The sequence below is a fragment of the Sceloporus occidentalis genome, unplaced genomic scaffold (genome assembly GCF_023333645.1).
Source record: "Sceloporus occidentalis isolate IW3139 unplaced genomic scaffold, rSceOcc1.0.p SCAF_5, whole genome shotgun sequence".
NCBI classification, from domain to species: Eukaryota; Metazoa; Chordata; class Lepidosauria; order Squamata; family Phrynosomatidae; genus Sceloporus; species Sceloporus occidentalis.
This window is the reverse complement of record NW_028316985.1, coordinates 173178151-173322329: the sequence shown is the minus strand read 5'-3', so window position 1 is coordinate 173322329 and position 144179 is coordinate 173178151. Positions and strand designations below refer to the sequence as shown.

The 144179-nt window shown below is 40.1% G+C and overlaps 3 protein-coding genes and 1 long non-coding RNA gene across 6 annotated transcripts; 3 read left to right on the top strand and 1 right to left on the bottom strand.

Annotated features, from left to right (window-relative positions):
* The first annotated feature begins 54112 nt into the window (after positions 1-54112).
* On the top strand, positions 54113-64256 carry SPP1 (secreted phosphoprotein 1). The gene is made up of 7 exons (XM_089527108.1): positions 54113-54237; positions 57336-57402; positions 57528-57578; positions 58832-58963; positions 59698-59742; positions 60926-61198; positions 63114-64256. The coding sequence occupies exons 2-7, from the start codon at positions 57349-57351 to the stop codon at positions 63648-63650; spliced, it is 1092 nt and encodes a 363-aa protein (XP_089383234.1). The 5' UTR covers positions 54113-54237; positions 57336-57348; the 3' UTR covers positions 63651-64256.
* Positions 64257-84895: 20639 nt separating this feature from the next.
* Positions 84896-87599, top strand: LOC149313157 (uncharacterized). The gene is made up of 3 exons (XR_016281456.1): positions 84896-84934; positions 85034-85069; positions 87414-87599. It is a non-coding gene; the product is annotated as an uncharacterized LOC149313157 (long non-coding RNA).
* Positions 87600-90474: 2875 nt separating this feature from the next.
* Positions 90475-117391, top strand: LOC149313156 (polycystin-2-like). Of its 3 annotated transcripts, none has more exons than XM_089526144.1 (15): positions 90475-90974; positions 98409-98519; positions 100121-100254; positions 101040-101290; positions 101650-101874; positions 103869-104097; positions 104681-104851; positions 107604-107785; positions 109460-109580; positions 110631-110729; positions 111968-112089; positions 112566-112683; positions 112882-113042; positions 114467-114614; positions 114796-117391. In XM_089526144.1, exons 1-15 carry the CDS (start codon positions 90488-90490, stop codon positions 115033-115035), a joined length of 2799 nt encoding a protein of 932 aa, XP_089382270.1. In that variant the 5' UTR covers positions 90475-90487; the 3' UTR covers positions 115036-117391. The 3 variants fall into 3 exon arrangements, with proteins under 3 accessions (XP_089382270.1, XP_089382269.1, XP_089382271.1); XM_089526143.1 differs by having other exon boundaries at positions 112879-113042; XM_089526145.1 differs by lacking the exon at positions 90475-90974 and adding an exon at positions 91013-93812 and having other exon boundaries at positions 112879-113042.
* A 2635-nt stretch (positions 117392-120026) lies between these two features.
* Positions 120027-143197, bottom strand: LOC149313155 (broad substrate specificity ATP-binding cassette transporter ABCG2-like). The gene is made up of 14 exons (XM_089527106.1): positions 143138-143197; positions 142799-142913; positions 141573-141725; positions 140616-140773; positions 139790-139941; positions 138387-138491; positions 136181-136422; positions 132526-132608; positions 131524-131613; positions 131232-131356; positions 128722-128876; positions 125959-126048; positions 122455-122540; positions 120027-120174 (listed from the first exon to the last, which is right to left on the bottom strand). The coding sequence occupies exons 1-14, from the start codon at positions 143188-143190 to the stop codon at positions 120027-120029; spliced, it is 1755 nt and encodes a 584-aa protein (XP_089383232.1). The 5' UTR covers positions 143191-143197.
* Between the last annotated feature and the right edge of the window lie 982 nt (positions 143198-144179).

The following is a 144179-nucleotide window of genomic DNA, read 5'->3' as shown; positions in this document are numbered from 1 at the left end:
AGGAGGCCCATGTTCCTCCTCCTGACATGTTGTTGTTCCACGTGGGCGTTTTGAGCCAGAAGTCTGTAGGTTTGTTTTTGTACCAGCAGCTCAGCTTGCTATATGCCGTTTTGCCTTGTGTACATTCAGTGTTTAGGCAGGGCCCACGAGAAGCCAGACTGTAGGAAAACACAAGTTTACAGACTTATTTGAAACCCCAACTGTAGGCAGTAATTTACTGGAAGAGAAGGCTCTCTTTAAACTTACTCAAAGAAACACTATGAAAAACACTCCCAAAAAACCTGTAATGATGAGCTTTGGCAGAGACCAAGGGATGCTGCTGTGGACAATGACTGTGTGGCAATGACCGGATCACAGAGTTTGTCTTGGGTCAGAGCTTTAGACCACATCCTCCCCAGGGGGTTTCTCTTCCTATTTCCATTGTAGGCATTGTCCTTTTCCCCCTTGGTTGGCAAATAAGATATTTGTTGTTTCCATTTCTTGCTTTTTTTTAAAAGGCACTAAATGGAAGGATGGGACAGAGTCTCAACAGGCCAGGCTTCAAGACATTTTGCTGCTTGCAGCAAAGAACAAATTGGTGTTCCTGCATGCCAGGTGCAGCGGGTAACCTGGACAAGCACTTGAATTTTTAATTTAACACTAGTGACAAGAGAGCATCTGCCACCACACCTAAGGTAGCTGAGGGGTACAGACTGCATGACACACTTAGGTCCATTTTCCAAGAGAAAGAAATGTCCCAAGGAGGCTCAGGAGGAACTGCCAAGTCAATTCTCTTGGCATCTGCCCTCAGGAGATTGCCTCACTGGCTCATACCCTCCAACATTTCACAGATGAAAATTGTGACACATGTGGCCATGCAACATAAGAGCAAGGTCAGTGTTGCAACAGTTTTAATGAGGAAGAACACACATGGCAGGCGAGACCACAGGAGTTTGCTTATGCCTGAACCTCCTGGGAAGGGCAAGAATCCAGTTCTCCTGCCCTCCTCCCCTGAAGTCAACAGAGTACAGTGTATCCTTGGTATCTGCTGGGGTTTGGGTCCAGGATCCCCCATGGATTCCAAAATCTGTGGATACTCAAGTCCCATTAAATACAATGGTATATTAAAATGGTATCCCTTATATAAAATGGAAAAATTAAGCTTTGTAATTTTTTTTTGAAATTTATATGTTTTAAAAATATTTTCAAGCCATGGATGGTTGCATCCATGGATAAAGAATCTATGTATTTGGATGGCTAGTGGTACAAAGTACATTTGCACTTTCCGCCTAGAAGTTTATTGCAAGCACTTTTCAATCCAGTCTGGGCACAGAACGGGATCAGGCTGGAATGGGGGGAAAGACATTTTATCACAGGAAATTGCTGCTGTGCTGCAACACAACCATCACTCATCCCTCAGCCATGCTCTGCTGGCTGATTTTGGTGGTATGGAAAGCAAAATCACTGGGAGAAGCACGGCTGCGGGAAAGGTGAGGGTTTTTGTGTCCAATAAAAACCATTTTCCCTAGTTCCAGCCCAATCCTGTCCCATACCCAGATCGAGTTGAAAAGTGCATATGATAAATTCCCTAGTTTGCAACAACTGAACTAAACTGAGGGCAAAGGGGAAAGTGGGAGGAGGAGGAACCGGGACGTTTTAAAAGCAATTGAAAAAACAGGATGACAGAAGATTAAACAGAACCATCCCTGATCCCTCTCCTACACAACTATTAAAAGTATAGGAGTCCTATCCAGTTTTTAATCTGGCAACCATGTAATACAACTAGCCCTTGGTATCAATAAAGGGAATTACCTAGCAAAAATTATGTTTGATATTAAGAACTTTTCTTTTTCATTCAAAAGGAATAATATTGTGGAGCAGCAGGCATATATATGGAATATACAAGTAGAGGACCATCCCCTCCCCAAAATAGTATTCTACGGTGAACTCGCCATGGGTCAGCGTAAGAGGGGCGCCCCAAAGAAGAGATACAAGGACTCCCTGAAACAACATCTCAGGCTTGGCCAAATTGATCACCAACAATGGTCTGCCCTGGCCTTGCATTGGGAGGCATGGAGTTGCACTATCCACGATGCTGCAGCCTTTTTCAAAAACTCACGCCAAACGAGTCTCGAAGAGAAACGACAATGCAGAAAGAACCACAACCCGGAAACATCACCCAAGGAGACTTTCCGCTGTGCTTTCTGCAACCTGACCTGTTTGTCCCGGATTGGCCTTTTTAGTCACCAACGCACTTGTACAAAGCGCGGGATGAGTCCTTCCTGAATCTTTGTTCGCGAAGCAAAGCCAGAAAGATATTCTTAAAACAAAGAATCTGTCAATTTTGGTGGGCCTGGTACTCTCCCAGGATCACACAGAGAATTAAAAGACTGAAACAAAAACCCAAAGTGACTAAAAGTCCACTAAAACTATGTATGTATGTATGTATGTATGTATGTATGTATACACACACACACACGCACACACACACCACCAGTTGTTGTTTTTTTTTTTTTAATTTTACAGTGCAGAAAGGGGGCATGCAACCTATTTGAAAGGTTAATCTTGGAGGCTTCCAGGAGATGAAATTCACCTTGGGCATCCCAGAGTGTCTAGAGGAGTCAAGGGCTAGAAAAAGAAGACTGAAGGGGCCACATGTGACACCAGGATCACCTCCATTTAAATGGCTCAATTCCACTTAAAAGACTTTAAAGGCTCAGGGCTTCTTTGGCCACTTCCACTTAAAGGGCTCACATTATAACAGCGCTATTGCTTGGCTATATTCAAGTAGGAAAAAGTAAATCTATGCCTGGGTGAGCCATTTTAAATTGCAGGCGCCATAGGAAAGTGCCAAATGGAAAGTCACCCTATTTTATTGTTGTATGTACAGCGCTGTGCAAATCTACAGCACTATATAAATAATAATAATAATAATAATAATAATAATAATAATAATAATAATAATAATAATGAAGTTATTCCTAATATTCACTTGGAATCTCGTTCCTTGAAATTTAAATCTATTGCATTCATTGGTTTATTTGCATGTTACAGTGCTGCAGTTTAGGGCTAAGTGATGGGAGTGCAATCTAATCCCTAAAACACTGGAATCCCTAAGGCACTGGCTAGTTTTTATGATGTCAAGAAAGCACTATCAATAGAATAAAGAATAAAAAAATAACAGAAATAAGGAAATAGTGTACACTGAAGGAAAGCCAATAGTTCATTGGTATAGCACTGAAGAGAGCTCCAGCACCAGTCCTGTAAACTTACAATTAGTGAACTGATCATCTATCTCAGTGGTTCCCAACCTTTGGTCTTCCATTTGTTTTCAACTTCCAAACCCAAAATCCCCAGCCAATTTGGCCAGGAGTCAGGAATTATGGGAGGTGAAAACAATTGATCTACCTCAATGAGACAATTACAGTACATGTATTAACTATACTAGCACAACATCATATATGTGACATCATTCCTATGTCTCACTATTTGTTGCATAGACCTTACTCTCATGGAAAATCCATGTGCTGTCCTAAAATGAAAATCCACATCACAGATATGGCCACAGATTCATGACTGTTTATGCAGGTGAAGCCATTTATTAGCCAGTGTCTCCATTCCTTTCAATATGACCCACTCCAAAGTAAGTGGCTTTAATGACTGAATATTGCAGACATAGATCAAATGACTCCAGTTTAAAATGAGTTTAGTTCTTTTTCCAAGATGATTGAGCAAATGTCTGCTCTAAATTTAGGGCAAGGAAAACAACAGGTTTTCCATTCAAGTCATGGCCCCAATGGTTCAAAGTCCTGTTTTGGGTCTGAGTAAGAGATGCCCACAGAGGAAGATCCATGTCTTTAATTCTGACATAATTTTGTGCTCATTTGACAGTTTCCATTTTTTAAAAAGGGCTTTAAAACCAAGTTTACAATGGATTCTCTATTTTTAAGAAGTTAAGTTGTTTTCAAAATAGTCAGTTGAACAGTTTTAGTTTCTTAAAAAAAGAATGGCAGGAGAAAACATTAATAAGATTTATGTTAAAGAGTTGTTTGGTTATGCAGTTGTATCACATGAAAGGAAATGTATACTAACGTGAGTAACTGAAATTATCGTGGTGCTGCAACAGCCATACTACTCTCAATTCTTTAAAGCAAACAGGATCAAGCCTGTTAGGTACACAGATGTGAGACAACCTGTAAAGCAAACATGGAAGATTTTTCAGGAAGCGGTACCAGGAATTCTGTAGGTGTTGACTTCCTCTGAGACAGTTCAGTAAGTTAGTGCAGATTGGTTCTTTGCAGCTTAGACTTGCTGGCAAAAATAATTTGCAATGTAGCACAACAAATGATCACACTCACTCAACAACACTACCTGGAATTGTGATTTGACCTGGGGGACTTCATGATGGCATTGCAACAAGTTCCAGTGTTGCTGCTACAATGTCCTCTTTGGTCATTCAAAAGTTGTAAAGAGCTGCCCTTTCCATTTGTGGTTTCCCCATGGAAAGGGAGTAGGTCTGCATTGGAAATGTATTCTCCCTGAGCAATTGTGTGGTGAGCAATTATTATACTCCCCCATAAAGAAGTGGCAAATGAAGAGGCCTGGGTTAGACTATGCATCTCCTGCTCCTCTCCGTGTTTATAATTTTAGAATGCACAGTCATCTAATGAACAGAAGCACCAGCCATGTAAATCCACTGTAGAGTACACAAGGTTATAGGGATAGAGTGGGAAGGGAACAACAATGTCACAGAAAGGGTGATCACAGAGATAGGATCTTCGAGGCACTTTAAATTGAGGTGAAGACTGCATGGCCAGTGCAAAATCTGAATGTGACAGAACAGCAACAGAGGCATTTCAGTCCCTAATGCAGGGTTGGGGAACTTCAGGCCCTGGGGATGAATCCATCCCATGAAATCTTTTGGTGGTTTGATAGCTTTTCTCCTATTCTGGGTATGTGCCTTCAAGTCATTATGGTGACATGGTTGAAAACCCTCTCCCAAGACTTTGTTATGGTCAGTAAAAACTTGAAGGTAAAGTGTACTGGCATGGGGTTTGTTTTTTGTTTTCTTTTAGTCCCACTTATTACTCAACTGCAGCTCCCAAGACCATCTTTAAAACTGAATTTGGCCCCAAAACCTTTCCCTTATGAAGTCCCTGTGTATGGAAAGAGCAACTTCAAGAGACTGAAAAGCAGTTACCTGAAGATAGTGGTGCCATTTTCAGTAATGATTCCAAAGTCATTCATTACAATGATGCTGGTAGTTGGCACCAATGCTGCATTGCAAAATGTGGACCACCAATGTCAGGAAAGGGAAAGGAGGAGAGAGCTGAAGGCATAATTTTCTATGATATCTTGGAAGCTATAAGAGGAAGCACCACTCAAGAGGATTCACAAGGTCAGACCCATATGACTTTGGCCATTCATGATCAACTCTAAGCAGTAGATTCAGGAACATCGCAAGAAAATCTGATATTGTTTATGCATAGTATATCTGCAGTCACACAGGTGCATTGTAGTTACCACCCATTACACCACCTTTCTACTAAATACCAACATTGTTCAAGTGATTGCATATCTACCACTGTGGGGTTGTCTACATTTGCCAAAATAATCCAGGTTATATTCTGGCCCTTAATTCCCCTGGATCCTCAGTGAATGATGCGTGGATCCCTTCTATGTGGTCCCTACAAGCCAGCTGGCACCACCACTGTGGGCATGAGTTGCTCTGAGTTCAGGACAAGGTGACTAACAACTTGCCAAGGTCACTCAAAGAAACCATGTGGGAAGGGAGCCAACCGTTGTCACCACATTTTGCTCCAGGTTTTCTGAAAAACCCAGAGTAAAAGGTAAATCTTTTTAATGCTGGAGAAGTGTGTGTGCAGAAAACAACAAAAAATGTGCTACTTGATAGATTTTGAGTAGCAAATAGCTTTTCAAAACTGCACAATATTTAATAATATTTTAACACTGAGCAAAAATTGGTAAAGTTATTCATGCCTGCCTGCAAGGACCAATATTTGCAAATATTTACATTTGTACTATCAACAGCTATTAACTATCACAGCTTAAGAGAACTTAGACATTCAGAGACACTATTCTGCTCGTGGGCTTATGAATTTTTGGAAGTCAGGTAGTGGGATAAGACAGAGATTTGGTCTCATGCAAATGATCCCTTCTTACGTTTTTTCATAATCTGAAAGCACAAACTGGTGCAAAAGTCCAACTACACGTAACAGTTTCCTATGAACTACTTTTGCATCATTACCTCCTGGTTGCCAATGTTAAGGTGAAGCACATTTAACGGATAGCTACGTGTCAATGAACAGCTCTCATTTGTCTTACACATTAACCTCTTCCTCCTCCCACACATACCATGCAAAAGTGAATTGGAGCTATTTTGTGTGCCTGGGTAATCATTAAATACTACCCACGCTCAGGTGGCAAAAGGTGGAAATGGCGGAAATGGTGGAAAAAAACAAGTACACATTCAGAGCAGTGCAATATGAAACAATTAATAACCTAGAAGGAATCATAGCCATATTAGTTATTTGAGAAACAGTGATGACAAAAACACATCTTGCTACTGCAAGGGTGGGGAATGGTTGACTCTCCATATCTTGTTGGAATACAATTCCTATCAACCTTAGCCAGCATGGTCAGTTGGTAAATAAATTATCCCCTCTCCCACTGCTGTCCTCTTTTAGTGTTTTGTGTCTTTCTAGATTATAAGCCTGAGAGCAGGGAATGAGCAAATAAGTTGTAAACCATTCTGGGTGCTTTTTGGGCGGAAAGATGTGGTATAAATGCTCTAATAACAAAATTAAATAAAAATGTGAAGTTAAAATCTGGAGAGTTACACATTCCCCATCCTTTACTATTGCATTTAGGATTCAGAATTATTTGCATGTATAACAGACCTGCTGGCTCTAAAACTAGTAAGGCTTAGATTGGCTGCAACCTATTTGAACGATTGATGGCAAAAATGCACTCACCTGCTAAGGGCCCATACCACTCTGTTTTATTTTGTATGTGGTACGCAGCAAAAAGTTTCAGTGGTCAACAGGATTTTAAGCTGCATCTACACTGCAGAATTAGTGCAGTTTGATGCCACTTTAACTGCCATGATTCAGTGCTATGGAAGTCTGAGATTTGTAGTTTTTTGAGACATTAGGAGCTTATCATATGAGGAAAGAAAGCAGACGTTTGTCCAGATAGTAACACCTTTCTCCATGTCTTACTGCATGATGTCGTAGTTCTTCAGTTCTCTTCCTGCAGGAGATATTCGTAAAAGTGTGTCTTTTATCAAACTGATTCTTCCAGCTAGACACTTTTATGACTGTCCCCCACAGGAAGAGAACTGAAGAACTATGATGTCATGCAGTAAGGAACAGAGAAAGGTGCTACCATTCGGCTAAATTTTCACTTGTGCAATAGGCTCCTTACAACTTCCTTGCTCAGGTTTTGTAGCCTCTTTGATTGAGTCTATCCCCTTGCAATATGGTTTCCCTCTTTTCTTATCACCTCTCACTTTACTAAATATTATTGTTTTTTCCAATGAGTCACATCATCTCATGATATATCCAAAGTATGATAGCCCTCAGTTTTATCTCCTTGGCTTCGAGTGAGAGTTTAGGATTAATTTGCTCTAGGGCCCATGTGGGAAAATCAAGCTTGATAAGTTTATCTTCAGGCCACCAGGCCTTAGTCTCTCCATACATGGTTGATCAGGCTGGCTGTTTCTTGTCTCAGCAGCATCCAGCAGGATCCAGGCTAGTGAGAATAAGTACATATGACAGGAAACTTGTTGCCAGATAATATTTTATGGTTTGGGAACTACAGGATCATGAAGCACAGGAGTAAGAACATAAAACTGAAGCTGAAGTTAAGGATAGTCTCAGGTAGGAAAACATACCTTCCCCCAGAAAGGACACCACCTCTGTAGTGCCAAATGCTGGGAAAATAACTAGACTTCACTTTACTGGAATGAGTAAAACCACCATGAAATTGGATTCAAAACCCAGACAGAAACAAGGCAGTAATATGGTCACTGCTTGTTTTTCTTGTCTCTACTGTTATCAAATCCTATCCCCGCCCACCCTTCTCCTTTCTTGGAAGCACTTCTTCTGTGCATTGTCCCTTTTTCCCAGATGAACACTGGTTATATGTGCAAATTTTAGAACCTGAACAATTTACAAATTCTTTCCAAATGTTCCAGTGCATGGTCTGAGGTGGGGAGTCAAGATATCTCACTGCAAAGTGGCAAGGCAAGGGATTTGCCTGCTTAGACTGTGTGTTGCTGGTATTTCCAGCCTCACCTCTGATTCCCTTCCTCCATTTAGTCCACTCCACTCATTTACTTATAAATGAGTTTACGTATGAATTTATTTATTGGTAAATTCAGCCTATAATGTTGAAAGATTTCAACATTATAGAAGGTGTACCACTTTCTCTCCTGTCTTACATTAGTACAACATGATGCTTTGTATATTTACTTTCACTGAGTTCAACAGGTCTTACTTAATCACCATCATCAGGATGGCTGTCTTTGGTCTCTTACACACTATACAGTGATTGTATTTGGATACTGCTTTAATTTCCATGGCAGGATCCTATGGAATCCTGCAGTTGTAGCTTCATGGGACATTAAAAATTATCTGCCAAAGAGATCTAGTATCTTTTGCTGTTGTGTGCCTTCAAGGCATTTCTGACTTACGGTAACCCTAAAGCAAACGTATCACAGGGTTTTCTTGGCAAGATTTGTTCACAGGAGGCTTATCATTGCCTTCCTCTGGGGCTAAGAGAGTGTGACTTGTCCAAGGTTTCTGTGGCTGAGCTGGGTTTCAAGCCCTTGTCTCTCAGAGTCCTAGTGCAATCCTCAAAGCACAATACCACAAACTGCAAATCCCATGATTCTCTAGCATGCAGCCATCACAGTCAATTTTGTTTTGGGAAGCAGCACCAGTTCAATTCTCCATTAGGACTATTATATTTTCTTACTGTAACCAAAGGTAGGATTGCCAGGGGAAATACAGTACAGGGTTCCTGTACCTTTCATGGCTGTGTCGAAGACGAAATTCCAGCTGGTGCACATTCTCTCTTCTGCACAGCCATTGAAAATACAGGAACCCTGTCTTGTATTCACCTGGCGACCCTAACCCCTCGATTAATTAGTAATTGCTTTTATTGATTAATCATGTGGACCAGTTTTATTTAGTGATGTCATACTTTTTTTTTACTCCTCACTTTGGAGGCTATTTTTGGTCCTGGCACAGCTCCATCATGCCCATTATGGATGATATTTCTTGTCATTATGTGCCTTCAAGCAACTGTGATTTATGGAGATCCTATAATAGCGTTTCTTGGCAAGATTTATTCAGAGGGAGTTTGTCATAGTCTTCCTATAAGGCTGAGATAGTGCAACTTTCCCAAGGACACACTGTGAGTTTCTATGGCTGAATGGGGTTCTGAACCTTGATCAACATTAAAACCATGACACTACAGTAGCTCTAGTGGGTATTTATATATTGAATTAAAATGCAACATTCACACATACTAGCTAGGTCCACTAATTTTCTTTCTTTCTACATCCATTTGTCATATTTAATAGATTCCCCAGAAAGTTCCCTCCCCTCAGCTTCCTTCAATCCAGTGTGCTGGGAAGAGTCACATATTTAATTTTTGTTCCAAACAATTGTGGCAAGTAGAATGATTTGCCAGTTAGGGTTGCCAACTCTCAGGGCTTGGCCCGCATATCCAGTTTACACGAGTCGTTTCCAGGAAGGAGACAAGGATGCAAATTCTCCAGTTTGAAGGAGTTCAACTCCAAACAAGGAAAGAGGGCTGTATGCAAATCTCTAACTCAGCAAACCTTGAATTTGCTGTTTTATATAAGGGACACCATTTCTCTGTGTCACTGCATTGGATAGGACTTGAGCATGTATGGATTTTGGTATCTACGAGGGGTGGGGGGGTGTCCTAAAACCAAACCTCAGTGGATACCAAGGGCCCACTGTGCTTCCTTCATAATATTTAAAGACATCAGCAGGGGCTGTTGTTACATCTCAGGGTTTGGTACAGGAATATCTTGGCCTGGGATGATCCTGAATTGGCAATAGCAAATATGTATAAAAGGCATGTATAAGCTGAGCTGTTGCAGTACAGTTGAATTAGATCAGAGATATCATTTGACAAAAATGTGCCGGTCTTAACATCTGAACAATGGAACCGTCATTAAAGTTTTTTAAGCCTGAGAAATGGCTAGTTTATTCATTGCAGTGGTATATGGATTGCAGTGCAATAAAAGAACATATTAATAAATCAGCCATCAACCGAGGAAAGGAAGGAGGATGAACTATTTAATCAACCCCACCTGATGGGAAAAAGCCTCAGTGGGAGCACATCACGCTTTTGTGCAATGCCAGCTGACACTTAGTCATTGTGGTCTAGTTTCTTTTATTGAGCCTATCACAGACAGAAAAACCACCAGCTGAGGGGATGGCTTTGCCAGGAAAGCACATTAAAATCAAAGCCTGTGACATGAGCCAGAACTGAAGAAAAGAGAGCAATCAAGAGAATGAGACCCAGATCTATGTTCCGTTAAGTGGTTTTCCTCTTTAGAAAATTAACAAAAAGACATTGGATTGGAAAAGTTACTTTTCAAAAAAAATCACTTGCAGAGGTTTCTGGGAGCAGTAACTTTTTCAAGCTCTGAAAATGGTCCCTTTGTTTGGAAGTGCAAAACTACGCATCAATGGAAAGTTTTGTAATCTGGTATAGATTGATCCAAATGGAAGAAGGAACAAAAGCATACACAACATTGTGCCAATCTAGATCCTCCTCTTCATGCATTAAGTATTGATTTTTAAACCATTCCCCTCCCAAGCTTTATAATCTCAATGCTGCATTGGAAGATGGACAGTTCAGATGGTCTGGTCAATGTAGGCAGAAAAATTAGGCAGATTGTGTCATTTCAGACTTCTTTTTGTCTTCTGTATATTAAACTGCATATGAAACAATTAGATATTGTATATTATGTATACAATTATATACTATACATTAAACAAACAAGAAAAACAATCTTCTAGGAAATATATGTGCATGTGTGTGTGTATAAACATATACATACATACATACATTGTTGTAGCTGTTGTTGCTGTGCTGCTCCAAGGCTGTTGCCACACTGCAAAAAGAAAGCAGTTAGGTACCACCTTACTTTCCAAGGCTCAAGGGGCTCGCTGACAAGAAAGCTAAATATCTCATAAAACTACAAATCCTAGAATTGCATAGCATTGAGCCATGGAAGTTAAACTGGTGTCATATTGCTTTATTTCTGCAGCATGGCAGCAGTCCAAGCCATTTCTGCCTTATGGTGACCCAAAGGCAAACGTATTGTAGGGTGTTCTTGGCAAACTTTTTTTCAAAGGGGATTGCCATTGCTCTCCTCTGAGGCTGAGAGTGTATGATTACCTCAAGATCAGTTAGTTTCCATAGGTGATCAGGTATTTGAACCCTAGCCTCCAAAGCAATATTACAGAACTCAAACCACTACACCACTAGCTCATACATATACATGTATATTTACATTTATATATACACATGTAGGGATTGCAACTGTGTGTGTGTGTAGTTAAAAAGTGTTTCTGTGACCTAAAATCTCCTCATATCTTACCCACCTTTTCTAACCTTTCTGAAAGACAAACTGATATTCCTAGGAATTATTCCACCTCTTCTCTTCACCTCCTCCATATTATTTGACTTCTACAAAAATTTTAGGTGTAATATGCACTGCAGAAATAACAAACCAGGACAGTTGGGATATGGGTAGGTTAAACTGTGCATTCAATGTAAGCTTGAGCATTTACTACCACATGTAGTTTGTCCCTTTGTGAGGTGAAAGGCCTTTGCTGAAATAAGCACATTAAGCAGCAGACTGAAGATTTCAGTTTAGACTCACCTCACGACTTTAGGTATTTCTGCCAGGTAATATATTTTTTTTTTCTAAAGATGTTCTGTATGCAAGTTAGTGGATGTGTTCTCACTATTAACATAGGGAAGCCACAATGTTTCTTAAGCAAAAGAACATCTTGCATGATGGGCATCATTACTGATGTACTTTAGCAGTTTTTGGCCTTAGACAGACAGATTTTTATTTTTGTTATTGGCCTTGTGGGATATGAAAAACTATCAAATGTTGTTTCTCCTTTCCCACAAACTCATATGCCCCACTCCAGTTTTCTTTTAAAGTGTTTTGTTGATCACTGGCAGAAGGTTTCCAACTTGTTAACCTGTTTCATCACACTCCCCTCTTGCTGCATACAAGCTAATGTTGATTTGTCTGTCTACTCAGTCCAAAAGCTGAGCTGTAGACTATGTCTAGAAACACTGACAACTTCACATGGACAGAGCAAGGACTGTTTTTTCGTTATATATTTGAAGTGGTTGCTGACCAGACGGTAGCCAACTGCAGGAGACCATGAGGCAGGTAGTAGATTACACTGGTCTCTTTGGACGTGGGATTCTAATAGATGTTCAAGCTTGTTTATTATGTATTACTCTCCAATGTAGGGCCACAAAGGTATAATCAACCCTGGGCACATAGGGTCAAAGGCTTGGGTCTTTTTTATTAGCAGGGAGTGTGGTATCATTTGCCCCCTGCCATAGACTGACCCTGTTCTTTCTTAGGAGATAAGAAATGGGATAAAAGTGCAGTGCTCTTGTCATGTTTGCGCAATCGCAGGAAGATTTTGGCACAACCTCGTGAAAGGCAATCATGTTTCAATAGCGTCATTGAGAATCTGTCATTAAACCTTCTGGAAATAAATGGAATCCCCCAGTCCCCCGATGTGCCGTTTGGCAGAATCAGTTCCCGTGTCACACTTGTGAGTCACAGGAGAGTTCCTTAGTGGCAAGAGATTACTCTTTTTTCTCTCTCTCTGATCACAGCCCCTTCTTTTGATGTGTGGAATGTAAAAGCACTATTTTACCATTTGTGAATCATTAATGCACCATTATTGTGACACCATGTGAAAGTAGGAGCCCTGGTGGTGCAGTTAGGAGCCCTGGTGACACAGTGGTTAAATGTCCATACTGCAGTCACTCACTCACAAACAGCAAGTTCAATACCAGCCAAGGGCTCAAGCTCAACTCAGGCTTGCATCCTTCTGAGGTCGGTAAAATGAGTACCCAGCTTGTTGGGGGCAATTTGTTTACACATTGTAAACCGCTTAGGGAGTGCTTAAGTACACTGATAAGCAGTATAGATATGTACTTGCTATTGCTATTTGAAGTAACTGTTGCAATTTCGTATAATTGTTGCTAAATAACATTAGAATAGCGTCATTAAAATGTAAATAGCCCTCGTGTGATAATCTCCTTAGTTTCACTCCAGTCACCACAGGAACTGGAGGGAATATAGATTTTCCTAGCAGCAATGTATTCTTTTGAGTTACTTCTGTTGTAATCGAAAATACTTTGGTAATTTGGTCATGAAACAGCAAGACCCATTAGCAGTTGCGTAACTAGGTTGATGTCACCTGGTGTGATAACTCGTGGTGTCTCACACACACACACACACACTGCATTGACCTCATCCCATTTCACACCATACCAAATCCTTAGTCGTGTTTTTTGAACTAATTTCCTTATAAATCGTAGTTCCCATATATCACTGAATGTGATGGTAATAGTAGTGACATTAACAACTAGCAAAATTAAATTTAGACCTCTAAATTACGATATTATACAGAGAGAATAAATGTGTTTACATATACATAGTTTTATGTGGTTAAAGTGAAAATTTGGTAAAATGTGATGTTTTTAAAGAAAATGTTAAAAACTTTTTTTAAAACAAATGTAAATTTTAAATTTAAATTTGATATTTTAATTTTTAAAAAAACCTGGGCCCTCTCTTTTCTTTTCCTGCTGAGCCCCACTCATTCTCTTCAGCAAGAGATACAGGCGAATGCCACAGCCCATTTTTGTCAAAATGCAGATGTCTGAGGAGCAGTGGTGTCACCCTCCCTTAGGGTGTCATCTGGTGTGGTCCACACACCTCACACTCCCCTAGTGATGCCACTGCTTTAAGGGACCCTGACCAACACCACCATGGTAGTCCTTATCCCACAACACTAAAACAAGCAAAAGTATCTGCTGCTTCCATCAGCAGCAAGTGGCTGGGTTCAGGTACAACCATTCTAATTTCCTACAATGATCATCATACCACATCATATGCCTGGACCTGCTCAGTACAGCAAAGAGCCAATGTAACATCAGCACTGCCCCATTCTCTGGATTTGGAAGGGACAGAAAGATATGTTCCTTCTTGCTATCTCTGTCTGTGAGTGTTGAATACTAAGCTGTGAGCCTTTATGGTTGGTACTTGATGCATAATGCTTAATGATGTCACCAGGGACATCTCAGATTTTGTCCTAGAAAACTCAGGGCCTGCAATAATCTTGAACTGGCAACCCTACTCTTTCCCCATGTCCGTTGTTGTTGTTGTTGTTGTTGGGTGCCTCCAAGTAATTGTTTACTTATGGCAACCTAAGGTAAACCTATCATTGGGTTTTCATGACAACTTTCTTCAGAGGTTTGTGATTGCCATCCTCTGAGGCTGAGAGAGTGTGACTTGCTCAAGGTCACCAGACCCTGGCTCTGTTTTACATCTGCAAATTGAGTGAAGAACTGGGTGGTGTATTGGGGTCTCTCTCTCTCTCTCTCTCTGAGACTCTAGCCTTATTCACACCAACTGGGACAGAGGCAGGTGACCTGAGGAGCCCCGTGTGGCTCTACTGGGATCTCAACAGGGCTTGATTCAGACCTGAGATCTGGGGCTGCCTACTCTTGCCTGAATAAAAGATAAATATTAACCTCATTAATGATAGCTAACTAATTATTTCACAGATTCAGATCAGCAAAGATCACAACAGAACTGTATATAGCAGAAGATCACACACTAGACCTATAACCCATATTCCATCAATTTCTCCTTTGTTTCCATTAGCTAGTCCAGTCACTTGTGATGTTCACAGAGTGTCTGGCTCTGAACAACAAGACTTTGAAATACACAAGCCAAAACCACTTACAAACTTAGCTAGTTACAAGCTGCACTTCTCCAGCTGGAGTCTGGAAAAACACGATTTCTCTTATGCCATTTTTTTATTTTGATGCCTCCCAGTACCTCCCAAAGTGAAACCATGCAAGAAACCATATAACCCATGATTGCTCTGGTGCTTTTAGAGGGCCATAATGAAAAGATTGTATCAAGAAAAAAGTTGTCTCCAGGATTTCTGGAAGAGGAGCCTCTTTTCTATGGAGATATTTTGTCAAATATAATTTGTTTACGCCAATTTACAAAGTTTCCCTATTCTACTTGTTGAAGGTAAAGAAATTTTGATAGTTTAGGGGTAAGTGGTGTGTTTCCCTACCCCTACTTATATAATTTGTGAATGTTCATAAAGAATAATGGATAAGATGTTACAAGATCTGGAAAGCAAGCCCTCTGAGCATCAGTGTAGAGAACTGGGTATTCTTTAGCTTGGAGAAAAAAAGACTGAGGAATGACATGATAGCCATATTTAAATATTTCAATGGATGTCATGTAGGAGATGGAGCTCCTCCAGAAACTAGAACAGGAAGCCATGGGTTCAAATTTTTTAAAATATATATTCCATCTAAACATTAGCAAGGACCTCTTTACTGTAAGAGGTGTTTGACAGTAGAATGGACTGCCCCAGAGTGTGGTTTGTTGTTGTTAACTGCTCTTGAATTGACTCCAAGTCACAGTGACCCTGTGGATGAGACTTCTCATTGCCCCCCTGCCTTCTACAGCTCTGCTTGGGTCCTGTGAATTTATACATGTGACCACCCTCATTGAATCTATCCATCTAGCTTGTAATAATAATAATAATGTTTATTTATATACCGCTTTTCCAAATTAGATCAAATTAGGTGTAGTCTTCCTCTCTTTCTACTGCCCTCCACATTTCTAGCATTATTGTCTTTTCTAATGAGTTGTGCCTTCTCATGTTGTGACCAAAGTAGTGGACTCTCCTTTTGGACGTTTTTAAACAGAGGTTGGGTGGATATTTCTCAGGAGTGCTTTACCTGTGTCTTCCTCCATGTTAGGTGGTTACACTAAATGGCCCTTGCAGTCTCTTCTAATTCTACCATTCTATGATTCTGTAACTGCCTTCTCTAGCTTTTGAGCTTTCCAAACATTTTTTAACTACAGTGTTGGCAATCAAAGATAACAATGGTCCACTACAGTATACCATACCCTTAGTGCATGAAAAACCTTGTTCAAGCCCAGGAATGATATTATTTGCATGACATCCTAAAGTGTGGAAACAGGCTACATGAGCCACAGTCAGCAGATTGTCTATTGCTCTTTCCTGCAATTATGCAAGCCAACTTCCATTCAACCAAAATGACTTTCTTGCCCCCTTTCTTAAGCAAGCTCTAAGGGGCCCAAGCTAAGAAGCAAAGAATGCTGACATGTTTTGTAGTATTCCACAACTGATGGATTTCCCCTTCCCCCTAATCTGAGTCAGCTGCTTCCATTGTTTATTGAACTAGCTCTTTGTACTTTTCCTTTTAGGGATCCAACCAGCATGGGGCAATTAACTAGCCAGTGAAAATCAGTGTGGCTCCAATGCTATCATTAGAAAGATGCTACTGTATGTCATCAGATGATCTCTGGTGTTTGTCATGGTTTTACTAAGATACTGGAATTCTATTTAAGATAAGGCTAATTACAGCAAATATCTTTAAAGCTATTCCAAATAAGTTTGTTTGGTCCAACCCAATCTGGGCCGTGTGTGGGAAGGAAAGTCACTTCCGTTCTCATTCCTCAAAGGCTTCAAACAATAGCAGATCTAAGAAAAGCATAATCATCTGTAACTAGAACTGTTGAGCAACTAATAGGGCCAAAGGGAATTAAAAAAAATAGCTTCATTTATATACCACTTCATACTGAACTAACAGTGTCTAAGCGGTTTACATCCGTAAGCTAATTGCCCCCAACAATCTGGATACTCATTTTAGCGACCTCAGAAGGATGCAAACTTGAGTCAAGCTTGAGCCCTTTCGCTGGTATTGAATTCTCAGCCTTATGTTTTTGAGTGAGTGGCTACAGTAAGGATTATTTGCACCCAAGAAGAGAAATATGTGTACTTGCAGTAAGTCCAGATCATGTAGAAATGCATTGCCTCATCAAACAAACATTCTTAGGGTCCCTGGAAAAGGAAAAAATGCAAATGGGCTAAAGTTGACTCCTAGACATTTTCAAGTTCAATGGATCAGGCAAAAAGTGATGGAAAACACCACTGCCCGCAAAGTAAACAGCAGTGGACTAGAAGGATGAACAGTATAACACAGCTTCCCTTGGACTTCCTTAGTGAGGAGCTGTACCAACAGCCCCTAAGGGGCGGCATGCAGCCTCCCCTTCTTCAGTTGAATTGGGGCTGCGGCAACCTCATGCTGCTGCTCTGATCTGGCCTCTGGAGGGTGCAAAAAGGAGCCACAAAAAGCATCTCCTTTTTGCACCCTCCAAAGGGTGCCATAGCCACAGCAGCGCAGCAGTATGGCGCCCCTTTGACGCCTGCATCATTTGGACATAGCACTGGAGATGTGTCATAATGCCACGCGCCATCTGGAGCAGCACGCAGCATCAGGCCACCTGGGGGGAAGTCGGGAGTGCATCATTGAGACACTGTGGACCGACTCTGCCCCCAGGCCAGCCTTTTAGGGGCTAGGCCAGACCAACACTATTCCTTGCACTATTTGAGATCCTAATAATTATGAATTGATATTACAAGCCAGTTGCATTAGCACAAAACATTCCAAATGTGTTGGTAACTGGCAGCTCATAAAATTAAGTACACGTGTACACTTTTTTAATGTGGAGGGGATTTCCATTTAGGAACAAGGTCTTGAATGAAGGCTCAGTCCTAAGATGAAAACATATCAAAGGTTCCACATCTGAGGAAGGAAGCAGCAGGAAAAACAACTAGAATACCAGTGAGCTGCCATAGATAGTGTGTTCAAGCTTCTTTGAGGGGCTTCTTTTGAACACAGAAGGAAATAAGAGCATACACCCAACAGCAGCTTCTGTGTTTGGACTTGGAACACAATAATGAATCTTTGGAAAATCGAGGCCTAATATTAAAAACAAAGAACTTGGTCTGCTATCTTAGTTGGTCAGGAGAACTGTATGCAGTAAAAATGTGTGAAGATTCCATTTTAATTCTTCTTTATCTAAGAATTTTAAAAATCCACAAATTTCTTCATATTTAAGATGAAATAATGGAATTTTCAAAATTCAAATGTTGAAGAAGCTGAAACTGACATATCCATCCATCCAGACCCAGAGCTTTTGTGCACTTAACCCTTAAGAGTCTGATTCTTCAACCCCTTTGCACTCAGCTTACTTCCATTATTGCAAACTGAGGGGCCGTAAAGACAGCCCAGTAAGGAGCGGGTCTATGCTACCCCTGGAAGCGCTGGATTGGGGTCACAGTAACCGCATGCCCAACCTGTGGCCCCATTCCAGCATTTTTCCAGGCCAAAGAGAAGCTGCAAAATGCCGCTTCTCCTTGGCCCGGAAAAAGGGTGCCCTTGCACCTTATGCCCCCACTGCACCACGACACTAATGAGGAGAAAGGGGTGGCACCTTTCTCCTCTGGATCATTGGCACGACCATGCGGTTGCCGCATCAATGATGCTCAGACAACAAGAAGCTGCTTATAGCGGCTTCTTTTTGAGATGTCACAAGGGCTGGGACAGTGACATGTGGACTCTGTGTGTCGCCTACATCATCATGGTGGCCCCCATGTGGACGGAACGCCGCCATGACTGCGCCGCTGTTGTGTCCTAGGGTTCAGGAGTGTTCCTGCCTATGTGTACCTGGCCTGAGTTCAGAGACTAAAGATGTTGCAGCACAAGCTTTTGTAGACTAAAATCTGCATCTTCCAAATGCATGTGAAGAAGAATACTTAAATCCATGACAGCTCATGCTACCGATTTCTTTCTTTCAGTTGGTCTCAAAGGTGATACAAGATCTCTCTACAAGTCAAGTAAGGATTTAGATTTCTAGTGGATAAGGGGGAAAGCATTCACAGTGGTCAACCCCAGACTGTGGAACTTCTTCCCTAAAGAGGTCTGTGGACCCCATCATGTAGTTGGTTGGGTTTTTTTACTGGTTCACAAAGACCCTTTCATTCCAACAGAGGTATCCACTTTATGGCTGCTTTTAGTTTTTCACAAACTCCAGCCATTTTATCACCTGTTGTTTCTATTGAATGTTTTAATTCTGTTTTTTTTAAAAAAAAAAAAATATTGTTTTGCAGTGCTTTTGTATTTGATGGAGAATGTAAGCTGCCTTTAAAAAAATTTCAGTCAGAACATGACTGAATAAATTATCTATGAAATAAATAACATCAAAAACCCAGAAGTAAAACAATACTGTTTCCCTGTCTAAAACTATGCCACTGGTGCCCCAGTTTTGCCCTGATAATAACACTCCTTTTTCCACTACATCCAATTAATAAACAATTTTACATAAGCTTAATGGGACTAGAAAGAAACTTGTAAGATTCTGTTGTGTGCTTTCAAATTGGTTCCTCCTATTTTCTTGGCAAGATTTCTTCAGAGGGGGGTTGCCTTTGCCTTCCTCTGAAACTGAGAGAGTGTGACTTGCTCAAGGTCACCCAGTGGATTTCCATGCAAAAGTGTGGATTTAAACCCTGGTGTCCAGAGTTGTAGTCCGATGCTCAAACCACCATACTACACTAGCAATACAACAGCCATTTTAAGAATGCTAGCTGTTGAAAACAATACCTCATTGTGTTAGAAGGATGGCAGTCTTTGAAGTATGTTTCAAATAAAGAGCTTCAGTGTGCCATAAAATTGAGATCATGATGACGGTGAAGGATTATGTTGCCAGACTCCATCTTAAAGGTGCTTAAGTTGAAGGTTGTTTACCAATGAAGCATGAAAAAGGTGGGCAATTATGAAACAGATGCAGGTGGGCCATATTTCACAATGATACACAGAACTCTACTTGTTCTGTATTTATGTGTGGCTAGTCAGGGCCTGGAGGCCATCCAGACGACCACCCAAGGTCTCTAACCGTCCAGGGATTCAGATTACACTCCTGTCTGCTTCCTGGATCTCTCTCCACCTAGTTAATGGATTACAACATTACCTGGTTTAGAGCGGTTTAATAAACCACAGCAGTGTTTACAGACAGCTGTTACTAGCTGAGACCAGCAGGCCTGGTTTCAAGAAGCATTAAATGCTTTCAGTTTTCAAACACCCTGATAGCACTTTGCTGTTTCTTGGCAAACCAAAAATCAAGAAAAACATAGCAAAAAACCTAGACCAATGAAATAGTTATAGTCCCAGGACAGACATTGACTTGAATTATTATTAGTGTGTGGCAGAGGCAGACAACTGCATTGAGTGAAGTGGGCACACCTCTGTGTTTCAGACACTTACATATCCCAGGTAGAAACATGGATAGCCCAAAACCTCAACATATGGGGGGCTGGAAGTCTACTCCTGGCTTCAAAAAGCTGTGTCGTCGTCATCGTCAACCTGACTTTTTCCCAGTCTGGCCTGCAACTAAAAATGAACACCCAGAATCCTGTTGTCAATTGCAGGCTAGTAAGTAGACTTGTGTCTGTGGGAAATAGAGTTGCAAAGATGTGTAATGTCCAGTACAGAGCTGCTGTTTTGTAATTACATAACTATGTAGCAGATCCAGCAAAGGAATCAAATTGCACCAGGAATGAAGCAAATTTGGACCAATATGCTATGGTCTCCAGTGTTCACTGAGTCCACAATGCACAATGGGTACACCCAATGCATATTGAGAACTCTTGCTGGTGTCCTGTTATGCATCATCACAATTTAGTAACTACATTTCTTAGTCCCTTCAAGTTGTTTCCAACCTATAGCAACCCTACCTATCATGGGGTTTTCTCAGCAAGCTTTGTTCAGAGGAGGTTTACCATTGCCTTCCCCTGAGGCTGAGAGCATGTGACTTGCCCGAAGTCACCCAGTGGGTTTCATGGCCAAGCCAAGAATTGAACCCTGGTCTCCAGAGTTGCAGTCCAACACTCAAACCTCTACACCACACTGGCTCTCTTGTGCCTCTGCTACTTATTGTATATATTCTCTTTTTTATTTTATTATACAGTACATAGTACAAATTATATTCATAATGTGCTTTTCTCCCCTCTCGCCGCTCCCACTAACAGCATAGGAAATGCATTAAGTTAACAATCATTATTGGAGATGTGGAAAATATCATTCATTATATTTTTTACTTCTTCATGCCCCATTTTACCTTCCACTTTCTTAATCACAATTTCCCATTTATCTCTCCATAATTCTTTATGGCTTTCCCCAATATATTTAAGTCTTCTTTCCTTAAGGAAATCAAATAATATATATTCTTTTATATATTAAAACAAATAAGACTTATTCCAATTTGATTTCTTTTTCCATCCAAAAGCAATCACTGCATGGGCAGCACTTATTACATATATTCATGTACTGTATAAGTCTAGAACTTTTAGTCAAAAAAATTGACCCAAAACCCCTGAGTTGAATTATCTACTGGTTGATGTAAGTACTATACTTTAACTCCTATTTTTTTTTTAAAAAAAGAACCATCACCTGGTGAAAGGGAAGAGTGTAAACTGTCCTGGAAGCACTGACACCCACACCCACCCAGATACACACCAGACACACTGATCCATCTAGCCTTTAGTGTAAGCACAAACAGTTATGCCTGCTGGAATGCAGTAAGTACCTTGGCATTGTTTTTCTTTGCTTCATCCTTTGGATCCTTTGTTACATGACCTTAAGGTTTACCCCCAACGTATCCATAGGTCATGTCAAAATTCACATATACATGAAGTCGACATAGTCAAGTGTATACAGTAGTAAAGTGCATGCAAATTAATGCTGAGTGAAAGGTCATACAGTATTCCGGCCAAACCTAGATAAAAACCCACAAAAAACTATAGGTAAAAATGCATAGTATACAAAAGTTAAAAAACAAAATATAACAAAAATTAAAACTAATTATGAATATAAACCATTAAAACAGCAACAAATAAAAGTTTTACACATTATATCAGGCCTCCCCCCCCCCCCCCCCGGAACTCTGCCAAAAAGTCATTTCTCAAATGCTTGCTGGAACAAGAAAGTCTTCACCTGCCTGCAAAAAGACAGCAAGGAAGGTGAGAATTTAACCTTGTTGGGAAGAGAGTTCCACAGTCTGGGAGCAGGCACAGAGAAGGCCGTCTCTCAAGTTCCCAGTAAAAGTATCTGTGAGGGTGGAGGGACAGAGATGGGCAGATGTGTATGGGAGAATACAGTCCTTCAGATTTCCTGGACCTCAGCCGTATAGGGCTATGCCAATGCAGGGGGTCCTGCAGTCTATTTAAAATGTGAATTGCTGCTCCTGAGTGCCCATGTTACACAACTATGAGGGCTGAAGGCAAAATGAGATCATTGCCTACCTTTGATAAGAAGCCCCACAGTGAAATTTGCCTTCACTCCCCAAATTTCTAGCATTGCTGACAACGAGACATTGAAAATCTTTCGCACCTAAAACTCTTCTATTTTAGTACATATTCCCTTTATAACTTTGCCTGACCCTTTTCTTTGGAAGGCTAAACTATATTTCTATAGGCCCAACTGAAGTTTTAAAATACTGCAATGCTAGAAATGTGGAGAATGGAGGAAAATGTCAATGGGAAGACAGAATACTTATTTGGAAGGGCAAAGTTTTCATTTCTCCCCATCCACAGCTACACCTCTGCTGGATAATTCCAGAGGAGACCATTCAGTGTTTTGGTTTCCCAGAAAAGGGATGAACCAGGGAATTTGGAAGAACCAAGCACTGCAAAACCACACACTGCCTGTTCTTGGTGCATCAAGTGACTGATGTCATGGTCTTATCATCCAACAATTGTTCGTAATGATTAGCATGGAAAGACTGTCACCTGAACAGGAGGGGCTCATCCTGAATTCTGTCAGATCACTGTTGCTACAAAAAGATTCAACTGCCATCGTTTTTTGTACATTGAATGAGAAGGACGCCATCTTGGTTTTTCCTCCAGGCAGCAGAATGTCTTGAGCCAGCCCTAAAGTAAATGTTCAAGTGTGGATTCCTCTGATAATTACCCAATGTGATTTTTATCTGGGGAGTGATTAAAGCAAACTCATTGAAACATTGGATGAATGTGATCAAAACTAGTCATCTCCTAAACCAGGGCCCCTCCAGGTGTTGTTGAACTGCTAATCCAAGCTATAGCTATCATACGCAATGCTTAGGAATGTTGGGATCTGCATTCCATCAATATCTGGTGGGCTGCATGATTCCCACTCCTAAATACATTGCCACCTAGTTTGTCCCATTTACCTTTTCTTTCTTTCAGCTGCCTTCTGACCAAATTGTTAACAAACCTTTCCAAGTCAAGTTAACATTTATTGTACTAGCCAAAGGCCATGACAAAATGAGTTTATCAAAAAGCATAAAACAATTAAAACAAAAGGCACAGAATACAAAGGACAAAAATGTCCCAACATTTAGTGTGCAGTTAAAATAGTTAGCTGATAAAAAGGACAAAAGGAAAAAGGGACATATTTCCTGGATATTAGTAAACTTATACAATATCATCATAAAATCTGATTAATACTTTGTGTCTCCATGGCAATTTATGGCAATTTTATTTAACTCTCTCTTTCTAATCTTTTTTTGCAGCTGTGGCAAAAAGAGCTACTCTATATGTTACATAACCATTGGTGTCACTCAAAAGGAAAAAGTTCCCACTTTTGTGACAAACCTTCCCATGCCATGCCATGTGCGTTCAAACTCGGTCTTCCTATTTTGACCATCCAAATCATCCCTTCCTGCTCCTCCCTTTCAAACACAAACCGCAAACATGGTTCATTAGCTGAAATTCGGAAGAGGTGTTTTTAATTATAGGTGTGTTTGGCTCTCAGAGAAGCTTTTGTATTCTTACTGGCATTCCTTTAACATCCCACAAAATTCCTCAGTCTTGGTCTTCACATGCAGCTGAATGAGACAGTGGAGAATCCTGAGGTGGGCTGGCTACAAGGGAGGGAAGCACTTTCAAAATTAACTCCTTTGTAAATAATTTTCTGCAAGGAAAAAGCCACGTATCTCTGATGAAAATCTTCTTTCCAAGTCATAAAAAGCCTCCAAATTATTGGGGTTGAAGAGCACTCTGAACACACCAGCCTCTTCCCTTCCTGGAAGCATATGTGCATTGGGGGCTCTGGAAAATGGTGGTAAGGAAGCATCCCATGGGGTCAGGACTTCACAGGCAGAACAAAAGGTTCATTCCAGTTTACCCTTGGAATATATAAGAAGCTACCCAGCGCATAGATGTTTGTGTGGCTTCTGGGCATGTTCTCCCTCATATCTTTCTCCAACAAAGGGCTGGTGATGATTTTTAAGGATTATGCTCTGTTCCAATGTTTGGTACCCAGTTTAATTTTGATTTGTTGCCGCATAGGGTAGTTTGGGCCATATTCCATGGCCGGATTCAGTTGAGGGAGATAAGGTCTATGTCCCCATCATACCTAATGTGGAGGTGGAATCCCCTTAAGGAACTCTAGGGGGAGAGGCAACCATGGTAATGCCATATTCAAGGGCATTTGGCTCTGCCCAAGGTGACCAGACATCCTCCTTTTCTCAGACATGCCCTACATTTCAACCTTCTGTCCAGGAGGAATTCCAAAACATCATCTATTTTGAGCAGGACTAAGAAGCACGGATTTATATTTATACAAGTGTTTTTGAGTTTCTTCTTTTTTGATTATCTCCTACAGTTTTCTCAAATGCCCTACATTTTGCGGTGCATTATCCTCCTTTGTGGTGAGGACATCTGGTAGCCCTGGTTTTACTCAAGTGGCAGGAAATCCACTCAGTGGCCTCTGCCCATGTGAAATTAAGTACATCATGCTAGGCCCACTCAGCATGTTGGGCAAGGATTGGATGGAGCCCCATACTAGGCCAATCCTCTTTAGCTGTAACCAAATAAAGTTGTGGCCTGCTTCTCATTCCAACAGAATCCATATGTTGTTAATTTAGGTAAGTGAATCTCTCTTCACTTGATACCCAAACCCAATTGCAATCCCCTGTACATCCCCAAATGCCATTCTGAAGGGTTGAGAAATCCTCCAAAGAGAGTTTTCAGGCAGTGCTGAGTCTCAAAGGGAGTAAAGGAAGAAAATTCTGCTGTAACCACAAGTGAAAAACTTTGAAGTTAACCCAAAACTTGGCATTCACTATTCCATGGAAATAATATCTAAAAATGTGTTATGTAAGAATAATTATTCTTCTATACACATTTTTTAACTATGTAATCTTCCAGCTGACTTGATACCTCTAGTGCTTTCGCTAGGTTTAAGCTAAATGTGCAAATCATGCAGTCTTCCAGATATTTTTGGACTGTAAGTCCCAGCAGCTATCGCCATCACAGCATGCGCACACCCCAGCCTAGCTGGAAAATTGTTGATCTTGACTTTAGAAAACAAAATTCATGATTGTGCCAAGACATTGGGCTAGTTAAATGAAAAGCAGACAGAGAACTTGGCATTTGATTCAATAGCAGGCTATAGTAATTCAGAAACCAGTATGCACGTTTCAGACAATGGTTTAGAAGGGAAATAACTTTTGGCTAGTTGTTGGATATACTTTTGTAGTGGTTTGGTGTAGGAAATTGTTAAATATCTGTTTACAAAGATGGGCATCTGACCTATGGTTTGGGTGCAGACAAGGGTTGCCTCACTTTGCTCCTAAAGAATGAGAAACAGAAAAGATGGCAGCAGACCATATTTGAAGCATTCAAATTATGCAGAATGTTTTGAGCTAATTCTCCAAATAGGTTCCCAGTTTTCCCTCATTGTGTTCATGGCATAACCCTGTGGCAAACACAACATGTCACGCCATGCCCAACATTCCTTTATAACATGAATGTGGCACAACTCATTAGATCTGCTGATTTCCATGATATCTGCACAGCTGACCATAAAACAGAACCCTTTTACTTTTTTGCCAACAGATCACTGGTTGCAAAAAAGTGGTATTATCACTCTTGTCTGTTGGGCAATGGAATGGTCACTGGGCTTCTAATTTGTCCCATAAGCACAACAGCAATTGCAATAGCATTTAAATTTCTATACTGCTTAATAGTGAACTTAGCATTCTCTAAGTGATTTATAATCTGTAACCACAGTTGTGTATCAGAGTCAGATTGTGGTGTCTACATTCAAGTATAGGTCATGGCTGCATCTGCACTGCAGAAATAATGCAGTCTGACAACGTTTTAACTTCCACAGCTCAATGCCATGAAATTCTGGGGTTTGTAGTTTTGTGAGATATTTAGCCTTCTCTGTCAGAGAGATTAGGTGCCACAACAAGCTACAAATTCCAGGGTCCCATAGCATTAAGCCACTGCAGTCAAGCTGAATCATTTCTGCAGTGCAAATTAGACCCAAGATAGATATGTTCAGGGGTCTTAAAGTAAACAGTTGGGAGGTTCTTCTGACCCTGCCCATAGTCTGCCATTGGCAGTGCTTGCTTCAGTCTATCTAACAGTAATAAGAGCAACAACAGACACTGCAGAGTTTTCCATCACATGAAAGCTGTCTCTTACACGCTCCTTTTTGTGTATACAAATTGGATGAAGCAAGACAGTCTGCATGAGGAATGACTTTACAGGGTTGGGGCAGATATGAGATGCTTCTGAGTAAATAAAGTGTTGGGTCCAAGCTTCCGTTACTTTGGATCAGAGCTGGAGTTATCCGGTTCATGCTACACCAATGATCACAGCACAAAGCTTGTACACATTGTGGTGTGCTATTTAATCTTTCTAAATTTACATTTATAGAAGAAGGGAGAAACCAATTTCTTCCAGTGAACCAACTGTCATTAGATGCTGTGCCACTCCTGCCTAGACCACAGACTTTAACAGGAAGTAGAAGAGACGTCTGCTGGGCATCCCTCCCTTTCCTTTCCCTCCCCACTCCCCTGCTTCTTCTTTGACAAATCTCACTTTACCAATTATTTGAAATGCATCAATCATAGCCAGGGACAACTTATGCTTCAATTTACTTGCAGAATTATAGCTCATAGCAGGAAGAAAGCAATGTTAATTATATTTCACTGAAGGAATATATTTCTGAATGATGGCTTCTGAAATATGTTATTCGGTTAAACGCACACATGTGCAGAAACATATACACATATAGAGATGTAACAGTGTGCATTTTACCAAAAACAGATTGCATTAAAAGCACAGCTGGAGTTGGAAGGCCATTCAGCAGAATGTGGAGAGGCTTTGTCTTAACATATTCTGATGAGACCCACAATGGCGGTATACCTTTATCCAGAGAGGATTTCTCCTCCATCACTATAAGCATTTGCTGTTGTCTGCCTTCAAGTCAGTTCTGATTTATGGTTCCCCTAAGGAGAGCCAGCATGGCATAGTGGTTTGAGTGTTGGACTACAACTCTGGAGAATGAAACCCTCTGGGTGACTTGAGCAAGTCACATGCTCTCAGCCTCAGGGGAAGGCAATGTCAAATCTCCTCTGAACAAATCTCCCCAAGAAAACCCATGATAGGTTTGCCTTAGGGTCAGCATAGTTTAGAAATAACTGGAAGGCATACAACGACAACAAAGGACAACAACACCTGCCCACCTCCCTGGCCACCCATCACCAATCCAGACTTGAAAAAGGCTGTCTGGTGGTGGCAGTGGCAGCCTACCCTCCTCTCTCTTCCCCTCTGCTGCCTTATTCATTTGCCTGGCTGGCTGCCCACCCAGGGTTGTGTTACCAAATGTTGATTTATATAAAATTTTGGGTACATGCAGTCTGTGCTAATGACCCCTGACTGACCCCACAGAGGACCCGCCATTAACCTAAGAGTGAGGAGACCACGTAGGCAGCTCACCTGACCCAGGCAGAGCCTCAAAAAAAGATGGAATTAAAATCTTCCATAGGAAGTTTGGGAGTTGCAAAACCTGATTCGCATCAGCTAGCCCAAGGAAGACAATAGCTATGGCTTCCTCCTTAATGAGCCAGTGATCAGCTTAACGGCTCAGCAATCAAGGTAGCTCCCCCTCTGAAAGGTGTCCAGACCTCATGCGTTGTGCAACTATTGCTTGCTTTTGGCTTTACAATGCCCTGGCAATCAGTGCCTTTGTCTAGCAAGGTCCCATAGCCTCGGGATGTGTTTAGCCTTATATATACCCTGAGTTTTCAACCCATCTTCGGGCTTTTGAGCATTAAGTTGTTTGAGCCTGAGTTCCCTGAGCCTTGTGCTCCACTGAAATCACTGAGCTAAGCTAAGCTCTCACTATTTCATGCCATATATAGCAGATCCTAAAGCATCTTAGATTTTTGTGAAACTCCAGGACTTATTTTAGGGAGGACAATGACCATCACAAAGCAGAAACTGGACTATTTCAAGATCATTTATTCACTTTAGAGTGCAAGAAGGCCAGAGATAGTCAGAGAAAGCCATTTTAAACCTAATTTTAATCTGATTCCCTGCATTTTTGGACATAACAGTAGATTAGTGATTATCAGGCCGCAAGTTAGTCTGTGCCCACCGGAACTCAGCTCCCAATCTTCCGCGGCATCACTCTTTTCCCACTTCCACGGCCGTGAATCACTACCCATCCAAGCAGCATCCAACTTCCTGGAGAAGACATCTAAGGTAATATTCCCCAGCGGTGCCTCTCTTTCTCATCCTTTATTCCTTGAACTCACCCCTCCCCGGCTATAGCATTGAATGTGTGTGTGTTCCCTTTTGTTATGTGACTTTAATAAATGTGTATAGTTTAATTCCACCTCATTGGTATCAGAGTCTCTTTCTCTTGGGGGTGGACTAGGCAACCTCTGGTATACACATAGGGACACGATCCTTTGCATGCGTTGTTAGGACACGCCTCTCGTCTAAATTTGAGCTGATTTAAAATTCCCCTAATTCGATCCTTCCTAACAGTTGTCAGGGGGCAGGCAGGCTGCTGGGCAACTGAGGCAGTGGGAGAGGATGGAAAGGGTTCATGCTGCCCCTTCCGTCACTGCATGCTGCTCTACCTCCTCAGTGGAGAAAGCCATGGCAGCAGAAAAGCTGAGAGGGACATGAACTCACCCTTCCTTATCTTTGGCTTCCTCGGCTTCCTCGTCCTATAAAGCCACTTCAGTGGAGAAGTGTTGGATGTCAGCAGCAGCACCATGCACACCCACTCCGCAGTGAGAGGAGGGCCCAACCGGGTGTCACCCCTCCTCTGAGGTGTCACTCGGTGTGGTCCACACTCCCCACACCCTTCAACTGATTCCTCTGCCTTCATGGAGTTTTACAAGTCTCAAGACTCTCAAGTCGGTAGTGTCGTGCTTACAACTTGATCAGGTGGCCTCAAGGTTTTTTGTTCTATTAACGTTGTTGTTGTTGTTGTTGTTGTTGTTGTTGTTGTTGTCTGCCTTCAAGGCATTTCTGATTTATGGCAACCCTATCACAGAGTTTTCATGGCAAGATTTGTTCACAGGAGGTTTGCCATTGCCTTCCCCTAAGGCTGTGAGTGTGTGACTTGCCCAGAGTCACTTGCCCAAATGGGTTTCATGGCAGGGAATCAAACCCAGGTCTCCAGTGTCATAATCCTTAAAAAGCTACAAGTAGCTTTACATGATGTAGAAATGGATTGGTGAGAATTTCATTTCCACTAGTCTGTTATATGAAATCATCAAAACCCATACATTGCTTTATATGTAGGACAGAAAGAATTTGAGATTAATCATCTTCTTCCCATCATACTCTTTTTCTTCATCAAGGCATGGGCACGTCCAATGACCCTTCATTCTTTGACTGACGAATGGGATCAAAATGTCTTTTCCTTCCAAACTTAAGTCCTGAGACGAATACAAAAATAATATTACAGGTAAGTATTATGGATGGTAGCTTCCACATCAGTGTGGCACTGAATCTCTTCCAAGCTTCAGTTTGAATTTTAAGGAAGGTTTGGGCAAAGCAGAATAGACTTGTAGACCCCTTTGTTAGTTGGCAAGTTGGCACTTATGGAAATCCCACCATTTATTATTTAATTTATTTTATTTAGCTCTCATTGCCTGCAACATATTGCTGGGGGTGGGAAGATATAGCACAAGCATAGCATTTTTTTTATAGTAACCATTCCAGATTGGAATGGGTAGAGTTCTTTTTGCATGTTGGACTGACCTCTAAGATGGCCCTTTCCACTGTAGACAAGTGGTGAACTCTTTGCATTAGGGGGTATTGGACACCTCCTTAAACAAACATGTAAAAAGTACAATTACTGCCAGTGTGTGTCACAATGGGATCCTAGCTAGTGCCATCAAACGTGCCTCTGTACTCAGGGACATTAGCCACGGGACACATATACATGTCCTCATTCCAGAAAACTTTTGTTCCTCTCACACATGCAGGCTAAACACCTGAATAATACTAATCTGAGTCCAGTTCAGCCAAGCTAGGTCAGACACATCTGATCCAGCCTCAATCTATGTTGGCAACAATGGTTGCCTTCTGTTTGTCAGAACTTGAAAACAATTTTTATAAAATTGCCTCAGACCTCTTAATGTGTTAAAATTTTCAGCATCAGTAAGAACAATGGCTAGTCAGCAACCCCTGGCCTGACCCTCTCCAAGTCTGAGGAAGACAAAATTAGTCTATAGTCCAGTTGCCAGCAGAATGGATTGCCTTTTCCCCATGCAGCTAATACCCAGTAAAGTAGGTTGAGGGAGAGTTACTCTCCTCTTCTGTTTTCATTGTTTGGCACACATGCTGTGCTTGGGAAATGTAACTTTTTTTTAAACGTCCCCAGCTTTCCACCCCCAGGGGGGACATATGGGCAAGAACAGACTTTGTATCACTGAGGTCATTATCACATGGGGGAAATTGGAAGGTCAATGCAGTGTGATCCCGGATGCAATCATGCATATTCACGTTATTGCGCAAGAGGTTATCACATGTAATCAAAGTCAATGTTAGGTCAATTCGAACCCAATCCAGTGTCAACCGAGAGATGTGTAAATTCGGGGAAATACAGAATTTACAAATCCTGTTCCATTCCAAAGTTGCATTCAATTCGAATTTGGCAGGTATGGAACACATGTCTCAGTTGCCCTTGGAATACCTTCAAATCAGATTACAATTCCCAAGCTCCTTTGCTGGCTGCAATTTGCTGGCAGCCCTCCCTCCCCACAGACACAGACTCACTCACACACACACAGCCTCCCTCCCTCCTTTCTCCTCTCAGGCCTTTCTGTCTCTTTCCCTTTGCAAACTCATCCTCTCAAACTGGAGGGAAGGGATTGCCTCTCTCTTTCTCTCTCAGGTTTTTCTTGGCAGGTTTATTCAGATGGGGTTTGCCATTGCCATTTTCTGAGGAGGCTGAGAGGGTGTGACTTGCACCAGGTCACCCAGTGGGACTCCATCCCTGCCTTCTAGAGTCATAGTCCAATGCTCAAACCAAGTACAAGGTTGCTTTGGACTGGTTTTGAATTGGTGAATTGCCTAAATTGTGTGAAATAAGGGGTAATGAATGCACAAATAACGTGAATTGCCTAAATAACATGAAATAAAGGGTAATGAATGAACAAATAATGTGAAACAAGGCAATACCATGGAAACCGGAGGCAAACCCCGCCGGAAGTGTAAAAAGGTCACAGTCTGATTCTGCCCTCACTGTGCATGTGCAGGGATGCTGATTTGAATTCTAGACTACGAAGGGTACGTACTTGTATGATAATTTCTTTTGCATTCACACTACTTTGGCTTTGGAATGGGTGTTGTGTTCTTCTGTGCATTTGATAACCATCCGCTTAATAGCATTCATTATCAAATTGGCCCTACTTTCTTTTCTTTCGAAATTGAGAGACATTCCTCCCGCGTGATAACATCCTGAGAAAGAGGAGGTTTGTGTGTGTGTATGAGAGAGAGAGAGAGGCTTTGCATTGGAACCAAGTGAGGGGGGGAATAAAGCATTAAAATACCTGCTGTAGCAGCATTGCAGCAACTGAACATATTTCTTCGCCAAAAACATACCCATTGATCTCCCCAACCAAAATCAGCAGAAAAACGCTACTGAACTTCTGCAAGGACATTATTAGCACAACAGAAACATTAATGGAGATCATTACTGGACTATTTCTATAAGTGAAAAGAAATGCTTTTACAATGTCTCTCATTATATAATGACAGAACAGCAATGACATCATGTGGGAGGCATCAACCAAAGGCACTATTATCCTGGCACTATTTCGCCTTACTGCCCCCATAGGGTAAGGCTCTAAGTAGCGACTATGAATACAGAACATCTACCTAGATTTACTAATCTGTAACAGTTTTGTATTCATGATTGATACTTAATCACAATTTGATACTATTGCCACAAGTGTAGCTTCACCACCACCATCACCACCAAACCTACTTTATCAGACATCCACTGCATGGGGAGAAGGAGATCCATTCTGCTGGTGTCAGGTTTTGGGGGGGGGGGGGGGGGGCCTCAGGCCAGAAGAGGATACTTTGTTAGGTAACCCTTAACCAAGTAGCTGATACCGGATCTAAGGTGATGCTAATTAAATTTTGAAATCTGTTGTTTTAATTGGATCCTTGCAGCCACCATGCCAGGAGAAAGGTAAGATGTAAACTGGATGTATAAACATAAAATAATTATAAATTGAGAACAACACGCTTTGGCTGGCATCCTGTTAGGGATATACACATCTGTGATTCACTCTACACACACTCAGCTAAAAAGGCATCATAGTGCAACAGATGTATTCTGCGGATAGCAGCAGAAGCAGAGTTGCTCGGCCAGCATGTTTCTCTGTGCCATGTCTTTGCAAGTCATTCACTGTGCATTATGTGTTGCAGTTGAACATTGTAGTTGTGCATCCTAAATTGTGTGTTGTGTTTATGAATCTTATACTTTGAACTGTGGTTGAGCACTGTGCATAGTTGGTTGTGGTTGTGCCTCCTATATTTTGCATTGTAGTTGTGCACTGTGTATTGTGCGAAACACGGTTGCTGATATGTGTGTTGCACAATCTTGCTGTTCTGCATTGAGCTGGTGTAACACCCAAATAGGGTATTTGTGTGGAGATATTTATGTCCTGCTAGGGCTATGTTGGATTGCAGACTTTACCTGCAATGATTAATTGTTCTCATTATTTGACATGTTGCTGGCCATTATTAGTATCTGTTCATATGTTTGTTTATTTAGTGCATTAATAAAATAAGTAACAAAATTACTATTGCCTCCAGTATCAGAGATGGTTTGCCTCTATCTATGAACTGCTGAGAAGGGGGAGGAGGGATACAGTTGAACCCAGGTACTCATTACTCCTTTTGTGTCCTTACCTTTCTCAGCCCTAAATTCAGTTTAATGTTTAATCAATTTAATTATTAAACACTGCTGTGACAAGCTTAGTTTTTTCTTTCTCTGATAGTGGAAATTCAAATGTACTATACCATCGAATGTGAAGAATCACAACCAATGCAACCCCTGGCTGACATCTCTATGGATCTGCAATGATTAATCTTTCCTATCCATAACTGAACTGAACCGAATGCATATCTCTGTAGCATTGCTTGATTATGAAAATGGCAAAATTTCAAATTTCAGAACCATTGCTAATTATGGCATCCTGTTGCTAATTGTGGTTAAAAGAGCTTTAGGTACATCAAGCCAGGGCATAAAGAAATTGAGTAGGCAAGCAAAACCACCAGTGGGTGAGGTGTTGGTGAGACTGACTGGGAGACCAGGGACAATGGCTTACCTCAGTGTCAGCCTATTATATTAAAAAAAAAAATCCTTGGAGCTAACTTCTTTTCTTGTAGAATGCAAACAGTGGTTCCTGTGTTTATGTCTGTGTGTATGCACTCCTAACTGCACTCTAATCTCACTTGCCCACTTATGCTTTGGAGGCAGGGTTTTCGGTAAGAGCAATTTAAAAAGCAATTTTCAAAACCTACATGTCTCAAATACAATTGCATGGTTAGCTTGTTTTTATTTATTTGATGTGACTATCTGGGATTTTTGCTCCCAGGGCACACTGTGACAGTAAACTGCTGCAGTTAAAACAATAAAATGAAATTTCAGAACTACATTAATGCTCCTTTCCATGCACACATCCATGTGTCTGAGACCTTGCAATTGGGCTTTACTCAATAGTATTCCAGATACAACATATAATGCTCGTGTGTGTGTGTGTGTGTGTGTGTGTGTGTGTGTTTGATTAAGAATTCAAGCCATGTCATAGAATCATAGAATTATAGGACCTTATCACACAGAGGCATTTACGTGGGTAAAACGTTGCTTAACTGTTGCAGAAACACAAAGGTGGGATCGACCATCGCACTTCTAAAACATAATTGAGGCTTCCCGCTTTCCTTCCATCGACGAAACATTCACAGAGAAGATTTTTTTTAAATAAAGGGGTATCCCGTTATTCAAAAAATGGCTTCTCCATGAATGCTTCATCGATGGAAGGAAAGCGGGAAGCCTCAATTACATTTTAGAAGCACAGCAGATGATTCCACCTTCACACTTCTGCAACATTTAAGCAACATTTTACCCACGTAAGTGCCTCCATGTGATAAGGTCCTTAGAGTTGGAAGAGACCTCAAGGGCCATCCAGTCCAACCCTTTGCCATGCAGGAATACACAATCAAAGCACCCCCAACAAAGGCCATTGAGCCTCTGTTTAAAGGAGACTCCACCACTCCCCAGGGGACTGTATTCCACTGTCAAACACTCTTACTGTCAGAATGTTCTTCCTAATGTTGAGGTGAAATCTCTTGTTTGCATCCATTATTCTGTGTTCTACATCCAGAACAGACAGTCTAAATGAAACAGCTTCCTGCTGTTTTGGAGGCACAGTGTTCAAACAATGCACACCTCCAAAGCAGCCCAAAACAGCAGCAAAGCTGCACTTCAGTCCTTTGGACCAGAGCAAAAAGGGGCCAGGATAATCCAGCTGGTGGTGTGGGTTAAGTCCTGTGACCATGGCCTGCTTTGGGAGTGGGCCGTGCACCCACTCATGGCTAGAGCGGACTCAAGCCGCCCATGTGCTTTAGCCCCTCATCTTTGGAGTAGCAGAAAACAAGCTTGCTCCATCCTCAATATGACATCCCTTCAAATATTTAAACAGAACTATCATATCACCTCTTAACCTTCTCTTCTCCAGGCTTAACATACCTCACTCCCTAAGTCTCTCCTCATAAGGCATGGCTTCCAGGCCCTTCAACGTGTTAGTTGCCCTCCTCTGGCCCCACTTCAGCTTCTCAACATCTTGAATTGTGGTGCCCAGAACTAGACACAGGTGAGGCATGATCAAAGCAGAATATAGTGGCACTGTTTCTTCTCTCGATCTAGACACTAACTGTGGCACACAATTTCCCTGGGACACATCAGTTTTACAAAGTTCCAGGATCTTTCTTCTCCATTCCTAGCATGTAATGCAGAAGTTGTCCTTGTCTGCATGTTTATTGAGCATTTATGAAAATTAGGCACTTTACAACAGGAGAAGAGAAGAAGGGACCTTATTGTTAGAATCATAGAGTTGGTAGATATCACAAGGGCCATCCCATCCAACCCCCTGCCATGCAGAAATACACAATCAATGCACTCCCGACAGATGGAACAAATATGAATTGCCTCATAATGTAAGCAGGGACATCATTAGGGGAGTTTGCCACAGCAGGTGACACCCTAAGGGGGTGTATGACACTACTGCTCTCCAAAAATCTTCCTTTTGGCATTCACCTGCATCCCTTTAAAAATGAACAGATGGTGTGAATGGGGGAAGGCTCAGTGGGAGGAGAAAGGAGAGGCCCCAGGATTTAAAAAAATAAATTTAAAATTTTATTTTTATATTAATTTTTTAAATTCTTTTTACATTTTCTTTAAAAACATCACCTCTTACTAAATGTTCATTTTAACCACATGAAACTATGTGATGTAAATATATTTAGCCTGTGGATATGATACTGCAATTTTAACAGTATAGTTTTAATTTTGCTTGTTGTTTCTGTCACAACCATTACCACCTCATTCAGTAATATATCGGAATTGCAACTGATGAGTAACATTAGTACAAAAAAAACCCCACATTACTAAGGATTCTTTATGGTGTGATATGGGAAGAGGTCAAAGGGTGTGTGTGATCCCATGAGTTACTGTACCGGGTGATGCCAACCCTAGTGACACCTCTGAATTTAAACACTGCTTTGAGAAATAGGCTGGAATCCTGTTGACCAGTCACAAATATGTAACCTACAGTTATGCATTTCTACCTGCTGTGTATCCATGATCTCTACGACCTAGTTTTAGGCCATGAAAGTCTCCCAACTCCCACTTCCCCAAAAGCAGCCACTGGGATCAATAGGAGTCCATTCCTCTGTTGATTGAGAAGAGGCTATCTGATGATCCCACTTCCACTCACATGAGAGATCTCTAGTGTGAAGGGGATTTGTTTCAGAGATCCTTTTTCTGCCTGTTGCACCAGAGATCACGTATGGGAGGTTATGGTGTTACGTAGTACATAATGGTTATACAAGCTTCAACTGATGTTCATTGCAAACCGTAGCATGACGTTATACACACACACACCAAAAGAAAGAAAGAACCAAAACATCTTGAGGGTAATTTCCAGACATAACAGGTCAGCCTAATATTCTCCTCTGATTCAGTGCAACTCAACCTCAGCTGAGGAAAAGACAACAACTGAGGCTCACCTCAGAGTTGGAAAATATGGCTACAGCATCATGGTGGTGGTGTATTTGTTTTAAATTTTTGAAAGGTGACAGAAAATTATTTTTTGAAGTTTTAGAAAATAACTCATTGATGGGCAAATCAATATGCAAAACAATGGAAAGTAAAATAACAGCAATAGCAATAGCATTTACATTTCTATACTGTTCATAGTGAACTAAGCACTCTCTAACTGGTTTACAATGTGTAAGCCAATTGTCCCCAACAAGATGGGTACTCATTTTACAGACCTACAAAAGGATGGAGGCTGAGTCAACCTGGAGCCCTGTGAAATCAAGCTCACAACATTGTGGCTGCAGTACCAGCATTTAACCATTGCACCATCAGGGCTCAACACCCATAAAGATACCTACAACATTATCTCATAAATAGGAACTATCCATTTGGTCTGGAAATAGATGTGACACTGATAATCTAGGGCCAGAATCCTCTTGGTGATTTAAGATGGCATTGTAAGACAGCATGGTTTGAGTGTTTGATGACAACTCTGGAGACCAGGATTCGATTCCCAGTTTGGCCATGAAACCCACTGGGTCATCTTGGGCAAGTCACATGCTCTCAGCCTCAGGGGAAGGCAGTGGCAAAACTCCTCTAGACAAATCTTGCCAAGAAAATCCCATGATAGGTTTCCTTAGGTTCACCATAAATTAGAAGTGGCTTGAAGGCACACAACAAAACAACAACTGAAGATTATGCCAGTGAAAATACATTTTGGAGCATTACATGAGAAAGTAAACATGACCTCTTTGTGAAATACTTCTTACCAAGTTGCACAATGACTACAGGATGGCACTTCTCTGGACCCAAGAACCACTTACTGGCCACAAGGCTGCACTGGGATACTTTCATTGTGCCGCTGGCCAACTTGCAGCTCTTGCACTCTTAAAAGTCCAGCACACATGTACTGGCAGGAATTTACACAAGCATCAAATAAGACATATGTGGGATTGCAGTGTTAAGTTTCTGAAAGTTTAATTGACTCTTATCCTGGGTTTCAGTGTATTAACAGAGACAGCCTTTTGCATGAACAACAATTATTCTAGTTTTGCAATTCAGCAAGATACTATTTTTGTGACTCTTGTGACGATTGTAAAATCTATTAAAATGATTTTTTTTTAATGTCTTGCCACCATAACTTCCTCTGAGTTTTTCAATGCAGTGTTTACCTAGTGGCCAAATGTCAGCCTGGTTGTTCCAATGAAATCATAGGTTTATTTATGGTAGCTATTCAGACACTTTGTGTGTATTGTGGTATTATTCCAGTGAAGATGTTTCCACTCGCAGAAAAATTCCAAGAAGACATCCTGGAATGTATTTCCGCTGAGCAGCTGAAAAAACTTCAAGAATGTTCCATGTCCTCTGCTCCACTATCATTGCTGGAAGGAGCCATTGTAAGTATATGCATTTAGACTCCATACACATGTTACCTCTGATTATTTTGAGTTAGATGAAAAACATGACAAAAGAGCTGTTTTCCCCAAGACTATTAGCAAGAATCTGAAATCCCACATGAGTTCAAAGGTCATGAATACATCGTTCTAGTTATTTATAGATTTGAACTCCTTCTGTTCCAACTGAGTAGTGGTCTGTTATTGCATGGCTTTGTTATCTTTTATTGTTGTTGTATGCCATCAAGTTATTTCTAACTTATTGCAACCCTAAGGGTTTGCCTGAACACCTTGTTGTTGTGTACCTCCAAGATATTTTTGACTTATAGCAACCCTAAGGCAAGTGAACTTATCCAAGGGTTTTCTTGGCAAGTTTTTTCAGAGGGAGTTTGCCATTACCATCCTCTCAGGCTGAGGATGAGGCTGAGAGTGTGTGACTATCCTAGATCACCTGTGGGATTTTATGCACGAGTGGGGAATTGAACCCTGATCTCCAGAGTTTATTTCAACACTCAAACCACTACATCATGCTGGGTCTCAAAACTTTGAACACAACCCATGATCTAGGATAATCTGATTTCAGAAACTAAGCAGAGTGTACCTGGTTAGTGCTTGGTTGAGAAACTACCAGGAAACTCCAAGTAGTGTTAGAAAAGAATCCATCCTGAAATTCCAGAATTGACCCTTCTGATCAAAATGGGCCAATGGTCTGTCTCTCTATAAAGCAGCTTCCTATGTTCCCATGTACTGTTTTGTTGATAAAAATGCATTCCTTATGCATAGGAATATATTTGTTGACATGTTCCTAACAGACAAAGCATACATTTCCCCAAGTTTTCATTTTTCTTCTCTAGATAAAATGTTCCCTTGTTCCCTATGATGGTCAAAAACATTCTAGGTGGAAATATTCAGAAAGGCTTGTCCTTACAAGATTTTCTAAGACAAAGAGCACACAGGGAGGGCTGTTGTTGTTTTAAGATGGGAAATGACATCTGCAGTGCTCCCCTTTTTCTTTGAGACAAGCAGTTGTAACAGAACACAAGAGAGCTCTCCAGCTGCCTGTTCTCAACACATCCTGTGACTGGGGGAGTCCTGCAGATGTCATTTTCCTATTTGTTGATCAACTACACATCAGAAACTCTTCAACTGACACATTGCCAGGCTGAAACAATACGTTTCGGTTGGCGGCGCAGGAGTGGCATCATCAGACATAACTACAATTATGGAACCCCACCATTGGTAACTAGAATGGCAAAGTGCTGTCATTGTCACATCCACCCACCACTCTGACCATATCTCTCCTTTGTTGGCATCCCTTCACTGGCTCCCCCTCCCTTTCCGTATTCAGTATAAGCTCCTGCTGTTGATGTTTAAAGCCCTCCATGGGCTGGCCCCTCCTTACTTATCAGACCCTCTTTCTCCTCACCTTCCCACTAGGGCCCTCCTTTCTGTTAGTCAAGGTCTGCTGTCCCAGCCCAGGATTTCCTCTGCTCCATCTCGGATTCGCCCCTTTTCACTCGCTGCCCCTCACTCCTGGAACCTTCTTCCCTCGCGAGCAAGAGCCATCACTTCTTTAACCAGCTTCAAAATGGAGTTGAAGACCATCCTGTTCAGAGAAGCATTCCCAGGCATTGCATAATTGTCACTTGCTATTTGATGTTCTTTTTGTTGCCTGTTTTATTGAACCCTTTCCTGTATTGCTATGTATTTTATATGTATTATCCTATTATTTCCTAGATTGTACGCCATAGGCAGGTTTACTCATATCTATTTATTGTTTGTACATACAGTGTTGTGCAAATCTACAGCACAATAATAATAATAATAATAATAACAATAATAATAATAATAATTGAAGTTGTTTCTGACAATTCCACTCCTGCCCGCCAAACCCTAATGTTTCAGCCTGGCTGACAGATCAGGATCTCAGCTGGGTGTTTTTGTATAAATAGTGTAGAAAGGTCCTGCAATTTATTTAAATAGAGAATTGGAACTCCTTCTATTTCATCCAGAAGGACAATCCAGGGAGGCTGGAGATGTTGATGGTCTCAGTAACAGCCTTGGATGTGGCCTGCAGCCCTGGGGCCTAGCTTTGTCCAACCCTGTTGGACAGGGAGATCCATTTCTTGATCTAGACCAGTTTTGTTAGAATGTCCTGGACTAAGAGAATAAAATTCCACCCCATCCCATTCCCCACCCCCACCCCCACCCCATGTTTTCTATAAGGTATTTAAAAATGCTAGAACAGTTGGTCTCTGCTGTCCAGGGAAGCACAATAAAGTCTGCATCTGTTAATTACCTGAAAAGTCTTCCACGAACTTCAGGCTCTAAACACAACACTGTTGTACTATATTGTAGCTGAATTGTATTACTTTATTTATATCCTTTGTTATTGTTGTGTGCCTTCAAATAGTTTCAGACCTATGGCAGCCCTAAAGCAAACCTATGACGAGGTGTTCTGAGGCTGAGAGTGTGGGATTTGCCCAAGGTCACCCAGTGAGTTTCAATGGCTGAGCAGGGAATCAAACCCAGATCTCCAGAGTTGTAGCCCAATGATTAAAGCACTACACTATGCTGACTCTCATTTATACCCTACCTTTTCCTAAACCTGGGACTTATCTGTACAAATTCAAGAACAACTGAATAGAGCTTTTGTGAAAGGTACATCCTGCCTGAAATTTCTTCACATGCCATTCTCTAGTTGTCTTCCTGTGCCTGACAGACTGAGAACTCAAGATTTCATGTATCCTTGATGGTGTATATTGTATATCATTATGACATATGATTTCCATATGAAGACCTTTTGAAATCCCTTTCCATGACAGCAACTGTCTCCATTCTGGACAACAATAAATACAGACATTGAATCGACAAACTGCTTACAATTCGTTGTATGTGCATTTTCCATAGACAAAGAAAAGTCACTTGACCAAAATAGGCTAAATGGCAATCACCAGATAGCAGAAAGAACTTCCTGAATTCACTGATGGATGTGCAATACAGGCATATGTCTGACAACGCAGCTCTTATTTACAAATTATTATGCTTGCCCAAGCCTTTTTTAATTTCTTATCTTTTGTCTAACTAGAAATTTTCTAGAAGTCTTGACACTGGAAGGATAGTGAAGAAAGGCTACAGAAACACAGACTTTCAGACAATGCAGCACTATGTCTTCATTAAACAACACAATAAAGCTTGAGCTGGGAAGGAGCAAGATTCTATTCTAGATTATTCTGCTATGGTCATGTGGGGCTGCCTGTAATAGGCCAGGTGAACAGCAGTTGCCTCTATAATCCCTTACTAAATACACTTGAACAGCAATATAGAGAAGAAAGGAGAGAGTAGATAAATTTGCTTCACCAGTCTTTCAGCATGTTAAGAAAAAGGATAGATCGATATGTTTGGCCACCAAAATGGATATCATAAGAAAAGTAGAGGTTTGGAAAAAGCTTTCAGGTGGTCTCTGGAAGGTTCACAATATTCTTGCTTACATATGAATGACTTACCTAACCTGGTTATTTTATTCATAGGTGCACATAGTTAGTATTTTTTGGAGCCAGGGGAGGGAGCTTGCTGAAACATGTTAAAGTGGTATTCAGGGGTTTTTTTGTTTTTGTTTTTGTTTTTTGGTAGTGTAAGAACCTACCCTTATTCTTTTCATATTATTTCTCCTTCTGATGCCAAACACATCCTTAACTGAGAAACATCGGTAATACATTATGATTCCTAGTCTGGAGATCTTGCTATGTTTTGGACTAGAGCTCAAGAGATCCAAATCCAGTTCCCTAATGGACATGAAGCTTATAGTGTGATCTTGGGCATGTCAGTATCTCACTGCCTGACCTACCCTACAGAATTATTGAGCAGATAAAGAGCCACATATGCTCTCTTGTGTTTAATGGGAGTAAGGTGGGATATTAATGTAACTAACTAATAATCAGAGCTTGGTGGGAAGGTCTAGTGTATATTCAGGATTAAATTGTAACTGCTAAAATAAAACAAAAAACCTGTCAGTACTTTTTTTTAATTGTCTGTGGTCACTTTCTGTGGAGATTATCACATGCAGCTTTTAAACTGCGATTCTTCCAGGAAGGAAGAGGCACCAGTGATGCTGATTGCATGACACCTATAGCTGCCCCATCCCCAAGCCATCCCTTGCCATTCATGGGGAAAAGCGACCTCATGTATCTTGTCCACCCACCACAAAAGAGCCAGCAAGTTCTGTAATTATCTCTACAGGTTAAGGTAAAGCTGTGTTTATGCTTTTGGTTAAATTTACCATTAAATTTTGGTTAAATTGGGGAATGTGTGGTTCTCCCAAGGTTGTCAGATGGTGACTTGTAATATCCCAGATCATAGATTGTGCTGACTAATGCTAGGGGAGTTGGATACCAACAACATCTAGAAGACCACATGTTTCCCCATGCCTAGTTTAAAGGATGAGACTAGAGGAGTTTCAAATACAATGGTTCGGGAGTTTAATTGCAAGATGGATGCAACTGGCTCCAAATAAAGCTCTGGAATATCATCAGTGATGTGGTGGAACCAGACCTTGCAGGGTTGAAGCTGCATGATGATGATGATGATGATACCAGCCACTCCATTGTATACCCTTCATCCTCCCCTATTTCCCCTAAAATTAGCTGTAAGCTCCAGAGTAGTTTAGTGGTGGGTGGATTAATTTTTCCATAAACAAGCTAACCCTGCTGCAAGACAAAGTGTTTTTTGGGTAGCTTTGGAGCTGAATGGACAATTAAACCCATTGACTTTACAAAAGACTTCTCCTTGAGAGAGATGGAAAGTACTGGAATATCTTTATTTGTATGGATCAACATAGCTCCTGGACTTGGGGGAGGGTCTATTTTGGATTGCCCTTTTGGATTCTTCCTACAGGCATCATTGTGGGAAGTATTATAAGGAGCACCTGTATTTCACCTATTTACATAATTGTGGTAATATCAGTTCACTGCAGAGACCAAGATTGTGTACTTTGTATTTGTTATTGCATTTAACAAAGTAATGGTATAGAAACTGATTCGTAATACACCTGAAACACTAACTACTCCAACTGCTGCTTATTTCTCTAGTACAGGGATGGAAGAAGTACAACTCTCCTGTTGTTACTAGACTGCAACACCCAGAAGCCCAAGTCAGCATAGGTAATGGTAAGGAATACTGGGAGCTGCAGTCCAAAAACAACTGAGAGGTCAAACTTCGTCTACTGTTTGGGTCCTTTCACGGCACACCATTATAACACTGTGATACCACTTAAACCCACCATGGCTACCCCATAGGGAATCCCAGTTTTGTAGTTTGGTGAGGCACTAGAGCTCTCCAGATGAGAATTCTAAATATCTGTGTCTAAACTGCAAATCCCAGGTTTACGTAGGATGGAACTATGACAGTTAAAGTGGACCCATAGTGCTATAGTGTCAAATGGCCATTAGTCTGATTATGTTAGTCTGAGACTGTAGGTTCTGCAGGGGACTAGCCATGTTTCTTAAAGCATGGAAATGGAGGTGCTTGAGGGATCTGGATTTGCTCCTACCACCATTTCTAAATGGCATTGCTGACCTCTCCACGTTGCTTGGTTTAGAATAAAAAGTTTCCCTTTCCTCTCTCAGTAATATATACCTTTCCATTACATTTCCTTCTCCTCATATGCACCCAGCCACAATTTGCCATTGCCTCTGCCAGACTTATATCCACGGGTTCAACCAATAATCTTCCTATATGTCTAACATGAAATTATATGCAGGATGTTCCCTCTCCAGCTAAAGCCCATGATCTTCACATTTAACTTCTTGTAAACAAAGTTTGCACTGGTGTCTTGGTCTCTGCAGTGGACAGAGGAGATCAGTGTCTGGTTACATGGCAGTGTCTCGACATTTCTATCCATATTACATACATTTTGTACAAAGTCTGTTCAGCAGGGTTATGAAATCTATTACAATCTCTTTGAAAATCTCGTTGTCTTGAGTTTGCCAAATCCCACCTGGATTTTCTTCCTACCTTTGATCTGTATCAAGTTGTGAGACTTTGTATTTACTTCCTATAGCTTTCAACTGTCGTGATTTGGCAGGGACATTCCCAGTTAATCTTCTGTCACTGGAGTTGTTCAGGTGCTTTTAAAATGTCCCAGATTCTTTCTTTTTCTCCCATCTCCTCCCTTTCTCCTTAGCTTGTTGCAATTGCTGCAAATTAAGTTCAAAGTTCAAAAGTCACTTGCACTCAGTTAACTCAGCAGGAGAGAGGGAGGCAGAAACTTGTACTTCCCAGTAGGATCAGGCAAAAGTAGACTGCTGTAGCATCTCCAAGTTTATGTGTTCTTTCCCATTAATAACGTTTGCCATCTTGATCACACTTTGATGTTACTTGACCACACATGTCCCAGATTTCATCTGTACAACACTCCTCTACTGAGTAAAGCATGCTTCTGCGTACTTATTTTTATCATTTTTCCCATACACATTTTAAAATATGCAAATTGTTTGATATGACCTTTCTTTCTCAGGAATGTGTTTTGCTGTAACACTTGCACCGTGCACTGCTCGAATTCAATAATATAATTTACTGATGCTTGTTTTTTAAAAAACTATTTTTATTTGTTTTTGTGCATGCCCCTGCCCCTATGGTCCCATCCATATCCCAAAAACCCATTCCCACCCTGACAGCAGAGCTGCCTGATCTCATGATGCATGGCACCGTTTGAAATATTGTGGATCTTCCCTGTTAATCTGACTTCGTCCCAGAGCTGACAAAGTCAAGGGAAGCGACAATGTTTCCCTGCAGTCTTGGATTAGCACAGGGTTTTGGGTTGTGTAAACAGCTAGATCAGGCCTGAATTGGGGGGGGGGGGTCCCTACCCTCTCTTCTCATTGGCCACACAGGTGATCCCACCTTCAGAAGAAGCAGGGGTACAGAAAGCCGCCCATACATGGAGCTTCCACAAGCATGGCAATAGTGGCAGCAGCTCTGGGGAGCAGGGACAGGCCAGCCATGCTGATGCAGCTTTCAGCAGAGACTGGACAACACACAGCCTAAACCCTTGTCCGAGTGTAAACAGTCCAGACAATGTCCAGCCAATGCAGCAGTGAACCCAGGGTATACACTCTTATAACAGATTAAAATAACTCATCTTTTGCTCCAGATCTTCCCAGAAGATCCAGAGCCCTCTGTTGCAATGCTGGGTGACTCTTTACAATGCATCCCATTGTGCCACCCAGCATGGCAGTGGCAGGTTTCTGAGATCAGAACAAGGAACCCAGCCATGTTTTCAATGTTGGGTGCCTCATTCTGATCTCAGAACAAAAGACTCACTACAGTGGTGGTTGCAAGGGTGGCACAGTGGGACACACATGTGAACAGCTGCCTGCCATCACAACAGGATTGCCCAGGTAACAGGAGGACATCAGGGAGCTCCAGGGCAAGAATACTCAAGGCTGCTCCCAGAGTATTCTGGCACATACAGACACCACTGATGCTACTGAGACCTGTGCCCAAAATTGGTTCAGCACCTAGTTCCCTTCAAATTGAGACTAAAATCCAGAGTTGATTCATCTGCTCCACTGCCAAGGAGGGAGTTCTGTATTTAAAAGCCATCTTTGTGAAACACCGGAAACCAAGTCAAATGTGACTACAATATTTGTAATTTTCCACCTATATGTGAAAATGCTGGCTCAGAAATGTGACAGGCCTTTGCTCTTTTAACAGGCACCCTCAGCAGTATTTCTTTTCCAATTTTATCTGTCTGTTGGGCTTCTCTGCCCTGCACTGCCAGTAACATCCCATTCTCTCTGCCTCTCTTATGGAAGTGAGAACATATAATTTAACTTGCTAAACATGTTTCGTATTTCACCTTATATTAGATAAGAAGTTTAAGAGGAGACATTCGATTATTTTATACATAATTTTTAAGGCTTCTAATCCCCACCCACTTCCATCCCTGCAAAGAAAACACTTCCTTTACCACCCACCACCAGCATGATAGATTGCTGGCAATAGTGAAAATGTATTTGGGAAGGGTTTTTTCCCCTTGTTGGTTTGTTTTCATGCATTCCGCTATTTACTCCTCAGTCTGCTGTGCCTTGGAAAGCTGTGACCACAGACACTTTGTTTATGAGGTGGCTGCCAAATGACATTTCAAACCCAGATTTTAATTTTCATTTCGAACTAGACTTTGTTTTCATTGCTTTCCTAGAAACTCAGAGATGATGTCTTTCAAACCCATTGATGTGTTGTGTTTTCATTTCCTCCCCCCACCATACACACTTGGAAAAAAACTAGTTCTCTTAACCCCAAGCTCCTGGGTTGCTTTTTCCATTCCTTATAATGTTCTTGTCTGCCAACCAGATAACCTCAGTTGTTGTTGGTAAAGGGGCAAACTTGGAAGTAGGAATGGATGACCGAGCAGAGATCTCAATAGAAGCCCTCTGGTGGCTAGTTAATGGCTTTGCAGCTGCAAAAACAAATAGAGATTAAATTTGTTGCTATTGTTAATTGCCTTCAAGTCGATCCTGGTTCATGGCAACCCTGTGGATGAGATATCGCCAAGATTCCCTATCCTCCCCTGCTTTTCTCAGATCCTGCAAATTCATACCCATGGCCTCCTTAATAGAGTTCATCCATCTAGCATGCGGCCTTTCTCTTTTTGTACATCTCTCCACCTTTCCTAGCATTATGGTTGTTTCCAGTGAGTTATGCCTTCTCATGGGGTGGCCAAAGTACAACACCCTCCATTTGGTCATTTTGGCCTCCAGGGGTATTTCTGGCCTGATCTGTTAAAGGAACCATTTGTTGGTCATTTTGACTGTCCACAGTATCCTCAGCACTCTTCTCCAGCACCACATCTCAAATGAATTGATTTTCTTCTTATTCATTTTCTTCACTGCCTAGCTCTCACATCTGTACATGGTAATAGGGAATATAATGGCTTGTACGATTCTAGGTTTTGTGCTCAGTTGTATATCTTTGCTCTTTGGGATCTTTTCTAGTTCTTTCATAGCTATCCTCCCCATTCTTAGTCTTCTTTTAGAGACAAATTTGTGCAGAATCTCCATGCTGCTTCACACTTTTGTCAGATGCAATTTTCATTCCATGCACATACTAAATAGGGATATAAATCCATTTGTTGTTGTGGGCCTTCAAGTCATTTCCAATTTATGGCTACCCTATGGCCATACGATTTCTTGGCAAGATTTGCTCTAAAGGGGTTTGCCATTGCCTTCCTCTGAGGCTGAGAGAGTGTGACTTGCTCAAGATAACCCTGTGGGTTTACATAGCTGAGTGGAAATGTGAACCCTGGTCTCTCCACATCCTACTCCAATACTCAAACCAATACCCCATGCTGGTTCCCATAGAAACCATACTCTCTACTATTTCACAGATGGAACTGAGAAATGTGTAGACCAGCAACATCAGAGTGTGGTAAAAATGGCAGAAGTTAGACAGGCTAAGAGCACTTTGTTTTTGCCTGAGCATACTAAGAAAGGCAAAATCCTGCCCTCTTCCCTCCTCTCCCCTATCGTAGGCTGCTGCCACACTGCAGAGTTTATGCCGTTTGACACCACTTTGTCATGGCTCCATCCTACAGAATGCTGGATTTGTAGTTTACTGTGGCACCAAAGCTCTCTGACAGAGATGGCTAAATATCTCATAGATCTTACAAATCACAGAATTCCATTGCATTGAGCCATGCCAGTTAAAGAAGTGTCAAAGTGCATTAATTCTGCATTGTTCTTCACTGCAAAGACAAGGAGTACAAACTACTTTTGAACTTTGAACTCAGCCTGCGGACACTGAAGTAAATTGAAGACAAAGGAAGAAAATGGGAAGAGGAGAAAGAAATTGGGACATTTTAAAAATAATTGAAAAAGTGGAACTGAAACAGTTGGAGGGTATATAAATGCTCCACTATTATATAAACCCTCCATTATTTCTCTGCAGAATAATTTCCACAAAACAATTTGGAATACCAGAAGACAACTACACAAAAATCTCACTGCTCTGTTATTCTTTCCAATGGTTATTACCATCAGGACACTCATTTTTAAACCAGGAAATGAATAACTCAAAATAGTATTTCCTAACAAATAAAAATGCAGACTTAATTTGGAACAATTACGTTAAAAAATGGGAGGAAGTGAAGAGGGAGATGAAAGAATGGAAAAACCTGAAGTTGTCTCTCTTGGGAAGGATCGCAGCAGTTAAAATGAATTTAATTCCAAAGATATTATTTCTATTTCGTACCATACCTGTGATTAAAAATGACAAACTTTTTGTAGAGTGGCAAAAACAGATTTCAGAATACATTTGGGATGGCAAGAAACCAAGGATAAAACAAAATTATATGCAAGATTCAACAAATAGAGGTGGGCTGGCAGTTCCTAATGTGAAAATTTACTATGAAGCATGCACTCTAGAATGGTTAAGTGCTTGGGCTAGATTAGAAGATAAGAAATTACTAAAACTAGAGGGTCATGATCTTAGATTTGGATACCACGCCTATATGTTTTATGATAAAGCTAAAGTACATGCTGCCTTCAAAAATAATTTTATAAGAGCTTCCCTATACAAAATATGGGAGAAATATAAAAGATGGATCAGTTCAGATATCCCCCTCTGGTTATCCCCCCATGAAGCATTGTTTAATACTGATGTACAAAAAAAAGAATATTGGTTGAGGTATAAAGATGTATTAACAAAAATGGGTAATGGATTTGCAATGAAACCTTTAGAACAGATTAAAGATGAAGGCTTTAAGTGTAATTGGTTTTTATATTATCAAATGGAAGCTAGATTTAGAGTGGATAAAAGTACAATGAAAATTACAGAAAATCTCTTGAAACTAGAAGAAATAATGTTGAAAGAGAAACCAGCTGCTCTATCAAGATTCTATAAGACATTATTGGATTACCAGATGGAAGGAGATCTAGTGAAAGAAAACATGATCAAATGGGCGAAAGACTGTAAAAAATCATTGGAATTAAGACAATGGGAAATTTCGTGGGGACAAAGAATGAAATATACTGTAAGTCAGGATATAAAGGAAAATTTTGTTAAAATTATGTATAGATGGCATTTATCTCCGGAAAAACTGTGTAGAATCTATGGTAATGGTCAAATCTATTGTTGGAAATGTCAAAGGGAGAAAGGTACGTTTTATCATTTATGGTGGAATTGTATATATGCAGAAAATTTTTGGAAAATGATAGTTAAAGGAATTAAAGAAATATTGGATATAGAGTTAAAGCACAAACCTGAAATTTTGTTATTAAATATGTTGGAGGATGAGATAGAAAGAAGATTCGGCAAAATAATTTTCTACATGTTAACAGCTGCTAGATTAACGTATGCAAAATACTGGAAAAAAAAGAAAGACATTATGTTGGAAGAATGGATTCTCAAATTGTTAGAAATTATGGAAATAGATATAATCTCAGAAGGATTAAGAGATAACTTAGCCATAAATGCCGAAGCTAAAGAAAAAAGGAAGCAGGATAGAAAGGTCTGGGAAAAACTGTATAGTTATATAAGGGGAAAATGGCCTAACATACAAGACAAAATCTAACAAGGTACTTACGTAGGTAAGTCAGTTTAAAAGAAAATTAAACGTTTAAGAAAGTAATATAAACAAGGAGAATGAATTAAGATCAGGAAAGTCAAAAGCATTATAGGTGAAGTCAAAACAAAATCAGTTACTACTAACAAAAAGATAGACAATTAGAGTCAATAAAATAAACGGTAAGGGTTCAGACCAAGGAAGTCAGTTTTGTGTTGTCTAGTCTAGGGAATGTATGAAGAGGAGTATGGAAGGTATTTTAAGTTTAGGGGAGGGGGAGGGGGGAGGGAAGGGGACGATAGAGACGAATGTTATTGGTTTATGTTATATGTTATATGTTACATGTTATGTATGTGTACTTTATTTGTAATAAATAAAATTATTAAAAAAAAATAGTATTTCCATTCAATGTTTACTGTTTTGACAATGCCAGTAAAACAGTAGGGAGGCATAGATGCCACAAAGAAACTTTCAAACAAGTTTATTTGTTAATTAGATCTTGTGCAATGCTTCACCTCCTGTGGTGGAGGATAACATTTCATTAAAAATAGCTAAAATGTTTTCTAATTGTGGAATTCCCCTCCTTTGATTTGTGTATTGCACTTCCAGGGAGCAGAAGAGATACTTTTGGAATTTGCTGCCTTAGGTGACCAAATAACCTGAACAGCCTTAAGAGAAAGCAATAGTGGCACTAGGCAAGCCTACAGAAGGGGGTTCTGTAACTGGGTGCCACTGCTGAGAAGACACTCTCTCCCACTGTCCTTCACCTTATCTCAAATAATGAAAGCACAACAGGGTTGTGGAAAGTGCAGTCCATAGGATACAGGCAACCTTGGACCCCATTTTTCATCCCTGAAGCCCCTACTAGCTGTCTACCTCAGGTTTAGGGCATAGAGGTATTAGTATGAGGGCTTGTGTGAAAGAAGGAGTAGAACCAATTAGACCAGGGATAATCTGTAGACCACTGGTGGTTTTGTAAGATCCATTCAAGTACCCCATCTCACAGGAAGATTGTGGACTAGTAAAGAATATCTCATAGCTTCCAACATTTCACAGATGAAAACTAGGACACATGTGACAAGCAACGGCAGAGTGTGGTCAAGGGTGGCAAAAGTTATGACCAAGGAAGAAAACACAAGCTAGGAGAGGCTGCAATCATTTGCTTTTGCCTCAGCCTACTGGGAAGGGCAAGATTCTGCCTCCTCCTCTCTTCTCCTGCTGAGTTAACTGAGTGCAGACTATGTTTGCAACCTGAACTCAGGCCTGGAACAAATGGGCCTTTCGTGACACACTCCTCACGTGCTAGGGTTGCCTTGGGGCAATGCACCGACACGCCCCTCAACCCTAGCACGTGATGAGGGCGTAACAATGGCGGCACCCTGTATATATGGTGCTGCGATTGTTACATAAGCGCCGTGTGGTGTCCGCTTTTTAAGATTCTTTTTCTGCTGGCGGGAAGCCTTGCTGTTTGGTGGCTGCGGCTTCCCTGTGGTGGAAAAACAGGTGCTGGCAGACCGCCGTTTTTCAGCAGTTTGTACCACGGCTCAGTTTGCAGCAACTAAAGTAAGGTAAGGACAAAAGGAGAAAATGGAAAAGAAAGAAACTGGGACATTATAAAAGCTACTGAAGAAGTGTGACAAGTGAGGATGACTAAAATCAGGCAGTGTTATAACATTAAGATTAAAGACTGTAATCATTGTTAACATGCCATAGTCACTGTTTTCTTTGCTGTGTCTTTTTATCCTTTTTTTATTATTGAAAAGTTAAACATCATCAACAACAACAAACCTTTATTACAGTCCACAGACCTCCAGGCAAAAAAAGATAAAAATTAAAAAATTAAAAACAGATCAAAACATTTACAACCAGTTTGACATAGCAATGACATATTGAGCATAGTTATGCAAAGTCTGTACAATTAAAAATAATACATTCAGTTAGGAGCATATCTGGCCCTTGTTGTGCAAAACAGATACTGTACACTATAAAATGAACTAAGTCAAAAGGGGATGTTTACTATTGATTACTAATACCAGTTATTTATTCTTGCCGTGGTAATTATAGCCCTGCGTGTCTTGATTGCTGCAAAACAAAATTTTGCCACCTCTTCTGTGACCTTGAAAAGCTAAAAAAATCACATATATATTTACATTTTCGCATTATCCTTTTTGACATGTGCACCTTTTCTTAGCTCCACTCACATCTGGTCACCTTCCCCACATGTTGCATAGCCATAATTTACTGTAGTTCCCTCCTCATCCATCCAGTCATTAGGGTGAGCATAAAAAATTAATCCTGCCAAAATTCTGTAAATACTTTGGCTTTGTTTTCTTTTACTTCATCTTTTACATTCTTTTTATGTATTCAGAAATTTATCCTCAACTTATCCATGGGTCATATAAAAATCCATAATTTTGGCTCAAAACCTCTCTTTGGCTTATACGTGAGGTCAACCCATACATGAATATATATGGTAAACCACTATACAACCAACTAGATTTTCCTATAAAAAATTATAAATTAAAAAGATGTTTTCAGTGGCCTGGCCTAGGGCCTGTAATGTTATAGTATGTTGCTGGTTTTGACAATGACGCTGGCACTGAAGAAAAAATGTTATTTGCATTTGAGTTACGCATGTACTTTGATTTATAGAACAAAAACAAAAGCAGTTTAAGTGGTCCAGTGAGAACCACAGCAATTTTCAAATGGTATATGGAGAAGGAAAATAAAGTTTGAAAATGGCTAGTTTCCAAGTGACTCAAAAAAAGGATAGTGTCATAACATGAATTTGGGGTGTTTTTTTGGGGGGGCTAGTAAAGCTTTTGGATTTGGCTAAAAATTCTTTATTATTATTTATTGCATTCCCTCACCTTTCTAATTTTCATTAAAAATAGCTCAAAGCAGCTAACAAAAAATTCTGTAAAAAGAGGCAGAGAGAGGTAAAGGGCAAGATCTAAATATTTTAAAACATTTTGATAAAAATACTGTGGCTAGCATTCAGTGACATGCCCAAGCATAAGCTATACATGTGACCAACTCACCCACATCATGTACCCGATCCGGACTCCTGGTGTAATTTTTGAACCTACAATACTTTCCCGTCCTTTGAAAAATATGCCAAGAGTCTGGATCGGGTATGTGATGTGGCTGAGTTGTGCAAAAAAGCATGCAATAAGATCCTTTTTTACACATTCAAGCCTGTGCCCAGCCCGTGCCCGGATCGGGCGAAAATAGATGTACGATAATCTCTCTAGTCTCTGAAGCTGCAGAAGACATCTTCACAGTGACATGTGCATCTGGAATATCAGTATGCAAGGGGAACTTGCAGAGCATTTGCGCCTAAGTTTGTGAAAGAAGTTGTAGCATGAGCTTTTGTAGACTTGGTCTACTTCCTGAGATCCCTTTGTATAATAAGATCATATTTGCACTTTTTCTTTTATTAAAAAATGGAGAGAGTCCCACATAAAGTGAATTGCAGTAGTCAAGGTGTGATATAATTATGACATGGGTGATCACTGTCAAGTCAGCTTGAGGAAGTGAGCATGAGAGTATAGCTAGCACAGTTAAAGTGGTGTCACACAAAAGCACTCCTAGCCACCACTGACAGTTAGGGCTAGTCCATGACATTTTGCTGCTTGAAGCAGAAGACAAGGTGCTTTCCCCCATATAAAAAAGCAAACTGGATTGGCAGCTGAAAAGAAAGACCAAACCAATTATTCCCCTCCGCAGTGTCCGAAAAGAGTAGCTATTTCTCTTTTTCTTCTTCTTCCAAGCTCCCAAAATATAAGAAGCCTAAGAAGTCACTTTTAAATAAATATATTACACATATACATCATGTACATTTCACAGGCTGTGTGTGTTTGTTCTGCCATTCCCTAAGTGTATAATTTCATTAAATCCATCAGTGTGACTGGTTAAATTTGGCCCGGTCCAACTTGAGCACTGATTGATTTCTTTTAAAGAGATGTTGTTCTCCATCTGTGAAAAAAAATCACTTGAAGCAATCTTATTTAGCCATCTAATAAATGCCAAAAAGAGCTTTGCCCTTGAAACTCTTTGGCTCAAGACTGAATGCTGGGCGTTGATCTCAAATGCTGGTTAATGAGATTGTACATAAGTCATGTTTTAACCATAGAGTAGGTTCTTGTTTGCTCTGAAAGCCACAAACCCCAAAAGGAAATGTAGGAGAATAGTGGGAGGACAGTGACAAGAAACCTCATGACCTCATCCCTTCCGCCTTGTGAGGATTGGCTGGACCATGTCTGGACTAGAGTTTAAATTCCAGAGGTCTGCAGATGGAAATCAGCAGAAGAGAAGAAGGACGATTAAGCAGCACCTTCTGAACTCATCCATAGGCATTGCCTTGAGCTTCACCGAACGAGTTAGCATCAGACCTCTGCACCTGAGGATACACTCCAGATCCAAGTTTAACATAAGGTACCTATGCTCTTTTTATGTCTTATCTGTTAGCTTCAGGCTTATGTTATATTTTCAAGTTGAATGCAGTGCAGCTATACTTGGGGGAGGTTTTAAATATGTAAATTCCTACAGCCTCAGAGCATCCTGCCAGAGAAAAGAGGACAGTGTGCATATTGTTAAATTTGATTTCCAGCATCACTTCTGGGAGAATATTTAGGAAGGAAGTGGTTTACCAGAGGGAGTTTTAAAGTGCTACATAAAAATACAGATTTGATCTTCCTTAATTTTACCACTGATGAGTTTGAATGCCACACCCTTTTGGTACAACAGCCAGTTTGTATTCTGCCAGTAATAAATTTCTAATATTTACAGTCTAAGAGTTTTTGCTTAGAGAAAGCCAGCATTGTCCAGTGGTTAATGTACCACTGTAAATTATTAGGCTACTGGACAGAACTGAAACCTTCACTCACTGGGTGATTTTCAGCCAGTCGTTTCTTAGCCTAACCAACTTCACAGGGTTGCTGTGGAAAAAGCCTAAGGCAGGTGAGATCCACAGCTCCTTGGAGGATGGGAAAGCTAAAAACAATGGAAATAAACCTACCAGAAAGTGATATTCTGTGCTTTGGAAACAAATGTTGCCAACTGTTTTACACTCAGGGCTCCTTTGCCTTTGAGAACTGTATAGTCCATGGCTGAATATTCATCCCTTCATATAGCTGTAAAGACAAGAGAAATAAATGGCAACCACAGTGGTGGTTCTTTTCCACAGTCTCAGATATGCAGATGCATGCTGAAGTAACTCAGTAGTAGGGGGAAGTCATTCTGTATATGCTCCTGGGCATTCAGCTGCTACTTTATATGTTTTGGGAGCAGAACTTCCATAGATCCATGCTTGAGTTAAGCCCTGTGAGTTCCAAAGAGGATGTTCTTATCTATACCATTTTAATGCACCATCATTTTGTATGAAAATGCCTTCTAAAATCAACCATGTGCTCTTGGCTAAAAGCAGTTCTGTTACCCTTGCATTTAACAGCTGAAAAAGCAAAGACACCCTCCACCCCACCACCAATGCTTTTACGCAAATGCATTTTGGTGCAATGTTTTCATATCGATTTTCTCTCTTAGCACAAGTGCTCATTAACCTTGTAAGCAGAAGGGCAATGCACAGTGAGGTGTGCCAGCATCCCCATCAGCCTGGCTTTCCATCATGATTCATCAATTTGTGATGTCCCCTGATTCATCAGATTTTCCCTCATTGTCAGGACTAAGCAATATGATGCCATCTGACTTGGAAATTCTAACTTATTCTCCCCGAATGCCTTAGAATGACAAATCCTGTCCCAACTCCTTCAATTTTAATTGCATTTATGTTCATGTTAGCCTTTGGTAGAGTCAGACAGAAAATAAATCCATGGGCTGCTCAGTGATTTGGGGAAAGACCTTATGGAAGTTGACTTTTTCTTTAGTTAAAATGTCCACAAAGTTTTGCAAGGTTTGCCCTTTGGTTATTTTTATAAACTAGGATTTTCCTCTAGGACTTTTAGTCCTCTGAGAATACCATGATGCTGTGATGCACATTCATTTATGGAAATGATGCATTCATCTCTATATAGTTAAATGCAATAGGCTCTAGTACTGCTAAAAAGTGTTTGCAAAGCCAGTAGCTCCTTATGCCTTCAGCATTTGCTTGCCCTGCTCTTCTGTGCCAAATCTGCATCACTGTCCAGAGGTAGAGGACAAAAGTTTTTTCCTCTGTCTTATTCTTATCATTGTTCACTTGCTAATGGAGGGCACTTGAAAGGGGGGGGGGGTTGTAACAGTAGTCACAAAGTCAAGGAGCTCTGGAAGTTAGGAGAACTCCCCCCACTCCTCACAGGGACAGGCACCTGAAAGGATGTTGGTGACACTCGACGCCAGTCCTGTCTGCACTACTGGATATTCACTGTGTGCTCATTTTTCCACTGCAGTCATGTGCTGGGCTAGGTCACATCAAGGACATGCTATCTGCAAAGGTCATGTGTTCAGCTCTTTCATCTCTAAATCCAAGCAAATTGCTGACTTGTGGAGTCAATCTAGCTTTCCTTTGTCAGCTGCTGAATAAGTGGCATACTGTCTTCTCTTGCTCGGATTAGCTTTTTCAAGTTCTAAGACACAAAAACAATGGAAACTACCCCAGATTTGATGTGGCATTTTTCTTCTGTCCAGAGGCCGAAACATCAGAAGGAAAATAATTCTAATGCAAATAAAAACATATTCAGGAAAATCGTACAGCCAAGACTGTAGTCTTGTTTGAATGTCTTTCTTGTGAATTTAGCCTTTAAAATAAGCAAATAGTTGGATCACCATTAGAAACTTTAGCAAAGAATAGATATCTGACCCAAAAGGTGAGAAAAGAGTGTGTGGTAGAGTTTCTTCTGGGCTATACCACTTTGGCTGTGGTGTAATGCTTTGGGGGTTGGACTAGGACACTGGGAGACCAGGGTTCAAATGCCAGCTGGGCCATGGAAACCCACTGGGTAATCTTGGGCAAGTCTCAGAAAGATGGCAATAGCAAAACCACTGTGAAGAGATTTGCCAAGAATACCGTATGTAGTTTGGCCTTAGAGTCCGCATTAGTCAGAAATGACTTGGAGGCACATAGCAACAATAAACTGGAATAGCATGTTCTAAGTAACTAGATATGAGACACTAGGCTATTAGAGAGAAAGGTTTTTTTTTTAATTTCATCCTGCAGAGGTTAAAAAAAATAACATAGGATGCACTTTACATGAAATCCCCATTCATAAAATGATTAGTCGAGAGGTATCTCCTATGTTTGTTTGTATGCGCTTTCAAGTTGCCTGTCAACCTATGGCAACCCCATGAATTTCATTTGGATTTCTAAGGCAAGGATTAAGAGGTGGTTTTGCCAGTTCCTTCCTCTGAAATACAGCCTACATTACTTGGTATTTGTTGACAGTCTCCTATCCAAGTAATAACCAGAGGTAACCTGCTTAGCTTCCAAGATCAGGCAGGATTTCTGAATATTTGCATTGGCCCTAAAACAGGAAAATATGAAATCTGCTTTGTTTTTGAACAGTTGTTTCACCAACTGACTATTATAAATTAATCAACAGGGAATCCATCACCATGAAGATTGCCATTCTATGCCTGTGTCTTTTGACCATCGCCTTTGCCATGCCAGTAAGTACAATAGTCATACAATATGATACAATGCAATACATAAGTCAGGAAGAACACACATTTCTGTAATGCAGTAGCAGTGAATTTGAACTAACCATCTATTCCCCTCAACTTCAATTTTAAAGGTCAGTAAGTCAAGACATCATGATGAATCATGGAGCTTGGAAAGAAAACATGTAAGTATTTATTTTCCTTGCAGCCAGTTCTTTTTAGCACTGTGTGAATTAAATTAAAATTTCAAGATAAATTGTATCATTTCAGATTCTCTACCCCTGTTATTGAAAGCTGAGCCAAATTGGGCCTTTTTCCATGCAGTAGTGTCTTATGAAAAAGGTTCCTAATTTAAGTGATCTTTGGAGAAGGAAAGCAAAGACAAGATCATGTAAAGGTTCATTAAAGGCAGAAATCCACAGTGACATTGCTGTTGCGATACTCTGTCTCTCCTTCACATGGGCGAGGAAGAGGGATACTCTCTGTAGGATTAATAATTGCCTTCTTCACAGTGCTGCTGCAGCCATTGTAAAAGGAGGCAAGGCAATGCAGCCTTCCTTTCCTTAGCAGTTACTCTGCCATTTGAAAGGACAAAGGGATCATAATTTTGCAGTGAAAGAGAAATTGTTCCCCATCCCATAGCCACACACCCCAAAATGTTGCTGTTTCTGCTCCTTAAAACCTTGCCATTCTTTCACACAGAAACAAAGAACCCAAATATTGCAACAACTCATGAATCCCCTATTTTTGTGCCCTGCTGCAGAGGTGGCACACTTTTGGACCTCAAAATGTTTTGGACTACAACTCCCATAGCCCTTTACCATTGGACACACTACATGGAGCTGATGGGAATTATAGGACAGAACATCTGGGGAGCCTGATGTTCCCCCACAACACCACAGCAACTAAATGGATAGCCAAGCCTGTGTAACTGAACAAACAGAATTTTGCTAATCTGTTTGTTCCAGTCTTCCTTCTCTTTCTCTGCTGTTTCCTTTGCCAAATTTTGGAGCCTTAAGGCAGGGTCATCTTTTATATTGTAAACTGGTGGGCACTTTGTAAATAATAAGAATAAGTACCATACAGAATATTCATGTCTCAAAGGATGGTTTTCCTGTTCTTGTTTCTGAACTTGACACCCATCAGTTCCACTGGATGATCCTGCATTTGAAATTATGAATGATTTCCCCCCTCCCTCTATTCATTATTTCCACACTGTTTATGATTCTGTAGGCTGTTGCATCCCTGCTTAGTTATCTCCCTTATGAACGTGTACATACACATACCACTTCACCAGTCATCCCTTTGTAGAGCAGAGGGGAGAATTACGGGTCCTCCATTTTATTGGTGCTCTCCATTTAACCTGGTCCCCCATTCTATGTGTTAGTCAAGCTAGGGTCTATGCTGACAGCCAACACTTGTTCTTGTATTGTTGCAGGATTCCAGGGAGCACCGCCATCATGCTCACCCGCACCACCACCACCGCCATTCTCACAGCCATGAGGATGTGAACAGCCATGAAGATGTGAACAGCCATGATTCACAAGATCAACAAGTGTCCGCTCAGCTGGTATGACACCCTTCTTCACTGGACTATCTAAGTCAGATGCACTCCAAACGGGTCAGACTGAGTCTCCCATCATCCTCATTGGCAACATTGGCTGGAGATGATAGGAACTGAAGTCTGATTGATCTGGAGGACAACTGGGTTGAATGTAGGTGATGCAGGAAATATGGCAGCAGAAATGTCAGAGTGGGGGAAAGCAAGAAGGCAAAGATAGTTAACAGACTTTGTCATCCATATGTCTATACAACCCTCTATTAGTCTATTGGTTTGAACCTCTTGCAAATGACCTAATTTTAGCCCGGCTTGGGCTTCATATTAGTGTCTAGATTTAATGAAGGGCTTTTATTCTGAGCCATTTTTCAGTTGGCTGGTTTTGTATTACTTAACCATCCAGGAATTATTCCCCTCACCTTCCTAGACACCTTCTGTTCCCAGAACCCTGCAATCACTTGTCTTGACCTAACATAAACGAAACCATGATGGATCAGAAAGGAGCTTTTAACAGTTGGGTGTTGTTGTTTTTCTTGTTTATATCTTTCAGAATCTCCCAACTATCATGGCCATTAGCTGAGGGATTCTGGAGGAGGGGTTTATAGTCTTTAAAAAATAATCTTCCCAAGCTCTGGATCAGGGATCTGGATAAGGGATCTGGATAGGGGCTGCCATTATCTAGAATTCACTAAAATAATTAATTGTGTAAGAAACAAGTCTTTACAAAATTGCTATTTCATTTTTAGACCTCTCTGTCTTCTGAAGAAAGTGATGAGATCACAGAGCAACAGGTAATTTTTTTTCTATTATATCACCTACATTACTTAATATTTCTTGCATTAGCACTGCTACTGTATATTATGTACAATACAATTTCATTCATATATCTATGTATATCATATACCAGAGAAACATTCTCTCTCCCATCCACTGGCTGACCATTATTCCCTATGATACTCAGACTCCAGAAATTAACAAAGTTAGTAGGGTTCCCATGTGTTGAAGAGGACAGGGCTCATCCACTTTCAAAAGTTGTGTGAGAGGTGGAGTTCATCCATGACAAGCTGCACATGGTGAAATTTCCTCTTCTGAAAAGATGCAGGTGCCCTGTTCACTTTGGCATGTGGCAACCATGATCAACATCATCGTAATGTTGATCAGTAATAAACTGGATTCACTCAATGGCCAGCACCCTATTAGTAATATTATTGCTGTTCTGCTGTTCTATGGCCAGGTGGGGATTTGAACCCCAGTCTGCCAGTACCCTAGGCCAACACCCAAAGCACTACACTTAATGCTGTGCATGGCTCTCAACTGAAAAGTTACAGGGATTCTCTGGGATTTAACCCTAGGGCCTCTCGCACCCAAAGCAACGATCATACCCCTAGACTGACAAGCCAGCTAATAACGTACACAACAAGCCAGCTAGCAACATATATAAGTGTAAGTGCACTTCATGTTGTGTATGTCTATTTTTTTAGTGGAGATTGATATTCTCTTCCACCCTCTGCAAAGACCAAAGCTCCCCACAGTACTCACTGTGATAGCTGTCATAGCCCTACTGAACCTCAATGACTGGTGGAAAATGCAGGGGGGTCACAGAAGTGTCTGGCTATGTTGCCATAAACAGACATAGAATGATTACATCTTCCACTGTGGATCTCAGGAGTTAAAACAGAAAAAGTAATTGGTCTATGTCTGAATATGGGGCATAACCACACACTCCTCCAATTTCCCCACACACTCCCTCCACCAGCCACAGAATGGCTGCTCAGGGCTGCTGTTACAGCAAAACCATGAGTCATGAGGAATGGTGAGCTGGGATCCATAGTGAACCTTTGTCATGTTCTAGCCATGAGATGTGGCGTGAAAACTGGGATCCATAACCAAAATCTGTTTCTGTGTTTATATGGTGTACTCATGGGATGTTCATCCAGCCCTGTTTAACAATGAGTTACTTCTATTTTCTTGCAGACCCTTTTGGTATCTTCCAGTAGAAGCAAGGAAGATGATCATGATCACAGTGATGTGGATGATGATGACAATGATGACAACCACACTGATTCCGATGAATCAGATGAATCTCATGAAGTTGTTACAGATTTCCCTACTGATGCGCCTTTTACCCCACCTGTCTCTCCAGATACCTTTACAGGTAGAGGAGACAGTGCACCTTATGGAGTAAAGGCCAGAGTTGACCTGGTGCATTTTGAGAAGTCCAAGAAAGCATACAAAAAGTCTGGAAAGGTAAATGCAGCTCATTTGTTTATGCTTCTTAGCCACACTGAGGGAGGGAGGGATAGAGCACTGAGTGTACAATGAAGCAAAAAATTGGGTGCAGGAAGTTTTATTAACTATTCCAAAAATGACAACCCATCTACCATGATACAGTTCACAAACATTGCATATCTGCTTGGAGAATTCTTTCTCTGTGATAGCCATGGTTTAATCCCTTTGGCAGCAATGCTGTGGTATGTTGTTATTATCTGTTGCTATTCTTAGCCATCCCGTTCTCCTGTTGTTTTTCCTTCCTAGCCATTAGCTTTTGCACCAACCAGCCATGACTGGCAAAACTTATGATTGGCATAAGATGAAGCAGATGCTACATTTTTTTAAAAAAATCCCTCTATCTTCACAGCTTCTGAAAGCCAGATATTATGAAATTTATGTGTTTGAACAGTCTCACTTGTGGTTGCTGTGTAGATGCCAGATAAATCGGGCCACTGGGATGTTACAAAAGGAATTAGGAGGAAAATAACTCCCTCTGAGGAAATTCCTTACTTTAAAACTTCAACAAAAACTGCTACACAGATATTGTAAAAGTCTCAGAAATTCCAGAAAAAAGAAAGGGGGGAAATCTGGGCTTTCCAAATAATTAATAAGTATATGTTTTGTGTTTCATTTTTGAACAAGAAAATTCCACAAAGGAGACTTTTCTTTTTCAGATTCCTCATGGTAAATTTAGATTAAAAGTAAAGCAAGAGGTCAATGGCATTTTTTCTGACTCAGTCCAACCATTTTTAACACAAAAAAAATATTGGTCTTATGTGGGAAATTCTATGGGCAGTAATGAACACCAGATTCCCCTTGGCAGAATGGCATGTTCTATAGAAGTAGATAGGAATTCTCCTTTCTACCTCACTTATAGCCCCTGTGCATTCCCCAAGGGAGGAATGCCCTCCAAAGTGGTCTTCTGATGTCACAGAGAGTTACAGAGTGAAGGAAGGAGAGAAATGTACCATGGCAATCACCAGCAGAACACTGGATTTAGCACTAAATGTTTCTCTGGCAGGTTACAGACCGCCATTTAGTACGTATTCTATACGTACTAGGGTTAGGAAGGGGCGGTGCTTCCGCACCCCCCTAACCCTAGTACGTATAGAATACATACAAGATGGCGGCGCCCTGTTCATACGGGTGCCGCCATCTTTACATATCGGACGCTGTGCGTCCGAACGTGTCGCGGCGCTAATGACATTGCGAATGCACCCCTGGCGCCTCGTGACGTCATTAGGGCGCCGCAAGAAGAAGCTCCATTTTGGAGCTTCTTTTTTGCTCCGTAACGGAGCCGCGCGGTTTGGCTGCGACGGCTCCCTTACGGAGCAAACGGCGGCAGCGGCAGACCGCCTCAAAGCGGCGGTCTATAACCCGCCTTTGTTATATACCAGTTTAATGTTGAGGACTTCCCCCAAAGATGTTCAGATACTGTAGTTTGTTATGGTTTTGAATTATGTATGCAGCCCTTCAGATCATGTGGGACTGCAACTTCCATCAGTCATAACCAGCATAAGAATTATGGAATTCCAGTCCAACAACACCAGAAGGAAAACATGTTTCCCCAAACTGGATTTATTGATAATTATTGCTTGTTTGAACTCAGTTTTTATTTTCCAATTATCATATTCTTCCTCTATATTAATTTATTATATTCTTCCTTTATAATGTATTATATTCTTCAACTGGTTTGGGGTACTTTTTTTAAAAAAAAATGGTAGTACAGCTAATAAACTGAGATGAACTGCTAAAAATTCTCTGTTGGAGATTTGTTCATGTGCTATCCCCCTCTTAACCCACCATGAAAAATAGGAACAACAGTTAATTTCCTTTGCATTGATGCTGTAGCTATTCCTTTGGGTTGACCCCTGGATTGTCTTCCTTTCAGTTTGATTCCCATGATGTTACCGACGAAATTGACAGCTCACCAGATGTGGAGAGCCATGAATCCTACTCCTCCAAGGACCATTCTCTGGAGAGTCATGACACAAGCATAGAAAGTCATGACACAAGCGTAGAAAGAGATGATGCAAGCCACCTGAGAGACAGCAATGAGGTCCTGCGGGCATCCCGCGCTAAAAGCCTGGAGTACAACAGCCAACAGAAACTTGAGAGTGCCGAGTATGATCACGATGATGGTGACCACGACACCAGCAAGTTGGCCATTTCCCTGGAGAGCCATGAGAGCAGAGAGCAGCTGAAAGACCGCAGTGTAGAACTCAAACAGGTAGACCATGACGTTGATGATGTCAGCAACCAAACTTTGGAAAGCGCTGAGGATCACCATAGCGTTGAGGACCAGCACAGCACTGAGTCTAAGCACAGTGTTGAAGATCATCGTAGCAATGAGGATCACCTCAGCATTGAAGATCACCACAGTGTTGAAGATCATCACAGCATTGAGGACAATGAGGTTACCCTGTAGATGGCTGGAAAGCGGGCCCCACACCTACTTAAGAGCACTCCCTGGGTTTTTGCATGAATGGGTGCAGCTATGATTGAAGCCCAAATCCATCATGGATGGATGGTGGCTTTTGTTTTTAATTTTTGTTTTGCTGAGTTAGAGGAGAGAGGGAGAGGATGAGAGGGAGTAAGGGCAATGCAACTGTTACTTGAATGTTTCCTCCCAATTATATATCACACATCAGATTATGAGCTGTATCAATTATCTGCAGTGTTTCGTTAACCAGGCAAACATAAAACCTAATCTTGTGCATGACTACTTGGAAGTAAGTCTCGGTGATTTCATAGGGACTTACCCCTAAGGATGCATGCTTCAGATTTTAGTCTTAATTGTACAGTACTAGCGGTTCTGCCCAGTAGAGAATTGTTAGCCCTTCTTGCTGCATATTTCCCTACTCTGTTATAAAGAAAAGAGAGAGTGAGAGAGATGTTAGGGAAGAAAAAAAATCTAGTTTTACACTCAAAGTGATTGTTATGTGTCCTAAGATACTGTAACTTCTAAAAAGTTTAATGTTGCAATGTATATTTTGTTGATAATTGTGAGTTAAATAAAAAGAAAAAAATCTTATTTTGGGGATTGATGTGGTTCTTATCTCTACATGCATGCTAAGAAGTCAATCATCCTAAATTAACGTCTTCTGTGTTAGCTCAGCTGTAAAGCATGCCTCCTAGTGGCTAAAATTATATTCTTTCCTATAAAATACAACAAAATCCACAGAAGCTTTATTGGGTCAGTGGAAAAGCACAAAATGCAGCATGCAAGCTTTCAACACTACTCTGGCTTCTTCAACAAGCAAATACATTAAAAATCATATGGGAGAAGAAAACTGACAGTGTTAGTATTACAGTCCTATATTTTGTCTCAGGTGTTATTTCTGTTGTCAGTTAATATGATCTGAAGGGATATCAATGCAGGCAGAGACCATTCCCCTCCTTGGCCACATGCAGACAGAGGGAAAAGGGCAGAAAAAGCCATAAAATTTATGATAAAATTTATAATAAAATTTAATAATAAAATTTCAGCTCCGTGAGCAGCAGCAAAGTAACTTTCCTTGACATCCAGGCTGTCTTTGTCCTGTGTGAGGCAGTACAACTCCTTGACAGTTAACTGAACTGAGGTATAATCTCTCACATTGATTAAGTATGCTTCCATTCTACAGTTGACCCTCTGTATCCATGGATTCTTCATTTATGGATTCAACCATCCACAGCTTGAAAATATTTTTTTAATATATAAAATATATAAATATAAATTCCAAACGGCAAACCTTGATTTTGCCACTTTACATATGGGACAACTTTTTACTACACAATTGTATGTAATGGGACTTGAGCATCCATGGATTTTGGTATCGGGGGGGGGGGGGGGAGAGAGACCAAACCCCAGCAGATACCGAGGGCCCATTGTACCATACTTTGTTTGGTGATTCTTTCTTGGGGGGAAAACTAGCATTCTTTGTCAGTGAAGCTGCCATTGCAGATTGAGATATGGAAGGTGTACAGATCACTTGTTACTAAAAGTTTTATATTCTGACTATATAGCTGCATGCTATGCATTTCACACTGAATCAAAGTGAGACAGGCCTTTAGAATCAACTTCTATAAGTGGGTTTGTTGATCACCTGCTGACTTCCCAGTCATCTTGGGATAAATTAATAGCATTTCCTGTGCTAGATTCTAAAGAGGAGATTAAAAGGATAACAAAATGGGAGATGCTGCTGTTTTAATCTTCCTCTCCATGCTGCCAGAGGAAAGAGGAAGGCCCGAAGTGGAGTGAGAAGGGGATCCAATATGGAGGACGTGTCAGTGGTGTTTGCAGAATGCTATCTGAGTGGGGTAATGAACCCACTTTGGACAGGGGGACTAGATGTCTTCCTTTTCCAGGACATATCCTACATTTCAGCCTTCTGTCCAGGAGGAATTCCAAAATGTCCTTCATTTTGAGCATGGCAAAGAAGCAAAAAAATTATATTTATATGAATTTTCTTAGCTTTTATTTTGTTTTGTGATGTCCTATATTTTTCTTGAATGTCCTACATTTTGTGGTGCCTTGTCCGCCTTTGTGGTTAGGACACCTGGTCACCGTGACTTTGCATTTTAGCCCAAACTTTAAAGAAGCTATCCAATGTAGTGGGTGATAGAGTTCCTCACTTGGGATACCTAAATGCTGGAGTAGGTTCACCACTCCACTGACACTGGAGCTACTAGGCATGATGAGAGATGGGGGGATATAGGCTGGGGTACTGAGCATTCTGTAAACCTATTAATACTAAGGGGAAATTGAAGTTGCACATTAGATTATAATGCTTATGGGCATTTATGCAAACATACTGTGTATACTGGACTATAAATTGACCTCATGTATAAGTTGAGGGCAGATTTTGTAGCCAAAATTATGGATTTTGATATGGCCCATGGATAAGTTGAGACTAAAACTTAGGTGCATGTAGCAAAGATTCTAAAGGATGCAACTAAGGAAAACAACACCAATGTACTTACAGTATTACAGCAGGCACAACTGTTTGTACTCACCTTGAAGGCTGGATGGGTGAGAAAATAGAGCGAGGCCAGTGCTTCCAGAACAGATTACATACTTGTCTTTCACCAGACGGTGGTTTCTTTTTTTATAAGAGTTTAAGTACAGCACTTACATTGACCCATGGATAAGTTGGCCCAGATTGTTTGGGTCAAATTTTAAACTAAACTTTCTAGACTTATACCTGCGTATATACAGTAATTCTCTTTATCTATGGTGTGCCAAGATTGTGTGAAATTAACTGGAATCAAACAGAAGTAGTGTTACATTGGTCAAGGAATTCCACTGCCATCTAGTCACCCAGTTGGTCCTACCATGAAGTAGAGTGAGGCAGTTGCCTCAGGCAGCAGATGCAGGGTGGAATGGTAACAGTACATGAGCCTTCCTCTTGAGTTCTCCCAATGCTCATCTGGTTGATAGACCATTGAGTGTATACTACATGGATTGGCCTGAGCCTTCAAAGCTAGCCTACTTTCTCAGGTGTGGTGGAAGATGCTTTTCCCTCAATTGCTAATCCAGTCAGTTTCTATACATGGAATGAATGGAGGAAGCATCTTTTTCTTTGTTTCAGGAAGCAAAATGTCTTGGGCCTGTCCTGATAGTCAGTCATTCCTGTAGAACAGATCTGAGAGCTGGCTTTATGCCTATTACTGTCTGGTGACCAATGTTCTCATGATATTTTTCTAGGTGGCCAACTGACTGACTCCTGCTGAGCAAGAGCAGTCTTACTCCCCACCTTCTATCATTTCTTCCCGCTCTCTAGATCTCTCGTATACACCTACACAAACACACACAAACACACAGGGAGAGCACAGCCTGGCACAAAAAACAATGACTTACACAGCAATTGACAAAGCTTCTTCCTTCCTCCTATGCCACACATTTCTCTTTTCAGAAATTAAGTAATATCTTCCAGCTTCCTTGCCATCTTACTGTATACAATTAAGAACATAATGTCTCTCCCTAAAAGAAAAACACCACCTCCCGTGTCATACCAGCTTCATTCTGCAGAGACATGATTGAGAGGCTGGCTAGAAAGCTAACAGCCAGTGAAACCCCATCATACCCTCCAATTGTACCAGTTTAGCAAGGAGAGTCTCAGTCAATCCTCTAAACCAATGGTTCCCAACCTTTTCTATGGCCCACACCTCTAGGGAAATGTTTGATTAATGTTCGCATCCCCTACAAAAGTGTTATCACATTTGAAGATGAAGAGGTCTGAATTCTAATTTTTGAATCACAAATGAACCATATACAATACTGTGGGTGAACAAATTGGACAAATGAGCTTTCAACTCAGTGCATATAATGCAAATCTAAATTGAGCAATTCTAATTTATTCAAGGGAAAATTAGTCATGATTCATCACTCAAGGACACAAGAAACTCTTTGTCACATCCCCTGAAATTCCATCTTGCACCCCCTGGGAGTGTGGACACCCCAGGTTGGTAGTCCCTGCTCTAAACAAAGCCTACTCCAGCCCTAACATTCTTGCATCTATGAGGAATTGGTATTATTGCCAATTAATTCTTTGCCATCCCACTTTTTCAGATGCTTTTACAATGTCCCAGTTTCTCACTCCCCCTTTCCCCCAGCTTACTTCAGTGGCAGTCAACTGATTTCAAAGTATAAAAGTAGTTTGCACTACTTTTAACTCAGCAGGGGGAAGAGGTTAGGAGGGGCCCGAAATCTCACCCTTCCCAGCAGACTCAGGCAAAAGCAAACTGCTGCAGTTTCTCCTAGCTTATGTGGTCTTCCTCGTTAATATCTTTTGCCATCTTGAACACACTCTGACATGGCTTGGCCACACATGTCCCTGTTTTGATCTATGAAATGTTGAAAGGTATGTCCAGCAGATTGATTCTAAGGAAGGAGGCAGCAAGGAAGGAGGTGGCAAAGGTTAACCTGAGCCCCAGTGGGTGAAGCAGTGGCCCCTTATGCACCAGCGTCTGCTGAATTTATAGTTACAAGAGATGTGGCTCCAATAAATGGCAGAGGAGGAAGATCACATGATCCAGTTATTGATCTATGCTGTTCTTTCTGATTTCTTATGGGTGTTCAGATGGTGATAAGATGGACAAGAGAAGAGTGTGTTCTGTACCACAGAAAACCAGCTTATCACATTGGCATTGCTTTTAAAGAATAAGTAACCAAAACTATCTATTTTTTCTTCTGAGTTGCTTTTAGAAAAAGCCTGACACTATTTGGGGATCTTGACACTATAACTATAACAAATCACTTTTCAAAAGTAATTATCCAAGCTCTGGTCTAAAACTATATAGGTGTACCACTCCTTTCTAATACATATGAACAGAACAACACCTACATGCTGGATGTGGACTCTAGGGAGGAGACTATACCAAACTTACATTCCCAAACTACAAAAACATAATAGTCTGCTAAGGGATCTTGTAGCACCTTTGAGGCTAACTGTGCAAAATAAATTATTTCTTATTTCATTTTTGATAAGGAGGAACTACTGATAACAAAAGGCTAAGATAATTCTAAACAAATGCATACAATGAGTCTCATAATAGCAAACCCTCTTGAATGATAGGTACTGGCAGCATGAGTAGGTCATGTTCAAAATGGTGGTGGGGATCAGGCTGTCCCCCTGATCTAGTTTGACTGCAACTCCCATCAGTCCTAGGCATCATAGCTCATGGGGGGGGGATTTTTGAAGTTGCAGTGCAACATCTGGAAGCCTGCATTTTGCTCAGCCCAAATATAAAAGGCTTGTGCTGCCTTGTGTTGTAATAAGTATTCTGTCCTCTAAAAGAAGATGAAATATACCCTGTTCTACCAATTACTGGCATGGTAGTTAAAGTGGAAAAATAGTTCTATAACTATGCAGTGTGAAATGGCCATTTATCAAGATCACTCCTCACACTTCACCTTTATATTGCCACAGGTAGTTTTGATTTGGAATCTGTACTTAGGATAAGAGACTACTTTAGTAAGAATTACCATGGCTTGGACAATGCTTACTTTAGTGTTCAGTTGTATATTTTTGCACTTGATGATCTTACCTAGTTCTTTTGCAGCTGCCCTTCCCAGTCCTAGTCTTCTTCTGATTTCTTGACTGCAGTCTTTGTTCTGGACAATATTTCCAAGTGAAATCTTTAACTATTTCTGTTTCCTCATTATCTAGATTGAATTTAGGTAGATCTTTCATGGTCATTATTTTTCTTTTCTTTAAGTTTAACAGAAAGCCTGCCTTTGTACTTTAACTTTCCTTAGCAATTGTTCCAAGTTTATGATGTTTTCTGATAGTATTATGTATGGTGTCATCTGCATATCTTAGATTGTTGATGTCCTTTTCTTATATTTTCACTCCTTCTTCTTCTTATGATATTTTCTGCATACAAGCTGGGCATGTATGGTGATAATATGCAAGCTTGCCTGACTCCTTTGCCAATTGGGAACCATTCTGTTTCTCCATATTCTGTTCTAACAGTAGCCTCCTGTCCTAAGAACAGATTCCACATTAAGACTAACTGTGGCAATATAAGGGTGAGGAGTGCAATGTGGCTTAAATTTTTATAGACATGAAAGACATAGGAAACTGTCTTACAGAAAGGCAGAATATATTTATCCTTCAAGTCCAGTACTAACTGGCCTACTCTCTCATCATATTAATGCTAGTAAGGATTGAGCATGGGGGCCTTTTGAATATAAAGCAGGTACTCTCCCAGTAATTTGCAGATACATTCCCTTCCCAGTTCCTCATTAGGTATGTGTGGAAACTGATCAAGTCTTCTGTTCTGGCTTTATACTTTAATTTTTAACTTATTAGCCAGGGGTGGGATGGAGGAAGGAAGGAAAATAATATTTCAAATAGCTTTCATTACTATCTAAATATAGACTAAGACTGTCTCTCTCCAATGTTGTGCTCCCATTCATTCCCATCTCAGATTTTTAATGAGTACATTCTGTGCTTGAAAAAAAGCTTCTTTTTTAATGCAAGAGCATTTTATTGCAACCTCGGAAAGATGAACACAACCCTATTTTTTAACTTTATTTTTATATGAACAAAGCCCTATTTCACAATACAAATGCTTTATATTTAAACATTAATTTCCAAGGGAGATGGACTCCACACATTACTGGAGGCTTTCTTTCCATGAGCTTGCATCTATACATCCTTGGCCCTTCAAATATTTCATACAATAGATACTACAGCCCAAGATGCCATTGGGCATGGACTTTGTTCTGGGAATAAAAGTCCAAAATATGTGAATGTCCTCTGTCAATGCACTATACAGCTAGGCCTTAAGTCCCTCTAAAATTCCACTACTTTCCCCCTTCAAAAATCTGTGAGAACAACTGCTAAGGAGCAGAAGAGATTACCATGAACCAGGGGTGAGTAGAAGGTGAACAGGCATCTGCTAGTAGATTCCTAGACAATTTAAGTAGATCAAGAAGCACACACAAAAAAGTCCCCATCCCTTTGTCTTCTCAGTCAGGCAGCTAAAATCTAAACTGTTAGGGGGAAACAGATGTACATAGGGTTACGTGCAAATTCCAGTTCTTGTACTGCAGTGTTGATTGATCACATCAATGGAGTGATGAATCTGCTCTTTGCTTTACTCCAAACTTTAAAGGAGCTAGCCAAGGTGCTTGACACTCTGCACCAAATTGGTCCAGCACCCTGAATACCTCCCTCCAAGTTTGGAGTAAACATCATTGTAGTTTCACCTGTCCACTGATGTAGAAGCTACCAACTGTTTAGTTCCTTCGAGTCTTCAAAGTGCATATGAAGCAGACACGTGAAGTGCTTACTCATTTTGGGCCAGATGCATTACAACATATTAATTTGTAGTACAATATTTTTGGCATATGTACACATATATGGTATTTTAAATTATATGTCCCAAGACATGGAATTTAACAGAGGGCCAACATTGCTGGACATGGCGTGCTTTTACTGTACTCCAGGATAGGAAAAAACAATAGCAATAGCAGCTTCATTTATATACCACTTCATACTGCCTAAGCAGCCTCTAAGCGGTTTACAACTGTAAGATAATTATCTCCAAGAAGGATGCAAGCCTGAGTCAAGCCTGAGCCCTTGGCTGGTATTGAACTCGCAGCCTTATGGTTTGTGAGTGAGTGGCTGCAGTATAGACATTTAACCACTGTGCCACCAGGGCCATCATCTATTGTTCAGTTCTTATTGTTTGAGCTGCACATAAACACATATTGTATGGTTTATTTCTTGATTTGAATTCTATCCCACTTTTCTCCCAAATAGGACTCAAACAAGCTTTTTATATCCTATGTGCTTCTCCTTCTTTGTTCTACCCCTTTTTTTCATTTTTCTTTTTCTTCTGTTTTCTTTCTTTGCAATCATACTTTTAAAATCCATTTGAAAAAGTCTTTAAAATTCTTGCAACAATCCTTGCATTATCCTGTATGGTAAATTAAGCCCTCTACAGACCAGCATAAACGCCAGAGTGGGGGCAAAGTGGGGGTATGGCAACCGCATGTCAGCTGCACCAACTCTGTCCCCACGCTATCTCCACACTACCCATCTGACCAGACAGCGGGTAGCATCACACCACATCTTTGGTGAAGCGTTTACATATGATGCACTGAAGAAGCAGTGAACAGTTGCCACCATGGTGACTAGGGCGCCCTTTCCATGACACAAAAGAAGCTGTTTTTTGCAGCTTCTTTTTGTACTGTGGAAAGGCCAGATCGTGGCTGCAGCATGTAGTTGCCACTGTCCCAATCCAGCAAGGAAAGGGGCACCTGCAGGCCGCTCCAAAGGGGGGGTCTGTTGAGCCCTTTAGTAAATTATTTAATCTCCCCATATTGCAGATGAGGAGGGCTGAGACAAAAGGAAAAAGGTGATGGCTTATTGAATGTCACCTTGGGAATTTATGGTACAGGAGAGATTGAAAACTATAGACCAGTCTCTTCACCACTATACTGAACTGGACATAGGCAATCTTCTTATTGCACTGTCCCTATTTAAAACAATTGAATTCTTAGACTGATGATCTATATTGGCACCTTTGCATCAAAACCAAATACCAGTAAATTATCATCATGCCCTTTTACTGAATCACAACTAGACAAAGGCACACCTGTGAACATATCTTCACCCATGAGAAATCTAAAGGCATTTATCAGTAGATCTCTGAAGAGAATGCCGTTCTTCCAAACCACACAGAAAACCACAGCATGCCCCTTAGAACTTCCTACACAGTACTAAACAAACCACTTTGTGCCCCTTAAATCCTCCTACTCAGTACTTGAACACAAATGCTTGATCATGATAAGGGATGCCTTAACCAACCATATTTGTTAGTTTTGAAAGCTACCAAAACGGAAGTGTAAAGGAGGAAAATGCAGTAGAAATGTGGGAAAGATGATGATAAGGAAACTCATGATTTCTTCCTTTTGACCTCATGAGAATTGTGGTGGGTTGATTCCTAGGGCAGGATTTAAATTCTAGAAGGCTGTAGATGTCAAGCATCAGAAGAAGAGGGGGAAGGATTGAGCGTCTTCCAAACAAGTTTGCCAAGATTGCTTTGTGCTCCATTCTAACAAGTTATCAAACTTGAGGAAGACCATCCTTCATATCCAGGTAATCATAACAATACTTAGCATATTGTTTTATTTCTTTATTTACATACATACATACATGCTTACTTACTTACTTACTTACTATATTTAATTCCTATCATTCCTCCAGGAAGCTCAAGGTGGTCATATGGTACTCCTCCCCATTTTTATTCTGAATAGCAACCTAGGATATAGGATATCGCCTAAAAGGGTAGGCTGAGAGTGAATGGATGAAGGTCCCTCAGAGAGTTTCATAATCCAGTGGGGATTTGAACCCAGGTTTCCCAGCCTTAGCCCATCACTCTAATGTCTGCGCTATGCTGGAGCGATCCATGCAATAATGGATTGAGGAAGATCAGTATTATTGTGATGGACTGAGATTTTTGTATGGTTATCAGAAGAGTTCATAGCAGGCATGAGAGTAAGCCAACCATCTTGTGAACCCTCTGGTTCACATCCCCTACTATGATGTATTGGTTTTCTTGCCTACTTGTTTATGAAAAGGGCCCACTATGAAATCCCTAAAAGCAGTCACTTTCAGCAACAAATTTCAGACTGGGGTGCCATTTAATGAAATCTATTCCTGAGTGGTGACCCCAAGGCAACCCTATGATGGGTTTTTTTGGGCAACGTATTCAGAGAGGTTTTGCCTTGGCCCTCCTCTGTGGATGAGATAACATGATTTGCCCAAGGCCACCCAGTGGATTTCTGCAGCCATGTGCAGACTTGAACATTTGTTACCCAGAATCATAATCCAAACCACTGTACCATATTGGTTTACCCCAGTGCACCAGTGTTTAAAGTCAATCGTGTGTCTACTATCATTACAGTAACAACTTTCTTTCCCTTTAATTCCCCAGTCCCAGTCTAAGAGCCAGAATGATATGATGGCTGGAATGTTTGACTGGGAAATCCAACTTAAAACTCACTGGGGTATCTGAGGCTAGTCATGTTTACTCAGTCTGGCGTACTTGTTGGGGTAAAAGGGAGAAGAAGAATCATGAATGGTTACTTGATTTCATTAGACGAGGAAAGATAACAACAGACTTGTAATTTCATTTCATTCATTATCTTCATATCCCCAATAAGGAATCTGCCCTTTTCATGTTTTTTTTCTTCATTAGAAGAAATGTAAAGATATGTGGGGTTTTCCTGGAAAAACTATGATGCCCCTTAAAGACTAGCAAATCCATTTGCATACACACACTTTATCAGATGCAGCACAATAAATTCCTGCACCTTGTTAGTTGTTACAGAACTTTGCTGTTTTTGAAGAGGGGGAAATGAGAGCATTGCCCACTCAAAATTCGAATTTTGTCTCCCAAAATGACATTTTCCTTTAGTCTCCAAATTTCTACCATTCTTGTAACTTCAGTTGAGCATTTAGAAATACAATTTAGGCATCCAAAGAAAAAGAACTGGCAAAGTTACTGAGGGAATATGAACTCAGCAAATATGAGAGTCCTAGGCTGAAGCATTATTTGAGTCTTAATTTTTTGAAATGCTAGAAATTTAGGTGCTGGAGGGAAAAATCACTAGGCAGACAGAATTCTTATTTGAGAGATGAGGCTCTCATCCCACCCTCCCCATAGCTAGACATGTGGGGAGAAGGAATGTAAAAGCACCTTATTTTAGCAATGGTCACGCCAAGAATCCCATTTAAAAGTTTCAACTTTTTAAAAAGGAGCAGAAAGGAAAAGTAACATTCTACTAAGTTTGCCATCTGTTTGCCATTTTATTTGCTTTGATCATTTCTCCCATCAGAGAATACTATCCCAGGAATCTGACAAAATGAAGATTGCTGTATTGTGCTTGGCTCTTTTCAGCACCGCCTTTGCTTTACCGGTAAATACATTGGATAAGCATGTATAAGCCATGAACAGTAAATTTGTCTTGATGGGTTGATAGCAAATTATCTGTCCTTCTCAACATTTCCTTTCTACTTTCTCTCTTCTCAAGATTGCTGAGCTACCAAGTGCTAATACTTTGAGAAAACCAGAAATAGAGAAGGTATGTGTAAAGCATCCACTCCTTTGGAAAAATAAGTGGTCATTAGACAAGCAGAGATCTGTGCCAATAAGTATAAACTCTAAGCACCTACATATAGATGACTGAGTAATCAAGTAGAGATAGCTCTGTTAGTGTGTTTCAACATAAAAATCTATAAAGGAATCCAGTAACACCTTTGAGATTAACTGGAAAGAAGGAATTTGGGGCATAAGCTTTTGTGGACTCGATCCACTTCATCTGATATAGTCCTGCTCATCAAATCCATCTAATGAAGTGGATTGAATCCAGGAAAGCTTAGGATTTGCTGCAGCAAAGCAGCCATTCACCATTGCTGCTGCCATACTGCAGAATTAATGCAGGTTGATATCATTTTAACTGTCAAGCTCCATCCTATGGAATTCTGGGATTTGTAGTTTGCTGTGAAACCAGAGTTCTCTGTCAGCAAAAGCTAAATATCTCACAGAACTACAGATCTTTGTATTTCATAGCATTATGCCATGTTAGTTAAAGCTGCATCAAACTGCTTTAATTCTGCAGTGTAGATATAGCCCATGCTTAATATCTGTATTGTATTTGCAAGTGTTCAAAACATCTTACAAGCATAGTATAGGAAGATTAACAGGTGACTTTTCAAACATTACTATTTGATTTTTGTTTTCGAAGGGCTCTCGTTCAGCTGGTGTGAGCCATGATGCCAGAGCACGAGAGGTAAGAATAATATCCTTGAGTAAGTTTGGGGTTTTATACAGTTTTCAATCTATCATGTTACCAATGATGCTTCAATTGGCTCAATGACAAGGAATACTTTGAGTAGTAATGTTTCTAACAGGGTCAATTCCCTCATTTACTAGAGAACTGGACCTGCACCTGTTGCAGCCGCACCTACTGCAGTGGTATGTAAAGTTGTCTTATTCCTCACTGAACTAAAATTGGGGGAAACAACAATATACTCAAATTATAAAATATGATTTTCCTGCACATTGATATTTAATCTTTGATTTTAGGATTCTATTTCTTCAGATGAAAATATTGACAAACTGCAGCAGGTAAAAATGTTTACTACATTTAGGGCTTTCCATTCATTCAGCTTATCATCACAGTGGACTCTTCCAATAGACAGGGGTTCAATGTGAAGTCAAAGGCTTTCAGGGCCTGTATACATGGTTTTTTGTGGGTTTTTCAGGCTATGTGGCCATGTTCTAGAAAATTTTCTTCCTGACATTTCACCAGCATCTGTGGCTGGCATCTTCAGAGAATGCTTTGCCTGGAAAAAGTTGGGTGTGTATATACTGTGTGAGCCTGGGAATGCAAGAAGGGGTTCAGTTCTGGGATCCCACAGATGGCAAAAAAATGGGGATCCTCAAGCCCCATATTATTAAATGTTGGTGATGTGTGTGTGGATGATTTAGTATGTCCGTATACACACACCACCTTTGAATAATATGGGGTGTGGTGATCCATGGGTGGTCAAATCCACAGATTGCAAGCCCACCAATACAGAGGGGCCACTGTACAAATCGTCAAAATAGTTTACCTCAATTTAAAAAACAATAATGTCTTTCAACACTTCTGCTCTCATAGAGTCAGTTCACACATTAACACATTCACAAGTGTCCCTGCTGGTAGAAAAAGTCTGGAAGTTGTTGTCCAAAAATTGAATTTTCTCATGCTCTGTCCTCTTCCAGTTTCTGCATTAAATCTGTTTCTCATTTCTGGGTCCTTGACAAATCACTGTTGGGTGTTTTGGCCAAGCAATCACTTTTTTCAGAAATTCCATTATGTTTTTAACAATGGAAATATGGCTTTCTACATGCTTTCCATATGCTAGTTCTAGTTTTCAAAATATCATCAGGTTGTTATTGTTAGCTCCTTCCCTGAGATTAGATAGGCACTATGTATACGTAACAATTTAAATATTGCCAATATTGCCCTTTTCCTTAACCATCCACCATCAATCTTTTTCGTAGCTTTTCTGTAGCATCAAATCTCTATCTACAGTCCTTACAAAATAGGTTGTTATGTCTCTGGGAAGATTTTTTTCTTTGGCCGTCTTCGAGTTTATTCTAAACAGTTTGTCTACATCCCATGGGAAATTTTCACATGATTCTTCAACAAAATCAGCCAAGATTAGAATTAGATATTCATATAAGTTTTTATTATTATTTTTAATTTTTTAAATTTAATTGTTTCTTAGTTGTTGTTTTTATTCTATTTTTGTTGTATTGTGATTTTCTATTTTTTTCCTGCTACAACCTGTTGGTGGTCTTGCCCTTTTATCTACTTAATAGCACTCTTTCCTCTTCTTCTTTTAGCTTTCTCCCATTATTATTATTATTATACTCTTTCCTATATACAGGAGTAAAATAGAAAGACCAAGTCTTTGCTTTAACCTTGGCTTTCTTTGGTTTCACTTTGTTTAGTCTATCTCTTTAGCAATAAATTAACCCTTTTTGTTTCAACTAATTTAGTTCATTCATTCAGTTCATATTAGGTTTAATTTTAATATCATCAAACAAATTGTTCCTTTAATAAACAGTCTCTCAGTTTGATGTTGTTACTTATCTTTTTGTGTGTTTTTATGAACTCAGCAGTTTCCAATTTATATTCCAGTCAATTGTGCCAAGAGATCAATTGAAATGCATTTTAATGAGTCCATCTAATCTAATCCTTAATTTTCTCTCCAACTGTTTGAATGAAGTTTATTTAAACTTATGCAATTTGATGTGGTCTTGATAAATTTTCCAGGCCAATAAGTTTTATTTAATTTGATGTCCTAATTTAATTAGCTAGACATTTAATATCACTCAATTTCTATATTTTCTGTCTTTTTCCTTTCTTTCTCCTTCTAAATCCTTCTTTTTCCTTTAAGGCTCTGTGAGTCTTCTGTCCACTCCTTTTACAAGGATGGAGCAATTCCCACAGATTTGGTTTGGATTTGGGGCGATAATCTGCCACATGCTGCTGCCATCTCTGGAAACCTCACTAGAGACGACTGCCAATACCTCTTTAGCCAACCAGAAAAAATAAATTCTAATATGCCAGGGACTAGTCCCATATTTGTTTCCATCATCTATAACTCTTTCTTTCCTGGAAACTTGTGGGACTAGCATCTGATAACTCGCAGATGAGCACCAATCTACAGACCACCGCATTGAGTAGAAGTACAGTAAATAACAACTTATTCATCTATAGCAGTGGTTCCCAACCTGTGGGTCAGGACCCCTTTGGGGGTCGAACGACCCTTTCATGGGGGTCGCCTAAGACCATCGGAAAACACATATTTGCATGTAGCAATGCAAATTATTTTATGGTTGGGGGTCACCACAACATGAGGTACTGTATTAAAGGGTTGCAGCATTAGTAAGGTTGAGAACCACTGATCTATAGAGTGCATCAAATAGAAGAGCCATATTAGTTATTCTCTGTATTTTGTAGGTGCTGGGATTCATCATTCTTTAGCTTTCTCACATGTTGAACTACTGTGGGAAAGGCAACATAGTATAGGAAAGATAACATGTGACTTGTCAGACATTACTATTTGATTTTTGGTTTTCGAAGGGCTCTCGTTCAGCTGATGTGAGCCAGGATGCTGAAGCACAAGAGGTAAGAACAATATCCTTGAGTACGTTTGGGGTTTTATACAGTTTTCAAACTAACATGTTTTCAATGATGCTTCAATTGGCTCAGTGACAGGGAATACTTTGAGTAGTTATGTTTCTAATGGGGTCAATTCTCTCATTTACTAGAGAACTGGACCTGCACCTGTTGCAGCTGCACCTACTGCAGTGGTATGTAAAGTTGTCTTATTCCTCACTGAACTAAAATTGGGGGAAACAACAATATAATCAAATTATAAAATATGATTTTCCTGCACATTGATATTTAATCTTTGATTTTAGGATTCTTTTCCTTCAGATGAAAACATTGACAAACTGCAGCAGGTAAAAATGTTTACTACATTTAGAGCTTTCCATTCATTCAGCTTATCATCACAGGGGACTCTTCCAAGAGGCAGGGGTTCAGTTCTGACATCCCAAAGATGGCAAAAAATGGGGATCCTCAAGCCCCATATTGTTAAATGGTGGTGATGTGTGCATGGATGTTTTACCATGTCCATAGGCACACACCACCATTGAATAATATGGGGTGTGGTGATCCATGGGTGGTCAAATCCACAGATTGCCAGCCCACCAATACAGAGGGGCCACTATACAAATTGTCAAAATAGTTAGCCTCAATTTCTTTTTCTTTTTTTAAATGTCTTTCAACTCTTCTGCTCTTATAGACTCAGTTCACACATTAACACATTCACAAGTGCCCCTGCTGGTAGAGAAATTCTGGAAGTTGTAGTCCCAAAATTACATTTTCTCATTTCTTCCAGTTTCTGCATTAATTCTGTTTCTCATTTCTGGGTCCTTGACAAATCACTGTTGGGTGTTTTGGCCAAGCAATCACTTTTTTCAGAAATTCCATTATGTTTTTAACAATGGAAATATGGCTTTCTACATGCTTTCCATATGCTAGTTCTAGTTTTCAAAATATCATCAGGTTGTTATTGTTAGCTCCTTCCCTGAGGTTAGATAAATGCTATGTATACATAGTGATTTAAATATTGCCATTATTGTTGTTGTTGTTGTTGTTATAAAATTCTCTTTTTTTGGATCAAGTAATGAAGGTAATGAGTTGAAATAAATTTTCATCCTGAGTAATCTTACCCCTTCTGGAGCAGTCCATATGTGTTGGACTACAATTCCCATTGTCCCAAGTGCCTATAGCCTTGTTGGCTAGGGAGTGATAAGAGTTGTAGACCAACATATTAGGAGGCCACCAGGAGGAGAAAGCAGACCAGCACTACAGAATAGCTGATGAACCAGTCTTAGTTGGCACTTAACCTTTGTGAGTTTACAAAAACATTTGTTGCCTCACTTACTCTTTTCATTTTTCTGCAAACTGTTCAGAACAACTAATGTGTGAATCTTTTGAAGGGCTCATGGGTCGGCCGCAAAAGTTCTGTTATGTTATAACATCATGCTGCTCTGCCCCCCCCCCCCCAAAAAAAAGAAAAAACTATGCCGCTGGCCAAAAGAAATATAAATACTGTAGGTTATGAGGAGCTGAATAATACAACTGGGAAAGCAAGTCTCCCCACTATGTCTGTTAAATTACTTCTTCTTTTTTTTTCATTAAAGATCTCCTCCATCTCTTTTCTGAGAGACAAGAGTCATTCAACTCATGTCAAGTTTAATTCTTTTTGTCTCCTGTGTTTTAAGGATGCTGAGACTGTTCCTGGTCACCACAGCATAGACGCTCAAGAAATAGCAACACCTAAATTGGTATGTCAAACTTTCCTCCCCAATGAACGAATATGGGAAATAAAACATCAAATGGAAATTATGATATAGTATTTTGTGCACACACAGGTGTTTGATATTTATTTTCAAGACTCTCTTCAGATGTACGCAAAGACACTGATCAATACTTTTTTTCAAAAAATAAGGATACTAAATGCTTGGGCCAATTCACTCCTTCTCCCAACCCTTCCTTCAGTTGTATGCACCAAATCTGTCTTTTAATAAGTTAGCCAATAAGGAAGATAAAGAAGTCTTTCATAAATGCTGATAATAAATGTAAATCATTATTGTTCTGTTTTTGATTTAACTTTTAATTCTGAATTTTCCACAAGTGATTGCTTCTTGTTTTGTCCAAACTAATCAATCTCTGCTTTGTTTCTGTCGACTGCAGAACTGTTATAACTGAATCTCCCAATGTTGGTTTTTTTTTTAATGAAAAGGATGTTGAATGGCTAGAAAACATACTTCACGATAGAGTGAGCCCTTGGTATCTGCTGGGGCTTGGTTCCAGGACTCCCCATGAATACCAAATTCTGTGGATGCTCAAGCCCTATTCAAACCAATGGCATAGTAAAATGGTATCCCTTAAATAAAATGGCAAAATCAAGGTTTGCATTTTGGAATATATATATTATTTTAACATTTTCAAACTGTGGTTGCTTGAATCCGTGGTTTAAAAAATCCGTGGATACAGAGGGCTTACTGTACTGTTTCTGTGTGTTTGTGTAGGGGTAGTGTGTTTAATTAACCCCTTCTACCAAAAGGATCTGCTCAAACAAAATTGTTTCCATTGTTTGCTTGCTTGCTTGCTTGCTTGCTTGCTTATTTATTTATTTATTTATTTATTTATTTAAAATATTCATTTCCACCCCATAAGGGTTTCAGGATGGCATATAATAAAATCAGTTCTTCAGAGAACAATGTCCAATTTGCAAAGATTGTCATCAGTCCAGGATTCTCCTTGAGCCAGAGCAAATGGGCAGGAAAAAGCAGCTGGATCCTGGGTTTCCTAAAAGCTGGTGGAAACTTGCTGTCCACATGGCCTGCTCCTCAGGCGGGTCGAACACTCATGGCCTGTCTGCACCACACAGCATCAAGCTGTACTGCGCAGTTATATTTTTTGTCCCGTCTGCACCATGCATGCAATGATTTTTCCCAATCTGCGAAGGACTGGCAATAGATTTATTTCCATTGGGTACAATTATTTCTTTCAAGGGACTTTAGAGCAATAGAATATGTAGAAGTATGCAGCATGATGTGGGGGGGAGTTGTTGTTGTTGTGGGTAGGATAAAAGTACAAGTCACTGTGGTCTAGATATCTGAGTGTTGAACTAGGACTCTGCAAAACTAGGGTTCAAATTGCCAGTCAGCCATTGAAATCACCAAATAATCTTGGGCAAGTCATGTTCTCTCAGCATTAAAGGAAGGCAATGGCAGACCTCCTCTGAATAAATCTTGGAAAGAAAACTCTATGAAAGAGTTGCCATCAGTCAGAATTGACTTGAAGGCACATAACTACAACAACAACAATAAAGGATAAAAGTATTCAGATGGGCCATATATAATAGTTATTAATTAGAAGATCACATATTAATGTGAGTGTGACAATATATGGCAATATATGGCATCTCCTCATTTATTACTTTCACCATTGACCACGGTTGTTAGTGTAGGAATATTTGGTAATATATTATGCAGAGTGCCATGGGGCTAGTGCATCTGAATTGTGTTAGTCTCTGTCAAGACAATTTGAATTACTCCATTAGGCTGCAGGAGGGGACAGGGAAAGGGGATTCCATTGTAAAGCAGGCAATCCTTCTTTGATAGACACTGAGAACAGAGTTTTATGATTCACACTGCTAATTATAAAAAGAGTTAGGGAGGGAAAGCCAGCTCAATGTTTTATAGCCCTCATTCTTCAGGAATTTGTCAGGAATGGTTCACGTCTCAGTGAAGAGCAACCAAGTTGAACTATCTTACTCTCCATATGAAGCAAGAAGAGTAATAAATTTTCCCGCTCCCCTTCAGGAATGGGAAGAATAAAGAAAGACATTTACATCACTAGGGGGATGTGACCTTTGCAGGCAAGAAGGAAGCAAAAGGCTTGAGCACACAGAGTTAAGAAAGATAGAGAAAGATGAACATAAAGGGCAAATATTATCTAAACTCTCCTCTCTCACTAATCACTTTATACATGTGTTGGTGCCTCTTTGCTTTCAACAGTTAAAGGCGATGCAATGTAAAGCCCAATATCTGGAAAGCCAAACCTGATGCAACCCTGACTTATGCAGTAGTGTAACAAACTGACAGCTATCACTGAAACAAGCCCCCTTTCCATCTAATATGCTTTCATCACCAGAAATATAATTTTTTTCCAGAATTCAGATGTAACTGAGGACAGCTATGCCCAAGAGGTAAAATCTTAACATTCAATACATTCTGAACTTTCCTCTTTATACTTTATTAGCAGTTTTCACTATACCTTGATTGTCTCTATCATTTTCAAAATGAATATTTTTGCTTGTTCTAGTGTCTGCTTTTATTACCTTTTTGAGTTAAAGAATTTCATGGGTTATACAAGCACCTCTCTATAACTCAGGAATTAGGGGCATGTGGTCCTCCAGGTGGAATGCCCATCATCCCCTAACTACTGCCTGCAGTGACTAGCTGTCTTGGGAAGTGCAGTCCAACAATGGAGAGCTACATATTTCCCACCCTGATCTAGGGCTTACCTTATCTAATATACCAACCCTATGAGCTTCTTCACATATTGGCAGGAATTCAGGTAGGAACATCAGCATAGCATAAGATATGCATGAAGATGTTTACTGAGGCCATTGTTTATGTATTTCTGACACAAATGTCCTAACTTTCTGTCTTCAATATGACTTACACAATGGTATATGACACGTTTGCTACAGGAAACAAAACATATCTAGGTAGCTATTAGTCTGTGGTGAAACACATGATAAAAAGTATTTATTTGTTCCTATCCCACCTTTTCCCCAGTTTGCGACACAAAGCTGCTTACAAGAAGTTAATAAACACGTTGTTAAAAATTCACAGGCTACAAAAGTTAAAACAGGAATATACAATCAAAAACCTAAAACCAGATTAAAACATATACCATTAAACATGCATGTACACACACCAGCGCAACAACTAGCAGGATCCAGTACATTGTTTAGGTGAGATGGGCCTTATACAGTCACTCATCAAATGCCTGTTGGAACAGGAAAGTCTGTACTTGTCTGCAAAAAGAAGGGAGGGAGGGAGGGTGCCAGTCTAACACTTCAGGGAAGAGAGTTCAAGAGCCACAATGTATATGATACATATAATGTAGCTATATACATATGTACATCTAACATATATCATGCACATGTATGATACAAGTATATACATATGATCTTCTGCTTATTTAATTTTTTTCAGGATCCTCTTTTGCCAGTAGCAAATGATGACAGCAATAGAGAAGAGGTAAAAAGGATAGTTGTACTGCTTACTACATTTAGGGGTATCACACTATTCTTGAAATTTTCCCTTTGGCTTTGAATTTTGTAATTTTTTGGAATTCCAGATAAGGGATACTTTTATCTCTATTGTTTTTACTGGGGACAACTTAAATGCAAATTGTGTGTTGCTGAATACACATTCTTGCAAAGCGGCCAAGATGATTCACCCCCTGTGCTTGGAAAAAAATTGCAACAACCATTGCTGCTCAGGAGCAGCAATAACAATAGAATCAGTCATCAAATTCTTAATAAGTTTACGTGTTACTGTGCATAGTAACAGAAAAATAACCATTTGGGCATGTTACTATTATTGTGAAAAAGAAGACTGTCAGACACCAGATATACTGGGATATAAAGCTTCCTGCTCACCAAACCAAAGGTATATGTAAATATTTCTCCTCTTATGTTGGAACTCAGAAAAATACTGCGAAGTTCAGTGGGCAGTAGGTTCCAGATGTTCAAAAGAAAACATTTGTGCTCACAAGATATAATTCAACTGTGAGATTTGCTGCCACCACATGGCAACTTGCATGGATGGCTTTAAAGGGAGAGTAGACAGATTGATGGGAGACAACTCTTTCTATCAGGGCTCACTGAATCTTAAATCATCTTGTAGATAGCTGAAAGGTATTCTTATGACCTTAACCCTCACTCCAGAAAAACAGTGTCTTCTGAATTTACAATGAGTTTAACACCATAACCAACTCTGTGGGGTTCACAGAGGTCTCCACAGTCCTCCATGGCTGAGCAATGATATTTTATTTTTGTTTTATTAGCCTCAATAGCTAAACTGAATGTCTTTATTATAATAGTTGTGGGGATGGTGTGAGAACTGGGGAGGATGTTGTCTGGAATCATTTGGGTGACCATAGGATACTGATCTAGATAGGATCCAGATAGTTTTTTTGGCCTCATCTCACATTTAAACTATTATCCAGCAACTTATTATTTATAAGCTCGTTTACAAAATAATTATAAAGTTGTTTGAGTCAATATATTTTACGTAAACGGTTATACTACAAAACTTTATTTTTCCTTTTATCTGTGAAAATATGCTATAAAGTCACCCCACCCCACACGAGCTGCAGGCATACACCCCATTTTTGCCCCTCCATTCGTCCCTCGTGCATCAGCAAGGGACGCAAGTCTGAAGATCGCGAGAACAGAGGGAGGACTGCACATACAAGATTCACACTAACACTTAATTTTTCTTTGTTTCTAGATACATTTTTCAGACGCGGATGCTGAAGAATTTGAACCTGAGGTAAAAGCTGTAGCATTAAACACATGTATCAGTTAAACCATTTGCTATACTTCAGTTAGTATAAATGCAGAATCATCTTTAATGCTTTTTTTATTTTAGGAGGATATGCTCTTTGATGCAGCAAATGATCCAGAGGTAAGCCTTTCTACAGATATTAATACAAGGAATGCATGTTCCTATTAACAGCTAGTTAACAGAGTGTCCTTGTTAATAGTTGTCAAAAATGTTTCAGCCAAACCAGACTCAAGCAAATACTAACCTGTGTAAACCAGTTTCCAAAACTGAGACCAGCCTCCCTTTCCAGCCTCCATAGCACTTGTTCTGAGTCTAGACCAACTAGAATATAAAACAATTGATTTAAGTTAGTTTGGAAATTATGTCTACATGGAAACCAATTAGTACTGATAATGGCAAGCACAGAGATATAGGCCACAATTCTAGATCAGCTACATGTCTCCTGGTCCTACCCTCCCAATTTTGACTTACCACTGCAAGCCATGGGAGTCTGTTCTGTCTATCCAGATACAATGATCTACAGTGAAACAGTCAGAAGCAGATCCCTGTTGCAATTCCTTCATAACCAGACAGAAGATAGGAAATGTCAATTTGCTGTATCCCAAATGACAGGAGAATAGACCCCCCTCCCATTATTTGCAGTGACTGCTGCCTAGTAAGTCAGGATAGAGGGACTTTTATGATCCCTACATAGCAGACAGTAAGGAAAAAAAATCATTGCAATGTGGTGCTGGAGAAGAATGCTGATGATACTATGGATGGCAAAAAAGACAAACAAATGGATTCTAGAACAGTCAAGCCCAATCTCTCCTTGGAAGTCAGGATGACTAAATTGAGATTGCTGTACTTTGACTACATGATAAGAAGGTATTAGAAAAGAAAATGATGTTAGGAAAAGTAAGGGGCAGTAGAAAGAGAGTATGACCCTATGCCAGATGGTTGGACTCAATCAGAGAGGCTGCAGGCCTGAGCCTGCAGGATCTGAGGAAAGCAGTGGAGGACAGGGAGTCTTGGAGAATTCTTTCTCATCCATGGAGTCACCATGAGTTTAGGTTGACTCGAAGGCAGTGAACAACAACAAACATATTCCCTATATTAATGAATATATAGGAATCATGAATACAAATCAGTTACAAATGTGTAACTCTAGGTTAAAGTTATAATTACAATCATGAATTCCAGCCCTAAACCCCAACACTAACAAAGGAAGGAAGAAGAATATTTGCTCTGAAGAGAGCAGTACAGATGGAAAAGATCACAGCTTCCAATTTGCTAACTATGGTTTGTAGTATTATGTCTGCCACAGACTGAAGAAAGAGTGTGCAATGAATGCACAACTCCTCTTTTGCTCCTTCAAAGATCTGTTACTAAATTTGCCATTGCAGCCAGCAGCTGCACCAGACAAAGGAAATCTGGGGCGAAGCAGATGCCCCTTTGCGGCGGCTTCCCAGCAGCTTGGGTGTGTGTCGTGTAGATGATGCATGCCCCTAAGCCGTCAGAAAGCTACCACGAAGCCAACCACAGGGCAGGCAGCTGTGCTTCAGGGCACGGTGTTTATACACTGCATGCCACAGAGCGTGCACAAAGCCATGGTAGCACTGGAAAAGCCGGCTCTTTGTCAGCTCAAAAAGGAGTAGCTTTCTATGGCTTCTTTTTGGGCTGGCAAAAAAGCTGGATCTTTCCTCATAAGGCATGGTTTCCAGACTTTTCACCATTTTAGTTGCCCTCCTTTGGACACATTCCATCTTCTCAACATCCTTTTTGAATTGTGGTGCCCATAACTGGACACAGTATTTTAGGTGAGGCCTGACCAAGGCAGAATAGAGTGGCACTATTACTTCCCTTGATCTAGACACTACACTTCTATTTATGAAACTTAGAATTGCATTGGCTTTTTTAGTTGCCACATCACACTGTTGACTCATGTTCAACTTGTGGTCTACTAGGACTCCTAGATCCCTTTCACATGTAGGCTCGTTCTGGCAGGAGTTATAAAGGCTAGGCTGCTAGCCCCCCCCCCCCTGTGACTCACAGAAGCCCCACCCCTTCAGGAAAACACTCTCACCAATGTTTGGGGGGAAAACCTCACCTAGTCTACATGACTGTCAAGACACCGGTCTCCTTCTTCTCCCTGGCAATGGGGGAGCATCTATCACACTTGGAGGCAACAGGCTTTCTTTGGGGATACAGGGCAAGTTGTGTGGTACACAGTTGTATCCCTGCCATCTCTTGGCATCTGCTGCCTAAGGCAACAGCCTGGTTCTTCTGGATGATAGACCTGATCCTACACAATGGTCTCTTGCTCCCCCAAAAGACCGCCCCCTTCTCTCTTATTACCACCTGTGTTTGGAACTGCCTTCAAGAACAGCGTAAGGTAACTTCTTATCTCCTTACTCTCTCAGTTCTATCAAATCCACTCAGAATTCACCAGTTGATAATGTTTTATTTTCTTTAAAAAAAACAGTTCAGAGATGCTGGATTCGCAGATGACACCCTTGAGAATGAACTGGCCAATGTGGATGAGGACACTGACGTTCTAACTGCTACAGTACAATAGGAGCCCTGTGTCCCTGCAAGCAATATCGCCATTGGCATTTCTTGACACTACCTACCACTGATGATGAAAATTTTATTTTCAAATAAAGGAAGTTTGGAGTTAAACCTTTGACATAAATCACTTATATTCTTTTTTCTGAGCTGAGGAAGTAGACATGTTTCATATCAATATTTATTTTCTACTGCATACAAGAATGACTTTGATTTCAGTTAATAAAATACAATATAGCAGGCTTGTTAAACAAGCAAATTGAAGCCTACAATGTTCATTCTAATTTCTGCTACACTAATGTAACTTTTTGCTGCATAACCTTCTACTTGATTTCCTGGTCATATTAATTATGAAAGGGTAAAAAAGAGAAGTCCATGGGTCTCTGTGTTATTCATAAAGACTATTATTTTACAATGCTGTGGTTAACTGATTTTAATACTGCAAATAAAATCTGTAACAATTCAAGATGTGTGCATGTGCATTTGCCTATTTGAGCCATTGCTGTATATCCATGAAATCCCAAACTTGGGATGCATCCTAAAGAAACCCCACTAGTGTACAACTGGGGCTTATGATGAGAGGGGTTAGATACACAAGTTTAACCCCTGAATTGTGTTTTCAGCCCGTAATACCATCTCCAGTCGCTAGGTGGCCAACTTTCCTAACCAGTATATAGACTTGCAATCATTACAGTCCAACATTAGTAGGGAAAAGTTATAGCACTGCCTTCTTCCCACTACTGTGGGAAAGCCTACTTTCATAGGTCTGGAATGGGTAGATCCCCTCACATCAGGGAACAATGACAGTGGATATGAGAAGAGATGCCAGTAGCTTTGGCTTCTCCTAGGGAGACTAACCACCATGTGTCTCACTCTGACAGCTGTGTAAGGTCCAAAACAGATGGGCCAAATACAGCCGCTTCAGGCCATTTTAGGGGCATGGCATTTAGACGGCGCATGCCCCCAAAGTGGCCAGAGGCCACTCCGAAGCCACCTTAGGTGGCCCTAACTTTGCTTGAATAAATATATGTATCCAACTAAAGACCTTTCTAGCCCATGAGGAGCCATCAGTTACTTTTTCTGGTATTACATAAATTAGAATATAGTGCTATTTCTTTTCCCAAATACATACAAATTCAGACAGCAAAGTAGGTACACATTGTTTTTTGTGGGTTTTTCGGGCTATGTGGCCATGTTCTAGAAGAGTTTATTCCTGTGGCTCAGCCACAGATGCTGGCGAAACGTCAGGAATAAACTCTGCTAGAACATGGCCACATAGCCTGAAAAACCCACAAAAAACTATGGACGCCGGCCATGAAAGCCTTCGACTTCACATAGGTACAAATGGTTTATTTAAAAAGTGGGAGCCTTACAATATGTTACTGAGTTCTGTGATCTAGACTTTTAATTCTACCTGATATCCTTCGGTCCTACTCTTTAGCATCAATTAACTTCACAACAGCAACCATGTTGGGTATGAAAGAATGATACTTCATTTTTATCTTTCAGTACAATGAGCATCAGATCATAATTGTTGAAAACTGCACCAACTGCACTTGGTTCTATTTTGTTCAAAGTGTATTTATTTGTTTTATTTAACATTCCACCTTTTTCTTGTGTCTTCTTCCATCTTATATCAGAATAATTAATGATTTGTAAAAAAGAATTAAACCAACTAGATAAAAGTTGGGTCAAGGAACAAAACTCAATTTTTTTTCAATTTTCACAGGCCATAGTATACATTCCTCACTATGCAATCATACCTGAAAGTAAACTGTATCAAACATTGTGAGAGTTAGGTTTGAACAAATAACAAGGTTGTCTTTTTAGTAGATTAACACTATGTGTTTTAAAGGGTTAATCAGTTTTAGACCCCAGTGAAACAGTTGTAGAGAGCTAGTTTGAGGGCTGGACTGCACTTTCAGTGACTAGGGTTTGAATCCCTCCTTGGCCATGGAAACCCAATGGGTGATCTTAGTCAAGTCACACTCTCTCAGCCTCAAAGGGAGGCAAAGGGGGGAACCCCTCTGAACACCATGACCAGACTCCTTTTTCAGGACATGTCCATTTCCATCTTCTGTCCAGGAGGAATTCATAAAGGTCCTCCATTTTGAGTAACACTAGGGGGACCAGAAGTCCACCTTTCCCAGGATGGGTCAAGGCAGGAGAAATTCATAAAGGTCCTCCATTTTGAGCATAACGATGAAGCAAGAATTCATATCTATACGAGTGTTTGTAGGTTTTACTTGGTCATGCACAACTTGGCCTCCTTCGTGGTTAGGACACCTGGTCACCTTGTGCATGCTTCTTAGCCCTGCTCAAAATGGAGGACACTTTGGAATCCCTCCTGGGCACAAGGCTGCAATGTGGGACATGTCCTGGGAAAGGTTGCATCTGGTCACTTGGTCATGCTCAAAAGAGAAGCGATTTTGGAATTCCTCCTGGGCAGAAGGTGGAAATGTAAGGCCCGTCCTGGAAAAAGGGGATGTCTGGTCACTTGGTCATGCTCAAAATGGAGGACCTTTTGGAATTCCTCCTGGACAGAAGATGGAAATTGACATGTCCTCAAAAAAAGGAGGGCCTCTGGACATGCTGAAAATGGAGGACCTTTTGCAATTCCTCCTGGACAGAGTATTCAAATGAAGGACACATTGTGGAAAAGGAGGGCTTCTGGTCACATCAGTGATGCTCAAAATTAGAGGACCTTTTGGACTCCCCCCTGGATAGAAAATGCAAATGGCCACGTCCTGGAAAAGGAGGACCATCCCTCTGGTGATGCTCAAAATGGAGGCCCTTTGGGAACTCCTCTGGAGAGGAGGCTGAAATGAAGGCCAGGTCGAGGAAAAGAAGGATGGCCGAGGAGGAGGAGGAGGAGGAGGCCGGATTCGGCAGCCCTCCCTGCCTCCCTCCTGGCTCCCCTCCATCCATCGGCAGCCGGGCCAAGGAGGCGGGGAAGGCGGCAGGGAAGGCTCCCCTCGTCCGTCGGCGCCCATGGCGGGCCTGGAGCAGCTGGAGCTGGGCCGCCTGCGAGAGCCCCCTCGGGGCTCCTCCTCCTCCTCCTCCTCCTCCGTGTCGCCTTCGCCGCCGCTCTCCTCCTGCTCGAGGCAGGCCTGGAGCAGGGACAACCCGGGCTTCGAGGCCGAGGAGGAGGAGAAGGGGAAGAAGAAGGCGGCCAGGGCGGCCTCGGGGCCCGTGCTCCAAATGGAGGCGGAGTGGGCCTCAGCAGCAGGAGCAGCAGCAGGAGCGGCCTCGCCTTCGCTTTCCTCAGGGCAGGGGCCCAGGAATGGAGGCGCCGAACTCGGGAGGAAGAGGGAGAAAGAAGGAGAGCAGGAGGGAGGCAAAATGGCGGCGGGGAGACCCCACTCCTTGGAGCAGGCGCTGCCTTCGCCTTTCCCTCACGGAGGAGGAGGAGAGGCCGAGGAGGAGCCCCCGCCTCGCCGCGTGGCCTGGGCCAAAGGCCTGGCCCGCCGCCTCAGGGGTGAGGCCCTCCCCGCAGCTCCCTTTCTCCTCCTCCTCCTCCTCCTCCTCCTTATTCATCTTCGCCCCACTTTGCCCCCAGAGGCCACCCAAGGAGGGTGCACGATTAAAACAGGGTGGCACCCCACTGCTCCACTGGGCATCAAGGGGCTCTTGGTGCCCACCTGCGACCCTTTATAATGCTTAAGGGACAGTGTCAACAGGGGTGCCCCTGGGTTGCATGTGGGGGGTGTACTGCTAAAAGGGGGGTGACACTACTGCTCCCCCAAATATCTATCTGCTTTTGGGCATAAAAGGGGCAGAGGCGTTTGCCTGTGACCCTTTTTGAAATGCTGAAGGGATAGTTTGAGTCAGGGCATCATTAGGGTTAAGGGGGTGCAGACTGCATTACTAAGAGGGGATGACACTGCTTCCCTCCCTTTCTTTGGGGGGGAAAGGGGTAGTGGAGTTCAATTGTGACCCTTTGAAATGCTAAGGGATATTGTGAGTAAAAGCAACATTAGGGTTAAGGGGGTGCAGACTGCATTATTAAGGGGGTGATACCGCTGCCCCCCACGCCAGACATCTGCCTCTGGGGAGAATGGGGCAGTGGAGTTCACCTGTGACCCTTTGAAATGCTGAAGGGATATTTTCAGTAAGGGCATCATTAGGGGTAGGGGGCTAAATGCTGAAGAGATGGTGTCCTCAAGGGTGTCACTCGGCTGGATGTGTGAGATGTGGACTGCGCTGCTAAGGGGGTGATCCCACTGGCCCCCAAACATCTGCGTAAAGGGACTGAGGTGTCCACATGCATCTCTTTGGAGTTTATCACACGAGAAGAATTTCTCTTAATTTCAAATGAAAAGAAAGTGGGGCTAGAACGCATTCACGTGAATTCGCTAGTTCAGTGAATTTACGTGAATTCAAATTGCGTTCAAACTGACTTCCCATTGCTTGAAAATAGCTTGCCATTGCCCAAAATTGCATGTGGTAGTCTATCACGCAATAACATGAAAGCCCATGATTGCATTCAGATTGCCATTAGATTATACTTCCAATTTCCCTTGTCTGCTAAGCTCCTTTAAAATGGTGATCAGATGGTGTGAGCAGGGAAGTTACTAGGGGTGTGTGGGTTTGTGGGCTGCACTACTAAGAGAGGGTGACCCCACTACACCCCAAACATGTGCCTTTGGGTCGCAACAGACTAGGATGTTCTCCTGCATCCTTTTAAAACGCTGTAGAGATGGTGTGAACCGAGGCATCACTTGGGGAGATGTGCAAGTGCAACTGCACTACTAGGAGAAGGCGACACCACTGCTCCCCAAACATCTGCTTTTGGGTAGAAATGCAGTGGGGCATTCACCTGCATCCTTTTAACATGCTGAAGAAATAGTGTGAGCAAAGGCATCATTATGGGGGTATGGGGGTTCTGGACAGCACTACTAAGAGAGGGTGACACCACTTCCTCCCCGAAACATCTACTTTTTGCATAAAGGGGCTGTGGTGTTTGCCTGCAACCTTTTAATATGCTGAAGAGATGGTGGGAGCAGGGGCGTCACAAGGATTGTCTGGAGGGCTTCAGACTGCACTAGTAAGAAGGGGTGACACCACTGCTCTTCAAACATTTGCCTTTGGGGGGAGAGGGGCTGAGGCATTTACATGTGACTGTTTAAAACGCTGAAGAGAATGTGTGAACGGGTGTCACTCAGAAGCGTAGGGGTGCGGACTGCACTTCTAAGAGGGAGTGATCCCACTGCTCCCCAAACATCTGCCTTTGAGCACAAAGAGGCTGTGGCTTTCACATGTGTCATATGCTTAAGAGATGGTGTGAGTAGGGGCATTATTAGGGGTTGAGCAATGCAGACTGCACTACTAATAGGGGGTGACTCCACTACTTCCCAAACATCTGCTTTTAGGCAGAAATGGGTTGTGGCATTCACCTGTGACACCACTGCTCCCCAAACATCTGCCTTGAGGCACTAGTACTCTGGATGAGAATTCAAAATAACCCTTCCTGAACCACAAATCCTAGGATTCCATAGAATAGAACTATGGCAGTTAAAGTGGAGTTGTAGTGCTATAATTGTGTAGCATGAAGGGACCCTAAAATGGTTAATAATTGTCCCAGTAAAGTTGCAGCCCTGATTTATGTGTGTATTTAGAATTTCATAGAGTCACCATAAGTTGAAGCTGACTTGATGGCACATAAGAACAATTCTAGAACTGACATACTAGTCTGATCTTTCAGCTCAAATAAATTCCTAAGGCAGAGAATAATATTAAGAATAAAATGTAAAACCTAAACCCATCAGGTATTAAAAATCACACAGATGGACACAGAAAATATGCATAACTTTCTTGTTGTACATCTGAATGGGCAGTAGATTGAGGGTTTTTGAGGAGTTACAAAGGTTGTCTCTGGCATAGTGTGGCTGGCCCACTTGCATACAGAAGCACACTTAATGTAGATATTAGACGAATATGTATTTGTGAATCAGCCATGTTAACACTTTTTACAGTATTTGGCAACAATCAGGCCTAGAAACTATGTCCTATGAGGAATGACTTAGGGAGCTGGGGATGTTTAGCTTGGAGAAGAGAAGATTAAGAGGTGATATGATAGCCCTGTTGAAATATTTGAAGGGATGTCACATTGAGGGAGCAAGCTTGTTTTCTGCTGCTCCAGAGACTAGGATCCGGAACAATGGATGCAAGCTCCACGAAAAGAGATTCCACATCAACATTAGGAGAAACTTCCTGACAGCAAGGGCTGTCCAACAGTGGAACATATTCCCTCAGAATGTAGTGGAGTCTCCCTCCTTGGAGGGCTTTAAGCAGAGGCTGGATGGCCATCTGTCGGGTATGCTTTGATTGAGATTTCCTGCATGGCCGGGGGTTGGACTGGATGGCCCTTGTGGTCTTTTTCAACTCTATTATTCTATGATTTTAGGGTTTCCTATCCATTTTGCACTGAAGATTTCTGTTTCCAGAACCACAATTCCTTCTCCTAATGTCTAGAGGATAAATTGTATTGTTAGTTCTAGCTAGAATAGACCAGTTGAATTAATGAGATTTGCCTAACTATTTATTTGACAAGTCCCATTCATCTTACGGATCTACTCTAGTGCAAGATAACATGGATTTGAGCCAATGGTAATCTTGCAACTCTAGATTTTGTTGGACTTCAAATCCCAGTAGTCCTAGTGGGAGCATAATGGTAAGAAATACTACAATTTTGTAGTATTTATTCTGCTTTGGTCAGGCCCCACCTAGAATATTGTGTCCAGTTCTGGGCGCCACAATTCAGAAAGGACATTGAGAAACTGGAGCGTGTCCAAAGGAGGGTGACAAAAATGGTGAAGGGTCTGGAAACCATGCCCTATGAGGAACGACTTAGGGAGCTGGGGATGTTTAGCCTGGAGAAAAGAAGGTTAAGAGGTGATATGATAGCCCTGTTTAAATATTTGAAAGGATGTCATATTGAGGAGGGAGCAAGCTTGTTTTCTGCTGCTCCAGAGAACAGGACCCGGAACAATGGATGCAAGCTACAGGAAAAGAGATTCCACCTGAACATTAGGAGGAACTTCCTGACAGTAAGGGCTGTTCGACAGTGGAATGCACTTCCTCGGAAGGTGATAGAGTCTCCTTCCTTGGAGGTCTTTAAACAGAGGCTGGATGGCCATCTGTCAGGGATGCTTTGATTTGGATTTCCTGCATGGCAGGGGGTTGGACTGGATGGCCCTAGTGGTCTCTTCCAACTCTACGATTCTATGATTCTATGAATTTGCAAGTTACCCATTCTATGCTGACACTGGCATACAAGAAAGTTGTCCATCTTATAACCATTTTTCATTGGAGAATAATTTTCCTTCCACCTCCATTAAGCCTCACTCATGCACTGAACAGTCCCAAAAACCAGGTCTCATTAAAAAACATTTCAAAAGTCAAAATTTCCTAAATGAAAAATCAGGGCTAACATTAATGCTGTTATTGGAAACCTGCTAGAAAAATAAGGAGACTTTGCTTTGGGCTCCAAGCTGAATTGTAAGCATACTGTATATACTGCTGGATGCTCAAATCCATGCATATTTTAGAGGGGTGTACGTCAGTTCAAAACCACAAACAGCAAGAATCATAGAATATCCTTGTGTTTTTTATTACAGGGAACCATGTTGGAAAACATTAGGAGACCTCTTTCTCTCCGTGTGTGTATTTTATATATTCCCTGCCAAGGCTTGCAGATTCCAACTCAGAAAGTGCATTTCAAGCTTTCTGTTGCCTAGTCAACCAGTGTTTGTTCATTTGTTCCAGTTTAGGATAACCATCTCGGTACACATTCCAGAAGTGTAGCCATCTGAACACACAGTAGTAAAAAAGACAAATAGGAATATGCTATATTAGATGCCAGTTGTTTTAATGTGGCATGAGTTTTTGTAAACAGTTTCTTTCATATCCCATTCAGACTTTTTTCATGCCTAGTTTGCTTATCGATCATTTCTATAATGCCATCGGTGTGTGTGATTTTTTTATAGAGTAGACAAGCACATGGTTCTTGCCTAGGGTGCATCAACACTACAAATATTGCAGTTTGACACCACTTCAACTGCTCTGGCTCCATCCTTCAAAATCCTGGGGTTTCTAATTTTGCGAGGCACCTGCACCTCACAAAGAAAGCTAAAGCTCTTGTAAAACTACAAATCCCAGAATTCCATAGGGGGGAGCTACAGTAGTTAAAGTGGTGTGAAACTGCATTATTTCTACAGTGTAGATGCATCCCCAGGCATGTACAGTTTAAAATTTGAGACAAAAGAAAAACAGATGCAGGAGGAAGTTGAAACAGACCTAAAGAAGGTTTGGTTACAGATTTAGATTCAAACCACACTGCAGAAATAATCCAGTTTGAAACTGCTCTAACTGCGCTGGCTCAATGATAGGGAACCCTGGGAACTGTAGTTTATTGTGGCACCACAGGTATCTCTGGTAGAGGCGGCTAAATGCCTCACAAAACTACATCTCCCACAATTCCCTAGCATTGAGCGAGGGCAGTTAAAACGGTATCAAACTGGATTATTTATGCAGTGTGTTTTGGACCTTAGTTGTAGAAGGGCATAGAATGTGCAAGACTTTTGTTTCTTCAGGGAGAATCCTACCATGGGAATGGGGATCATTCAGCAATTTTTAGCAGCGCTCCTTTGCATAAAACAAAGAATTTTTTTTCCAAAGAAAGAGACTCCACCACACTTTGAGGGAGTGTGTTCCTCTGTCAAATAGCTCTTACTGTCAGGAAGGCCCTCCTAATTTTGAGGTGGAATCTCTTTTCCTGTAGTTCGGATCCATTCTCTGGAACAGCAGAAAACAAGCTTGCTGTAGCCTCAATATGACACCCCTTTGAATACTTAAACAGGGCTATCATATTACCTCTTAACGTCCTCTTCTCCAGGCTAATCATATGCAGCTCCCTAAATCTCTCCTCATATAAAGCATGGTTTCCATGTTAGGGATGATGGGAGTTGCAGCTCTTCTCCTGGCTTTCACTCTCACCCCCCTGGTCAGCGGAAGAACAACCAGTTTGACCAGTAGCTCTAAGAATTGGCTGAAGATGTCTTCCAATCTTCTCTGAAGTCTGCTGGTTCTTGTTCTTCTCTCAAGACACCAGTCAACACAGTAGTCTTCTATAAAAGATCTACTTTTATTCTAATATATACACTATGCACAAAACAATTCACTACTCACAAAACTCACACTACTACACTCCTCAATACCCACAAAAAATATTGCCATACATTATTGCTTATATAGGCATTTGTCGCTCCATTCATTATACAGTTGCCACCTCCTGGGCGTGTACATACATTATGATTGACATATCATACTTGGCTCAATCTTTACCTCATATTGCATCATACATTGCTGTCCACTCAATGACTTTCAGGTGATATCAATTTGCACCTTTTCACTTTGTCCTTGCCACATGTGTCCTTGGCTTTTAGGAACTTCTAATTACATTATATGCAACACCTATGTGCCATTTCAATAGCTTTTGCTGTGTCATGTTACTTTCAAATACATTCATATACATGTTATATTTCTTGTGACTATATATCCCATGTTGCTTTTTCCTGACATTCCAGACCTTTCACTATTTTGGTCTCCCTCCTCTGGATACGCTCCAGCTTCTAAACATCCTTTTTGAATTGTGCCCAGAACTGTATTCTAGGTGCAGCCTGACCAAGGCAGAATAGAATGGCACTATTACTTCCCTTGATCTCTAGACACTATACTCCTATTAATGCAGCCTGGAATTGCATTGGCCTTTTTAGGTGCTGCATCATACTGTTGACTTATGTTCAACCTGTGGTCTACTAGGACTCCTAGTACTGTTATCCCATGTACTGTTGTCAAGCCAAGTATCCCCCATTCTGTATCTATGCATTTCATTTTTTTCTGCTTATGGGCAGAATGTGAGGTATCCATTCAAATATCTGACCAACCATTTTTGTTTTTACTTGCTATCAAGTCAGCTTTGACTTATGGCAACTCTAAGAATAGCAAACCTCCAAGAGCACTGGTCATCTGCTGCCTTGCTCAGGTTTTCCAAGCTCTCTACTGTAGCTTCCTTGTTTTAAACAATCCACAGATTAAACAGTTTCCTCTTTTCCTATTGCCTTCTACTGTATTTTATGAAGCATTGTTATATTTTCCAATGAGTCATGCCATTTCATGGTATGTCCAAAGTACAAGAGCATCTGTTTATTCATTTTGGCTTATTGTGCATATAAAGTCTGTTGTGGTTGTGGTGTGCCATTCCAACTTATGGTGATCCTAAGGTGAACCTATTATGGTTTTTTTGGGGCAAATTTCTTCAGAGGGGGTTTGCTATTGCCATTCTCTGAAGCTGAGAGAGTATGACTTATCCAAGGCCACCCAGTGGGTTTCCATGGCCAGGATTCAAACCCTAGTCTCCAGATTGATAGTCCTGTGTTCAAACCATGCTGCTGTAGCCTACAATATTTCACTGAGCCACCCTTAGTTTTAGGGTGCTGTTGGGATAGCAAGTTTGAACCCAAGTGAAGCTGGATACATTTGCTAGTTTTTCAGTAAACCTCTGTGCGCCATAGAGGTACTGGTGTACACTGTCAACTTGCTAGGCTTTATCATCCTGTATATGCACAATTGTGTCAGCAGTCTTCTTCAGTGATGAATTCTCTTTACTCTTTATCCACTAGCTAACTGATACAACTAAATGATAAAGCAATACAATACAGTATTTTATAAGATACATCTGGTACAACGTGTAAGGGGGGAAATAATGTTAGAGAAAATCCATTTAAGTCTGAATAATGGCAACATTTTGTCCAATTGGTATGAGAACAACTGAACATGCTAATATCTCACTGTTTTTTGTTTTTGTTGTTATTGTTTTTGTTTGGCTGCCTGCTAATGCTGCTTCATCAAGGTCTGTGGGGTACAAGACTAATGGAAGAAACCACAACCAGAGAGAAATACCTGAAAAGTGTCCTACGAGAACTAATCACGTACATGATGTTTCTCCTGGTCCTCTCCATCTGTAAGTATTCATTTTGGTGGTATTATATCATGAATGTTAGTAACTATTGTATGTAACAGATAATTATATTTAGTGTGTATGTGTTTTAAAAGCTTTCCATTTTCAAGGCTGCTGTAGTTATTTCTAAGTTTTAGGTTGGCACCATGATTCATATGTAATAGTTCTTTGACTTCTCTGATTCAGTATAGCTATGCATTTTCTACAAACTTGTAGATATAGAGATTGTATTCCATTCTGTCTTCTCTTCTCTGCAGAAAAAAAAGAAAACCCTTTTTTCATTAATACATTTTCATAGTTATTACCATTAGCACACCAACGGAAATCAACAGGATGACATGTATGTGTTGATAGTACTGTTTCTTTACTAGTTTCTTCTGTCTTAATGCACATAATGTGTGCTCATCCCAGTATCATTGCATCTTAGAGAAGTGTAGGACACCATAAGACCTTCTGTTAGTCTGCAGTCCTGTCTCCTGCAAAGTTTATTTCATCTAGAGACTATAAACATTAACTACTTGGTTAGCTAATTAATTGGATTTGAGATTGTATTAAGAGCTTCAATGAAATTTTGTCATTCTAATTTCCAGACAGTTTTAGATACCAAATACCCTGGGAATGTAAGCACCATTTTAAAAAACTGTAGCAGTTTGTTTTTTTCTTTTCTCAGATATTTAGGTTAATGAATATAACTTTATACTCTTGAACCAGCAATTTGGTACTTAAAACTAGATTATGACTTGGTTTAAAATGGGTTACAAAAAGAAGACTGGTACTGTTGTTCTCTTGAAGAGAGGAAAAAGAAAGAGAGAAGGGAAGGAATATTAGAAAGAAGTATGTTGAGGGTTGAAATAAAAGATGGCCCTGAAAAGGATGAAAATTATTGTATGAATATACTTAAATATTATGGCAAATATACAACTGTCATAGAATCAAAAAGAGTTGGAAGGAGTTTCAGAGGCCATGAAGTCCAACTCCTCACTGAATGTAAGAACTCCAGCTACAGCATCCCCATCAAGTAGCTGTCCAGCCTCTTTTTAAAGAGATCTAGAAAAAGAGATCCCATCCTCCCTCTAGGTAATTTGTTCCATTGACAAACTTATTTTACCATCAAGAAGTTCCTTCTAATGTTTAGTTGAAATCTACTCTCTGGCAACTTAAATCAATTAGACCAGGTCCTCCCCTCTAGGGCAACAGAGAAAAAATGGACATCCTCCTCTCTCTGGCAGCTCTTGGTGCTTTGGGAACTTATTCCCAGGTATCTAACAGCTGCTTACCACTGCCTTTGGTATCATCAGAGCCTGCCTGTAATGGGGCCAGTGATACAGTGATGGGGCAGGGCCTGAAATTGGAGATACTGAATATCAAAATTTGGATTGGAGGTTACTTTGTCTGGGTCAATTTTGCATTAGATCCAGTTCCTCTGCTGAGTCTAGATCAGCCCTGCATTGTTCCATGAATTTCTGATATCACTTACTGGGATGTCTATTGTATTATCACATAGATAGAACTATATTATTTCATGCTATATGGCATGTATGAGGTCCTTGGTGTTTTAAAATGTGTTTGAAGTGCTTTTTAATCTCCAAAATTCATGTTTACAGTGTCTTATGGGATGGTGAGTTCTAATATGTACTACTACACAAGGATAATGTCACAGCTCTTTCTAGATACACCTGTATCAAAAATGGGGAAGATCAACTTCAAAACTTTGTCCACAATGGAAGACTTCTGGAAGGTATAAATTGGAATTTGATTTTTGAGCATTGCTATCTTAAAGTGATATGTGTAGCATATAGATAGTATACGTTATCTTTGCCCATCACAATCCTAAAAAGATTTGTATTGTTTGACTGTTTATTTTAGGCTATAATACAGTTTTACACAGAAATCAGGTACCACTAGTTCACCTGCCTTGTATATTTCCCAGTTTGGTAGCACATTGATGATCCAGAAAAGAATGCATTTAGTTCTTGTCCAATATACAAAAGCCTGTCTTTTGGTTATCCCAGAGACAATTCTTACCACATATTAGCTGCAGTCCAATACACATTTAGCTGGGAGTAACTCCCATTGAATTCACCAGGATTTCTGAATAGGTACATGTAGGACAAGTAATTTTATATAGTACCAAACAGGGATACACAGAGAATTATGCTGTCTTTGTGGCCATGCCTTTTGTTCATCCATTCCAACTGATACAAAAACATTACATCATGAAAAGGAAGCTTTGGAGGCGGAAAACAGTTAAGCCTTGATATTCAGAACTTTTTAATATTTTTGAATCTTGCGATATTATGAGCAGAAGAAATCAGCAGTTTTGTGTCTTAAACTTAATAGACTACATCCATCATTAATCTTACCTAGAGCAGACTCATTGAAATTAATTGGACACAGCTGTGGGACTATTCTAGGTAGGCTCAATGTTGCAATTAAATCCATTATGGAAAAGAAAATGTCTGCTTTCAAAGCATGCAGAATCTTAACAGTGGTTAGTTTCCCTGGAATTGCTTTCTATTTCAGTTTGCTGAGGGTCCATTGCTAGATGGACTGTATTGGGAAATGTGGTATAACAATAAAACAGTGACAGAGAACAGAAGTTTCGTCTACCATGAGAACCTGCTTTTGGGAGTACCTCGTCTGCGGCAGCTGAAAGTGAGAAATGGCTCGTGTTCAATACCTGAAGATTTACAAGATGAAATTAAAGATTGTTACAATGTTTACTCTGTGGGTAATGAAGACACTGCTCCATTTGGGCTTCGAAATGGAACTGCGTATGTATCTTTCCTGCATGAATATATCCAGTAGTATTTCTTGTTGTTCTGAGAAACATTTAATCAGTTGCCTAATGGATAGATGCCTAATGGATAGAAATTCTGTGCTCTTGTATCTTGTAAAAGCACTTTATTTTATTTGACATTTCTGGACCACTAATTTATTCCTGTTAACCAAATAATGTTTTTTAAATAACAGTTGTCCATATTTTTCAGTACATTTTACTTCTGATGAAAAGAGAAGAAGTTGAAAGAATTTCTTAAATTTTCCTAAACTTAGTTTATAATATGGATCAATTGAACTTTGCTTAGGAAACCAAGGTCATAGCTGCAATGGATCTCTTCCTGTTGCATTTCAGTTGGACTTATACCAGTGAAAAAGATCTGAATGGGAGCAGACACTGGGGGCTGATTGCAACATACAGTGGAGGTGGCTATTATCAAGATCTTTCTAGAAGCAAACAAGAGACATCTGACTTGATTGCTGGCCTTAAGAACAACTTGTGGCTTGACAGGGGCACAAGGGCAACATTTATTGATTTTTCAGTGTACAATGCAAATATCAATCTCTTCTGTATTATCAGGTAGGTCTGATTTTTTTAAAAAAATTATCTATATGAAAATATAGAACATTTATAGTCCTGTCCTAAATCACCAGAAGATATGGTGAGGCTACTTATAGCCTTACATTCTTGTGTTTGAACACCAAAAAATGTAATTAAAAAAACCATGAGTCTTACATTATGAGGAATTGTTGAATTGTATAGTCTAACTCTAAGTTCTTGTAGTTTTCTTATAGGCAGACACACACATTTGATCTTTGTGAAATAAAGAAGTATACATTTGACCTTATCTCTGTTAATATAAAATGAGAACTGGAAGGAGCTCTATTTAGAGATAAAATGAGTGGGATGATCCTGGACAAATTTCTTAGTCTAATTTCTCAGCTTAATCTATAATGTGAAGGGAGTATGTATGCACTTATATATTCAAGTATAAATAATAGGCATTCATATAAAATGAATCTAATGCCTACTTGCAAACAAGTCTTTTCTAGAAGTCTGTAAAATGATTAGTATTTATGTAGATCTTCTGTAGATGTTAAAACCTTAAAATGGACTTCACGTACCATATACACATATGTATAAGTTGACCTCATATATTATCCAAGAGCAGGTTTGATATTAGACATGGATTTCTGCTTTGGGCAGGTCCCACCTGGAATACTGTGTCCACTTCTGGGCACCACAGTTCAAAAAGGATGTTGAAAAGCTGCAGCGTGTCCAGAGGAGGACAGTCCAAAATGGTGAATGGTCTGGAAACCATGCCCTACGAGGAGAGACTTAGGGAGCTGGATATGTTTAGCCTGGATAAGAGATGGCTAAGCGGTGATATGATAGCCCTGTTTAAGTAGTTGAAAGGGTGTCATATTGAGGATGGAGCAAGCTTGTTTTCTGCTGCTCCAGAGAATAGACCTGGAACAATGGATGCAAGCTCCAAGAAAAAAGATTCCACCTAAACATTAGGAGGAACTTTGTGACAGTGAGAGCTGTTCAACAGTGGAACACACTCACTCAGAGAGTGGTGAAGTCTCTTTGGACGTTTTTAAATAGAGGCTGGATGGCCATCTGTTGGGGATGCTTTGATTGTGAGTTCCTGCATGGCATGGGGTTGGACCGGATGGCCCTTGTGGTCTCTTCCAACTCTATGATTCTGTGATTTTGATATGACACGTGGGTAATTCACTGGTAAAAAGTCGATGGTTTTTGTTTTGTGTCATTTTCGATTTATGGCAACATTAAAGCACGGAGCTGTCTGATTCTGAGAGTGAAAACTTATTAGGAGTGTGTAACCAAAAGAAGAAACATGATAGGTTTGCCTTAGGGTCATCATAAGATGGAAATGAAAGCATACAACAACAACAACAACAATGGATGTAAACAAGCAAGCAAAGAAAAACAGTGCCAAAGAATGTACAAAATCTGGCAGGCATAACTGTTTGTGTTCACCCTAAAGACTGGATGTTTACTATGGTAAACAGTGGCTGTGCAATGGGTGGGGGAGGTGACCAGGCATGGGCAGGACTAAAAATGCACACATGTCAACTTTCTTGGGGTTCATTTGGGGGGAAGTGCCAAAAAGTCATCCGCACCAGCATTTTACCATTCAGGTATTCAAAAAGTCTAGAAGCTGCATCACAGCAGGGAGAGTAGAGGGGATCAATGCTTCCTTTCGATTGTCCCAGAAATACTAAGCTGTTGCCTTTCACCTACTCTACTCAGAAAAGGGAATGGTCCCTTTTGTGATAAGAGTTTAGGTACTGTACTTATATTGACCAATGGATAAGTTAATCCAGGGTTTTAATCAATTTTTGGCTAAAATTAAGTATAGATAGGTTATTTTCACAGCATTAAGTTGCAAATAGTGTTAATATTTTTTTAATAAAATTAATACTGTGCCTGTGAGCGAAAAAGTACTTTCAGAGTGGATCCCATTAATAGAAACACCCGAACAAGTAAATGCAAATCAATTCAAATGGCAAGAATAATTACGTATATCCATTCCTTTTTAAATGCAGGTTATTGGTGGAATTCCCACCAACAGGAGGCCTCCTTACATCTTGGCAGTTCCAGCCAGTAAAGTTGATCCACTACATCTCTGCATTCGACTTCTTCCTAGCTGCCTGTGAAATTATTTTTTGCCTCTTTATTATTTATTACGTGGTAGAAGAAATCCTAGAAATTCACATTCACAGACTGTTCTATTTCAGAAATCTTTGGAATTGTCTTGATGTTCTCATCATTGTGGTAAGCCAGATGAATATTAAACTTTCAATATTGACACTACTGCCTTTTCAGACTTGTGAAGGCAGGGCCATAGCAATAGTTCTGAGAGCAAAAGTCCATAGGAAATGTCCTTGGTGTGTTCCCAGTGGATAAGGAGGTGTCTTGCATGCCTATCCTTTCAATGGTTTGGCTGGTGCTTCTGAATATGAGAAGTTCCTGAAATTATAACCTCCTCCTATTTCAGCGAAGCAGTTGCAGGGTACTTAGTTCCTCTAGTTAATAAGATAGAGGGATTACTACTGGCAATGGATCATCCAGCCAAGTGACTGTAGAAGAGTGCTAGGTACATTGTTGTGCTGTAATCACATATATACTGATGTGATAACAAAAGTGTTTTGATAGTAATTTTGGACTGCTTTTGGATCTATGTCTGCCTTAGTATATCCCAAATAATCTTTAATGTACATGTGTTGGCTTGGCAACAGATAAGAAACTCTGTATAGACAGAAGTTATTGTATAGAACTCTGCTGTATCCTTATTCGGGGAAGTTGAATATGAAGTACCATGCTCTGTATTATTTACCTATAATTTTTCTACATTCAGCTGTCAGTGGCAGCTATAGGGATTAATGTATATCGAACATCTACTGTGGATAGGTTGCTAAAGGAGCTGCTGGAAAATCAAAATAACTTCCCAGATTTTGAGCCATTAGCCTATTGGCAAACACAGTTCAACAATATTGCAGCCATCACCACGTTTTTCGTCTGGATAAAGGTAATTCAAACTTTTTTGTGATATCTCAAGCGAACAAGGGCACTTTATAGCCATATTCTGTTTTAAGTTCTTTGTGCAAAGGTGTGTTAGATTTAGAAACAGTTTACATTGCAGGTCTTTCCACATTTTCCTTCTTTAAAACTCAAAGCAAGAAATAGAACATTCAATACCAAGGCTAAAATCCATTAAACCCAGTTAAGTACAGAATTTAATGCTTTCAGACAGGCTCTTTGTTGCTTTTTGGCTTCTTATATAATATCCAAACTTATTTTTGAAATTCTCATAGATTTACAGCTATTATTGATGATTTTTTGGCTGTGCAATAATTAAATATTTGGAAAATGTTCTGATGTACTGAATAACAAGGATTCATTTGTATAGGGGACTGGAATTAGGTTCATAAAAATGTCTTCAGTAAGAAAGTGGCCTGCTTTACATATGTCTTCAGTAAGAAAATGGCCTATGTGGGCCCTGTAGGGGATACTTTTACTACATTTTCGGAGGGTAAACTGACCTGTTTTTTAAGCCACAGCAGAACCATTACTCCAAATAAGTGACACATGGACATTTTCTGGATGGGGGGAAAGGCCTCTTCTGGGCCTGAAACATGTCTAGAGCCCCTCAAAACAAAGTGACATTGTCCCCCACAATCCTTAGATTGGGGTATGTGGAAGAAATGTGCCCCCCCTACTGTTAAATATTATGATTATTTTACTGAAAGGTTATAAAGAAATATAACCTGTGTTGAGATTAGATGATAAAAGATAATCTATAAAATGTTTCTTTCTCTACTGTATAACCCCACTATATGAGCTGTGGTTATACTTATGTATATATTTAAAGATCTCAATCAAGATTTGGAAGGATGAATTAGTAGGAAAAGTGAAGAAATTTAATAATCTCTCCAATTTTTAGCCAAATACTAAAAACTACAAAAGGATAAACAATTGGAACTGCTTTCTTCTTTAATAAAGAAGATTTTATTAATAGAACTTTATGCTATCAATTATTTAATATAAAAACATAATAAAACAGCATAAAGTAAATAAAAACAGTAAATCATAGGGACCATGATACAGTGGAACCTCGCCATACGCGGGGGAATCCGTTCCGGATCCCGCCGCGTATGGCGATTTCCGTCTGTGCTCGAGCCCCATTGTAAACAATGGGGCTCATGCACGGCGGCGCGGAGGTGCGCGGGGCGCCACCCCTTCTGCCCCGCAAGCGCGCCGCGGCTTGAGCGCGTATGTTCAAGGCCGCGTATGGCGCGCCCGCCTATGGCGAGGTTCCACTGTATAACAAAATGTACAGAAAACTGGAAATATTTTTCTAAAGAAAAAGGATAGTTGTGAGATACTAGGAGGTTTATCCTAACTAAATAAGCCATACACAAATGAAATAAGTATAAATGTTTTGTTATGTGTTTGTTCTGTTTTTTCTATATTTTGTATGTATATGTGTTTATAATTTAAAAATTAAAAAAAAGAAGAAGATACATGCAACTTCTGTAACCACTACAGTTGCCAACCTTGTCATAAACTATAACTAGGCACATTCTGGCTTGTGGAAGTCATGCCAGACTATGGTTTAGTCAGTGTTATGTGAGAAAGAATCTTCTCTAAACTTTTCCCATAATTGATATTATGGCGGGATACAGACCGCCCCTTTGCGCCATGTATTGGGGCCAGGGCAGCCACAGCAGCAGCCCAAAGGCCCCAATACGGCACTTTTCGGGACCAGGGAAAAGCAGCAAAATGCCGCTTCTCCCTGGTCCCGAAAAGGGGTGTCCTTGGGGCTTCATGCCCCAGGACTCCCCGGGGAGTCACTGCCAGGAGAGAACCCCTTTCCCCCAACTTTGTTCCTGCAGCTGTTTGGTGGCTGTGGGAACGAGGCGCTCCCCAAAAAGGAGCTCCGTTTCGGAGCTCCTTCTGGTGCTGCGGTTAGGCTGCCACAAGTGACCTGACACAGCGCGAAGATGCGGCGCGACTGTCATGTCAAAATGGCGGCGCCCATGTGTATAGGGCGCCGCCATTTTTACGTATGGAATACGTGCTAGGATTGCAGGGCATCTGTAAGCAATGCCCCTAGGCAACCCTAGCATGTATTCATTACGTGCTACAAGGCCTGTCTGCCCAGGGCCTTAATTCGGTGATAATTGCTTGAACTTCTGTTATATCATTTTATCATAGTTAGAGGTAATTCAGTCATAACACCAACCTATAGATTTCATCATATTTTAACCAATATTTTCCAACTATCTGTGGTTGAATCCACAGTTTAATGTATTAGCAAACTGATTTGGCATTACATCTCAGCTGACAAGTTCAGGTCTTTGGACCACTGATTTGCCCTCAGAGGCAGCTGTTTGGAATAGCATCTAAGGAATCTCATAGAAGGCAGAAAGGAATGAAAGTTGACAAACCACCTTCTTATTAAATGGACCTCAGTCTCCAAGAGCTTATACCATAATAAAATATGTTAATCTATAAAGTGTTACAAGACGTATATTATTATTACACAAACTAGGGTTCTCCTTTATTTTTAGACTACATACAATGGTTTATATTGTACATTGTGATTAGCAAAAACCATAGCTTGATGTTATGTCTGAACCAGTCTGTTGAATTCTTTGATAACCCACCTCTTGAAAGAGCATATTACAGTTCATTTTAGGCAGCAGTTTAATTCTTCGAGCTGCTGATGTCTTCTCTTGCTGAATTCCTAGCTCTTTAAATATTTTTATTTTCAACAGCTTTTTAAATTCATCAGCTTCAACCAGACAATGAGCCAGTTATCTTCCACAATGTCACGATGTGCCAAAGATGTTCTTGGTTTTGCTATTATGTTCTTCATCATTTTTATAGCCTATGCACAACTAGCCTACCTAGTATTTGGTACACAAGTTGATGACTTCAGTACCTTCCAGGACAGTATGTAAGTAAAATGGAACGTTTTAAAAGTAATCATTGAATTGTCTTTCCTCTTTTTCAAATACAGAAATTTACATCAAATTTAGCTAAACCTCTGTGAGTTTTAATAAAGTTCTACTTGTCATGTCCCAGAATTCTAGCTTTAAATAAATTTCTCTAAGGAAGTGTTAAAATTGGCATTCCAAAATCAACTGACAGAATTGGTTCAAAGTAGAATCTACATTGTCAGGCATGAGACTGTGTTCAGGGGCTATTATTATGACAATTGTCCCTTTTGCCAAATCTGTAAAGAGTAACCACACACCATACTTGTCTGTTCCTCTGTATGAAAAAGAATGAGGAGCCCTTTTCCATCATGATCTGTGATCCCAAAGGGCAGGGGTTAGGCAAGTGCTGTGGGTCATGGGGTACTTTTTGCCCCTACACTCCCACACAGAATATCATTTTTTGCCAAAACCTACAACCAGAAGTAAGATTTGTTTGTGATTGCCAGATCTGGGGGGACTGAATGGGTTAAAGGTAACTGGCCATTCCACTTGTGGAGGCCTTAAGGAGTGACAGTTGACCTTTATGGGCATCCATATGCCTAAAACCTTGGAGCGGGGCAGCTTGGGAAAGGACTGCAAAAAGTGGTTGAGGCAACTATTTTTTTCCATTCTTGCCTTAGGAGTGACTGCTTTGCTTCATTTGAGCAGTGAATGAAGTCAGTGTAGTTGCCCCTTTCTCTAAATATTAAAACTTCACTGCCTTTTCTCTTAAGAATCTTTTATGGAAAGCATAAAGGTGGAATCATGTGTTAAAATATATTTAAAGTTTTATTTTCTCAAAACCAGGTGTGTGCATATGTTAAATATATTTTAAGACCCATAAGCAACTAGCACAGAAGAGAGGGACTATTAGCCTAGGATGTTGAGGGTCTTCTTCTGTGTTGTGTGTGACTAAACATATACTTCAATCAATCCATTAGGTTCCTTTTTCTCTCAGTTGGTTTTTTCTCTTTTTTCTTGTTTTCCTTTTTTTTCTACAACTGTATATTGCTTAAGATAGGGAGACATTGGCATTGTTTGAATTTGTGGCTGTTTTCCTAGATAGTGGTCCACTGTGCGCGCGCACACACGCACACAACAATTGGGTTATGAAATGTCTGATTACCTGTACAGTCACTATTCAGCTTAAAAAATTGTTGGTTTGTCAAAAATTTTAGACCAGCTGTTCCCAACCTGTGCTCCAAGGAGCCGTTATGGCTCCGCTTGCACTTCCCAGATGCTCCATGGCTGCTCCAGGAAAATGAAAGTAATAAAAATTGAATGAAATTAAATAATAAGAAACAAAAAGTAACACTAATCCTGAACACCATTAACTTGTAAGACATAGGATAGGCCTCTTAGGGGATCCACCATAGAAACTGATTCTAAAAAGGGCTCCGCAAGTCAAAAAGGTTGGGAACCCCAGCTCTATACAGTCCTTTGAGAAACTGTAGAATACAGAATCTAAATTTGGACTTTATTCATGCAAATATTAGGAATCACTGACTTTGGACTGAAAAAAATATACTGAAGGATTAAAGATTGGCTTGAGGGCAGTTAACAACCACTTCAGAGATCACTGACAGAATCTGAACAAATTTCACTTCTGTGACACTGACATATCGGCTAAAATTATGTCGTCCTTTTTAAAGCTTTACACAGTTCCGCATCTTGTTGGGAGATTTCGACTTTACAGAGGTTGAAGAGACTAACAGAGTTTTGGGACCAGTTTATTTCACTACATTTGTGTTCTTTATGTTCTTCATTCTTTTGGTATGTAAATACTTATTTCTAGAAATTTTGTTTGTTTATGTGTTCAATTTTTTTTAATGTCTTCTTTGTGGCAAGGCCTAACAACAGTTTTGTATTATGTATTTTTGTACTCAGAGAGTTGCTACTTCCAATGTCAGCTTGCTAACTGGAAGTAGAGTAAACTCATCATTCCTTTTATATATGTTGAAAACAGGACCAGGGATACATAGATTCCTACATTCTTCATACACCCAAGAGCATGATCCTTACCTGTCAAAATGGAAAGTTAAATATGCACATAGGATCTAGAATAGAATAGATGGTAGTTGTCAGGAAGCATTCGTTTTCTGGAATGTATGGATAAGCAGTCAGCACTGTTAAGGCTCTTTTGTCTTTTTCTGGTGAGGTGAGTAAATGCTATAGGTTTCATTCTTTCTAACTCACTCTGAACTCACCAAACAGAACCCCAACTGAAATCTATTCAGACGTTTAACATAAGATCCTGTACAAAACAGGCTGTGAATATGAATGGAACTGCCCATTATCGCAAAAGCAGGTTGTACATTATGTTCACTGCTCTTTCTAGAGTAAATTAAGCTGAAAAGTGTGTCGGGGTGACCATCAAGCCTGCCTTTTAAATCTCCCACTGCACTAACCATATTTACTGTTCTGGGATTGGCTATTACCATGCTTTTTATGCAAGACACATGAATATCTTTTGATAGGACCAAGAAAAAGGTGTCTTTCCTCCTGACCTGCTGATATAATTTATGACAGCATTTTCAAATTACACTCTTTATATCCTCTCTGCCCCTGACATGGACAAACCTTGACTTAAATTCTACTGTAGTTTACAGCAGACCTGTTTAATCATTGGATTTATCTACAAGCCCATTCTCCAGACAACAGTTTATTCACTGGGACTACAGTAGTGGGAACTAATTAATAGAATTTAAGCCCTTGGCAATGGTGATGATGCTTCATTCAAAAATGTAGCACCTTTTTAGTATTTCAGTTAATGAAATCAAAGATTTTGGTGTCGTTACTTTTAAAAATGCTTGTCTTAAACAGAACATGTTTTTGGCTATCATCAATGATACATACTCAGAGGTCAAGTCAGATATGGCACAACAGAAGTCTGAAATGGAACTGTCAGATCTTATTAAAAAGGTAAAAAACGTATCACAGTTATTTGTGCTGCCTCAACCAAATAGCTCATTATTTTTTGTCTGTCTGCACACTTCAGTGTAAAATTACAACACTTTAGCTTCATACTTTTTATGGGACATCCATAGTTATGGAAGAAAAATCCTCCCATTTTCCCTTGTTTTGTTTTGTCCAGCAACAGCAGAATTAATGGGAAGCAATTTGTGAGTGAATATTTTCAGTGGGAATTCTTCTTCCCCTCCAAAAATTCTGCCTGCGATCTCCTTTTGTTTATTCCTTTTGGCACAAAGCAGAGACCTTGTTCACTTCTCTTTTAACTTGCTAAATATTCTTTTCCCCATATTTATCTCTGGAGTGTCTTTGGGGTGATTTTATCACCATATATACTGTTTCAACTTTTTAGTTTACGTATTTTCCGGCGTATAAGACGACTGGGCGTATAAGACGACCCCCAACTTTTCCAGTTAAAATATAGAGTTTGGGATATACTTGCCGTATAAGACTACCCCTCTTCCAAATAAATTTTTTAAAAAACCTCAGATTTGATTTCAATATGGTAATTTTAATTCAAATGCTTATGGCATGCAGGTACTTAGCAGGAAAACTTGTTGTATACAAAGCCTGCTTGGATTGGACAGCTCTCCCTGCCTGCCCAGCCCTCCCTGTCTCCAGATTTTCTTCTACCATACTTGTACAGCGGTTGCCACATACGGAGGGGATGTGGCTGCAGCTGTTTTTGAGCTCCCCCTACCATATGCGGCAACCGCAGATTCTCCAGTCTGGCTCAGAAGTTTCAGCACCTGCCCTATAAGACGACACCCGGCGTATAAGACGACCCCTGACTTTTGAGAAGATTTTCCTGGGTTAAAAAGTAGTCTTATACGCCAGAAAATACTGTAGTTTTTGATGTTTTGTTATCTTCATGGTGCTTTTAATTTTTATTGTATCATTGTCACAGTCTATTTGAGAATGGAATCTCTTTTAACAATTGATAACTGACAATTAAATACAGGTCCTCCCCCAATTGGGAAGGTGGTGGCTATATATGATAAATTTCTAACAGGGTTCAGAGAGTTAATGTCTCATCATTTGATTCACATCTTACAGTTGGGAGGCCAAATTTTATGCTTTTCTTAAATAAATAAAAGCTTTCTAAACATGTCCAAAATAGCCCATTTAAAGAAATGTAGAAATGTTATAACTTTAACTGGATAATAAACATACTGTTCTGACTTTTTCAGGAATACACCAAAGCCATGGTGAAATTAAAATTGAAGAAAACACCAGTTGATGACATTTCGGAGAGTCTACGACAAAGCGGAGGCAAATTAAACTTTGATGAACTGCGGCAAGACCTAAAGGGGTAAATCTGAACAAATCACTCTTTATTTTACCATGCTTCAAACATTATTCCATGCAGAGGATCTTGATGACTGACAGTTCAAAAGCAGTCAAAATTAGTAGATTTGGGAAGATGATAAAGATTTAGGTGCAGTCTGTCATGTAGACTGATGTTTCTCTCCTCTGTTTGCAACTCCTAATTACTCCTTAAGACACTTTCACAAACCACTTATGTAAAGGTGTTTTTTACAATTATTTTTAATGTCTATTTTTGTTTGATCTTGTTAGTAATAGTAAATTCCAGCACAGATTCAGGGGACTGAAGTGTATGAGGTTTTATTTTTATTTATTTTTTAAATAATATTTTATCACAAATCTTCTTAAGGAAAAAAAACTTTATTCACTCCTCCAGCCCTCTGGATCCTTTGGCAACCTTTTGATGAAACTTTTCAAATAACTAAGTGGAAAACTAGAGAGGTGTGCTATTTTTCTTTCTAGAAAAGGACATACTGATGCTGAGATTGAAGCCATTTTTACAAAGTATGACCAAGATGGTGATCAGGAATTGACTGAACTGGAGCATCAACAAATGAGAGATGATTTGGAGAAAGAGCGAGTGAGTTAACAAAACTGATTCATTTCTAGTAAGACTTGTTTGTCTCACTATCTCACTATTAGATCCAGAAGTAGGGCTGTTGTTTTTTAAAAAGTGACTTTGCCTGAATTGTATTAGGATTGGGTTGAAAGATGGGGCAGGTGTTGTGTGTTTTTGGTATTATGACTGTGAACAGCCTTGCTTGTTTTCACTAAGGAGGACTTAGAGCTAGACAGAAGCTCTCTGACTCGTCCGTTGAGTGGTCGTAGTTTTCCACGAAGCCTTGATGACTCAGAAGAGGATGATGATGATGACAGTGGACATAGCTCCAGGAGGAGAGGCAGCAGCTCAAGTGGAGTGTCATATGAAGAGTTTCAAGTGTGAGTAATGTTAGGTGTTGCATTACTGATTTTCAAAATATTTCAGTAAAACATTTTTGAATATTAGTCTGACCAACACAGTGGTGTTTATTTCTGAAAAACATCATTTGTGCCAACAATGGAATCAGTTCTGTCTTGTGTACTTTTTTTCTTAATCTGGAATCCCTGTGTTCCTTTGTTGTTTGTTGATATTTGTGTGCCTTCAAGTTGTTTCCGATTTACTAAGGCAAATTTATCATGGGGTTTTCTCAGCAAGTTTCTTCATGGGGTTTACCTTTGCCATCCTCTGGAGCTGAGAAAATGCGACGTTCCCAGGATCACCCAGCTGGTTTACATGGCCAGGCCAGGATTTGAAGCCTGATTTCCAGAGTCATAGTCTAGTGCTCAAACCACTACATCATGTTGGCTCCCTTTGTGTTCCTTAGGATAAGTTAAATCTACTAAAGAGAATTAGATCAAGATTTGGATCCATTTTTCAGTTGTTGTTGTTTTTTTCTTTTCCACAAATCCTTTTGCTCTCAGACCCATTTATTTGTCTTTTTTGAACTCTCCCCTAGCACTATATTTCAAATGAGTTGATTTTCTTCCTGTCAGCTTTCTTCACCGTCCAGCTTTCACAGCCATCCATATACATTGGAAATACTATGGCGTTCATGACCCTGATTTAGGTATTCAGTGATATCTAAGGGAATTCAATGATATCTTAGGGAGCTAGGTATGTTTAGCCTGAAGAAAAGAAGGTTAAGAGTTGATATGATAGCCTTGTTTAAATACTTGAAGAGATGTCATATTGAGGATGGAGCAAGCTTGGTTTCTGCTGCTTCAGAGAATAGAACCCGAAACAATGGATGCAAGCTACAAGAAAAGAGATTCCACCTCAACATTAGGAGGATCTTCCTGACAATAAGAGTTGTTTGACAATGGGACACACTCCCTCGGAGTGTGGTGGAGTCTCCTTCTTTGGAAGTCTTTAAACAGAGGCTGGATGGCCATCTGTTGGGGGTGCTTTGATTGTGAGTTCCTGCATGGCAGGGGGTTGGATTAGATGGTCCTTGAGATCTCTTCCAACTCTGTGACTCTATGATTCTATTATTCTATGATCTTTATAGTTGAGGATCTTATCTAGTTTCCTCATAGCTAGAGTTAAAGTACAGTACTTATAGTGACTTACATTGAATAAATCAACCCAGGTTTTGGAGGTCAATTTTTGACTAAAATTTCTAGACTTATATGTGAGTATAAACAGTACTTCCAAAAATTTCAGTCTCAGAAATTATTTCAAGAAATTCTAGCTTAAAACAGTCCTAAGAGAAATGCTCCCTGTTTTAGTGAAATACTACTTCCAGAAAAAGTGCAACCAAATAGTTAAAAGTTATATCCAGCCATATTAGCAGCTGGCACATTAAAAAGTGTCTGTGTTCTAGGTTGGTTCGACGAGTCGATCGCATGGAGCATTCCATAGGCAGCATTGTTTCGAAGGTCGATGCTGTCATTGTGAAACTGGAAGTCATGGAGAAAACAAAACTTAAGAGGAAAGAGGTCTTGAGTAGACTTTTGGATGGGGTCACAGAGGTAAACTTACTTTTAGAAAAAAGTGAATTGATGTATGCAACTTGTTTCACAAAAAGATATTTTCTCTGCAGTTTTCTAAAGCAGAAGGAATAGTAGATTCCTTGTTCCTAATTTATTTTAGTAGAGTTTTTAAAAAGGTTTTGGCAATCTCTTCATGATCTATTATGTTATTTATACCTAGGATGAAAGGTTGGGCCGTGACAATGAAGTTCACAGGGATCAGATGGAGAGACTTGTAAGAGAAGAATTGGACCACTGGGAATCAGATGATACAGCATCCCAAGTGAGCCACCGCTTGGGAACCCCAATAGGGCTCAATGGCCAGTGCCGGTCCAGGAGTTCCCGCCCTTCTTCCTCACAGTCCACAGAAGGTGTTGATGGAGGAGGAGCTGGAAATGGTGGAAGCAACATACATGTCTAGTAGCATTTTTCTTGTGCTTTCAAGAATTCCCACAATTAGTGACTTACCTAAATGATAGGATGCTCTCTATAAATAAGATCTGTGTGTCTACCTACACAAGTTGGTAGACTGAATAAGCAGAGAAGCAGCTTCATTCTTCTGGTTTAATAGAGCTAGAAGATGTTATAAGATGTTCCAACTATTTTCAGGACCAGATATTTATTTAAAATGTAACACTTAAACACCTTCTGGCCACTTACGTGGAAATGACATGCATTTTTCAACTTAGCAGAGAAAATATGGCCAAACCAAAATAAAGTTACTTATTTTTGTGTGAGGTTTTAGTCCTACACCCACCTTTCTGAGAATAAGCCCCACCGAACACAGTGGGACTTACTCTTAGTAAACTTGCAAAGGATTGCACTGTAAGTAACTGTCTTACACATGTTCATATACAAATCAAATATATAATACACTGAGGCTGTCTTTCCATAGACTCCTTCTTTCCCACTTTTAAAAATCAGCTGACCAGAGGAAACTAGTAAAGTATAGACATCTAATTGTTTATAAAAGTGTATTGATTCCTTTATGAAGATGGAGTTTACCTATTTCTTCTGGTTTTCTAGGAACTGAGGTTGTATTACTGTATTTTAAAAACAGGTGTGTTTATTTTCCTTGCCTGTATCTCGTGGGTTTGCTGTCATTTCCATGAGGATGAAGATAATTGCCTATCAGTATAAAGTAGTTCTTCTCTCCCTCCCCCTGCCATTTTCCCATGGGGATTACTTGTTCTCCTTCTTCCTATGAGTGCTCCTTTATGTAAACATTCTTAGCCATCTGTTCCCACATACTTTGAGTCAGTTAACTCACTGCAGATAACTATGTATAGAACATTTGGAGAGCTTTATTTTATAACTGGTATATACTAAGACAAGGAATTATGATATATGTTCTGTCATTAACATTTCTATTTGTTGTTGGCTAAGAAAGTGGTGCTATATACTGGTAATCTTATATTCCCATCCAAAAAAGAAAGTAATTTTAAAGCAAAACTGATATATGCCTCCTCTGCAAGCTAGATAAACCAACTATAGAAATAACCATGCATGCTGCATGTATAAGCATCCTCTGAATAGAAGTGCAGACTTGATGGTTTGTTAATGAGTGACTGATAAGGAAAGTGTCCAAACCAAAGATTAAATACCTTACATCTCCACTGTGAAAAGAAAAAGATACTGTACAATTTGATGTCACTATTCCATTCATGAGGATTTCAATTCTAAATCTTACATCTTGGATGATTTGGAACCACATTATGTTCTCAGTTTATCTACTCTTCCTTTCTGTCTTAATGTGATGGTGAATTATCCCATAGCAGAAAGATTCTGTAAAAAGTGACTTACAGTATATTTCATGGAATTAAGAAGAGTCGTATCTTTCTTTTGTGAGAGTTGTTTCAGTTCAAGAACAAAAATCTAAAAGCAGAAAATTTAAATTCCTGCTTCACCTGAGAATGACATTCTCTCAACAAAGAGAAAATTGACTTTCTTGAGTGATTAAATAGTGTTTGCCATTAATTTTTTACTTATATTAGACATGAAGTAACAAACCAAAGTTTGGTTGATATTAATGGTAACCATGGAGATTTAGGATTTGAATAAATAAACAGGGTGCTTCTGTAAATAGCTACAAGGATGAATGTAACTTTTGGGGACATGTTCCATTGCTCTTATGCTAAGAACTAGATGTGTTTTGTAGGCTGCTTTGTCCCACACGGCTTTTGCCCCAATGGGAAAGAAAGACCAGCACATGAGCTTTGTGCAGTAGTGCCAAAGGTATTTTGAAGAAAGGTTTTGTGCCTTTCTCTGTGCCATTTCCCACACTCATAACAGTATTAAGCAGCAGAGTGAGCAACTGCCTTTGCAACATGGCTTGAAATGCACATTTTAAAAATGCTGTGTTTTTGATCTTCAGCAGCCATCACAAAATCACCTTTCATTTGCAGTCTCTTATAGGAAAACCAAAATGTTTGCATTCATAAATCATACTAGTTTATATTTCTGTAACATGTTGTTACTTATTAACAAACTTCATTTTGAAGTGCAATTAAGATTTCATGGGTTGTCCATGTGTGCTGACAATGTACATACAATTAAAGTATGGCGGCGAAGACTCTAGGGTTTTTAAAAATCTTTTTATTTCCCAATGTATAACGATAATGAATTCCCAACCCCATTTCTAGAATAACTGTCTTTATAGCAAAAAATAATAAATATCATTGTTTAGAAAGTTAATTATACATAACTTCCATACTGATAAAAATGTATCAGATTAATAGCAGCTGACTTCTCACCTAATAAAGATATTATGTGATTTACCTATGTTTGTGAATAGTTTGTGTGAAAAAGGGGGAATGATCTATTTATGAAATTATTTCTGCAGGTTGTTTTCAATTAGGCGATGCATCATTTTTGGACTTAGCTCTTCACAACTTCATTTCAGTTCTATGCTCTTAAACTAAAGCAAAATACTATCTGTGCATGTGCACAGGGTTGCAGCTCATGAAATCTATTGTATGGTGGAGAGGAGGGTGTACATCATTTGGACTATCTCAGCCTAGGTTTGCAACCTTACTGAGGAATACTAATAGCATGGGTAAAATGGTCATTAACTCATTTTCTGAAGTTAAATGGGAAGTATTTAATAGACCTCAAGGGTTTCAATTCATCCTACACAATCACAGCAACATGCTTATAGTTTCAGTACCTTTGGTGATATTCAACTGACTCATAGACTGTTTGTCACATGATTACAGGATCCCACAGTAGTTTTGCTCTAGTGGATTATTATGGGGGCTACAATTCCCATTTCAAATCTGCTATCTTTAGTATATCATCTGTTAGTTAATTTGTTATCAGCATGTTTGGATTCTCCTCAATGCAGACAAATTAGTCCCTGCACTTAGGGACTAGTATGTCAGTGATGGGATCTCACATTATCCACCTTCTCTGATGTTTGTGAAAATTAGGCCTTACCAACTTTGGAAACTTTGACAGCCAGACTGTTTACTGGTACACCAATATTAAAATCACTCAGTTTCTAGCCAAAGTACAACATGTTAGTCATTAACCTACATGGTTTAGGTCCAGGTTACCTACAGGATTGCCTTTTCCCATATAATCTACCCTGTACACTCAGGTCCATTGGGAAACATCTACTTCAGTCAGCCAAAACTTGGCTGACTCTTACTCAGAGGACATTTTCTTCAGACTGTGGAATGACCTGCCAGAAGAGATTAATCAACCCGTGAGTGAGTTTAATTCAGTAAGTAAAGAACAGTCTTTTCCAGCAGGCCTATTCAGAGTATTTTAAAATTATGGTTTTTAATGTATTTATTCTTGAGTTTTAATAGGTATTGGTTTTATATGCTCTTTTAGCTGGTTTTATATGTTGTTCCCTGCCTCAATCCACAAGGATTGGTGGAGAAGAAATAATTATTACATTTATAGTTATTAAATGAAGGGCTCATTATTGTTTTTGCATATTTGTTTTATGTATGTATGTATGCAGACGGAGCCTGATTGTGTTGACTGGAGAAGAGTTTTTGCATTGGAATCCTCTAGGTCTGCCATTTCCAATAGGAGGGAAGCACCTATTGCCACCACAGAAAGCCTTGGTGGTGCAATGGTTAAATGTTGTTACTACAGCCACTCACCCACAAGCCATAAGGTTGTGAGTTCAATCCCAGGTGGGGCTCCAGGATCCACTCAGCCTGGCATCCTTCTGAAGTCGCTAAAATGAGTACCCAACTTGTTGGGAGCAGTTAGCTTACACATTGTAAACTGCTTAGGGTGTGCTTAAGTGCACTGATAAGTGGTATAGAAATGTACTTGCTTTTGTTACTGGCTATTCCTCCTGCAGAAAATAACAAGACCTATAAGAAGCAATCTGATTAAGATTGTGGTGGAGCAAATAATGAATGTCCCTGTCTTACTTCTAATCAGTTTGCCCTTCTCCCCTGCACATATAGACACAAACACATACAGGCTATTTTTTATTTTAAAAAAAAAACATTAAAACTGAACAGTAGAACAACGTAATGCAGTCATACCTCAGTTAACAAAGCCTCTGACAAAGAAGCTTCTTATAAAGTCTTTTTAGGTCCCCCAACCCCCCGCTTCCTCTGTGTACCTGGCCATTTTTTAACAGCATTAACTGTAAGAGGGTGAAGAAGCAGGACTGGCGAAACACAGCCTTTCGGTGTCAGGTTGCAGCAGTGTGTTGACAGTAAACTTAAAGCTTGAAGTTATAACAGGATTCTACTCTAACTGATCCTACTGTGGCTGTGCATGTAGGTACAACAGGCAAAATAAACTAGCTATCCAGAACGAGCCAGCATGATGTAGTGGTTAGAGTTTTGGACTACAATTCTGGAGACTAGGGTTCAAATCTGCTCAGCCATGGAAATCTGCTGGGTGACTGGCCAAGTCACATTCTCTCAGCCTCAGAGACAGGTAAAGGCAAATCTCTGAACAAATCCTGTAAATCAAAACCTATGATATTCACCTTAGGGTCGCCATAAGTCAGAAGTGACTTGAAGGCACACAACAACAATAATTTCCAGAATCTTTTACTGCGCATGCATGAACAACAAAACACAGTGAAAAGGTGAATGCAGATAAGTCTAATTCACCAGCTGTGTTAGAGAGGCATAGATGACCACCAAAAGAATTTGTAAGAAAAGTGGAGGCAGGTGTAAAGGTGTCTGTTCTTTCCATGTTAATTGGTACCTCTGGTACCAAATTTTCGATTAAAGAAGGCATGCCCAGGAACACAGCTGCTTCATTAACTGAGGTTTACCTGTATCTAATATTGCCATAGCAGCTGCAGTTAGAGTTCAATAAAATTCACTGTAAGTGGACATGTGTCAAACATCAAAATATTTAATAAGTTTTATATTTTACAAATATTACATGTTTACTATAACAGTACATTGCAGCCACCCTACTTGTTTAAGTGTACTTCTTTAGAAATCTCAGTTTCAGGTATGCCATTGTCAGGAAAATGATTGTCATGACTATAAGTGCAATGTAATTCTGGAGCAAACTCCAGGTAGATGGATCGATGCCTTGAGTCTCCAGATATTGCTCTCCAGTGCATCTAAGAAAAAAAAGTTATCCGTTAGCCAAAGTATTGTTAAAAATGCCCAATGTTTAAGTTCCCTATTATTTTTTTTATTTGTTGTACATAATGTTTCCTAGTGTAATTCAAATGAATGACAATTAAGAGATACAGTAGAATGTATGAAAGGTTAAAAAATAGACTGTGGAGAAGAATATATGCAAATCTATCCTTAAACCTCTGGAAAACAGATGGCAAAATCCACTCAGGGTTTTTTGGCCCATTCCATTCCATGACAATGCTCACCTATAATCTCACATGGATAAATTAATAAACCTTTTTCATTCTTAGGATATTCTTCTAGTTACTGTATTCTCAATCCATTCCCAGTATTGTTTTATCTGATCCCCTACAATGGGTGGGCCAGGCTAGGAGAAGAACGGGAAGAAAACCATGCCAAAGAACTTAGAAAATTCCCACAGGCATAACTGTTTATTTTTCATGCTTATGAAAGAATAGAGGGGATCAGTGCTGCACTCTTGCCTTTCACCAGGGGCTGGTTTCTTTTTCTTTTTAATAAGAGTTAAAGTACAGTACTTACATTGACCCATGGATAAGTCGACTCAGGTGTTTTGGGTCAGTTTTTTCACTAAAATTTCTAAACTTATATATGAGTATATATAGTATTATGCTTGGCATATCAGAAGTACAGTTTTGTCAGACAATTGCTACAAACAATTTAATTTTTTTTATTTGTTTCACAGTCTTGACCTTGTATGGAACACCTGAACTGTAAGAAACCTATTTGGTTCTGCCAGTTTATTTGAAGAAGAAAAAAATACCAAGAAACTTTTTTTGTCTCCCCTTGCTCTCCACGGAGTCAAGTAAACGTAGCATGTTCATTCCCATTTTTTTTAAAAAGGAAACCAAAATCTGATACTGTACATAATCTGAACCTCTTATTCTAAACATTGTATGGTGGTGGTGTTTGCCTTCAAGTCCTTTCTAACTTATGGTGACCCAAAGGTGAACCTACCACAGGATTTTCTTGGCAAGTTTCTTCAGAGAGGGCTTGCCACTGCCATCCACCGAAGCTGAGAGACTGTGACTTGCCTAAGGTCACAAAGTGGGTTTTCATGGCTGAGCGAGAATTCAAACCCTACTCTCCAGATGCTCAAACCACTACATCATGCTGTAGAAATCATTCTAAAAGACATTCCATTTTTTTCACAAGCGCAACTACACAAAAAGACTTTGGAAAAAATGAAATGAAAATGTTTTCCGACAAATCCCCCCCACCCCCCGACCTTCACATCTTCAGATAGGAGAGCAATTTGCCTTACTGGTTTATTTGTCCCTTTTAGAATCATGGAGTTGGAAGAGACCCCAAGGGCCATCCACTCCAACCCCCTGCCATGCAAGAACTCTCAGCCAAAGTATCCCTGACAGATGCCCATCCAGCCTCTGTTTAAAGACCTTCAAGGAAGGAGACAGAACCGCCCTTACTGTCAGGAAGTTCCTCCTAATGTTGAAGTGGAATCTCTTTTCCTGCAGTTTGCATCCATTGTTCCGGGTCCTGTTCTCTGGAGCAGCAGAAAATAAGCTTGCTCCCTCCTGAATATGACGTCCCTTCAAATATTTAAACAGGGCTATCATATCACCTCTTAACCTTCTCTTCTCCTAAACATTAAGTGCTTAAGTCGTTCCTCATAGGACATGGTTTACAGACCCTTCACCATTTTAGTCGCCCTCCTTTGGACACGCTCCAGTTTCTCAATGTCCTTTTTGAATTGTGGTGCCCAGAACTGGACACAATATTCCAGGTAGGACCTGACCAAAGTAGAATAGAGTGGCACTACTACTTCTCTTGATCTAGACACTATACTCCTATTGATGCAATCTAAAAACGCAGTGGGCTTTTTAGAGGCCACATTGCACTGTTGACTCATGTTCAACTTGTGGTCTACTTGAACTCCTAGATCCCTTTCGCACGTAGTTTCATTCAGTCAGGTGTCCCTCATCCTATATCTATGCATTTCATTTTCCTGCCCTATGTGCAGTCCATCTATGCTTTGGTTCAGGAATAAGAGACAAGAGGAACAAGCAGGACATGCTTAGCTACTGCTTTTGTTAAAGGACAAAGCTATGTATGAAATACAGTTTCATCCCATTATTTGTGATCACTGTAGATTACTGTGATATTGGGAAATGGAGGGAAAGCAGACAAGAGATCAGGCCCCAAAGAACAGCTATATAAAGGCAGATGTTCTATTTTTAGCTTGATAGAGTACAAGTTTTGTAATGCGATGAATAGCTTACATGCCACGTCGGACAAGTGTCACATTGTATCCTTCTGGGAGCTCCCTGCAAAACTTGAGCCCAGTAAATTCATTGATTAGCAATGCCTTGGAAGACAAACAACTGAATTACTTGGCTGGCATTATCTGAGAGGGTTTACATATTGCCATATGTCTACAGAGGGACAAAATGACAGGTACAGTCCAGTGGTGTTAAATAAGAAACTACAAATTGCACTTCTTGATACCTACGGTTAGAGGAGACGCCTCAGGTAAAAAAACTGAGAATGTCAGGTCTCTGCATACAATGTCCAAACAGTGACATGTTGTGAAGTCAAAGACTTTCATGGCTGGCATCCATAGTTTTTTGTGGGTTTTTCGGGCTATGTGGCTATGTTCTAGAAGAGTTCGTTCCTGACATTTCGCCAACAGATGCTGGCGAAATGTCAGGAACAAACTCTTTTAGAACATGGGCCACATAGCCTGAAAAACCCACAAAAAAAATATAGTAAAGTAGTGGCTGTTACTTTGTACCTTCAAATTATTTTTGACTTATGGTGACCCTAAGGTGAAACTATCACGAGGTCTTCTTAGCAAGAATTCTTCAGAAGTTTGCTATTGCCTTCCTCTGAGATGGAGAGAATGTGACTTACCCAAGATTACCCACCAGGTTTTCGTAACCAAGTGTGAATTAAAATCTGGCTTCCCAGACCACTAGTCCAACACTCAAACCACTACACCATGCTGGTTCTCCACAGTACAAGTGCGGACACTCTGCACCATTTTCCACCTGGCTAACAGCAACGTTGCCAGTTAGACAAGTGCAATTTGTAACAGTTGGGTAGAAGAGGGAATGTAAGGGGAGGTAACTCATCTTGCAAACTGCACTTGCTGAAATGCCTTCATTTACCCTTCTATTGGACAGTTTGGAGCCCTATGCACCAGCCACCCTTAATGTAACAGGTAATAAGAGAAATTTGCACTTATCTACAATCAAATACCAAGGACAAAGGGGTGTCACTCTAAAAATGTTTCCTGGAAAGAAATTGTGTAACAGAGAACCATTCAACTCAATCAAACCTTATCTCCTTTGTAGGGCAAAATCCAGTTCAACTTCCTTTCCACAGACAGGTTCCATCATCCACCTCTGGTGTTCACTTGTCTTGTTATATTTCTAACGTACTTATCACAGGTATATTTCTGAAGTTTTGATCCTCTGATGCAAAGAGGTCCAGAGCTTCTGAAGGACTATTTGTTTTTAATAGTGTACTGTGCACACATATATAAGACAAGTGTGGCGTTGTGGTTTGAGTGTCAGAGTATGACTCTGGAAGACCAGGCTTCGATTCCTGCTCAGCCATGAAACCCACTGGATGACCCTGGGCAAATCGCATGCTCTCAGACTCAAGGGAAGGCAATGGCAAACCTCCTCTGAACAAATCTTGCCAAGAAAACCCCATGGGTCGTCATAAGTTGGAAACAACTTCAAGGCACCCCACAAAAGATTCCTGAGTGAACTCAGCAGTCATGAGAGAAGAAGAGAAGTTGTTGTATGGGCTGGAAACTAGATTAAGAACTGGAAGCAAGGAGTAGGAATAAATGGCCAGTTATCACAATTGTGACGGGCAGGGGTTTGTAGTGCTGGACAAGGCACCAAAAATGACAACCAAAATTATGGGGCAATTACAATGAATCCTTTATAATAAAAGGTTACAAAATATGGGGCACTTTAGTTTATGAAAAAGGCAAGTAACAGGAGAAGGCAAAAGTTATGCATGGTGTAGATAAATGGGTTAAGCTGAAACTTTTTCTTCCTCTTGCTTAATATAGGTTCAGTCTTCCTATTCCAAAATGCCTGGGACCAGAAGTGTTTTTGATTTCTTTTGTTTTTCTTTTTTTTTTTTTTTGGGGGGGGGGGGATGGGGGTGGATTTTGTAATACCTGTATTTGAATATATGTACATAATGAATATCTTGGAGATGGGAGCTAAGTCTAAACACAAAATTCATTTATGTTTCATATACCTAAACCTACACACAGCTTGTAGGTAATTTTAATACAATATTTTTAAAAATAAATTTTGTGCATAAAACAAAGTTGATGTACACTGAACCATCAGAAAGCAAAGTTGTCATTATGTCAAACACCCACGAAAAAAGCATCCATTTTTGGAGTGTTTTGGATTTTGACATTATGAATAAGGGAAACTCAATTTGTACTTGAACCCAGCATCTCCTACTGAAACTCAATGGTGGGAGATTCGGGACAGCTACAAAGGAAAGTCTTCTTCATACAGGAGGCAATGGGAAAGTGATGAGTCCAGCATGGGTGTCTTTAAAAGGGCTTGGATAAATTCACAGAGGATGGTGTGATGACAGAAATAATAAAAAAAAAATCTTCATTTACTATTAAAACAAGGGTGGGGTGGTGTGTTCCAGATGCTGCTACCTTTAATTCCCAGCATTTTTCATTCTTGGATATGCTGGCTAAGGGCAGCTGCTGGAAACTGGAGTCCAGTGACAGCACTCCACAGCTCTCGTTGTCCTCTGAACCCAAACAGGCAACCACCTGTATGTTAAATGTTAATATATCCAGCTTTGCCCACCAAAATGGGTAAGAAAAGCAAACATAGGACAATTAATTACATGTGCATGGACTCAGAAGAGTAGGGCTGCATCTGTACTGCAGAAATAAAGAATTTTGATAGCACTTTAACTGCTATGGCTCAATGCTATGGAATTCTGGGATTTATAGTTTTGCAACATATTGAGCCTTCTTTCTCAGAGGGCTCTGGTGTCACAACAAACTACAATTCCCAGGATTCCATAGCATTGAGTCACAACAGTTAAAGTGATGTCAAGCTGCATTATCTCAGCAGTGAAGATGCAGTTTAGGATCTTTTAGAGGAAGACTAGGAATTGGAAGAAACTAGATAGGATTCTCAAATATAAAGATACATAACTGAATGTTAAATTCAGGATCATCTATATGCCATAGTATTTCAGTTTTCCATGTATGGCTGTGAAAACTGGACAGGAATAAAATGAACTCATTTGCAATGTGATGCAGGAGGAGAGAGTTCTACAGATATCATGGACTGCCAAAAAGAGAGAGCTCTAGAAGAAATCAGGCCTGATCACTCCCTTAAAAGCCAAAATGACTAAACTGGGACTATTGTACATTGGGCATTATCATGAGACAATATGACTCATTAGAAAATATGATGATGCTTAGTAGGGGAGAAGGCAGTAAGAAAGGAAAGGAGAAAAACAGCATTACAGATGGTCAGACTCAGTCAAGAAACCTGCAGCCCTGAGTCTGCAAAATCTTAAAGGACTGCTAATGACACGATGTCTTGGAGGTCCCTCATTCATAGGGTCGAAACCAACTTGACAGCACTTAATAACAACTTGACACCTCTGAACCCAAACAGGCAACCACCTGTTTGGCACATCATATAGTGTGCTTAGAACACTTTCTTTGCACAGCTACCCAACATTTTAAAGACAAATTGCTGTATGCTTACATTGAGGCCATAGCGAGGAATGCTGAACCACTTGAGCCACAGCAACCCAGACGAAATGGTTTTGAGGTTTACCAGCAACCCAGAAAAAACCTGAAAACAAACAAACAAAAATATGTTCAGAGAGAATTAGGACTGTTACAGAACAAAATTTTATCATGTCCTGAATTCATTTTCATTATTAATCACTATTAAATATATGCATCATTGGATTTGTGGTTTTCATTTTTACTGTGAAGTGGGCATTCTAATTACCTGTAGCTATATATCTAAGCAAGTTCAAAAAATAAATATCTTCCCATTTTTCCCCTCTGTAGCTCTACTTTCAATAAAGCTTGTATTCAGTCTTGCATAGACAAATAAATTGCCTGCTAAATCCACCAAGCTTCCCCATCCCCATTGAGTTTACTTATGGAGTAATGCAAAGTATTATGGAGTGCCTTATACTTGATTATGCAATTAAAATTCATTAACATTACAAAAGACCCACCTCTGATAGAAACAAAAATTTTAACATTAGTTTATTGAGAAGGATATACCTAACCACCTGTTTTTCGTGGGTATGGCTACAAGATTGTAATGATTTAACTTCAAGATTTACCATCATATAAATTTGACACATGATTTGATGCAGGCTCCAGGATATGTGTCACAAGTGAAAAGCCATTTGCATTTGTGTTCAGAAGCGAGGAGCAACATCCCAACTGAAATAAAGAATCAAACCATTTGGCCTGGATGCATTCCCCACCTCTATCATACGTGTCTGAACTTGTTCCTTCTGAGAACACCAAGCAATGTTCTCTCCGCATCAGCACAAAGTATCCTGCTTTAAATTATTTTTCCCAGGGGGGAAGCTATATAACTCTGCTGCGCAAAGAGTCTTGTGGCACCTAAAAGACTAACAAAAGCTTATGCCACTTGAAAGCAACTAAGAGTCAAATCATATGTATATCTACTCAAAAGTAATCCCTAATGAGTTCAAGGGTTTATGCTTGAGTAAATAGATATGGGATGGCATCCTAACTCTGGCTGGATTCCATATGTGTACGTGTGTGTGTGTGATAATATACACATACACCATATATTAGTACATAATTATGTACTATATCATATGGAAAGGAATACACTAATATATTTATATACTTTGTGTATACACACACACATTAAATTTATATAAACTAATTCTGACAGAACTAATGGACTTCGCATGCCACACTCCAACATTTCCAGCCCAAAGTGTAGTGTGGTGTGACCCCTGGTATGGTCATGTCCATTTGCACTTCTGGGGTTTCGCACCAATATTTCTGGCATATAAAGTAGGTGGGGGTACTTTGGTGTATAACCACATTATGGGTAATTTTTCACTTGAAAAAATAGGAGCGGACTTATGAGAACACTGAGGGCTGCAGAAGGTGGGGAGGCAATGCTCCATGAAGCCTAATAGCTGCCGTTTCCCCATTTCCATTCAGCATAAAAGATACAGATGCTTTAAATTATAAAATCCCCAGGCATGATTACATTTAAGAAAAGTGTGCTTTATATAATGCAAAGAAATTCAGTTCCATTCCCTCTGTGCAAATGACCAACTCTTAAGAAGCAGTGTTTCTTAAGCTATCTGATATGGAAGACAAGTGGAGCTCTCCATCACCACTATGCCCCAGGGATTGGCATCATGTTTATACCCATATGTAACTTTTTTCCCCTGGAAACTCACCACAAACTGGCAAGCAATGGATTCCAAGCCTGGGCATCAGTCCACAGACCAGTGTTTAAGCAGCACTTTTGTTATGCAAAGAACAGACATTAGGGACTGGGGGTCTCCACCAGCTGTCAGCGATACTTCAAATGCTGGTGAAACTAGCTTTGCAAGAGGCATGAGTAAGCTTTAGATTGTGGGCACCAATATATAACAGTACTAACTGGGAGGACTCCCAAGTTCTGGGTGAATTAAGATTTTATTTAGAAAATATGCAGAGTACAGTCACATACATGTGACTGTAATCCAAACAAACACAGCATTCAGAGCTAACTGAAATGGAAAACCAGAAAGGGGATAGAGGAGAGTTTAGGGGTTTGCAGTGAGGTCATAATTACCTATCCAAAAAGAAGACCATGGAAAAATGGAGTGGCTCCGAATGGAAAGTCTGAGGGCAACATAAAACATACATGGAGCACAGCCTGGGACAACTGTGTGTGTACTCCATGCACAGAGGTTTAGGTTCTGAAACCATATTTATACCTTAAAACTAGCTCTAAGTAGTGGGCTATCTTGCCAGGTAACAAAGGCTGAATTACTTGTCCCAAGAATCGACGGTGCGATTCCAGACTGGTTGATGGTTTTAATTTTAGCGTAACAAAAATGGTGATTGGATCAGGACACCCCTGAGATGGATAGATGAAGAGGTTTGACTCATGATGTAACAGGATATAGGCAGAGAGAGATTGGCTTACTGCTTTAGGTGCAAAGAGATCCTTTGTCTCAGGTTTCAAGAGGAAATGTAAATGCCTCAGGTGAAACAATCTTTTTCTCCTGGGAACCTGACCTACTAGTGATCCTGAAAGGTCACTGATCTCTCAAAAACATGTTATCACCAGAAATGAGATATGGAAATCTGATGTACAGTGCAATATAACACAGAAACACCATTAAAATCTGAATTCTAAAAAAAATGCACAGATACATAAGAAATTACAAAAGAAAACTACAGTAGTCACATTTCCCCCCTAAAAATAGATACTAAGAGAAAATAATCATAAAGCACTCACAATCATAAACACAAAGCAAATATTTATGAGGAGATTTGCAACTGATGTGACATCTTGTCCTGTTGCTATTGCTAGAGCCAGGGAACTGGCTGCGTAGGCGACTAATATAATCGTGATCGTCATGATAAAGAAGGCTGTCGCAGTTGGCTTGAAACCTAAAACGGATTTAAAATATCAATATTCACACATATTCAGGGTGAACATCACAGAACATTACATAGTTATAGTGCAATTCTACATATGCACTACTGAATTCAATGAGGACATTCAGCCTAAGCATAATAATTTGCTTTAGAACATAAACAGTATGTGGCTCATCATTTTTTGTGGCTTTATACATACACTGAACATGTAATGCATGTCTTCCCAATATAGTCCCATCCTGATGTATTGGACTGCAATTCCCATCATCCCCAGACAGCATGGAGATCTAGGATGTGGAAGGAAACATATTGTCATGTGTTTTTCTTACTGAAAAGAGCAAATGCTTAGCCACCCAAATGGAATTGGAAATGATGGAAATTGTGGTCTCGAAAATTTGGAGGCTGTTATGTTGGGCGTTGGGGCAACTGACAAATAGCAGCGACAAGGTTAACTGCTTTGAAAGATTCACCAGTGAGACAATATATAAACAACATGTTATTAATATGTATCACACACACACACACACACACACACACATATATATATATATATATACACGTACATATTACATATTAAGAATACACTCTCACACACACATATAGTGGGCCCTCCACATTCATTGGGGCTAGGGGCACAGGATCCCATAAAAGTGGAAAAACTGCAAATAAAAAATCCACTATTTTTTTTTATCTGAGAAAGCACTTGCTTAGGAATCTCTAGGTCCTCCAGTGCAACTCTGTGGTCAACATCTGTTGGCAATTGATCATAATATTGTGCTGGAGGACCTACAAATGCTTAGAGACATCTGCCGATATGAAACTATATTTTGAGTCAGCATGCCTGTTATGGTTGAAGGAATGGATTTTATTGGATAATACTAGGAAGTTAGAATTAGAAGGATGTGAATTGAGATTTGGGTGGCATGCACACGTGTGGTATGGAAAGGTGAGGGCAAATGTAGATTTTAAAAATCATATTATTAAAAGAGCCTTGATAAGAGTCTAGAATAAATACAAGCAAAGGTTTAGTAGAAAATTACCTAATTGCGTATCACCACAGGAAGCATTCTGCAAGATTGGATGAGGTATCAGGATTTAATAGAATAGGGCCAGGGAGATTGGAAGTTTAAAGAACTACAACGATTAGAAAAAGAATGGCATGAAGTATCATGGTTTTATTATGTATGTATTTTCATTAAAATTGTAGTCAAATCCATTTTGTTTATTTTGTAAGTGATTTGTTTGACTTTTTTATAAAGTGATTTGGTAATAAAGTTTATTTTAAAATAAAAAAATGCCTAAAGAAATATTCTCCCCAGGAATGCTTAGATTCTCCAGTTCAACCTCTGGCAAAAGTTCTCCATAGAGTCACACTGGAGGACTTACAGATTCCTAGAGAAGACATATTAATCAAATCCGCAAATAATCAAAGTTGCAATAGTCAAAGCTGCAAATGTGAAGGGTTGACTGTACACACACACACACCAATTAATAACATATGATGCTAACTTCTAAGTCATCTACATATCTTACAAAAGCCTAACAGCAACACTGCAGCTTGGCCTATCAATTTTTTGTGCACAGAACTCCTGCATTTTCAAGAAACATCTATTCTCTTTGCTTCTCTACATATATAATGTAAAGTAAAAAAAGAAAAAGGCCTATTTCTACCAGAGCCCTAGCACTCTTGCAGCTACAAAGAATTGCTGCATTGGGGTAATTCTCCTGCTCAATCTTTTGTCATCCCACTTTTCAAGCTGCTTTTAAAACATCTCACTTTCTCTTTCCTCCTCCCACTTTCCCCTTTGTCCTCAGCTTACATCAATTGCTGCAAACTGAATTCAATGTATAAAAGCAGTTTGCACTCAGTTAACTCAATGGAAGGTGAGGAGAGGAGCGGGTGGAATATTGCCCTTCCCAGTAGGCTCAGGCAAAAGCTGCAGCTTCTTCTAGCTTGTCTGTTCTACCTCATTAATTACATTTCCCATCTTGATCACATTCTGACGTTATTTGGCTGTACATGTCCTAGTTTTCATATGAACTGTTGGAGGCTATGGGATATGTCTCCCTTTAGTTGAGGGGAACAGGAAGAGACCCTTACTAAAACCCACAAGCTCCACACACTGACTTTCCCAACAGTTTTTAGCAAAATCATGTTTCTACATTTTTTTTTCCTGAAAGCAAATGCTTAAGATACCTGTTAGACACACTTGTGGCCCTATAATTCAACCACTGGTTATTTTATCTACTGATTTAGAATTACCAGTAGACTTTCATATAACTTCCATCTAACTATCACGTAGGAGGCAAAAGAGAGAAGGGAAATGGTAACCTTAATATCTCTGTATCAAAAAGGTAAGAACTTGCCTATTATGAAGTAATTTAAGGAGGTGAGGATGATGCCTGGCAGAGTCCTCATGGGCACCATGTCAGCTAGTATCTTTGAGAAGAAAAATGCAGAAACTCTATAGTAGCCACTTATATATTCATGTCTGAAATACAAGAGAGATGGATAATCAGTTGGGTTTTCTTTTAATAATTGCTTTTAAATTATTAATAAATAAGATGGTAGAAAATGTGAAGGTGCAGGGACAGGGAAGCTCCCATTATCATTCCACTGCCAAAGTGCCATTCTCTTCTTAACCACACAGTTACCTACATAAATATCCTTTTTTCCGTGATAAACAGTTCAACAGTCGTAATACTATTCAAACACTGATTGGTCGTCAAAAAGAAGAAAGCGCCAACTCTACAGAAAAAAGAAATCCACAAAAATTTCCAAATTAGAAAAAGAAACAAAAATGTGACACAAATCATAATAATAATAATAATAATAATAATAACAATATTTATTTATAGCCGCCTTTTCACAAGGAATCAAGGCGGGTTACAACATCAAAAACATATAATACAATACAATAAAATATCAATTACCATTAAAATAGGTCCCCCTGCCCTACCCTCCAACCCAACAAAACAAGTAAAATTAGCAATTACAATCAAATAAGCTACAGTAAATAAAATCAGCTAAACTGAGGAACAAGCGAGGTGGGAGAATCTATATTTGGAGGGCAGGCAGGCATCTTGCTCGGGATGTTGCTTCATCTTTTATACTGCCCTATCCTAGAAATGCAGAACTAACAAATGGTTTTCTAGGACAGGAGCACAGCAAGTCAGGAGGGGGATGGCCAAATGCTATTGCTATGGTGCCACAACAAAATACCATTCCCAGAATTGCATAGCATTGAGCATGGCAATGAAAGTGGCATAAAACCGGATTATTTCTGCAGTGTAGATGCAACCTAGGTCAGCCCTTCCTAGCTGGCACAGCCCTCAACCCTAGTCAGTATGGCCAATAGTAGAAGTTGTATTTCAAAACCACAGGAGGGTACCATGGTGGGAAAGGCTGGGCTGGATGTTTAAAACCCAAGGTGTTTTGTATGTCAACAAAAAGTCTAGGGAAGTCACCCCAGAATCAACCAGAAATTACTCAAGATGTTCTGAAAATATTTTTTTAAAGAAACTGGACAATTATTCTAAGTCAACCCAACACAATGGAAAAAATCACCTAGCATGGCTTCCTTTCCCCAAGCCTTTCTGCACAGAGTAAACACACTAAGAGAAAATAAACTTTAACACTGCTTTCCTAATGTTTACTCACCTATTTTGAATGCCAGACCTATCATTTTTAACTCCAGCATAAACGGCTCCAAATACTATTGCCAGACATGTGGTAATAGCTAGCTAGAAAGGAAGGGAAAGAACACTTTGGGTTAAAAACATAATGCCTTGAGCAATGAGAAATTAGAAAAATCAGTATTGTAGCTACAATTTATTATACTCTTCTGCAGGATCAGTAATGGTATATCCACAATGATTACATCTGGGCCCACCTGCACTGCAAGGGAATCACAAGTCTTAGCATGCTGGACTTCTCAAGCATAAATGGCAGGGACAGGACTGGGTTGTAGAGGATTGTGAAGGACATTTGCCCCAGCTGCAGTCCCAGTTTGAGTTGACAAGTGAAAAAAGAGACAAGGTCCCTGCCCTTTTCATTTTTGTGTAGTAAAGGGAATTTCAGCATGTGTTTCAGTTCCACCATGCCTAAGTCCCAGAAGCTGATGAAAGACCCTCACTCCATCCCAAATGTCTCTGCCTTGGAATTGAAGGGAGAGAAGAGGCATGCACAGCTCCATCTTGCCTAGGTCCAGAAGCAGAAAAAAGCTCTCCCTCCAATCCAACAGCCACTTAGGCAGGCACAGCTCCATCTTGTCTAGACCCAGAAGCTGATGAAAGGTCCATCCCTCCAATCCCACTGCCACTACCCCAACCTTTGAGGGAGAGAGGAAGAGGCAGGCAAAGCTCCACCTTGCCAAGGCACAGAAACAAATGAAAAACCCTCTTTCCAACACAACTACCACTGTCCAGGCCTCAGAGGGAGAGAAGAAGAGGCAAGCACAGCTCCATCATGCTTATCACTCAGCATTTTAAACCAGCTCCAGCCTCCCAGGATGGAGCCGGGACGCAGGATGGAGGCGAGGATTATCACACACTAAATCGTCACCGAACGCTGAATGCCATCAGCCCAGGTCCAAGCCATGCTCCTCCAGCACATTTTAGAAGTTGGAAAACTTTCTGACTTCTAAAAAGTGCTGGTGGAGCATGGCTTGGACCCATGGCAGTGCTGGTGGAGCATGGCTTGGACCCATGGCAGTGGCGATTTGGCGAAGATTCAGTGTGTAATAATCCCCGCCTCCATCCTGCGTCCCAGCTCGAGCCCAGGAGGCTGGAGCCGGTTTAAAATGCTGAGCGATAAGCTCTGAGGCCCAAAAGCAGGTGAATGGCCCTCCCTCCAACCCAATTACTATTGCCTTGGTCTTGGAGTGAGAGAAGAAGGGGCAGGCATAGCTCCATCCTGCCTAGGCCCAGAAACTGGTGAAAAGCCCTCCCTCCATCCCAACTACCAGTGTCCTGGCCTTGGAGGGAGATAAGAGGCAGTGTTTGCTGGACTTACCCCCCCTTACCACCTTACTATTATTATACTTGTATCACACTCTTGCCCCAGAATTGGGACTCAGAGTGGCTGCTACATTACTTCTAAAACTCCCCCCCCCCCCCCCATAAAAACAACGTTGACATTTACAACTCTGTCAAACTCTGGTTTGAGTGTAAAGAGAAAGCATTTCAACTAAACACCTGAAAGGTAAACTGCAGCAAGATTGGGTTTCCAGAGAGAAAATTGGAAGGGCTCCTGTACCTTTAATGACTGTGTAGAAGTGTGGATTTTAGATTGTGTAGAAGTGGTGGTTTCAATTGAGTGACAAGTGTTGTTTGTCACACTACTGAGTAACAAACCACACTTGCTGAAATTCCAACTTCTACACAATTAAAGGTACAGGTGCCCTCTCCAGTTTTCACTCTGGCAGAGATACTTAAAATGCTGGATTTCGGAACACACCAAGTGTTGTGAAAACATTAAACTGCCAGAACTATTTCCAGAAAAATACAGTATACGCATGGAGCAGTTCCACGTATGTCTACTCGAGCAATCCTGTGCATATCTACTCAGAAATTAGTCCCACTCAGTTCAAAGGGATCCATTCCTAAATAAATGTACAGAGGAAGTGACTATGATCAAACTGATTAAAAACCCTGCACTGTGCCCTCCTAAGAATAAACAAAAAGTGAAGAAAATCTGTGCCTGCATAATGGTAACAGTCTGTTCAGCAGTGTTTAAGCAAAAAGGATTGCTTGAACCGTTTAACACTCTAAGCACACTTGATACATGGTACCGCAGTGCTAAGGACCAGCTGAAAGGACAAAATGTCAGGGATAATTCTACTGCTAAGCCAAGTTGAAGTGGGAAACAAAGATCATATCAAGACCAATTTAAGAAGATTATCAAAAACAAGGTTGGGGGAGGCCTTAAGGAAACGTGGGGACTGTTCAAGAATGCATTCAAAATCCATCCTTAATGAGGTTAGGGAGATTGAAACGATTGTGAGAAAAAAGTCATGTCTATTAACCCTGGAAGATTATAAGCTCTTACGAATCCTAATGCTTGTCACAAGGTCAAGCTTTTACAAAACAATTAATAGGGATCCTCATAATATCAACACACACACAAAGCTTTTAAACTTCACAGGCTCTGGGCCTGAGATTAGGCATCGCTGTACTGCTTTTTTAAAAATAAAAAAAAATTGCACCTTGGAGGATTTTACTGGAAGCAAGACTTGCAGAAAAGGAAACCCAAGAGGAGCAGACACTAAAAGGGAGAATGGCTGCTATGGATTCCTAGGGTCTTAGGTGGGGCCAACCCAAGAGATTTTGTCGCCTGAGGCACAAGACAAGGCTGTGCTCCCTTCCATATTTAGAAGGTGACTGGTCTGTTATTTGAATATTGTTGATGGAACAGCATCCCCACCAACACAACTGAGGTCAGCAGGCCAGTTGTTGTTATTATTATTATTATTATTATTATTTATACCCCACCTCTCCAATGAAATCAGGGCAGCTAACAACATTAAAAACATTAAAATACAATAAAATACAATGTCACAGAACCCTACCCCATCCACCATAACTGATAAAGCATAACAGTAAACAATAACAATAAAACAATACCGTTAAAGATTATTAAACGGACAAGACTGTCAGGATGTGCAAGTCAGCACAGTAAGTTGTGTCTGGATGAAGGTGTAGCAAATGGCAGGTGTGACCAGAATAAGGTAAGCCTGCAATTAGTAAATGAGAGAGCAATTGGCCAATTAGGCCAGATGGCTATCATATAATAACTGCTTTGCAAAACTGCTGGGAGCATACTGGTATTGTGTGTTTTCCATGCTGGGTGAGACATACTGGTGAGAAAGTGCATTGTCAAGTCCTTCTCTGGAAGAACCTCTAGACTTTGAGAAAACACGTCCCAGGAATCATCAAGGGAACTCAAAACAATAAATACTTTAGTTTAGACCTAGACTTCCTATAATTCCTTTCAAAGCTTGGGGAAGTTACTTTGTGGTTACCATGGCTGCAGAATTCTGATAGTTACAGTCCAAAAAAGTAATTTTTCCAAGCTTTGTGTCAGAGGAGTGGCAATGTGTGATAGATTTGAAAATTATTATTTTTTAAGTCAGTAGTGGCCCGAATACATTAGTTTGGAAGAGAAGAGAAGGACACATACTGTTCATCACACAGGAAATCAAATACAGCTATTACCACAACTCTTTCTAACTCAAATTCATATCTAAACTAGGCTGCATTGCTTTCTCATAACAACTACTTATTATTCTTTTTTAACTAAAGTTTCTTTGGGTTACCTGGGCAGTGGAACTCTGTGGATTGCCTATCAAATTTTTAAATGTGCGTTTGCACACCCACTTGAGCTGATGCAAAAAGGGAGTGGTGTATGGAATCTCTTTATAAACTTGACCCTGTTTCTTATGTTCCGTAGACAAAAAATCCAGTTCTTCTCTCATGGTTTTGTAGAAACTACACTGAGCAAACCTTGCACCTAATTTTTCCGCAATGGTCTCATGCTCTCTGGTAGTTTCTTCAATGTCTGTTTCAGATGATAAAGAAAATTCTGGTTAGGACAATGTAAGCAAACTAAAGATAAAAATTATCTCTTAGGCTGTGTCCACACCATAGAATTAAAACAGCCTGACACCACTTTAACTGCCATGATTCCATCCTACAGAATCCTAAGATTTATAGTTTGGGGAAGTGCACATTTGAAGAAATTTTGGTGAAATTTTCAGTGTGTTACAGATATCAAGTGGGAAAGTCCAGAGAAGCAGAACAGGCAATTTCAAAAGACATCATGTAGGTTCTTACTATAACTTGGAGAGAACCCAAGATGAATAACACAGCTGTCTAACCTCAGCACCCACAGCCAGACAAACATTTACAAGTATTCAAGTTGTGAATTCTTTTCCATTCTAAATGGCTATGTATTTTTTTCTTTCAAGAATGTAACTGATAAGAGTAGGGGCCCTTTCATATTAACCATTTATTGCACAATGATTCTTTTTTAAGTGCCATAGCAACATCCTATGGAATCCTAGGGTTTATACTTACTTGAGGCACTAGAGCTCTCTGACTGAGATTCTAAGTACCCTTCCCTAAACTGCAGCTTCCAGGATTTCAAAGGATGTGGCAATGATAGTTAAAGTGTAATCATAGTGTGATAACTGAGTAGTGATATGAATACTTTATTACGGTCAAAGACCAGCATAAAAGAAACAAAACAACAACAACAGCATTAAAACAATAATGATAAAAAATAATGCATTAATAATGATACATTAGTATGACATTAAAAACAATGCAGTGTGAAAGGGTCCTAGGAAACCTGTGGGAGATGGTTAGAAACAGATTTCTACTTGCAGTTAATTATTGATGTAAGGAATCATGTAGCCTTTCAGCAGCACTGAACTCTACTGATTCACTTGAGTATTTTATTTCTTCATCCCTTTCCACTTTGCTGCATGTATACTGTATATACTCATGTATAAGTCTAGAAATTTTACCCAAACAATTGTCCCCAAAAACCTGAGTTGATTTATCTGTGGGTCAATGTTAGTACCATACTCTAACTCTTAACACACACACACACACAAAAAAAAAGGGGGGGGGGGGAACCAGCCTCTGATGAAAGGCAAGAGCTTAATCTGTCTTGGAAGCACTGATTTCCCTCTATTCTTTCATCCTTTAATGTGAGCACAGTGATGTCTTCTTGAATTTTGTAAGTTGCTTGGCATAATTTTGCTTCATTCTTTGCATTCTTTGTTATATGCCCCTAAGTTTTACTCTCAATTTATCCATGGGTCATATCAAAATCTATAATTTTGGCCCCAAAAATATGTCCTCAACTTAAACATGAGGTCGACTTACAGTCAAGTATGTACGGTAGATTGTGCTTTAACTCTGAACAAAGCTCACTCTACCTGAAGAGAAGGGTGCACTGCTGCCTGCTCCAAATACTACCTGTGTTGAGGGTTAACACAGACATTCACATATGTAATAAATACAGTGGCTCTTTGGTATCTGCTGGGGTTTGGTGCCAGAGTCCCCTGTGGATAGCAACATCCATGGATATTCAAATCCCATTATAAACAATGGTGTGGTAAAATGGTGCCCCTTATATAAAATGGCAAAATTAAGGTTTGTTTTTGGATAGATATATATATAGTCAAGCCATGGATGGATCAATCCGTAGATGCAAAATCCGTGGATATAGAAGGCTGACTGTATACACTTTCTATTACCTATAAAGTAGTGGTTCTATGTTTTATCTCAAACTGAAGTTGTGCAGGAGAGAAGTGAAACCTGATCCTTTCTTCTGCCTCCATCCATGTATCCGTCCGTCCGTCCATCCATCCATCCTTTTATCACTGTGCTATCCTGGAATTTTTTCCTCCTAGCTCTTTTCTCTCTAGGCTGGAGCAAACCATGCATCCCTATATAACAAGGTAAAGTGGGGCACTCTATTTCTTCAACAGAATATTTTTAGTCCAAACATACCTATAGTATCTATGGAAATTTTATGCATTTCAACAGCAGATGAATCTCCATTGATGATATCCAGAAAAAAATCAGCAGGGTTGTTATATGGTTCACATACAAAACCTGTAAAGAAAGGAGGATAGATTTACATGGCCTAAAGTGGATACAGCTTTTAATGAAAACTGCTATAGGCTTTATAAAGATTTTCTAAAAGCAATTAGAAACTAAAGAAGTTCAGAAGTAGGAGCATCTAAAGCTTTTCCTGCTATGGAGTGAGAGCTTTGTGTCACTTTCATTCACCAAATACAATACCTGATTCTTCTTTTTTGACCTCCTCCCTAAACCCACAAGGTTTAGCACTGTCCACTGATTTTTTAAAAAGAGAATAATAATCAAGTGATTTGCCAATTCATTTCATTAGATATTTTCACTCAGCCTTGTTTGAAAGCATATGTAGACATACACCCACATTTGTTAACTTGGGAGATTATTCTGGGCAAAGAGGTCGAATTCATGATGTTGGAAAAGCCAGGCAATCAGCAATGTCTGCAGCCAAGCGCTGCTGGGAAATGTTCCACGGTGAAGATACTTAAAATGCTCAAATGAAAGAACTCCATTTGAACTAGAAGCTTCCCACCAGATATTATCCTGAATGCAACCATATCACAGAGGATATTTCTGGCACTTGGAAAACTTGAATATGTTGCTGGTGCATGCCATGGAAGTGACTAAATGGAGGCCCACAGTGTAACATGCCTTAAGAATCTCTTTGGATCTCAGGCACAGAGACCTAGGAGTCTTATCACATGAGAAAAGAAAGTCAAAACAGCAAGAGAGAAGCATTTTTTCCCTTGCCTCTGCACATGCTGTTGTAGCACCTCTGTTCTCCTTCCCAAGGGAGACAATCATAAAAGTGTGCCTTTTGCCAAACAGATTTTTGCTTTTATCACCATCTGTTTCAAGAAGAGAACAGAAATACTTCAGTGGTGTGCAGAGAGGAACAGAGAAAGCCACTTCTCTCCAGCTCCATTTCAGCTTTCTTTTCTCATGCTATAAAGTTCAGAATTATGGCATAAGCTCAGCAAGATTTTTGAAACAGAAATCAAATAGCAAAGGGGACAGCTCTAGCCCTCCAGATATTTTTGGACTCCATTTCTCATAAACTTTTATTTTTGTTGATTTGAACTAGTGGGATTTGTATGCTACAAACATCTGGAGGGCTGCTCTTGCCCACCTGTGTCAATCTGCATACATATTCTCTCATTTCAGATCTTGAGATGTTTATACACATGCTGTTTCCTTGCTCTATGTGAAAATGTTGCTTTAAATTGTCATTCGATCTCTTATTTCCCACGGTGTATCAATGATGCTCCAGAAAAATGGAACATTAGTATTTCTAAATGTACCAGGAGATACCTCACCTAGAGTTTTGAAATACTCAAGTGTGTTCTCAGCAGGTCCATGATATACAAGCCTTCCAGCAGCAAGAAGTGTCAAGCTGTTGAACAATTTGAAAATAGAGTACCGCGGCTGATGGATTGAAAAAATTATTGTTCTCCCTTGATCTGCCATCCTGAATGCAACACAGAAAAAGATAATTCATTGCTGCAAGTATTGCATGTTTGTAATACTTCGACTCATTTATAGCAGTGAAATTTAGGAAATCTTACATTCAGAAAGTTCCACACAACCTGGTGGGAAGTTGACTAAAAACTATAATGAACAACCTGTTTGGACTGTATTTCACCATGATCATACCATGAATATTTCTCCAATGAAGTCATCTTATGCAGCATATTTTGGTCTTGCAATAATTTATCATAAAACTTCTCATATTCCATGACATATTTCTTTTTGTTTGTGGGTTTTTGACATTAGTTTTTTGACAACAACCATTTCAAACAGGGATCTTCAAACTATTTGTGCAACATAACAGGGCATTTTTTCTTGAAAAAAGAACAAAATTCACATTTATATCAAAAGCACAAATATATATATATATATATATATATATATATATATATATATATGGTACTGTCCCATTGAAAATGCTACATATGGTCAGCCTAAAGAGTGGTTAAAATGCTGGACTGGGACTTAAGAGAACCAAGTTCTTTTTTCACTGAGCCACAAAAACTCACTCAACCTGGCCTAACCTACTTCACAGGAAAGTTGTAAGATGAAAATAGGGAGGAGAGCTGTTTGTGCTCCCTTAGGCTCATGGGATATTATTTTTCAGTGATTTACTTTCTCAAGAGCAGGAGGACAGCATTGGCTGTGCTGGCATCCAGTCCGGTTGTTGGTTCATCTAAGAACAGTACAGTCGGGTGCGTTATCAGCTCTAGCCCAATGCTGGTCCTTTTCCTTTCTCCTCCAGAAACTCCGCGAGTTAAATGGGTGCCAACCTAAGACAGATAAGGAAATTGAAAAGTGAGATATGCTAAAGTCCCATTAAAAACAATGGTGTGGTAAAATTGCAACTCTTATATAAAATGGCAACGTCAAGGCTTGATGTTTGGAATTTATATTTTTGGCATATTTTCAAACCACAGATGGTTGAGTCTGCAAATAAAAAATCCATGGATATGGAGCACCAGCTATATTATGTTTTCCATAGTGTTAGAATTCAAAGATATGGCAGTGCTAGTTTGTAGAATCAATATGTAGAGAGATCTTGTAGCACCTTTGAGACTAACTGAAAGAAAGAAGTTGGCAGCATGAACTTTCATAGACTTAAATCTACCTCAGATGCATTCAAATGGTCTAAATGCATCTGATGAAGTAGACTTAAGTCTATGAAAGCTCATGCTGCCAACCTCTTTCTTTCAGTTAGTCTCAATATCTCTATTATGTTTGTTTTGTACTGCCAGATGGAGAGAGAAGAACTTGATTTTCTGCCTCCTGTGCCAAGATAATTGGCTGGTTTTGGGTACCAGCCATCTTCTCTTGTAGGGGTGGGAGAGGGTGGCCACATCTGCTGTTATCCCTCAGGCAAATGCCATGGACCAGCTCTGAGAGGAGTCCATTCTGAGCCCTTAATATACACCAGAAACTACAAAAGCACTGGTGTTATGAGAAGGCTGCAAACTAGCCCACAAATCTGGGGCCATGCCCACTTAGATTAAAACAATCTACTTGCAGTTCTGACATCAAAAGGCCATGTACAGTAACATCAAATACCAACACATATGACTGTATACATACCTTTATATCTGCAACTTTAGCTAAGTCCAGTTCCTTGAGGACCTGTTCAACTCTCTCCCGCTTTTCCTCTGAGGACATTGTTAAAGGAAGCCGAAGGGCTGCTGAGAATTCTAAGTTTTCTTTGACTGTGAGAGTTCCCATCACTATGTCATCCTTAGATATTTGATTTAAAAAAATACATAGAGGTTTTCATTTGAACACTACATTATACAATGGTCGTGCAATTGTTAATGTGCTTAGTCACTTACATGCTTCAGTCCTGTGGAATTTACTTTATTTTTGACTATAACCCTGAGATCCAACCAGAATGAGTAGACATACGTTAAGCATCAAAACACAATAAGGCATCAAAGACAGGCAGGTATATGTTAAGCATTAAGAAACAGGTTGCCTATGAGCATAGGTTTAACTCAGCAATTTGTGATATGTAGCAGAAAAAAGGTCCACGAGGCAACCACCCATGGATCTATTTTGGGGGTGTATCCACATTGCTGAATTAAAGCAATTTGACACTACTCTACCTGCCATGACTCTTACTATATAGAGTCCTGACATTTGTAGTTTGGTGAGGTATTCAGTCTGGCCTTTCAGAGATCTCTGGTGCTTCATCGAACTATACATCCCAGGATTCTGTAAGATACTGTCATGACAGTTAAAGTGGTGTCAAGATGCCTTAATTCTTCAGCATGGATACACCCGGGTTTCCCTCAATCATTCTTTTTCTGCACCGTATTTTTGTCAGGCAGAAGGGAGTCAATCAGTTACTGCTCCTGATAGACAATTTGGAGTTAAAATTGCTTGCCAATCCACTGCATATCAGTAGATAGGGCGATATAAATTGGCCTTGTCTGACTCTCTTGTCAATCAAAAACCATTCAATTTCTTTGTGTTCTGTTCTGATAGTAGCCTTTTGTCCTGAGTAAACATAAGAACAATCAAATGTTGTGTCACATCCATTTCTTTATGAATGATCTGTAGTTATTCACAATCTACAGAATCAAAGGTGCTGCTATAAAGCAGAGGTTGACTTTCTTCTGAAATTCTTTGGTGTACTCCATTATCCAATGTATGTTTGCAATATGATCCCTAGAGCCTCTTCCTTTCCTGAACTCAGCTTGGACATCTGACATTTCTCACTCTATATATGGTAAAAGTCTTTGTTGCAGAATTTTGATTACCATTTTGTTTGCATAATAATACAATAGTCCAGTGGCAATATAATTTACCTGTACTACATATCCAGAAATACATTTAAAATGTGGGGGCAGCTGGTAGCCATTTATCAAAATATCTCCAGACAGCCCTGCAGGATCTTTCCTTGTAGCTAGGATATCCAATAGCCTAGAAGAAAAATAAAACAGATCATCTTAAAGTTATTTTATTACAATATGCACGTTTTTAGTTTGAAGCTATTTTGAGATATGGATGATGCTGATATTTCTTATTAACTATACCCTTACTTTCCTAGTCAGGCTGTTCTCAATGAAACCAAATATAATAAAATGGTAACAATATGAAGTTTAACATGATCATAAAATGATTGTTTTCATTATTTCAACACTTACGAAGATTTGCCACAGCCAGTAGGTCCTAAAATGGCATTGAGGCCAGGTTTCATGACACCACTGTAAAAGAAAACCAATTTGTCACCGGTCAAATGTTTAATTTGTATACAGTATAGTCCATTTGGTTGATTATATGCCTCTTTCCCCATCTATAGATTACAGATTATAATGATTTGGGGGAACTGAGTAAATTATTCCATTATTACATGTTGTTGTTGCATGCTTTCGAATCATTTCTGACTTATGGCAACCCTACCACAGATTTGTTCCAAGGGGGTTTGCCTTTGCCTTCCTCAGAGGCTGAGAAATGTGACCTGCCCATGGTCACCCAGTAGATTTCCATGGCCAAATGGAAAGTCAAACCTTGGCCTCCAAAGTTGCAGTGCAACTCTCAAACCATTACACTTCACTGGCTCCCATTAATACATAGCACTGCCTAATTCAAAATCCACATTAATGGCCCAGTTCATAGCTCAAAGACAGTTTTTTAAGCTTTACAGAATTCTTTATCAGACCAGATGACAAGCAAAACAAAAAAGAAAAGGCAGGGGAATTTATTCATGTTCAAACCATAAAATCTGTTATCTACTCTCACTCTTAAAATGAAAAGTGGGGGGAGGACAGACAGATTATATTTTTTGTATCCTTAGTTCTCTTTCTATAGTTTTAAAAGGAAATGTTTTATTTGCTTTCCCCCTCCAAAAAAAAAAAAAATCAGCAGATGTCACAGGAAATATTTTGAAAGCTTAGGGTTCATACAGTGTAACTCAGGGCCCTCCCCCTGCAGTTCCTATCAGATTTTAATATCCCATCAGCTATGCTTCCAGAGGCTGCATCTGCACTGCAGTAATAATGCACTCTGACACCACTTTAACTGCCATGGCTCAATACTATGGAATCCTTGGATTTGTAGTTTGTTGTGGCACCAGAGACAGAGAAGGCTAAATATCTCACAAAAGCACAAATCCTAGAATTCCATAGCACTGAGCCATGGTAGTTAAAGTAGCATCAAACTGCATTATTTCTGCAGTGCAGATACAGC

Excerpts from the sequence above, each read along its gene's own strand:
- SPP1 (XM_089527108.1), top strand. The coding sequence starts at position 57,349 with ATGAAGATTGCCATTCTATGCCTGTGTCTTTTGACCATCGCCTTTGCC. Across the intron at positions 57,579-58,831 it reads GGAGCTTGGAAAGAAAACAT|GATTCCAGGGAGCACCGCCA; the intron begins GTAAGTATTTAT and ends GTATTGTTGCAG. Across the intron at positions 58,964-59,697 it reads AACAAGTGTCCGCTCAGCTG|ACCTCTCTGTCTTCTGAAGA; the intron begins GTATGACACCCT and ends TTTCATTTTTAG.
- LOC149313156 (XM_089526143.1), top strand. The coding sequence starts at position 90,488 with ATGGCGGGCCTGGAGCAGCTGGAGCTGGGCCGCCTGCGAGAGCCCCCT. Across the intron at positions 107,786-109,459 it reads AGTACCTTCCAGGACAGTAT|CTTTACACAGTTCCGCATCT; the intron begins GTAAGTAAAATG and ends TCCTTTTTAAAG. Across the intron at positions 114,615-114,795 it reads TTTTGGATGGGGTCACAGAG|GATGAAAGGTTGGGCCGTGA; the intron begins GTAAACTTACTT and ends ATTTATACCTAG.
- LOC149313155 (XM_089527106.1), bottom strand. The coding sequence starts at position 143,190 with ATGAAACCTGGCCTCAATGCCATTTTAGGACCTACTGGCTGTGGCAAA. Across the intron at positions 128,877-131,231 it reads CTTAAATTACTTCATAATAG|GTTTCAAGCCAACTGCGACA; the intron begins GCAAGTTCTTAC and ends AATCCGTTTTAG. Across the intron at positions 122,541-125,958 it reads TTCCTCGCTATGGCCTCAAT|GCATTGCTAATCAATGAATT; the intron begins GTAAGCATACAG and ends TTGTCTTCCAAG.